General features: G+C 45.2%; 2 protein-coding genes across 2 annotated transcripts in view; one reads left to right on the top strand and one right to left on the bottom strand.

The window, feature by feature from the left end:
- Nucleotides 1-21323: 21323 nt before the first annotated feature.
- Nucleotides 21324-79507, bottom strand: LOC115135685 (fibroblast growth factor 11-like). The gene is made up of 5 exons (XM_029670604.2): nt 78583-79507; nt 40384-40494; nt 38303-38406; nt 21695-21893; nt 21324-21554 (listed from the first exon to the last, which is right to left on the bottom strand). The coding sequence occupies exons 1-5, from the start codon at nt 78773-78775 to the stop codon at nt 21370-21372; spliced, it is 792 nt and encodes a 263-aa protein (XP_029526464.1). The 5' UTR covers nt 78776-79507; the 3' UTR covers nt 21324-21369.
- A 29718-nt stretch (nt 79508-109225) lies between these two features.
- LOC115135683 (neuroligin-2-like) overlaps nt 109226-121896 on the top strand; it is a 73615-nt gene continuing 60944 nt past the window's right edge. Inside the window, exon 1 of the mRNA XM_065023614.1 lies at nt 109226-109405. The gene's annotated coding sequence lies outside the window, so the exon portion shown is untranslated. The remainder of the gene's footprint in view (nt 109406-121896) is intronic.

Genomic DNA, 121896 nt, shown 5'->3' with positions numbered 1-121896 from the left:
ACGACCTATAAAAATGCCTTTGTATTGTGGACTTCAGTTAACTGCCCTTTTAGAGTCTTTGACTGGCAGTGGGTTAACTGCCAGTTCAGGGGTAGAACGACAGATTTGTACCTTGTCAGCTCCAGGGTTTGAACTCGCAACCTTCCGGTTACTAGTCCAATGCTCTAACCACTAGGCTACCCTGATCGGGTTCCAGTCTGGACTCTGACTGGGCCACTCAAGGACATTCAGAGACTTGTCCCAAAGCCACTCCTGCGTTGTCTTTGCTGTATGTTTAGGGTTGTTGTCCTGTTGGAAGGTGGACCTTCACCCCAGTCTGAGCGCTCTGGAGCAGATTTTCATCAAGGATCTCTCTGCGCTTTGCTCTATTCATCCTACCCTCAATCCTGACTAGTCTCCGAGTCCCTCCGCTGAAAAACATCCCCACAGCATGATGCTGCCATCACAATGTTTCACCTTAGGGATGGTGCCAGGTTTCCTCCAGACGTGTTGTTTGGCATTCAGGCCAAAGTGTTCAATCTTGGTTTCATCAGACCAGAGAATCTTGTTTCTCATGGTCTGAGACTCCTTTAGGTGCCCTTTGGCAAACTCCAAGCGGGCTGTCATGTACCTTTCACTGAGGAGTGGATTCCATCTGGCCATTCTACCATAAAGGCCTGATTGGTGGAGTGCTGCAGAGATGGTTGTCCTTCTGGAAGGTTCTCTCATCTCCACAGAGGAATTCTGGAGCTCTGTCAGAGTGACCTTCCTGACCAAGGCCCTTCTCCCCTGATTGCTCAGTTTGACTGGGCACCCAGCTCTAGGAAGAGTCTTGGTGGTCCCAAACTTTTTCCATTTAAGAATAAGGGAGGCCACTGTGTTCTTGGGGACCTTCAATGCTGCAAAAATGTTTTGGTACCCTTCCCCAGATCTGTGCCACGATAGAATACTGTCTCAGCGCTCTACAGAAAATTTATTTGACCTCAAGGCTTGGTTTTTGCTCTGACCTGCACTGTCAACTGTGGGACCTTATATAGATAGGTGTGTGCCTTTCCAAATCATGTCCAATCAATTGAATTTACCACAGGTGGACTCCAATCAAGTTGTAGAAACATCTCAAGGTTGATCAACGGAAACAGGATTCACCTGAGCTCAATGTCGAGTCTCATTGAAAAGGGTCTGAATACTTATGTAAATAAGGTATGTTTTTTATGTTTAGTAAATGTGCAAACATTTTAAAAAAAAAAACTTTTCGCTTTGTCATTATGGGGTATTGCGTGTAGATTGATGAGAAAAATAAATATTTTAATACATTTTACAATAAGGCTGTACTGTAACAAAATGTGGGAAAAGGGAAGGGGTCTGAATACTTTCCGAATGCACTGTATTGTGATATCGGATCATTCTCCGATATCATGTTTAATTACACCAATAGATAATGAACTTAGCGTTTAGAGTTTGGACCCGAAATGTATTTAATACATTTATTTCCATGATGGAATTGAAATGTCATTTTGAACTGACCAATGTCGATAGTTTCAAATACATGCTTACATTTAAAAGTTACATATCATGAAATTTCAATGTGAAATCTTTTGGACATCAGAGCAACCTTGACAGAATCTTATTTGAGTCAGAAAATTATGTTCATCTGATAGGTAAGATATACAAAACCTTACAGCGAGCATATCCAACTGTATAAACTATTGGAACCAATATTTTAAAATAACTGATGTTGGCACAAGATGGAGGGAATGTTGGAGCATAACTAATGAAACTACAGCTAACAAAAATGTATAATCCAGTATAAAATAATGTATAGAATGTATTACACAAGACACAAAATTATCAGATTCTACAGCAGAACGGCAGAGTTAAATTTTAGGTATAAAACTAACAAGGATTCAATAATCCATGTTTCCTGGGAATGCAATCAAATCCAGAATGTATGGGCGGGGCTAGAATGTTGGCTGTCAGAAGTATTACAAAGTAAATGTACTTTTAATCCTCACTGCATGTTTCAAGACAAGGCATATGGAGGTGTAGTGAGAAACCCAATGAGCTGGATGATTCTCTTCACGGTTCAGAACAAATGCTCAAAAAAACACTGCTCAAAAACACTGCTCAAAAAAATAAAGGGAACACTAAAATAACACATCCTACATCTGAAATAATTAAATATTCTTATTAAATACTTTTTTCTTTACATAGTTGAATGTGCTGACAACAAAATCACACAAAAATGATCAATGGAAATCAGATATATCAACCCATGGAGGTCTGGATTTGGAGTCACACTCAAAATTAAAGTGGAAAACCACACTACAGGCTGATCCAACTTTGATGTAATGTCCTTAAAACAAGTCAAAATGAGGCTCAGTAGTGTGTGTGGCCTCCACGTGCCTGTATGACCTCCCTACAACGCCTGGGCATGCTCCTGATGAGGTGGCGGATGGTCTCCTGAGGGATCTCCTCCCAGACCTGGACTAAAGCATCTGCCAACTCCTGGACCTTCTGTGGTGCAACGTGGCGTTGGGGGATGGAGCGAGACATGATGTCCCAGATGTGCTCAATTGGATTCAGGTCTGGGGAACGGGCGGGCCAGTCCATAGCATCAATGCCTTCCTCTTGCAGGAACTGCTGACACACTCCAGCCACATGAGGTCTAGCATTGTCTTGCATTAGGAGGAACCCAGGGCCAACCGCACCAGCATATGGTCTCACAAGGGGTCTGAGGATCTCATCTCGGTACCTAATGGCAGTCAGGCTACCTCTGGCGAGCACATGGAGGGCTGTGCGGCCCCCCAAAGAAATGCCACCCCACACCATGACTGACCCACCGCCAAACCGGTCATGCTGGAGGATGTTGCAGGCAGCAGAACGTTCTCCACGGCGTCTCTAGACTCTGTCACGTCTGTCACGTGCTCAGTGTGAACCTGCTTTCATCTGTGAAGAGCACAGGGCGCCAGTGGCGAATTTGCCAATCTTGGTGTTCTCTGGCAAATGCCAAACGTCCTGCACGGTGTTGGGCTGTAAGCACGGTGTTGGGCTGTAAGCACAACCCCCACCTGTGGACGTCGGACCCTCATGGAGTCTGTTTCTGACCGTTTGAGCAGACACATGCACATTTGTGGCCTGCTGGAGGTCATTTTGCAGGGCGGCTCTGGCAGTGCTCCCCCTGCTCCTCCTTGCACAAAGGCGAAGGTAGCGGTCCTGCTGCTGGGTTGTTGCCCTCCTACGGCCTCCTCCACGTCTCTTGATGTACTGGCCTGTCTCCTGGTAGCGCCTCCATGCTCTGGACACTATGCTGACAGACACAGCAAACCTTCTTGCTACAGCTCGCCTTGATGTCCCATCCTGGATGAGCTGCACTACCTGAGCCACTTGTGTGGGTTGTAGACTCCATCTCATGCTACCACTAGAGTGAAAGCACCGCCAGCATTCAAAAGTGACCAAAACATCAGCCAGGAAGCATAGGAACTTAGAAGTGGCCTGGTCACCACCTGCAGAACCACTCCTTTATTGGGGGTGTCTTGCTATTTACCTATAATATCCACCTGTTGTCTATTCCATTTGCACAACAGCATGTGACATTTATTGTCAATCAGTGTTGCTTCCTAAGTGGACAGTTTGATTTCACAGAAGTGTGATTGACTTGAAGTTACATTGTGTGGTTTAAGTGTTCCCTTTATTTTTTGAGCAGTGTATACTGTGGGTCGGAAATGGTTTAGTTAGTCTCTATGCTGCGCTGCCGCAGATTTAGAAGCTACTAGTAGGCAGCCCACTCGCTGTGGCGTTATTTCGGGTGCGTTCGTAAATTCACTCTGGCTGTCTACTCCGATTCAGAGCACTCTCGCCTGAGGGTGCCAGAGCGCAGAATAACTGCTAGGGCTCTGCTAGGGCGAGTAAAAGGGTCAGAGTGAGGTGTTCTCTAATTTGTGTCTGGAAGTAGTTAGCCAGTTAGCTTGACTGCCGTTGTGAGGTCAGAACGATCAGATCAACCTTTCTCCTCGGCCAGAGCGTCCAGCGTGCGCTCTGAACAATCCGAGAGCGAAACAACATTTATGAACTACAATCTGACAATTTACTGAATTTACTAATTTACAATCTGACAACGCTCTGAATTTACTAGTTTACAATCTGACAACACTCTGAATTTACGAATTTACAATCTGACAAAATTCTGAATTTACGAATTACCACAGCGCACTCTGGCACTCCAGATTGAATTTAAGAACACACCCCAGATTGTATGATTGATGGATGAGTGCTAGGTGTTTGTTTACTCTGGTTGCTAGGCAACCCAACACCACAGTGTGGACTGCCTGCTAGTCGCTGCCATAGAGACTAACTAAAACATTTCCGACCCACAATATAATTGTTCTGCGACGCAAACCGACCCATGGGTTGAAGGAATGTTAATGTTTCATTCCACCCAACAGCTGATTTTTTTTGGAGGTCACCTACTGGAACCCTTGGGGTACCAGATTTGATGCAGGACTCTACTGGCAACCCATAGGAATCCTGGCTAGTCTGCGGACTAGTACCTTGCCAGTCCTGTCATTTGCCAAAGTGGAATGCAATAGCTGAACAGAGATGGCAAGCAGGCTATAAGAATTCCCACCCAGTTAACTAAAACGGTGGAAGCCCTCAATGGCAATGACCATGCAAAAACGAGTTATTTCCAAGTAATAATCTCTACACATCTCTATGATGAAGACCCACATTTGGTATCTTAATATTGTGCTGTGATTGGTAAATATTTTGAAAAGAACATTCATAGATAGAAAAAATGTCTGAAACCTCTGATTGGCTCATATAAACTCAGCAACAAAAACAAAACGTCCCTTTATCAGGACCCTGTCTTTCAAAGATAATTCATAAAAATCCAAATAACTTCACAGATCTTTGTTGTAAAGGGTTTAAACACTGTTTCCTGTACTTGTTCAATGAACCATAAACAATTAATGAACATGCACTTGTGGAACAGTCGTTAAGACACTAACAGCTTACAGACGGAAGGCAATTAAGGTCACAGTTCTAAAAACTTAGGACACTAAAAGAGGCCTTTCTACTGACTCTGAAAAACACCAAAAGAAAGATGTCCAGGGTCCGTGCTCATCTGCGTGAACGTGCCTTAGGCATGCTGCAAGGAGGCATGAGGACTGCAGATGTGGCCAGGGCAAGAAATTGCATTGTCCGTACTGTGAGACACCTAAGACAGAGCTACAGGGAGACATGATGGACAGCTGATCGTCCTCGCAGTGGCAGACCGCGTGTAACAACACTTGCACAGGATCGGTACATCCGAACATCACACCTGTGGGACAAGTACAGGATGGCAACAACAACTGCCCGAGTTACACCAGGAACGCACAATCCCTCCATCAGTGCTCAGACTGTCCGCAATAGACTGAGAGAGGCTGGACTGAGGGCTTGTAGGCCTGTTGTAAGGCAGGTCCTCACTAGACGTCACTGGCAACAACTTTGCCTATGGGCACAAACCCACCGTCGCTGGACCAGACAGGACTGGCAAAAAGTGCTCTTCACTGACGAGTCGCGGTTTTGTCTCACCAGGGGTGATGGTCAGATTCGCGTTTATTGCCGAGAGAATGAGCGTTACACCGAGGCCTGTACTCTGGAGCAGGATCAATTTTGAGGTCGAAGGATCGGCATGGTTTGGGGTGGTGTGCCACGGCATCATTGGAGTGAGCTTGTTGTCTTTGCAGGCAATCTCAACGTTGTGCGTTACAGGGAAGACATCCTCCTCCCTCATGTGGTACCCTTCCTGCAGGCTCATCCTGACATGATGCTCCAGCATGATAATGCCACCAGCCATACTGCTCGTTCTGTGAGTGATTTCCTACAAGACAGGAATGTCAGTGTTCTGCCATGGCCAGCGAAGAGCCTGGATCTCAATCCCATTGAGCACGTCTGGCACCTGTTGGATCGGAGGGTGAGGGCTAGGGACATTCCTCCCAGAAATGTCAGGGAACTTGTAGGTGCCTTGGTGGAAGAGTGGGGTAACATCTCACAGAAAGAACTGGCATATCTGGGTGCAATCCATGAGGAGGCGATGCACTGCAGAACTTAATGCAGCTGGTGGCCACACCAGATACTGACTGTTACTGACTGGATGGGGGTACAGCTCAGAAGTGATTAAGATCTTAGTGAGTCATACTGTAGTGAGTAAGGGTGTTATATTTAGGTGGGGTAAGCCTGCAGGAAGAGAGTTTTTCAGATGACAGTTAGCTGTGTACTGGGGAAGCGTAGGAGGCATGGGCTAAACTGTGATGATTGGGATGACATCAGGTTTCAGTCAGGTGGAGTCAGAGCTTTGACCAGATTTGAATGTACGGAAATACCTTGATCAAAAAAGGAGCAAGTAATGTGTCGGTCATTTAGTAAAATGAATGGGAAATTATTAATTCTGTGACATGTTTACATGCTGTACTGTGGTTTTAAGTACCTGACATTTCTCCTTTTGCAAGCCAAGTGTATTACCGAGGGAGTGGTGTCTGCTCGGCTGTTACCAGTCAAACAGGTTTACTGAACAACCTCTGTAATTCTACAACCACCTTTAGATCCAATAGGGCGGCGGCTCACAGTTGGCCCAGCGTCGTCTGGGTTTGGCCAGTGTAGGCCGTCATTGTAAACAAGAATTTGTTTCTTAATTCACTTGCATAGTTAAATAAAGGTAAAAAAAGAAGAAAGAAAATACATTTAAAGTAGTGACTGAAAAGTACAATGAAGATCCTACCACACACACATTTACATCTAGAATCCTGAATGCATGTACACAAACATAGTCAGAAACAACGACGCTCACATATAAACACATACACACATTATGGCTAGTCACACATACGCTCATGTGAGAGTGAGACGTTTCACACTCAAGCTTACACACACACACAATCATTTATTGACTCACTTTAGAGGTAAATTATTTTGTAGACGGTAAGGAGAGAGAGAGAGAGCAGAAAACACACATCTATGTAATTAACCTTTGACTTTTGAAGGCAGAGTTTTTGTGGTCAAATTACTCACTTCATGAGAAAAACATTACCTCACCTGATATGTGTGGGGAAGATGGAGCTGTGTTTAGTTTTTTTAGTTATAGAGTAGCTTTTTGTTGACCACAGTCTATGTAAGGACTTCCCAAAATGAGAATTAAAAGTACTACTGTCATGTTATGTAGCAGTGCCGCTAGGTCTCAGGATAAAAGGTCACCCCACGTTTGATGAAACGATAAAGCTCACTACTGTCATCTAGTGGACAGTATGAAGTGTGTGTGTGTGTGTGTGTGTGTGTGTGTGTGTGCAGGCACGTACACAGATAGAGTCTACCTGGCCCTGTCCCTTTGCACTCCCACTCCCCCAATGCCCTTTTGGGTGGTAGTATATAAATCTTTTTTTTAAATTGTACACAGTTTTTGTTGTTGTTGTTGTTTTGAATCTACTGCCCACAAGTCAACGTGACATCACGGAGATTGAAATAAATCAATAAATAGGTCTATGCTAAAAAAAAAAGAAGCTAAATGGTTCACTACAAAGGCAGTCAGTGAGATATGAATTATGAAAGTCGATTGATGAAAGTTGGTGGGTGCCCTTTTTTCATTTTGAGCACCTATCCCCTAATAAGTCGGTGCACGGACCTGTGTGTGTGGTGTGTGTTTTTGGGATATGTGGCAGAGAAAACACTGCCATGTTTTTACTGCTCTGTCATTTGTAAAACTGCTGCTGTTATCACCTCTCTGAATCATCATTAAGGTGTCCATGAGCTTCAACCCCCCCCCCCCCCCTCTCTCTCCCCCCTCCGTCAGTCAGTCAATAAAGCAAATTTACATCCTAATGAGAACATAAGCTGAAATGGGGTGAACGAGACAGGAGAGGAGGACTAGTGTGTTAGCGAAAGAAAGGTGAAATGAGCAGTGACACATTTGTCAGGGACAGAGAGGAGAGGATGATGAAGGACAATGAGGATGAGTGCTGCATGCTAACTGTGTGTGTGTTCACAACATAGAAATACACATTTTTGAAACGTCCAGGTTGTCCTGTATTTTTGGTAAGCTACTCTTGATGTGGCAGTGGGACACTTAGAACTCATAACTGAATATCTTCGGGAAATTAGTTCTCAATCCTGGAGACAGTCTATTAACTGTTAATGCATAAGTCTGTCCAATTAGGACATGCTTCGGATCTTTGGTAACTACTATGTCATTTCTAAACCTCCGGCTTTGGGCATTATGAGCAGAATTACTGTTTTACCTCAATTAGCCATGAAACCCCTAGTTTGAAAGGGACTGTTTTTCTGGAAGTAGTGTTTCCCTCCATTTTCCCCCACGGGGGGTCGGCCCACTAACAACTGGAGTTCTAGCCAATGAGCTTTGGCCCCTTGCTATTTGAGTGACAGCTAGCAAGTTGCACGTGCAGCAAAGCGAGAGAAAGAGCAATGATGTGGTGCACATATGTGACGTAGTAAGCAATTTTCAGGGACCTCTTTTGGCTCGTGACACTACTTTAAGTACTGCTGGCTAAAAAGTATACAAAAGTACTTTCATTTTCTTTCAGCCTTGACTGCAGTGATTGACCGAGAGTGCTGGTTTCCGGACAAACTGATGATGTTCTTGTAAATCCAGCAGAGGGCAGCAGAAGACACAAATATAGGAGTTAGTTGATCTCATTTTAAAAGGATGAACAACTGCAGTATGGATCTCGTGGGTGTGTGTGTGCGTGTGCGTTTGTGTTCGTTTCCATGTGTGTGTGTGTACCCTTATGCACCCTTCTGAGACAGATAATGTGTGTCCTCAGCCTCAGTGTATGTCAAGGTCAAGAGATGAGGACATATGTGAGGGGGAGAGGTAGAGATGAGGTGTGTAAACGGTTTGAAGTGGCCAGAGAGTGTGAGAACCAGGGTTGGAACTGTAATCAGTTACGTTACCATTTAAAAAACAGAATCAGATTACAGATACTTTGGAAAAACTAGATGATGACTTCTTGGATTACTTGTTTGCGAATTTGTAAAAAACATTTGACACCTTTCTGTTTTCTCAATAACATTCAATTCAGCATTTAAAAAAGGCACAACTTTACGTTTGTTCCACCAGAGCGAGTCTGACTACAAGTCAAATGTGTTTGATGAATCCTTTTTGTCTTCTTCTAATGATTCACGAAAAATTATAATATCGGTACCAGGATTTGAACGGGATTTGTGACACAAATGCTAAAACGTTAGCATATGGAACTAGTATCAGGGAACTAAACCAAAGCATGGATTGCTGTCATACCTTGTCCATAGACTGCTTACAGGCTAAGGAAACCAATGTGACATTTTGTAATTTGGGTGAACTATCCCTTTAAGGGGAACGTAATCCAAAAGTAACAGAAAGTAACCAGATTACGTTACTGCTTTTGGATAATCCAAAAGTTGCGTTACTGATAATTTTTTTTGTAACTGATTACATTTAGAATGTAACCTACCCAACCCTGGTGAGAATGTGTAGGAATGTTTGTGTGGAAGAATGTTTATGTGGAGGGGTGTGTGATGTGTAATGAATGGTTTGTGAGGGAAATCCCAGCTCTGGGTCCAGATGGTAAATGTAATGAGGAAATTCAGCAGCATGCAATGTGCATCTCCTGACACCAACGTCCCCCTCCCCCCTAACACTGCCTCTCCCGGGAGGAATTATGAATCATTTATGAATGAATCATTACTTTTAACAGATCGTTTTTCTCTACTGTGAAAACAGCCAGCGGTAGGAAAAACCACTATGTATTTATGTCTTAGTGTGTATTTATGTAGATAGATTTCTAAGATCGGCAAAAGTACGACTTAAAGCTTGCATAGCATATTTGTCATGGCTTTGCTCTGAAGCGCACATGTTCTCTTGCAGATGACTATTTCTGGTAATGGGTTACCTCAAATACAGTACGACCAATGGCCATTGCCTCATATGTGTGATGAAATGCCTGAATCCATTTTCACTGTATTAATATACCGTAGCACAGCTTGATTAAATCTGTTGAAACATAGCCACTGCATTGAGTACATCTTTTCCCCATTGTAGTTGAGGACATGCCTGTGCTCTACCCAGCAGTCACCTGGTTAGCTGTAACCAGAGGAAAGCTGACCTTGATGGAGGTCAAAAGGTCAGTGGCCAATTTTCTAGTACCAGAGGAAAGCTGACCTTGATGGAGGTCAAAAGGTCAGTGGCCAATTTTCTAGTATTTCTGAAAATCCTTGACAGCCGTGACTTGTAATAATCCATCTGAATATCCTGCCTAGATCGTCAACCTGGGCTGCCAGACACCTAGAAACATCATTAATGTTTCTCCCACTGCTTGTAATCCGTCATCCGGTTAGCATGATTATCACTGAGAGACTGGCCAGTCTCACCAACCTTGGAGTGGCCGAAGAGAAATAAATGCTGCTATTCATCTCTCTGATGCGTTTCTTAATAATCTGCAGGTTTTTGAAATGCAGGCTGATTATAACGTCGATCAGATGGAGATGAGCGAGTGTTTAATCTCAGCCCTGGAGATCCTCTCGCACTTTCACCATTTCTTTTTACGACAGTGGATTAGTGCTAATTTACTCATCTCTCACGCTCTAAACACTGCATGATTGTGTGTGTCACAAAACATTCTCACTCTAAATCGTTCATTTAAATAGTCAATCACATCCAAAACATACATGGTTTACCACACCATGACGCATTAAGCGTTTCTGTACTTAGTGGGTTATATGTGGGTAATTATTTTAAATGGCAATTAAGTGAATGTCTTGCCATCATGCTGCTGACTAGAGGCCTTGGGAGGGTTTTAGACGTTGGGCTGCTGTGTGTGAGAGGGCTGTGGTGACCCTTGGCCCTGTATTAATGAGAGGCCGTGTGTGTGTGTGTGTGTGTGTGTGTGTGTGTGTGTGTGTGTGTGTGTGTGTGTGTGTGTGTGTGTGTGTGTGTGTGTGTGTGTGTGTGTGTGTGTGTGTGTGTGTGTGTGTAGAGAGACAGTGAGAGACTCTGTAGGGTGATGATGGGTCACGTGGTTTCCCTGCGCCACCGTGCTCAGCTTGGAGGAGCCAGGTACTTCTGTCACCTGTCTCTCTCCACTCACCTGTGAGCACCTGCAGCTGTCAATACCATCTGGAACACACACACACACACACACACACACACACACACACACACACACACACACACACACACACACACACACACACACACACACAGCCCTCTCACACACAGCAGCCCAAAGTCTAAAACCCTCCCAAGGCCTCTAGTCAGCAGCACACATGTATGAGAGTATGTGTTTTCTTCACCTTGAGGCCTTGAAGTTCCACTGGTCAGTAGCCACACATAACTAGACCCTGTAATCACTTAGCTATAAGTCAATTTACACAACACATAATCAGAAACACGTCATCAGATGACCTCTTTTGACCAGAGCTGTCACACCCTGACCATAGTTTGCTTTGTATGTTTCTATGTTTTGTTTGGTCAGGGTGTGATCTGAGTGGGCATTCTATGTTGGATGTCTTGTTTGTCTATTTCTATGTCTGGCCTGATATGGTTCTCAATCAGAGGCAGGTGTTAGTCATTGTCTCTGATTGGGAACCATATTTAGGTAGCCTGTTTGGTGTTGGATTTTGTGGGTGATTGTTCCTGTCTCTGTGTTTTCACCAGATAGGGATGTTTTTGGTTTTCCATGTTTATTGTTTTGTAGTGTTCATCTTTTTTTATTAAACATGAATCAATATACCCACGCTGCGTTTTGGTCCGCCTCTCCTTCACCACAAGAAAACCCTTACAGAATCACCCACCACAACAGGACCAAGCAGCGTGGTGAAAGGCAGCAGGAGCAACAGCAGCAGCAGGAGAAGCAACAGAGGCAGCAGCAGCAGCAGCAGCAGCAGTGGGAGAGGCTGCACTATTTGGATAAATGGACTTGGGAGGAGATCCTTGACGGGAAAGGACCTTGGGTACAGCCTGGAGAATATCGCCGCCCCAAAGAAGAGCTGGAGGCGGCGAAGGCGGAGAGGCGCTGGTATGAGGAGGCAGCACGGCGGCGTGGATGGAAGCCCGAGAGTCAGCCCCCAATAAGTATGATTTATTGGGGGGGGACACAGGAAGTGTGGCGAAGCCAGGTAGGAGACCTGCGCCAACCTCCTGTGCTTACCGGGGGGCTGGAGAGACCGGGCAAGCACCGTGTTATGCTGTGAAGCGCACGGTGTCCCCAGTGCGGGTGCATAGCCCGGTGCGGTACATTCCAGCTCCGCGTATCGGCTGGGCTAGAGTGGGCATCGAGCCAAGTGCCATGAAGCCGGCTCTACGCATCTGGTCTCCAGTGCGTCTCCTTGGGCCGGCTTACATGGCACCAGCCTTGCGCACGTTTTCCCCGGTTCGCCTGCATAGCCCAGTGCAGGCTATTCCACCTCGCCGCACTGGCAGGGCGACCGGGAGCATTCAACCGGGTAAGGTTGGTCAGGCTCGGTGCTCAAGAGCTCCAGTGCGCCTGCACGGTCCGGTCTATCCGGTACCACCTCCACACCCCAGGCTTCCTGTGCGTGTCCTCGGCCCAGTACCACCAGTGCCAGCACCACGCATCAGGCCTACAGTACGCCCCGCCTGTCCAGCGCTGCCGGAGCCTTCCTCCTCTCCAGCGCTGCCGGAGTCTCCCGCCTGTCCAGCGCTGCTAGAGCCTTCCTCCTCTCCAGCGCAGCCGGAGTCTCCCGCCTGTTCGGCGCTGCCAGAGCTCCCGCCCCTCAGTCCAGAGGTGCTAGAGCCCCTCATTCCAGAGGCGCCAGAGCTACTCAGTCCAGCGCTGCCAGAGCCTTCCTCTTCAGCGCCGCCGGAGCTACCCGTCTGCCCAGCGCCATCTGAGCTACCCGTCTGCCCAGCGCCATCTGAGCTACCCGTCTGCCCAGCGCCATCTGAGCTACCCGTCTGCCCAGCGCCATCTGAGCTACCCGTCTGCCCAGCGCCGCCAGTGCCGCCAGTCTGCCCGGAGCCGCCAGTGCCGCCAGTCTGCCCGGAGCCGCCAGTGCCGCCAGTCTGCAAGGAGCCGCCAGTGGGGGGGGTACTGTCTCACCCTGACCATAGTTTGCTCTGTATGTTTCTATGTTTTGGTTGGTCAGGGTGTGATCTGAGTGGGCATTCTATGTTGGATGTCTTGATTGTCTATTTCTATGTCTGGCCTGATATGGTTCTCATTCAGAGGCAGGTGTTAGTCATTGTCTCTGATTGGGAACCATATTTAAGTAGCCTGTTTGGTGTTGGGTTTTGTGGGTGATTGTTCCTGTCTCTGTGTTTTCACCAGATAGGGCTGTTTTTGGTTTTCCACGTTTATTGTTTTGTAGTGTTCGTGTTTATCTTTTTTTATTAAACAAGAATCAATATAACCACGCTGCGTTTTGGTCCGCCTCTCCTTCACCACAAGAAAACCCTTACAAGAGCATGAGTCATGACAAGAATCACCAAGGGACAATACGTACAATCATACAAATATATCTGTTTGTTTTATTGAATAATATTCCACAATAAGACATCTCCCCTTGAGTCAGGTGTGATTTACTATAGAAATGTACACAGGTCTGTGTCAAACTCAGAGAGAGGGTGAGGGGAGGGGCCGGTGTGTCTCTAGTTACTGTGGAGGAGGAGTCGTCCCTTATCATGAAAGTTGGTAAATGGTGGTGCATGCATGCGTTGCAAAAAATTCTCAAGTCAACCTGGATTTGTTGTCCTTATTGCAGACTGCTGGACTGTTTTGTAGCCTGTTAGTCCTCCTTGCCAACTGTTAATCCTTGCTGATGACGGTTTGCCATCCTTGCGAGCTGGTTGTCCCAATTGCAAGTTGTTAATCCTATCTGCATTGTTCATACTCTCGTCTCAGTTTTTGTTGTGGCTGGAGTGTTAGTAGATCGAGCTCTGCTCAGTTGTCATGTAGAGTCCCACCTGGTAAGTAATACCACAGCCCTTCTTTCATAGGCTCCATCAGTGCTAAGCCCTGTGTTATTACTTATGGCTCTTGTTGGAAGACGTCGGTTACTCTTGGAAGACGAGAGGAAAGGACTGAGATAAACCAAGAGCCGAGAGGAAAAAGGAGGGGGCGTAGTTTGTTTTTGGAAGACTTGTGTGACCATAACACTGAGCCCAGTGGGTGCTGGGGAAGTCTGGTCATTGCTGGGAAAGGTCATAACTGACTGACAGACAGGTGTTGGCTTTAGGAGGACAAATCTGGCCTTTGCATGTTTCCACGTACTCTTTTGAACTTTGACAACATTTACAGTTTAGGGTTAAATCTCTTGGCATACTGTAAATCATTCACACTGTGAGCTTCCACCCAGAGGATTTAGTTTGGGTGGAAGCTCACACTGCCTCATTTAGCATTCTGTGGGAACGATGAACCAGTGCCCTTACCACTTCACCCCAGCACAACACTTTTGTTCACCTACAAAACCACATTGAAGGGAGGATTGGTATGAGGAAAGAAAAACATCCCTCCCAAGAGTCTGCATCAGAAAGTCATGACAACGCAAAGTAAAACACAACAAGAAAAATGTTCACCACCTATTCTTGGAGATATTGTCTGAAAAATATCAATACAACACCTCACACACATATATCACATATATTATTTATATATGGACATAACTATATAGTAATATTTCTATGAAACAATGAGCCAGGAAAGCACCAACAAATGCTAGGTTTGTTGTCCATCCAAACAATTTCCCTGGCCTTTAGCTGTGTACTGTAGACTGACAGCACTAATAAACATTGCTGTTAAATCATACTTAAACAGCCAAAAAAGGCTAAGCCAGACTTTGGAAGTACTTTCAAATCCCTAGTATTTATTATTATTATAATGACATTTTAACCACTATTTTCTCTTGTTATTATGAGATTGGTGTTCCCTGTTTTGACCCCAGTTGGGTCAGAACCTAAGACCAAAGTCCTTCAAACAGAGTGCACTCTAATGGAGTTCCACGGCATTGTCCCCCGAGTCTCAGAAAAGGACTGTTAAACGACAGAAACCCAAGTAGCTCAGTACATGGCCAGATCACACTGGCCAGTTGTATGGGGCTGTTGATCTCTGAAATGTACCGTAAGATGGGAGAAATATCTGCCCCCACATTTGTTGTGCAACAGGCCACGTTGTCCAGTTTGCACATTGGAATGGAACAAAACTGCTCTTGAGTTCATTGTCCACAAACATGGGTTGTTCCTCCCACTGCACCTAAGGGACATTATTGCTCTCAACGCTATACTATTGCTTTCCTCTTTGGCTTTTATTGAGTCTATCGATCGTCACTTCACTCTCTTGTTTTCTTTCCCCCTCTCCCCTTTCTCTCCCTTTTCTCTCTCACACACTCATGCACACATACAGGTAGGTCATTACACTCGCTCAGTCACTCTTTCACTCACCCACACAGACACACAAGTGCAAACGAATGCACACGCGTGTACAAGCACACAGTGTGTGGAGGGAAGGTTAATGGGCAGTAGACATATAGGACACCTTTTGACGAGATTGCGCATTAAGTGGAGTGTGACTTCGAAGCGGACATGTGCGAGCGTGTGTGTGTGGGAACCACAACTGTCCTTGTATTCTCAACATCACTACCCCTCCCCCTCCCCTTGTGGGACCTGCTCTGCCTTAAATTCTGCTCTAATCAAGAAAAGAGCTCTCTTTGCCTTACTTTATGATAGCTAATTTGTTATTTCTGCCTCAACCAGCTAAATATCCCTCTGGCTTGCTCTCAATATCGGAACCAAAGGGCAGTGGTGTAAAGTACTTAAGTAAAAATACTTAAGTAGTTTTTTGGGGTAGCTATACTTTACTTTACTATTTATATTTTTGACAACTTTTACTTTTACTTCAAATCATTCCTTAAGATGATATTGTATTTTTTACTCCATTCATTTCCCTCGACACTCAAAAGTACTCGTTACATTTTGAATGCTTAGCAGGTCAGGAAAATAGTCAAATTCACGCACTTATCAACCAAACATCCCTGGTCATCCCTACTGCCTCTGATCTGACGGACTCACTAAACAGAGAACATCCCTGGTCATCCCTACTGCCGCTGATCTAGTGGACTAACTAAACAGAGAACATCCCTGGTCATCCCTACTGCCGCTGATCTAGTGGACTAACTAAACAGAGAACATCCCTGGTCATCCTACTGCCTACTGTCTCTGATCTGGCAGACTCACTAAACACACATGCGTCATTTGTAAATAATGTCTGAATGTTGGAGTGTGCCTTTGGCTATCCGTAAAAAGAAAAGTAAAGAAAATGGTGGTGTCTGGTTTGCTCAATATAAGGAATTTTATATGATTCATACTTTTACTTTTGATACTTCAGTACATTTTAGGAATTACATTTACTTTTGATACTTAAGTATATTTTAAACCAAATACTTTTAGACTTTTACTTAAGTAGAATTTTACTGGGTGACTTTGACTTTTACTTAAGTCATTTTCTATTAAGGTATCTTTACTTTTACTCAAGTATGACAGTTGGGTACTTTTTCCACCACTGCCAAACAGGCCTGCTTCGCATTTAATATCATTTCACTGCCTCAAATTCAATATCAGAACTAGTGAACTTTCACTGTCTCACATTCAATATCAGAATGAGTGAACTTTGCCTCACATTCTATTTCAGAACTAGTAAACTGTCTATGCCTCACATTCAATATCAGAACTAGTGAACTGTCTATGCCTCACATTCAATATCAGAACTAGTAAACTGTCTATGCCTCACATTCAATATCAGAATGAGTGAACTTTGCCTCACATTCAATATCCGAACTAGTGAACCAGTTTGTCTCACATTCTACCTCAAAACTAGTGAACTTTCTCTGCCTCACATTCTATCTCAGAACTATTGAACTTCCTATGACTCTAAGTGACTTCCTCTTTCTCTGCTTCACATTCTATCACAAAATGTGTGAACTTTTTCTGCCTCACATTCTATTTCAAAACTATTGAATTTCCTTTGACTCTCATTGACTTACTCTTTCTCATAGTAAACTTTTTCTGCCTCACATTTTATCTCAGAACAATTGAACTTTCTTTGTCTTACTTTCTTTCTCAGAACTAGTGCACTTTCTCTGTCCCACATTCTATCTCAGAACGTTCTCTGCCTCACATTATTTCTTAAAACTTTCGCTGTCTTACATTCTTTCTCAAACTATTGAATTTCCTTTGACTCTCATTGACTTACTCTTTCTCATAGTAAACTTTTTCTCCCTCCCATTTTATCACAAAACGTGAACTCTTTCTGCCTCACATTCTATTTCAAAACCATTAAACTTTCTTTGACTCTCATTGACTTCCTCTTTCTCATAGTAAACTTTCTCTGCCTCACATTCTTTTTCAGAACTTGCTGACTTTTACTGCCTCACATTCAATATCAGAACTAGTGAACTTTTACTGCCTCACATTCAATATCAGAACTAGTGAACTTTTTATGCCTCACATTCAATAACAGAACTAGTGAACTTAGCCTCACATTGTTTCAGACGTAGAAAACCAGTTTGTCTCACATTCTACCTCAAAACTAGGGAACTTTCTCTGCATATCATTGTTTTTCAGAACTAGTGAAATTTCTCTGCCTCACATTCTATCTCAGAACTATTGAACTTTATTTGACTCTCATTGACTTCCTCTTTCTCATAGTAAACTTTCTCTGCCTCACATTCTATCTCAGAACTATTGAACTTAATTTGACTCTCATTGACTTCCTCTTTCTCATAGTAAACTTTCTCTGCCTCACATTCTTTCTCAGAACTTGCTGACTTTCTCTGCCTCACATTTTTTCTCAGAACTTGCTGACTTTCTCTGCCTCACATTTTTTCTCAGAACTAGTGAAACTTCCTCCTCATACGTTAGAACTCAGCAAGGAACCCTCATTCCCTAATATTAAGTCTAACCCAAAAACGTTCTCAGATAGTCTACATCACCAAAAAGCAGGCCTGATATTTCAGAACATGACTATATCTCAACGACTGCCTACACACTCTGACCCTCTTAGAACATTCTAGACCATCTCAGACATACTCGTATCCTCAATAACATGCCAAAAACATCCTTCTCACATTCTGTAGATTTTGGGGACATGTAACATTCTTAGAATGTCACTTTAATAATGTTTACATATCTTGCGTTACTCATTTCATATGTATATACTGCATTCCATACTATTCTACTGTATCTTAGTCTGTGCCGCTCTGACATTACTCATTTCATATGTATATACTGCATTCCATACTATTCTACTGTATCTTAGTCTGTGCCGCTCTGACATTACTCATTTCATATGTATATACTGCATTCCATACTATTTTACTGTATCTTAGTCTGTGCCGCTCTGACATTACTCATTTCATATGTATATACTGCATTCCATACTATTTTACTGTATCTCAGTCTGTGCCGCTCTGACATTACTCATTTCATATGTATATACTGCATTCCATACTATTTTACTGTATCTTAGTCTGTGCCGCTCTGACATTACTCATTTCATATGTATATACTGCATTCCATACTATTCTACTGTATCTTAGTCTGTGCCGCTCTGACATTACTCATCCATATATTTATATATTCTTAATTCCATTCCTTGACTTTAGATGTGTGTGTATTGGGTATATGTTGTGAAATTGTTAGATATTAATTGTTAGATATTGCTGCACTGTCGGAACTAGAAGCACAATCATTTCGCTACACCCGCAATAACATCTGCTAAACACGTGTAGTGTATGTGACCAATCAAATTTGATTGGATTTTCATTTGTTATGCATTTTCCCTCTCTGGGTTTTCCCTCGTCTTCTGTAATGTTGTGTAACATATTTACAGGCAGTCCACTGCTATTGCCTGCTTCTTATAGAGGGGCTCTGTAAGGGACGAAAATAATAAGCTCACTTGTGTTGCCATCCCTTCTCGGTGACCCACTAGACAGGACAGGAGCTGGTCACACAGAACACCCCTGCCATCTCACTCTGACAGCACAGCCGCCATGGCAGGAACAAGCTACGCAGCAATGCCTTTGGGCATTTTACTTCATATATCCCCATGCTTAGAAAATCAGCCTTCTGTACACCAGGATGTCCCTGTGTATGTTGTACTTTTATGTCCATGATCTGTTTCAGATGCTATTGCCCATTGCTTCCTTCAGCACTCTCAGGCCAATAACAATGTGGTGGCAGTGCTGGGTTTGAAAGGTGGCCATTTGTCACCCAAACATCATCTCCACAGAGAAGGACATCACTAAGACACCCCTCACCAGTGCCCCATGTTCAGTATGAAGGACGTTGTAGAAGTCCCCTCCCACTCAACACACAGATACACACACACACACACACAGAAACGGACACTTGCACAAACATGGATATGCACACTATGCACTCCCAAAATAAACTCACATATTCCCACAAACATCCATACACTGGGAGAAGAACACAATCACAAACAGCCACGCACACAAAGAAATCCATATTTGCGAGTGGATTCCTCTGTGGTGATTTGATAACTCTGGTGAGGGGATAAGCAGTGAGATGTCTTTAGAATAGCAAGTAGGTGCTCCAGCTGTGTCTTTATAAAAACTCATCCAGAAAGCCCCATATATCTATTGTGCTCCCAGCTAAGAGCCTCCTCAGACTTTGATGTCAGCTTTAAACTCTGCTTCCTGTCGACAACAGTTGCCAAGCAAAGGATACACTCAGCGGTCACTGGCACTACCTTTCAGGTGACAGAGAATTTAATCAGATTCAACAGGTCCAATCCTTACCATTTATCTGAAATAGTTTAGTGAATTATGAGCACCACAAGGTGAGTTTTGGAGGCTAGCAATTGGGAGTATTTTAAGCATGCACATTCATAACCACGGTCACTATCTCCCTCACTTGTATAAAATGCCATACTTTCTTTTTTAACACAGCCCAGCTCTGACAGAGACTCAAACCTGTACAAATATTGCAGAGACATGTTATTATTATTTTTTTTACATACATTTAAGCGAATAACTTAAGCAATTATGTCTGTATTCCATAAAATCCCCAGGAAATAACCTTCAAAGAGTTGCATCATAATAACATTGGGCCCAGAGGGCATGTAGCTCCATCACTCTCTCACATGCTCAGAATCAGCCTGCTGAGCCCAATCTGAAACCATCTCTGTCAGGCTACTGTTATGTGGGCCAGACATGGCAGTCATGTCCCAGTCAGGGTTCTAATAGTAATTTGGACATGGTGCTTTCATGGCTCCAGAAGGGCAAATGGCTATCAACTTCAGATAATGGGATACCCTGACATTTCTCTCTCGTTATTTTGCCTGTGAGATTATTGCAAGGTTACACGGCAGTTGAATCATCAATATCACCATAATCACTGTAACCATTGTAATTATCCTTATCCTCATCCTCATCATCCTCGTTATCATCCTTTACATCATCCTCGTGATTTAATATGATAAACCTCTTCAGTTCCCTCCATTTATTTCCTCATTGTGATTGATCAGAGGAGAAATGGACTTTGAAAGAGTGAGCTAGAAAAGGCTGGTCACTGAAAAAGGTTATCCTGTAGCCTGTAGATATCTCTGATCCCAAAAAAGAGCTGGCTTGACTTTTCTCTTTCAGCAGAAGATTTGGCATTTTTGAAAGTGATTGGCAGACTGCGGTTCAACAGACAGGCCTACTATGAAATATAAATAGATCCCCCTGATGCTGTCCAATAAAGCATCACTTTGATGGCCCACGTCCAGCTGCGGGGTGTGTGATTTGCAGGTGGGCAGATGGTGGAGGCCAGGCATAGCGACACTTTCACAATGGTGATTTCCATTACTTAGAAGAGTGGACCCACGCATGGCGGTTATGATGACATAAAGTGATTAGTGTTACACACTTTTTCTCCAACATACACACACACACACACAATCGCACGCACATACATCAAAATACACGGATTAGAAAGGACTGTGTGTGGGCGAGGGTAGGTGATTTCTGAAAATTGAGACTGTTGATGGAGGGCAGTAGATCAATTGAAGAGGTATGACGCAGGCTGTGCTTTTGGTAGTGAGTGTACCAGAGGAGGGGTAGAGGTGATTGACAGGGTGGAAGGGTGGTGATGCTGACTCGGTCCCTGGTCCATCTCTCTCTCTCTCTGGTGACAGGTGAGAGGAAACCCTCCCAGAACCAGACCTGGTGAGCTGCTGATGAGCTGTTGACCCCTGACCCGTCAGCATGGTGCAGCCCAGTGCACTTCTGGTAAAGGGAGCCCATGAGGGTCATTCCTCCAGCCAGCCCAACGCATGATGGGTGATTGAGTCCCCATTGAGTTCTCAGTGTCACTGCTCCCCCTCCCCCTCCCCGAGGTCCCCTGTGCTACGAGGCGTCAGCCTTGGGAGCTTTTTTCTCTTTCCTGCAGTTCTTGATGGAGAATGTTATTTCGTGACGTTCTTCTGACGCTTTCACTGTCTTCCGAGCAGGGCTGTCTTTATCTCTTTCCTTCTCTTTTTCCTTCTGTTCATTGACTAGTTCGTGTAGCGATGGCTCCTTGTACATGGCAACTGTGGAGCAGAAGAGAGAAACGGTTGAGTGTCCAGTGCACATCTATGGCATCTATGATAACTTCATACGTTTCTGATATATCCGTGTCTTATTTGTTCCTCTCAAACATTCGTCGTAGCTTGGAGGGCATGTGACCAACCTTCAATAACTTTAGGCAGGAAGTGTGCGGCTCCCTTGGTCTTCTTCACCCGGTTGCCCTTCATAACCTGTCCGTCGCGGTTGATACCGATATACCAGGAGCGGCCCGACTGGTTCTGGCGGTAGAGCATGGAGGAGTACGTCACGTAGTAGTTCTCAAACACACTCTCCTTGAACTTACACTCTGGAGTGAAGTGTTCCTGAAGGAGAACAAACACAACAAACATCATGAGAGGATCGACTGTTAACCCATTAAGCCAACCCAGAAACACAAACAGACATTCCAATGCATGCATAGTATGTGCTCACAAATACCGTAGGCGCACACACACGCTCAGTGAAAAACGTATTCATTAAGAGAGTTGTGTCTACGGGGAATGGAAGGGAATGCTAGGATTCTGTGTGTACTCGTGTTCCTTTGAAAAAGCGAGAACATCCTGGTCTTTGGGGAGAAGAGTGTGGAATTATTACACTCATAGAGAGGGATTACGTTACAGCATCAGTGGTATGAACTTAACGAAGCCCTCTAAAGGTACAGTGGAAGGGAGAAACCACTGGGAAACTCTCCCATAAACAAAAGATTGACACATACCTACAAATACGCGCACCTAGTATGCAAATGAATAAATACACAACACAACAATTACATTCACAGTTGTTTTGGAAACACGTGAAAGTACGGAGGCAGAACAAATGGTTCAGATGGAAGTCCCCTTTCAACCTTCAAATTCAACATTCAACACACTGTAATACTGGCTGAAAGTGAACACACATAGCAGAACCCCTTCAAAGTTAAAGCGTATCCAACATTTATGGTTTCACCTCCACCTAAGACTTACCCCAGACCTGTGTGTCACCGGTGTCTTGTGTTAATATGGGCTCTAGTGTTATTGTGTTTCCTTGGGGGCAACCAGAAATGTTGGGGCGAGCAGAATCAACAACTTCTTCGTCATTCAAGACTGTTGTTTTGTGAGAAGGTGTCCCCAAAGTTAGAGCAGTTCCACCAAGGCCATGGCCCAGTAAAAACATGGCTGCCGGCCCCCGTAGATGGAAACAGAAAAGTCTGAGCCTTTTGGGTAAAACACTGGGGTAAATCTCAGATGGAAACTCGATAGTTATTGGCTGCTAGAACACCTCCCCAGTCCCTACACCAGTGTTTAACCCGTCTATGTCCAGCACTCACATAAGGACCACTAAACCCTGCAGAATGTTGCCTGGTGATTGTAACCACTAGCGACAGGTATACATCTCTCTTAGTCACTGTCAGCCTCCTTCCCTTGTCAGAGAGCAAACCCAATCTGCACGATTTATATAGTGCGAGCAGAAGGGCAGAAACAGCTGACTGGAGACTTTCTCAGGGGCTCAGGGAGACTGGGGGAGATGGTGGAGGACGAGTCGGCAATAAGAAGGGGCATTAAGGAGTCAGTAGTGGACTCGTCAGCATTAAGGATCTCCATGGTCACACGCTCCCAGATCATCACCTCTCACCTTCAAGGTGCTGTGCGTGTCTGGGAAAGTCAATCATGCCATATCTCCACTTCGCTCCGCCACACCCTCATATCCTTCCTCAGTTCCCCTCGACCCCATTTTCTCTATCGTACCTCCGGACCACCTGAGCCACCCTCATCTGTAGGTACTTTCCACACCCAGCCCCCCCCCCCCCCCCCCCAGATCACAGAGTTATTTATACGTCTTCTGTCAGGTATGGTATCTTAAGGAGCTTGATAAATGATCTGGTTCATTCATTATTAATCAGGGTGGAGAGGGAGAGAGGAGGGGAGGAGAGGGAGAGAGGAGGGGAGGAGAGGGAGAGAGGAGGGGTGGAGAGGGAGAGAGGAGGGGAGGAGAGGGAGAGAGGAGGGGGAGAGGGAGAGAGGAGGGGGAGAGGGAGAGAGGAGGGGAGGAGAGGGAGAGAGGAGGGGAGGAGAGGGAGAGAGGAGGGGAGGAGAGGGAGAGAGGGGTGGGAGGAGAGGGAGAGAGGAGGGGAGGAGAGGGAGAGAGGAGGGGGGAGAGGGAGAGAGGAGGGGAGGAGAGGGAGAGAGGAGGGGAGGAGAGGGAGAGAGGAGGGGAGGAGAGGGAGAGAGGAGGGGAGGAGAGGGAGAGAGGAGGGGAGGAGAGGAGGAGAGGGAGAGAGGAGGGGAGGAGAGGGAGAGAGGAGGGGAGGAGAGGAGGAGAGGGAGAGAGGAGGGGAGGAGAGGGAGAGAGGAGGGGAGGAGAGGAGAGGAGGAGAGGGAGAGAGGAGGGGAGGAGAGGGAGAGAGGAGGGGAGGAGAGGGAGAGAGGAGGGGAGGAGAGGAGGAGAGGGAGAGAGGAGGGGAGGAGAGGAGGAGAGGGAGAGGGGAGGGGAGGAGAGGAGGAGAGGGAGAGAGGAGGGGAGGAGAGGGAGAGAGGAGGGGAGGAGAGGAGGAGAGGGAGAGAGGAGGGGAGGAGAGGGAGAGAGGAGGGGAGGAGAGGAGGAGAGGGAGAGAGGAGGGGAGGAGAGGGAGAGAGGAGGGGAGGAGAGGAGGAGAGGGAGAGGGGAGGAGAGGGAGAGAGGAGGGGAGGAGAGGGAGAGAGGAGGGGAGGAGAGAGAGGAGGGGAGTGGAGGGAGAGAGAGAAAGGGTATTTGGTATTTTATTAGGATCCCCATTAGCTGTTGCGAAAGCCACAAGCTACTCGTCCTGGGGTCCACACAAAACATGAAACATGACATAATACAGAACATTAATAGACAAGAATAGCTCAAGGACAGAACTACGTACATTTAAAAACGGCACACGTAGCCTACATGTCAGTACATACACACAAAATATCTGGGTCAAATAGGGGAGAGGCGTTGTGCTGTGAGGTGTTGCTTTATCTGTTTTTTGAAATCAGGTCTGCTGTTCATTTCAGCAATATGAGATGGAAGGGGAGGCTTTCTATAATACTGTACGCTTTCTTCCATTTGTTCTAGATTTGGGGGACTACGAAAAGACCTCTGGTGGCATGTCTGGTGGGGCAAGTGTGTGTGTCAGAGCTGTGCGTAAGTTGACTATGCAAACAATTTGGGATTTTCAAGATAAGCCAAAACTAGAGCCTGCAGGACTTGCTTTACGGAGTGTGGTGTCAAAAAAGCAGAGCATCTCTTTATTACGGGCAAACCTCTCCCCATCTTCACAACCATTTAATCTATTATGTTTTCACCATGACAGTTTCCAATCTAAAGTAACACCAAGCAATTTAGTCTCCTCAACTTGTTCGACAGCCACACCATTCATGACCAGATTCAGCTGAGGTCTAGAGCTTCGTTTTAGTTTTTAGAGATGTTTAGGTCCAATTTACTGGCCACCCATTCCAAAACTGACTGCAACTCTTTGTTAACTGTGTCAGTGACTTCATTAGCTGTGGTTGCTGACAAGTATATAGTTGAATCATCAGCATACATGGACACACAGGCTTTGTTTAATGCCAGTCACATGTCATTGGGAGAAAGAGGGTCTGAGTCTGAGGCCTGCTCCCCTGGTTCTCCCCTGGTTCTCCCCCAGGACCTGCAGTTGGAAGCAGGGCACCAAGGACAATTGGTCTCCAATCACCATAACCTTGGACCCTACCACTGACCTCTGTGTCACCATAACCCACAATCAACGTCTGAATCATCACCAGGCAGGATAACCCATTACTAAGACCTAGATAACCTTCAATTCTGAAATGACCCTCATGATAACACAATTTCCTCTCTGAAATTATACCCTCACGAAAACCCACCAGTCGACTTCTGAAATGACCCTGACGATAATCCACGTGTTGTACTTGTAAACGTTACCATGACGACAATCTTTGATAAATCCTGTGGAATGAGCCTAATTATAACCCACGTCTTCATTTTGAGGTCTATCTAACAGCAGGACGTCTCCTGAGCTTTCCTGGAAAGACGTCAGCACAGACTAAGGACCCTCTTCATAAACCGACCGCTAAACCCCTGGACTAACCATCCTCATAATCTCCAACTCAGCTACCATGGCTGCTATGACTAATCTCATACAACCTAGTTTCTGTAATTACCATACCTTTAATCCATGAGTCAGCCTCAAGGACCCAGGTAATCTGCTATCTATCTCTTTACATTACATTTACATTTAAGTCATTTAGCAGACGCTCTTATCCAGAGCGACTTACAAATTGGTGCATTCACCTTATGACCTCCAGTGGAACAGTAGTGCATCTAAATCTTTTCAGGGGGAGGGGGGGTGAGAGGGATTACTTTATCCTATCCTAGGTATTCCTTAAAGAGGTGGGGTTTCAGGTGTCTCCGGAAGGTGGTGATTGACTCCGCTGTCCTGGCGTCGTGAGGGAGTTTGTTCCACCATTGGGGGCCAGAGCAGCGAACAGTTTTGACTGGGCTGAGCGGGAACTGTACTTCCTCAGTGGTAGGGAGGCGAGCAGGCCAGAGGTGGATGAACGCAGTGCCCTTGTTTGGGTGTAGGGCCTGATCAGAGCCTGGAGGTACTGAGGTGCCGTTCCCCTCACAGCTCCGTAGGCAAGCACCATGGTCTTGTAGCGGATGCGAGCTTCAACTGGAAGCCAGTGGAGGGAGCGGAGGAGCGGGGTGACGTGAGAGAACTTGGGAAGGTTGAACACCAGACGGGCTGCGGCGTTCTGGATGAGTTGTAGGGGTTTAATGGCACAGGCAGGAGCCCAGCCAACAGCGAGTTGCAGTAATCCAGACGGGAGATGACAAGTGCCTGGATTAGGACCTGCGCCGCTTCCTGTGTGAGGCAGGGTCGTACTCTGCGGATGTTGTAGAGCATGAACCTACAGGAACGGGCCACCGCCTTGATGTTAGTTGAGAACGACAGGGTGTTGTCCAGGATCACGCCAAGGTTCTTAGCGCTCTGGGAGGAGGACACAATGGAGTTGTCAACCGTGATGGCGAGATCATGGAACGGGCAGTCCTTCCCCAGGAGGAAGAGCAGCTCCGTCTTGCCGAGGTTCAGCTTGAGGTGGTGATCCGTCATCCACACGGATATGTCTGCCAGACATGCAGAGATGCGATTCGCCACCTGGTCATCAGAAGGGGGAAAGGAGAAGATTAATTGTGTGTCGTCTGCATAGCAATGATAGGAGAGACCATGTGAGGTTATGACAGAGCCAAGTGACTTGGTGTATAGCGAGAATAGGAGAGGGCCTAGAACAGAGCCCTGGGGGACACCAGTGGTGAGAGCACGTGGTGTGGAGACGGATTCTCGCCACGCCACCTGGTAGGAGCGACCTGTCAGGTAGGACGCAATCAAGCGTGGGCCGCGCCGGAGATGCCCAACTCGGAGAGGGTGGAGAGGAGGATCTGATGGTTCACAGTATCGAAGGCAGCCGATAGGTCTAGAAGGATGAGAGCAGAGGAGAGAGAGTTAGCTTTAGCAGTGCGGAGCGCCTCCGTGATACAGAGAAGAGCAGTCTCAGTTGAATGACTAGTCTTGAAACCTGACTGATTTGGATCAAGAAGGTCATTCTGAGAGAGATAGCGGGAGAGCTGGCCAAGGACGGCACGTTCAAGAGTTTTGGAGAGAAAAGAAAGAAGGGATACTGGTCTGTAGTTGTTGACATCGGAGGGATCGAGTGTAGGTTTTTTCAGAAGGGGTGCAACTCTCGCTCTCTTGAAGACGGAAGGGACGTAGCCAGCGGTCAGGGATGAGTTGATGAGCGAGGTGAGGTAAGGGAGGAGGTCTCCGGAAATGGTCTGGAGAAGAGAGGAGGGGATAGGGTCAAGCGGGCAGGTTGTAGGGCGGCCGGCCGTCACAAGACGCGAGATTTCATCTGGAGAGAGAGGGAGAAAGAGGTCAGAGCACAGGGTAGGGCAGTGTGAGCAGAACCAGCGGTGTCGTTTGACTTAGCAAACGAGGATCGGATGTCGTCGACCTTCTTTTCAAAATGGTTGACGAAGTCATCTGCAGAGAGGGGAGGAGGGGGGAGGAGGATTCAGGAGGGAGGAGAAGGTTGCAAAGAGCTTCCTAGGGTTAGAGGCAGATGCTTGGAATTTAGAGTGGTAGAAAGTGGCTTTAGCAGCAGAGAGAGAAGAGGAAAATGTAGAGAGGAGGGAGTGAAAGGATGTCAGGTCCGCAGGGAGGCAGTTTTCCTCCATTTCCGCTCGGCTGCCCGGAGCCCTGTTCTGTGAGCTCGCAATGAGTCGTCGAGCCACGGAGCGGGAGGGGAGGACCGAGCCGGCCTGGAGGATAGGGGACATAGAGAGTCAAAGGATGCAGAAAGGGAGGAGAGGAGGGTTGAGGAGGCAGAATCAGGAGATAGGTTGGAGAAGGTTTGAGCAGAGGGAAGAGATGATAGGATGGAAGAGGAGAGAGTAGCGGGGGAGAGAGCGAAGGTTGGGACGGCGCGATACCATCCGAGTAGGGGCAGTGTGGGAAGTGTTGGATGAGAGCGAGAGGGAGAAGGATACAAGGTAGTGGTCGGAGACTTGGAGGGGAGTTACAACGAGGTTAGTGGAAGAACAGCATCTAGTAAAGATGAGGTTGAGCGTATTTCCTGCCTTGTGAGTAGGGGGAAGGTGAGAGGGTGAGGTCAAAAGAGGAGAGGAGTGGAAAGAAGGAGGCAGAGAGGAATGAGTCAAAGGTAGGCGTGGGGAGGTTAAAGTCGCCCAGAACTGTGAGAGGTGAGCCGTCCTCAGGAAAGGAGCTTATCAAGGCATCAAGCTCATTGATGAACTCTCCGAGGGAACCTGGAGGGCGATAAATGATAAGGATGTTAAGCTTGAAAGGGCTGGTAACTGTGACAGCATGGAATTCAAAGGAGGCGATAGACAGATGGGTAAGGGGAGAAAGAGAGAATGACCACTTGGGAGAGATGAGGATCCCGGTGCCACCACCCCGCTGACCAGAAGCTCTCGGGTGTGCGAGAACACGTGGGCAGACGAAGAGAGCAGTAGGAGTAGCAGTGTTGTCTGTGGTGATCCATGTTTCCGTCAGTGCCAAGAAGTCGAGGGACTGGAGGGAGACATATGCGGAGATGAACTCTGCCTTGTTGGCCGCAGATCGGCAGTTCCAGAGGCTACCGGAGACCTGGAACTCCACGTGGGTCGGGCGCTGGGACCACCAGATTAGGGTGGCCGCGGCCACGCGGTGTGGAGCGTTTGTATGGTCTGTGCAGAGAGGAGAGAACAGGGATAGACAGACACATAGTTGACAGGCTACACAAGAGGCTACGCTAATGCAAAGGAGATTGGAATGACAAGTGGACTACACGTCACGAGTGTTCAGAGAGTTAAGCTTACGTAGCAAGAATCTTATTGACTAAAATGATTAAAATGATACAGTACTGCTGAAGTAGGCTAGCTGGCAGAGGCTGCGTTGTTGACTAAGTAGGCTAGCTGGCATTGGCTGCGTTGTTGACACTACACTAATCAAGTCGTTCCGTTGAGTGTAATAGTTTCTACTGTGCTGCTATTCGGGGCTAGCTGGCTAGCTAGCAGTGTTGATTACGTTACGTTGCGTTAAAAGAACGACAATAGCTGGCTAGCTAACCTAGGAAATCGCTCTAGACTACACAATTATCTTTGATACAAAGACGGCTATGTAGCTATCTTTAGAATGGAAGACACCTCCCCCACAATGTGACCTTTGAACTTCCACTGAGTACCTATAGAACCACCAGTGGAGTAAATAATTGCTGAGCGTGTGTTGAACGTGACAGGGAGGGTCACCATTTTTAAGTGTAGAAGGGGGGACAAAATATTAAATTAAATAAAAATCTCACCCTTCACTTGTGACTTACTGACTGACTCGGGCAGCCTCCTTTCCCTGCATCTCCAGCCAGAATGAATTCTAATGAAAGCTGGCGAAATAGGTAATATCCAGCATCCGTGGAGAGAATCCTGAGGATGGGAAGAACCTCTTTATCATGCAGAGCAGTGTCCCGACCTTCTCCTCAACCCTCTCCTTTCTCCTCCTCCTCTTCCTCCTCCTCCTCCCTCAGTGCCTGATCACACCTATTCTACCTGCTCCAAGAAGCTGAACTCCTAACGCCACCATACGTTACGCTACGTTGCTCTCCTGAAACACTAGTTAGGCCAAGGACTCAGGCCAGGGGCTAGCACACAAGGTGTTTATTGTAACTGGTACTTCTTCCTCACCCATCAGTCATTCATACATTTAGGGCTACTCAAGCAGATTCATAGGGAGAATCTCAATGGCAAACTACTCTCCTAGCCTCCTACTCAAAACCATTGGTTGAGAAGGCCAGAGGTCCCACCTCTCTGACCTTCTCCTCCCATGGGTTTTGAGAAGGAGGTGGGAAGAGAGGGGAGAAAATGTGAGGAGTACGCAATTGAGTCTCCCATAGCGGGGGAGTTCTATGCCACTTTCTCTCTTTCAAACAACCTCCTTTCGCATAACAACTTTGTCTGTTCTTCTCTGATAAGTAAATCACCTCTTGCACCAGTGCAAATGCTTAGTAAATATGACGGGGGAGTAAAATACAATATGTGTTGGGCTCATAGTAAGACGGAGGTCCTGTTTCCTTGGTGTACTGCTCTGTATTGCCAGCAGGGGTGGTAGTGACACATTAGCCAGCCCTGCCTGGGTCTGTTGACCATCCCCAGCAGTCCCGGGTATTCTGGGAGATGCTGTGGAATCTGCCTAGCTACAGTAATCCCGCCATATTCCATGGTGCTGTATTAACGCTGTAGCAACAACCCCCCCTCAAAACTTTCACTGAATCTCCTATTGGGTCTTTCCTCTGTGTGTGTGTGTGTGTGTGTGTGTCGGAGTGTGTGTGTGTTTTGGAGTGTGCAGAGTTGGGGGACACTAGCACATGTTGTTGATGTTTTTAGAACCAGGTGCAGATGTTCTGTGACATGGCCTATTACCTAAGTTAACCCTTGTCTCGTCTTAACATTCTGTATACTCCCCTTGTCCTGAGGGTCAAAAATGACCCGCCTTCACTAAACCCTTCAAATAAAGCAGCTTAATTGGATAATTTTAAACCCCAAATCTATTTTGCATGAAGAAACAACCTGTCATTCATCACAAACTTTGTGAATATCTGTGTTTTCCCTCTTCACAATGCAGAAAGACTGCATTTAATCAGTGGACGCCACTCATTTTAATTACAACACACCTGTTTTAATTGTTTTCTTTACTAAAGTAGAGGTTTATTATTATTATTATTATTGCTGAAGGTATTGCATAAGTGTAAACATAGTTTTTTTAGCAAGAGATATCACTTGTATAGCCTAAGAAAGTAGCAGAAATGTGCAGAAAGTAGTTTTGAATGCATTTTATTGAACAATAACAGTCTTGAGTCTTTTTTGGCAACATAGTGATATATTCTTATACACTGAACAATGAGGAATTAACTACAAAATACTAGCCTTCTCCCATTTTTTTTAACCATTGCCCCCACCCACAAGGTGTATAAACAACAACAATAAATATGAATAAAATAAGATAGTAGATACAAAACAAAAATGTGAAAAACATAAATCAATCATCTCTAATTAGCACATGTAGGACAGTATGCAAGTGTGTGTGCATGGACTTTGCAGATGTATTTCTCACATGTGCAGCACATAGTATTATTTGACAGTCCTTCTTTGGGGGGCAGAATTGGAATCTCCTCCTCTTGCCTGCCCCAGCTGCAGCCTCAGGTGGATGGTGGATCAGGACAAGATTCAGTCCCCTGAACAGCTTTCACAAGCGCTGCAGAGGCTGCTGTGCCGGGGAGGCACTCCCTTCTTTGAATGCATTGGGTTACAAGTGCCTTTCCCAGCTGCTCCAGGAACACCCTCCTCTTGTTTCGTTTATCAAGCATCCAGGTAGGGTTGATCTTGTTCCATATCGCAAAGGCATTGTATGAGGACACATCAATGTTATGGAAGATGACCAGGGGCAAGCAGGCAGTCATGGTCCTGCAGCTGTAAGTTCCAATCACCTTGTCCAGGTTGTCCACACCTCCTTTGTTGTGGTTGAAGTCCAGGATGATGGCTGGCTTCCTGTCTTCATGATGACTGATCTCAGCCGTTTTGTGCAGTGTGCTCAGGAGGACCACATTTTTGTTCCTCTTTGGGAGGTAAGAAACTAGAGTGGTGGTGGGGGTGAAGGCAAACCTTTATGAGAAGGCTTCTCTCCCCCTTGTTCCGAGGAGTGCAGGGGGGAGCTCAGGCTTGTTCTTTCTAACTGTGCCGACCATGGTGATCTTCCTCTTCAGGAGTTCAATCAGTACCACACATAATCTCAATATCTCATTGTGTGTGTGTGTCTTTGTTTTTGTTTTTGTGGTGTGCAAATGATTTTATAACTGCCGGGTCAAAAATGACCCTAAGACAATTTTTGCGCCCTGGTGGTGTACAGCTTTCATGGAAATATGAACAAAGGCGACGTTTCACTTTTTCTAACGTAGGGGTCACTCTAGGAAAAGTCATCACATTTCAAGTTGAAGAAATATCATTTAGGGCTTTTTCTCTGCTGCTATACATAGTGGTGGGTCATTGTTTGACCCTTAAGGACAACACAAGGGTTAAGAAGGCGTACAGGGCTGTGAAAAGGCATTGGTCACCTTTCTCATTTTCTCTACTTTTGCGTATTTTTGAAACTGAATGTTATCAGATCTTCAACCAAAACAGATCTTCAACCAAAGTGAACAAATAACACAACAATTACATACTTATATAATTTATTCAATTTAAAAAAAGTGATGCAATACCCAATGTCATGCAAAAGTGATACTTTTGACTCATCTGTCCATAGAACATTCTTCCAAGAGTCTTGATGATCATCCAGGTGCTTTCAGTTGCCTTTTGGCAAACTTGAGTCAACTTTTTGGACAAGATGGGTCCCGTTATGTCGGGCAAAAACCAAACTCTGCTTTCCACATTAGGAACCTCATACCAACGGTCAAACATGGTGGTGGTAATGTGATGGTCTGGGAATGTTTTGCTGCCTCAGGACCTGGACAACTTGCCTTATAGAAGGAACCATGAATTCTACTCTGCATCAGAAAATTCTACAGGAGAATTTCTGGCCATTCATCTGTGAGCTGAAGCTGAAGCACAGCTGGGTCGTGCAGCAAGACAACATTCCAAAACACACAATCAAGTCTACATGAAAATGGATAAAAAGCAACACATTTAAAGTTTTGGAATGGGCTAATCCCAAATTGGCAGGACTTGAAACCAGCAGTTTGTGGTTGAAAACCCACAAATGTTGCTGAGTTACAGAAGTTCTGCATGCAAGAGTTACAGCAGTTCTGCATGCAAGAGTTACAGCAGTTCTGCATGCAAGAGTTACAACAGTTCTGCATTTGGTTGCAGTCAATTCAGCTAAAAGTGGCACAAGCAGTTATTAGTGTAAGGGGCAATTACTTTTTCACACAGGGGAATTGGGTGTTGCATAACTTTGTTAATTCAATATTTAAAATTAAGTATCCATTTTTTTTGTTATTTGTAAACTCAAGGTTCCCTTTATCTAATATTAGGGTTTGGTTGAAGATCTGATAACATTCAGTATAAGAAAATAGGCAAAATATAGAAAAAATCAGAAAGGGGGCAAATACTTCTTCACGGCTCTGTAGATGCACTTAAAGAGAAGGGTTACCAGAGGGCGAGGCTGACCTCAGTGGTCATGTTGTGTGCACGAGCATCGCAATACACAGGTTATTCAATCATTTCACCCACACTGCTCGAGCGCTGGTCTTTGATTGGGCTGGAGGTTGTGAACGAGCGTCTGCGTACCCAATCGCTAAAATAGAGCTTGTTTCTATTGGAGACGCACCACACGCTGCAAGTCCCCTCCTGACTGGGTATCAGGAAGTTACAGACCTGTGTGGAAGCTTGAAAGACAAAAGAGGAGAGATTCATTGAAGATGAACTAAAAACAAACCCGGCTTCCCTTTTTATCTGTGGATGAATCGTCGGAGTAGAGAAACACACAATTTGTATGACAAAGAACCAGCTAAAATAACAACCAAATGTTCATCTCCCAGGACAAGCTAGCTAAATATCCATGAATGTTTCATGTGTGTTTCGACCTGCCCCGAAATTAATGTAGTTGATTCACAGTTGGTTTTGCTATTTTAACCTGCCCAGATTGTGTTTGGTGTGAATGGACAAAATCAAAATGAGCGCGACGCCCTCTGTCACCATAACTACATGGCCCTTCTCTAATGGTTTATGATGCCACGGCTTGGTATGATGTTATATTGTGTGAGTGATAGCTAGGAGCAGAGTGAGTTGGGGCTAGGGGATGTGTAAGTGGAGTCTACTGCCTACTCTACACTCATCTCTGGGTTGATTAACAGTCTCTGTTGATGTGATTCACATGCAGGGGAGTGACAGAGGTGACCACGCATCCACCTCACATCCCTTCATACCTCCATTTGTCATCCCCCTTTCAATATCCCCTTCATAGGAGAGAGAGAACGGAGGGAGGTAGTGCACTTGTGATGTCTCTGTGTGTCATTAGATCAGCAGTGGCCTTTGTCATAGGCTCGGGGTAAATTACACAGCAGTGATACATCTGTCAAAACAATGCTCTTTGTTCACAACACATTCACACCCAATACACATACAGATATGTACACGCTATCTGATGCTGTGTGGCTGGAAAGACTACATCTCTTACTTATTAGTACCATCTTAGCACAGAACCTTGTTGCTGGACTAGTGATAAATGAATAGAAAGAAGGAACCCTGCCTGCACACAGCATTACTTATCCTAAGTGCACTTCATTGCCTGGCTTGCAGCATGTCTGCCTCTGTATCATTCCATTCCGTTTCTCTATACCTCATCCCTTCTTTCTCTTTCCCTGCCGTTTTGCCTGATTACTCTTCTCTTCTTCCCCTTTCCTGTTTTTTCCAATTCTCTCCTGTTCTCTCTCTCTCCCCCATTGTGATGGAGGTGATGCTATCTGGACGGCTGTGTTGTCCTGCATCTCAATGCAGCCCTCACAGGAGAAGAATGGACTACAAAGCCATTCATCAGGAAAGGTCTCTCTCTCTCTCTCTCTCTCTCTCTCTCTCTCTCTCTCTGTCTCTCTCTCTCTCTCTCTCTCTCTCTCACACACACACACACACACACACACACACACACACACACACACACACACACACACACACACACACACACACACACACACACACACACACACACACACACACACACACACACACACACACACACAGAGACAGACAGACAGACAGAGAGATACAGCACCACATAGATATTACAGTGATTTACATGTATAACCTCACAAGCAATTAAACGCAGACAATAGAAATGACTCATACAAGCACAGACACAAACACAATTATCCACTCAAATATACATAACCGAATGTGTAAAACCTGCCCACACACACACATCAACCACTACACAAATGCGCTGAACATATATTACATCATAGACATTATAATTGAAGGTATGCATACGTACATCAACACACCCATTAAATACGCAATCACCGATTGACATGCCTGATTGACATGCATTGGAACTGCATCTGTGAAATCTAGGCTCTCAATTGTGCCTCTTCCCATCCACCATCTCTCTATCTATCTTTCTCGCACGCACACACACTTGCACTCACACACACAATCGGCCCCCTTCTCTCACACATCTCCCCCCTCTCATGGCCCAGGAGGGTTTTCCAGAGAACACAGATGATAAAATGGGTCAGGACAGAGCTGAGCACTATTTTTACCAGGACAGAAGCCATTTTCCTGGAGTCTCCTACAGGTATAGGGAAGCTGAGGCTCATGGCTGAGACAACAGAGCTGTGAAATGGAGTTCCCCCTTGTCATTAGCTCCATACTGCCCTCCTGGGCTATGTGCTTCACTAGCCTGACAAAAGCTGTCTGATCACATTTTTACTGCAATGCACAGCCTAATTGAAAAGAGGAGGACAAAGAATCAGAGTGAGTGAGTGAGTGAGTGAGTGAGTGAGTGAGTGAGTGAGTGAGTGAGTGAGTGAGTGAGTGAGTGAGTGAGTGAGTGGCTGACTGACTGACTGACTGACTGACTGAGAGCCCTGCAGAGGTTTTCCCCAATGGCAGTGTCCTCTGTGTCTCTTGTTGTCACTCACCTCAGCCTCTCACCCACACAGTCACAAAACAGAGTACATCACTGTTTCAAACATGCATCCGCTCTCACAAACAACAGCTTACCGGTGTGTGACTGTAACACACACCAAACACACAAGGTTACACATCCTCAGCATGATTCTATTCTAAGGGAAGACACTCTGTCTGTCTGCTTGAAGCCACATAGAAGGCCTCTGTGAGTTACCGAGGGGTTTTGACTGTGTTTCCTTTCAACCCGGTGCTCCTATTGCCTCTGTACACACAGAGGCAATAGACAAAAGCCTTCTCATTGCAGAATGTTAATCTTCAGCTCAGGGATATTCTCTCTCTCTCACACTGACAGAGGTGTAGCTGTTACAACCTTACACCAACGCTCCAACGACTAACAAATGATTGTTCTCCGTGACACTCCCAACTTGAATGCGTCTGCCCTACGTGCACTGCACGCTGACAGACTTTATGTATGAAGTATCGCACGGTTACACCCTGTGTTTTAAAAAATTGATTCTGTGACACACACACACACACACACACACACACACACACACACACACACACACACACACACACACACACACACACACACACACACACACACAGTGAGATTGAGTGAATGTTCCACTACTCTGTAATGCTATTGCTCTATGTCCTTTACAGTAGCACCAGACACAGTGTAGGTAATTGGTCACACTGCAGTGGCTAATCCCTTGTTATTATTCTGCTGTTTTTATGTTGTGTGGCAATCTAGACGCTCGGGGCACAGTAACCTTTCATCCTTAATCACACACAGAGCTTACACCCTATTACCTATGCTCGGTAAAGAGACTTAACGCTGAGCAGTACATCCTCAGTACAGACGCTGTACTATAGCTGCATACTGTACTCAACCCCCATAAAATTGTACATTGCAGATTCAAAGTTCTTTGTTTCTGGCCATTTTGAACCTGTAATCGAACTGAGAAATGCTGATGTTCCAGATACTCAACTAGTCTAAAGAAGGCCAGTTCTATTGCTTCTTTAATCAGAACAACAGTTTTCAGCTGTGCTAACATAATTGCAAAGACCCCTCCTGTCTCAGCCTCCAGTATTTATGCTGCAGTAGTTTATGTGTCGGGGGACTAGGGGTCAGTTTGTTATATCTGGAGTACTTCTCCTGTCCTATTCGGTGTCCTGTGTGAATCTAAGTGTGCGTTCTCTAATTCTCTACTTCTCTCTTTCTTTCTCTCTCTCGGATGACCTGAGCCCTAGGACCATGCCCCAGGACTACCTGACATGATGACTCCTTGCTGTCCCCAGTCCACCTGGCCGTGCTGCTGCTCCAGTTTCAACTGTTCTGCCTTATTATTATTCGACCATGCTGGTCATTTATGAACATTTGAACATCTTGGTCATGTTCTGTTATAATCTCCACCCGGCACAGCCAGAAGAGGACTGGCCACCCCACATATGCTCTCTCTAATTCTCTCTTTCTTTCTCTCTCTCGGATGACCTGAGCCCTAGGACCGTGCCCCAGGACTACCTGACATGATGACTCCTTGCTGTCCCCAGTCCACCTGACCGTGCTGCTGCTCCAGTTTCAACTGTTCTGCCTTATTATTATTCGACCATGCTGGTTATTTATGAACATTTGAACATCTTGGCCATGTTCTGTTATAATCTCCACCCGGCACAGCCAGAAGAGGACTGGCCACTCCACATAGCCTGGTTCCTCTCTAGGTTTCTTCCTAGGTTTTGGCCTTTCTAGGGAGTTTTTCCTAGCCACCGTGCTTCTACACCTGCATTGCTTGCTGTTTGGGGTTTTAGGCTGGGTTTCTGTACAGCACTTTGAGATATCAGCTGATGTACGAAGGGCTATATAAATACATTTGATTTGATTTGATTTGATTTTCTAATGATCAATTAGCCTTTTAAAATGATCAACTTGGATTAGCTAACACAAAGTGCCATTGGAACACAGGTGTGATGGTTGCTGATAATGGGCCTCTGTACACCTATGTAGATATTCAATAAAAACCAGCCATTTCCAGCTACAATAGTCATTTACAACATTAACAATGTCTACACTGTATTTCTGATCAATTTGATGTTATTTTAATGCACAAAAACAAAGACATTTCTAAGTGACCCCAAATTTTTTTACGGGGGGTGTATATTTCTAAGTGGCTCAACTGCACCGCTGAATCTAAGCCCATGGAACAGGATGTGCAACTCCAGATTGAAGTCCATTTCAGCACCATGGACAGCAAACAGATTCTCCTGGCACAGAGTTCAGCATCATGGGCAGAAACCAGATTCTCTTGGCACAGAGTTCAGCACCATGGACAGCAACAACACAGACCGTAATTGAGGAGATTTCGCAACAGCAGTCCACTCCTGATATGGCTGTTCCAGCCGTTGCATGGTCATTATAACTGTCATTTAGAGAGCTAAAGCTTCACTGAGTATCTCTATTGCTGGCACTGGCCTATTGCCACACAGCCATTTCCCCCAGGTTTACTCAGAAACATTACTGTAAAAGACACATTGTCCAATGTTACTGGTTTATGTATTGTTGAGCATGTGGACTCACAGAGGTGTAGAGGTACCCATCGCTGTTCATGCCCAGGTAGAGCCCTGTCTTCGCCCCCTGGATCGCCACGATCCTCAGACCCACAGGAATCAAGTTGAACTGTGCTGCAGAGAGGCGGAAAGAGGGAGGAGAGAGAAACGTTAGAACATGAGACTGACATTAGACCAACCCAGAGAGCAGCAATCAAGAGCTTCCTAGATTGTCTTCTATAGGAATTAACATGGCTGTTGTTTCACCTCTGAATAACCCTACCAGGCACAAAGGTCACAACCTCACTGAGCCTAAGCCAGTGTCATGAGCAAGATATGGAGTGTTGTTGGAGTGAGGGGCTATCATCACGTCACCTCAGGTTTGCCATACTTTTGCTCTACTCTGGGTGCAGCACCTCCCTGAATACAGCTAAGAGGACTGGTGAAACACAAAGGAATAGAACGAGAGCATGTGAGAGAGACAGTGGGAGAAAACAAGGGAGAAAGAGAGCGTGAACAACAGAGAGGATGGAGTGACAAAAAGATGACAGAAATAGATGTCAGGAAGGAGCAGAGGCGGGAGGAAGGAAGGAAGAGAAAGGACAAGTCTATCCTCTATCTCTCTCGTCTCTTCTCACTCTCTCTGGGGCGTGCAGGGTTTCAGGGGTGTTACTGATCTCTTCTACATAGAGACCAATGGAACCATCAGAACAGGAAAACAGAGTGGAAAGAGTAGAAGACAGATCGGGTGGAAAAGACAAAGTAGAGATGAGAGAGATAAAGGAACAATTATTGCTTCCATGGATTTTAAATGTGCCAACTAAATATCCTTATCAAATCCACACCCATTCTGAAACCTAAACCCGATGCAATAAGAAGTACAGCGTCTTTGTCAACATGTGATTGTGTTGTCTATTTATTTGCAGACCTTGCTGTTTGTGAATGGGCATCTGGCATTCCTAATCTCTAACTATATTTGAATAAGATCTTTGTCAAATCCTCTTATTGATTTTGTGTGTTTTCACTGTTGGCAGTTTCTAAAGGCGCATTTGGGAATCAAATAAGATTAATGTTGAAAGTCAATACATGCATCCAATCCATATTATAAGTAAGTAAGTAAATCTAGGGGTCCTTGAAGATGTCTCAAGTGGTTATTTATTTATCTGCTGAATAATTATTGTAGAACGATGTCATGGTATATCAGGAAAGCAGGCATGTCTATAAGTCTCCGATGTGACCTCCCCATTCTCTGCCTCACCATGCTGCTGTCTTCTCTCTCCCCTTTTCATCACTCTGTGGTGTCATAGTCACCCTGCACCAAACCCTCTGACAACCTCCAGCTCAATCAAAGACCAGTCAATCTGTTCCACACGCTCCTCTCTGCTCTGCTCCTCACACACGCAGACAGCTGGGCCAGAAGAGGAGAGCTGAGGACAGACCCAGTCACCACACACTGCGCACACACACTCATCCCTGTCACTCCCCCTTCTCTCTTTCTGTTCCATTCTCTCCCTTCCATCTCTTTCTCTATTTCTTTGTTACTCTATTGCCACATCTCTCTCTCTCTCTCTCTCTCTCTCTATTTCTCTACTTCTCCTTCTATCTTCTCTTGGCATGACCTTACTATATGAAGGATTTTATGGATGAGGGAGAAGTATACAACAACACTGAATATTTCAGTGTTTCAAATTGTGTGCTTAGTGTGGTTTTGTGTACTGTTGCCATGACCTGATCTGAGTTGGTGTTAATGGTGATTGGGTTGTGTGCTGTAGTTATTCCAGTATACCAGGATACCAGTATCTAGTATCCACCTATTCTGGAAAAGCATAGGCTTCAGTACTTCAGCCACAGACAAATAGCCCTGATCAGCGGTTGGTGAATGAGCAATCAACTGGTGCCAGTGACCAGACACTGAGAGAAGTATACAATACCTGGCTACTAGCCAGACTGGCAGGCCATGTGCCAAAACACACACACACACAGATACCATACACACACACACACACACACACACACACACACACACACACACACACACACACACACACACACACACACACACACACACAGACACACACACACACACACACACACACACACACACGCTCTTACAGAAGGAGCTGCCTTCGTCCCTTGTGCCATCCATGGTGCCATCCGGCTGCATCTGCAGGTAGTATCCGTGCTGACTGTACAGCCTGGTAACGATGCCTTTCAACTGGGGCTCTGCAGAGGAAACAGTCAGCACAAAGCTTTATTAGACAGGGCCCATGGACAGGGACAGATAGAAGAGTCATGTAATAGTTATTTAGGGTTGAGAGGAACTTGGAGTTGAACATAATGGGTTAATAGGAGATTGTCAGTTAGGGAGGTAGGAAAATACTTGTAATAGTCTGAGTTAACAACACACAGCCAAATGTGTCTTTTAGAAGGGTATACAAATTGTTTAGTCGTCAGTGCAATGAATATTTGCAACGTCATCTAATAATGATGAATAATAGTTGAATAAAAGTTGACGACAAAAATAGACAAACTGATGTCATGAACAGTGGCTGCTGGCTCTTGGAACTCGCCAGCACCTTATCGCTCTCTGCCCATTATCATTGCCGTTGGTATTTTAAAGCAAACGAGTTTGGGGTCATTGGAGGATTAAGTCAAATGAAAGAGAGCCGGTCTCCTGCTCCATGAAAGATACATCAGCATCACACATGTATTTGTGATGAGGAGGAGATGAGGAGGCATAAGAGAACGTTTAATGTGCAGGGTCCCTGCCGTCTACTTTGTGTTCATTTAAGAAACCGACAGATAACGAATCCTTACAGCTAGGAGACATGCAGCCACTGAGTCTTTTCCGGTTCACTCCTACAACCTTCCTCACTTTCCCTTTCCCTGCTCTGTGGTGCTCCTAGTTGACAGTCTGCCAGCAGGAGGCTGCAGGTGCTGTGGTGCCATGGCTTAATGCTCAGTCACTCTCAGTTAGAGAGAACAGCCTGGTCGGGCTAAGCTAGCGGGCCGCCTCTCATCCACAATGTAGCTTTAATGAGGGAGATGAAACATGGATGAGAGAGCAGTTTGTGGGAAACCCTCTGGAGGAATGGGGGTCAGATGTTAGTTCCCATGCCTCTAACCTCCTCCTACTCTGCCCTCTCCTCTCTCAGCCTCCCTGAGAGCCATTTGCTCGCAGGATCCCGATCGATACACAGATCCTGATGAAGAACCCAAGATTGGTCTCTCTATCTGTGTGTGCGTGTGCGTGTGCGTGCGTGCGTGTGTGTGTGTGTGTGTACTCACAATGTGGGTATGTGATTGGGTATATGATTTTAAGGGTTATTTCCCCATAGGAACAGAGTCAGGGTCTGTAACAATGTGACAGAGACTCTCATATTTACAACCATGTAGATACAAAACTCACACTTTCCCCCTCTCTCCCTCTAATATCTCTCCCTCTTTCTCTACTTCCCTTCCTTGCTTTCTCTCTCTCTCTCTCTCTCTCTCTCTCTTTATTGCCCCCATACTCTCTCTCTTTATTGCCCCCATACTCTCTCTCTCTTTATTGCCCCCATATTCTCTCTCTCTTTATTGCCCCCATATTCTCTCTTTATTGCCCCCATACTCTCTCTCTCTTTATTGCCCCCATACTCTCTCTCTTTATTGCCCCCATACTCTCTCTCTCTTTATTGCCCCCATATTCTCTCTCTCTTTATTGCCCCCATATTCTCTCTCTTTATTGCCCCCATACTCTCTCTCTTTATTGCCCCCATACTCTCTCTCTTTATTGCCCCCATATTCTCTCTCTCTTTATTGCCCCCATACTCTCTCTCTCTTTATTGCCCCCATATTCTCTCTCTCTTTATTGCCCCCATATTCTCTCTCTCTTTTACCGTTCCCCATTGTCTCTCTTTCTCTTTGCCGCTCCCCATTGTCTCTCTCTCTCTTTGCCGCTCCCCATTGTCTCTCTCTCTCTTTGCCGCTCCCCATTGTCTCTCTCTCTCTTTGCCGTTCCCCATTGTCTCTCTCTCTCTTTGCCGCTCCCCATTGTCTCTCTCTCTCTTTGCCACTCCCCATTGTCTCTCTCTCTCTCTTTATCGCCCCCATTCTCTCTCTCTCTCTCTCTCTCTTTGCCACTCCCCATTGTCTCTCTCTCTCTGTTTGCCGCTCCCCATTGTCTCTCTCTCTCTTTGCCGTTCCCCATTGTCTCTCTCTCTCTTTGCCACTCCCCATTGTCTCTCTCTCTCTCTCTCTCTTTATCACCCCCATTCTCTCTCTCTCTCTCTCTCTCTTTGCCACTCCCCATTGTCTCTCTCTCTCTTTGCCGCTCCCATTGTCTCTCTCTCTCTTTGCCACTCCCCATTGTCTCTCTCTCTCTTTGCCGCTCCCCATTGTCTCTCTCTCTCTTTGCCACTCCCCATTGTCTCTCTCTCTCTCTCTCTCTCTCTCTCTCTCTCTCTCTCTCTCTCTCTCTCTCTCTCAATTCAATTCAATTCAATTCAAGGGCTTTATTGGCATGGGAAACATGTGTTAACATTGCCAAAGCAAGTGAGGTAGACAACATACAAAGTGAATATATATAAAGTGAAAAACAACAAAAATTAACAGTAAACATTACACATACAGAAGTTTCAAAACAGTAAAGACATTACAAATGTCATATTATATATATATATACAATGTACAAATAGTTAAAGGACACAAGATAAAATGAATAAATGAATCTCTCTCTCTCTCTCTCTCTCTCTCTTTACCTCTCCCCATTGTCTCTCTCTCTCTCTCGCCCCCATTCTCTCTCTCTCACATATCCTTTGAGTTATGTGGGATTCATCCTACCCAATAACACCATACATCACCCAATCAGAGCAGGGAAGCCGTTCATTACATGTCCCTGCGGATGTCTGTGGGAGAGCAGGGAGACAAGGGATCTTAGAGAGAGAGAGATGGCAGTGTCATTTCATTGGGAAAGATGGCTGTATGTGCAGTTCAACAGACAGCTCATGCAAGACAGGGCTAATAAACACCACTGCTTGCTGTCTGTCTGGGCCAATACATCTGATGCTTCACTCCCACACTGAACAGGTCCCACTGTCTCAACATACTGTACAATACACACTCAGGCTGCTTAGAACAAATGGAAGGCAAGAGCTATGGGTTTTTCAATTGTTTAAGCACAATTCTGAAAACAGGGCCCGGTTTGTCAAAACACGACACACAATTAGCACAACCCTACACCAAATTAGCACAACACTTCAGATCATTTGCAAAATGGAACACTTTTGTCAAAACTATACACGACTTCATGAAAATTATATTTTGATACCATACGAAACACACATTTCATATGACTTCAATCTTTTTGAACCAGTTACACACTGCTGTTGCTAACCTAAAACACTTTTAGCAAGTCTAATTGTCAGTGATTAGAGTGCTGTAAATGACGTACACAGAGAAAGTGCCACTATACAAACACTACACAAGACCAATGCTGTAGACGGAGGAAAATATCATTTATTTCTCTCCATATACCCAAATCAGTCAACATGTCAACATGGAGAATCACAACAAAACATGTCCCAGTGTTCATGCTACTACAGTAGTGTGCATAACACTTTTAGCTCAGCAAACAGACAAACGTAAAATACTGTATCCAGTACAGGTTACAATTACAGTAAATAACAACAAACAAAACATCATCTGAAAAGAACTGACAATATTGTACAGAAAATATACTATACATACTATACATTATCTCTTCTCCTAGCTGGATCTGGCCAGAGAATTTCATCAACATCACAAGCAATATCATCATTAGCAAGACAAAGCGGGAAGAACAGTCTTGAATGTCGAATCCATCCTTGCACAGCTGCGGCGTCGACTTGGTCACAGGCGTCCACCATGGCCTGAATGAGAGGTACCTGAGCCTGGGGCTGGAGATCGTAAACCTTCCACCGCCATGCAGAGAAAACTATTCGATAGGGTTTAGAAACGGAGAGTATGGTGGAAGGTATAGTACTGTCAACTGTGGATGGTGTTGAAACCAGTTCTGGACCAAAGCAGAGCGGTGGAATGACACATTGTCCCAGATGACTATGTATTGCATCTGGTGCATTTCATTACCTGCTGTGACGACGTGGTGCAATCGGTCCAAAAATGCGAGAATGTGAGGTGTGTTGTAAAGGGCCCAGACGGAGGACAACCCCATGCTGTGAAATGACAGCGCAAAGGGTGATGTTACCCCATGTTGCCCAGGGACATTGATTATAGCCCTGTGGCCAATGATATTTCTGCCTCTCCTTCTTGCTTTTGCGAGGTTGAACCCTGCCTCATCAATATATATGAATTCATGCAGGATTTCCTCAGCATCCATCTGCAAAACTCCCTGAAATACAGTGAAAGACAAGATTGTGTAGTTCAGGATAGGTCTAGTATACAGTCAATGTAAAAAAAAGCCATGTGTGCAGTATGCAACATCACAGTGCTAAAGTGAACAATACAAACCTCCACATACTCCTGCCGCAGCCGTTTGACCCTCTCTGAACTCCGCTCAAAGGCACTCGATAAAGTTGTGTCATTTGAACCGGATGTCTCTTCAGGATGCGTGCCAGTGTCGACGGAGAGACCTGATGGACATTATTGAAAATGGCATGGTCACCGATAATGTTGGCATGTAGTTCTCTGAGCCTGATGGCATTATTGGCCAAAACCATGTTTATTATCTCACTCTTGTTCTTGCGTGAATATGGGCCCCCTTCCTCCTTGTCGTTCCCGACCCTCAATCCTATGTAGAGAATAATACATGTAACTTACTGTACAATGTCACAGGACGGGGTATCACAAGTGCTGATATGGTGCTGACAATAAGCAGCTGATTTCTGTAACTGTAGACAGATCTACCCTTTTTCCTGTCAAAAAGTTCTTATGACAGATGCCACTGTATATCTGCTATGATTTGGCTGAACTCTCAGTCCAGCCTCCCTCAGCGTAAATCCGTGGTTCACAACATGGTCCACTAGTGTTGCACGAATGTCATTTGATAAGTTATGTCCTCTTCTTCTTTGTGCACATTCTCCTCCTGCTTCAGGTATTCCTCTGGCTTGGGCCTCTGCCTCTTCCTCCTCCTCTACCTCCTCCTCTTCCTCTACCTCCTTCTCCTCCTCTGTGTACTCCTCCTCTCACTCTCACCCTCACCCTCACCCTCACCCTCACTCTCACTCTCGCTCTCACTCTCACTCTTCTTCTGACTCCTTTTGGTTGAAGGCAGGTGAACCTACCTACTGCATTTTTATAGTGCTTAAACCTGATTGGTGTGTCTACAATTCAGCAATCATGTGTTTGTGCACCTGATGGCTGTGTTTAACAACTTCTTATGACTGGGGGGCAGTATTGAGTAGCTTGGATGAATAAGGTGCCCAGAGTAAACGGCCTGCTCCTCAGTCTCAGTTGCTAATATATGCATAGTATTATTAGTATTGGATAGAAAACACTCTAAGGTTTCTAAAACTGTTTGAATGATGTCTGTGAGTATAACAGAACTCAGGCAAAATCCTGAGTTGAAATCAAAACAGGAAGTGAGAAATCTGGGCTTTGTATGTATTCACCAGAGTCCCCAATGAAATCCCCTTGAGATATTAATGATGTTGCACTGCCTAGGGGTTCCACTAGATGTCAACCAATAATAGAAATTGTAATGAGATTTCTATGGTGTTGTGGGAGTGAATGATAGCAGAATGCATCAGGTGTCTATCAAGCAGCCATTTTCAACAAAAGAAGGTATTTGGACATAAATAACGGATATTATCGAAATAAAACAAACATTTATTGTGGACCTGGGATTCCTGGAGTGCGTTCTGATGTAGATCATCAAAGGTAAGGGAATATTTGTCATGTAATTTCTTGTTTATGTTGACGCCATCGTTGTGGCTGTGGTGATTTTTACTTCTAAGCGCCGTCTCAGATTATTGCATGGGTTTCTTTTTCCGTAAAGTTTTTAAAAAAATCTGACACGGAGGTTGCATTAAGGAGAGGTATATCTATAATATACATTTATGATGAGTATTTCTGTTGAATCAATGTGGCTATGCAAAATCACTGGATGTTTTTGGAACTAGTGAATGTAACGCGCCAATGTAAACTCAGATTTTTTTATATAAATATGAACTTTATCAAACAAAACATACATATATTATGTAACATGAAGTCCTATGAGTGTCATCTGATGAAGATTATCAAAGGTTAGTGATTAATTTTATCTCTATTTGTGCTTTTTTTCTCTCTCTCTCTTTGGCTGGTAAAATTGGCTGTGTATTTTAGTGAGTTGTTGGTGACCTAACATAATCGTTTGTGGTGCTTTCCCCGTAAATCCTATTTGAAATCAGACACTGTGGTGGGATTAACAACAAGACCACATTGAAAACGATATAAGATACATGTATGTTTGAGGAATTTTAATTATGAGATTTCTGTTCTTTTGAATATGGCGCCCTGCACTTTCACTGGTTGTTGTCATATCATCCCGTTAACGGGATTGCAGCCATAAGAAGTTTAACAGATTGGCTCATAGGTGTGGTAATTTGACAGTCAGTGCTTTGGAATTGCAAGGAAGTGACATCATGATATACTTCTGTGTCTTATGTATACAAGTGTGTTTAGGGTTTTGCAAATCACTGTGTGTAATGTTTTGCAAATAGTGTGAAGCTGACAATGTGCTTACAGTTGTGCAAATGTAGCCTTGTGTTTTGCTCCTTGAGTGTAAGGATTTGCTAATTGTGGGAAAAGTTCCATTTTAGTGTGTAAGCAATCGTAAAAAAAAACTGTAACCAGTCCTCATCACACCAGATATGTACCAGAGGGGAATAAAGAGCCACTGTGGCTTTTACCAACTCTAGCCATTAGGAAGTGCCACTGAGAATCTCCCAGGTGCCATTAGGGCTCTTGTGTTGCTCTGCTAACGCTCTGCATCGATCAATGGAAAAATCATTGCAGCTCTAGTGGCCTCTTTATACCATGAAACAAGTGAGACTGTGGCTTTGGGATGAGGAACAGCATAATATATTGCCACAAGGAAGTCAAGCCAGTTGGTGGAGAAGGCCAAAGGATGGTTTCAATTGTCACTGACTAGTGTTCTGTTCAATTCTTGGTAAGAAAGAAAGAAAGAAAGAAAGAAAGAAAGAAAGAAAGAGCAGCAATGATCAGGGTTCACAGGATGACAGAAAGAACACAAGATAAGTTCATTAACACTCCACATTCGCATTCCAAAATAATGCTTTAATACACGCTCACAGCTGTAATACACATACTGCGCAAGCAAGCGACAGGACTAAAATATAAATGTTTCACTATGTTCAGACCACATAATATGGCAACAATATGTGACTATGCAGATACACTAATCACCATATTTCTCATTGTTTGTCTGCTAAATTTAAATCTAACCTTCATTTGCATGAGACAAAGATCACTTAATCAATAGTTACTGCTCTAGCATTCTATGGTTCCACTGGTGCCAATGACATTCATAGTGCCACCAACTGACTTTATATTCACACAGCTTCTAAGGACAAATACACAAGGTTTACATACCAAATTTCATGGCCTCATGTCAATGGGTTCAGTTCTTATAGCCCTGGTGTGATATGGTACCATCTAGTGGTGTAGAGAGGCCGACTTTAAATGCAGAAACTAATCATTCTCAAATTCATTAGAGGATAATTCATTGAGTTTATATACCAAATCTGGAGCCAATCTGACTCATGGTTCATGAGAAGAAGATGTTTTAAGCATTTTTATCATTAGCATATGTAATAACATGCATCTATAGGTACATTGTGGCCATATTTGTCTCAAAACCAGTAAAGACTGGTGTAATAAGTCTAAATACCAAATCTGGAGTGAATGTGCCATATGGTTCATGAGGAGATGATGATTGCAGATGATTTTGAGCATTAGTGTTATATTTTGCAAAGAATACCTGTTAATATAGTTTCCTTGTTTTTCTAGATATCAATAGCACATTCAGTGAGGTTCATCTTAGGGACGTCCAGGATGGTGATGACCAGTTTCGAGGTGATAGGCTATTGCGGGGTGGATTTAAAGTGTAAAATGTGATTCTTGATTTGGTGATAACAAAAGGTTTAAGATGGAGGAGAATCTGTCCTGACGGATGTTATAGACACGTTTGTTCAGCACGAGGAAAGACACTGACATACAAAGATCAGAGTCTCTTGGTCAAACAGATTACAAAAAGTGACCGATCTTTGCTATTTGAGCATGTCAAGGAAAAGCCATATCTAAGAACAACACACCCCCCCAAATGTAAATAGAATAAAAAGACAGCCAGAACGAAAAATCACTGGAGAGAGAGGCAGATAGTTAGTGCTAGAAAAAGAGAGAGAGAGAGCTCTCCCAGCGGAGCTCTTAACTGGGAAGCAGAGAGAGAGAGACATGATTGTTGGGGAGGCTGTGTCGCGCTGATGGCCATTATGTCACAACTCACTCTTCCCCAGAGCAGAGCAACCCTGGAGAGTCACTAGAGGCGAGAGGGTGTGACTGGGAGGCAGCAGGACCAGAGGGGAGAGGGGATGGCTGGGAGGCAGCAGGACCAGAGGAGGGAGGGGATGGCTGGGAGGCAGCAGGACCAGAGGGGAGAGGGGATGGCTGGGAGGCAGTAGGACCAGAGGAGGGAGGGGATGGCTGGGAGGCAGCAGGACCAGAGGAGGGAGGGGATGGCTGGGAGGCAGCAGGACCAGAGGGGAGAGGGGATGGCTGGGAGGCAGCAGGACCAGAGGAGGGAGGGGATGGCTGGGAGGCAGCAGGACCAGAGGGGAGAGGGGATGGCTGGGAGGCAGTAGGACCAGAGGGGAGAGGGATGGCTGGGAGGCAGTAGGACCAGAGGGGAGAGGGATGGCTGGGAGGCAGTAGGACCAGAGGGGAGAGGGATGGCTGGGAGGCAGCAGGACCAGAGTGGAGAGGGGATGGCTGGGAGGCAGTAGGACCAGAGGGGAGAGGGATGGCTGGGGGGCAGCAGGACCAGAGGGGAGAGGGGATGGCTGGGAGGCAGCAGGACCAGAGGGGAGAGGGATGGCTGGGAGGCAGCAGGACCAGAGGGGAGAGGGATGGCTGGGAGGCAGCAGGACCAGAGGGGATGGCTGGGAGGCAGCAGGACCAGAGGGGAGAGGGGATGGCTGGGAGGCAGCAGGACCAGAGGGGAGAGGGGATGGCTGGGAGAAAGCATGACCAGGGGGGAAAGGGGATGGCTGGGAGGCAGCAGGACCAGAGGGGAGAGGGGATGGCTGGGAGAAAGCATGACCAGGGGGGAGAGGGGAGGCAGAAGGACATTTCCCAGACAGACTGAGGCTGGCATGTCAACGCATATGCCCACTGTTTAACTGTTCCGTTTATTCAGTTTATAGTTCTTAGTTGATCTCAGTGCAGGCACACATGCTATTTTCCAAATGACCGTCTACCTATATGTTTACCAAAATGGTTCCCTCAAGCTAGTTAGCCGTTTTACAAGCTCCCCTCAATACTCCAACCATGGCTGTCTCACGAAGACATATGCGTGCACACACACATTTGAATGGGCACAATGACATTGATGTGAATGTCAACCAGACAGCGGACTATATAGTGCAGAATCATAACACTGACTCCTTGTACTCCATGTCACAGGATACTGCAGCCATGCATTACATTACCATGAACACATGGACTTCTCTCCCTCTTTCATACACACATACACGGACGCCAGAGGAGGCTGCTGAGGGGAGAACGGCTCATAATAATGGCTAGAATGGAGTGAATGGAATGGTATCAAACCTGGAAACCAGGTGTTTGATGTGTTCGATACCATTATCATGTGTTCCATTCCTATGAGCCCATCCTCCCCAATTAAGGTGCCACCGGCCACCTGTGACACACATGCTTTTTCATCCTAGTTAATGATCTGGTAGCATAGGGGTGACAACCTCAGTACCACAGCAAACATGTTACACTCTCATCACTGTAACAGATCCATGCTCGTTTCATTCATCAGACAGGGTAACACGCACACACACCGTACCCTCTACCCACAATATTCTCCTTTTACCCCTGGCTCTGTCTAATTTAATCTCATGCATCAATACCCTTTAATTAATATGATTGGCTGAGGGATTTTCTTGCTGTTTCCTTTTGTTTCCTTCTCACTGCTGTCACCCACAATGTGAGCCAATTAACCCACCTCCCTTGTTGGCACCTAATATGCTGAGCCATCACTATTGCATCACTATTCCAGTCAAGGGTGAGGGCAGTCATACAGAGCATGTGCCATCATCAACCATGGATGCCAGTCAGTGGAACCCTTTTGTGTGTGTGTGTGTGTGTGCGCGTGTGTGCATGTGTGTGTTTGTGTCTTTGTGTTCGTGTCTTTGTTTCTGTGTATGTGTGTGTGTGTTGGTGTGCGTGTGTGTGCGCTTGTATGAGTGCATGTGTGTATGTGGTGTGTGTGTGCCTGTGTATATGTTAGTGAGTGTGTCTGCAATGCTCTGTTAGTCTATTGCTCCCTGGGAACTGTAGCTTGCTGGGGTTATCTGTGACTTACCTCATCTTGATAAGTGTGGAGAGTAATCACAAGCACTGCTTGACTTAGCAGCCAAGGGCATTTCTCATTCTGCTCTGTGACCGGGCTAAACTACAGGGGCTTCCCTCTCCTTTCATTAGAAGGACTCTCTGCCTCTCCCCTCCCCTCTTGTCATTTGTCCTCGCTCTCTGCCTTCCTCTTTCAACCAGATTGTGAGGGAATTGTATGTGTGCGTGAGAGAGAGAGCAGTTTGTCTCTGGTGGTGTTCAATCCCTCCAAACAGAGCCATGAATTCTGGAGTATCGCTAGTAATTGTCGATGCTACGTGGGACGTGGAGAGAGAGAGATAGAAAGAGAGCGAGAGATAACAATAGGGAGGCAGGGATGAGGATAGACAAGAAGCTGAAAGATAGAGGACAGAGAAGAGGAGGAGGAGAGAGAGGATGCGGATGTGATATGAGGAAGGTTGAAACGTTAGAAGGAAGAGAATGGGAAAGAGAGAGGAAAAGAGGCACATTGGGTAAATCATGCAGTAGTAGTGCGAGAAGGGTGTTTAATGACCTCTTCATCTCCCAATCAAACACTACTCTCTCACTTTCAATTATACCACGGTAAAACGGTTACCCATGTCAAACACACGGCAGCCAGCCAGCCAGGCGAGAGTTACTGCTACTTATTAATGACATTGACAAGGACATGTCAAACACCCAGCAGCCAGCCAGCCAGGCGAGAGTTACTGCTACTTATTAATGACATTGACAAGGACATGTCAAACACCCAGCAGCCAGCCAGCCAGGCGAGAGTTACTGCTACTTATTAATGACATTGACAAGGACATGTCAAACACACAGCGACGCAAATAGAGCTCCCACTGACTGATTCCCTAGTTGACACACATTAAACATTCACATATTTCATATCTGCCTCATTGGCATCATGACAGATCTGTGTCATTAGTAATTAGCAATATAGACTGTCTGAGGAGCTGTCAGCTCAGAAAGAAAGGGAGCACCATAGTGCGCCCCAAGGAATGCTCTTACTACAGTACCTCCATACACCGCAAGGACTGCTCTTACTACAGTACCTCCATACACCGCAAGGACTGCTCTTACTACAGTACCTCCATACACCGCAAGGACTGCTCTTACTACAGTACCTCCATACACCGCAAGGACTGCTCTTACTACAGTACCTCCATACACCGCAAGGACTGCTCTTACTACAGTACCTCCATACACCGCAAGGACTGCTCTTACTACCTCCATACACCACAAGGACTGCTCTTACTACAGTATCTCCATACACCGCAAGGACTGCTCTTACTACAGTACCTCCATACACCACAAGGACTTCTCTTACTACCTCCATACACCATGGTTTCTTCCCTCCTAGCTGCAGACTCCAAAGCCTCTGCCCTGCTTATTTGGAGGAATAAGGACCAGAGGCAGGTGAAGAAAACTAATGCAAAGCAGCAAGAGTGCTGTTCATCATCACACACACTACTCACTCTCCCTTCAGTCCTATCCAACAGCTTCCCATGACCCTCAAACCCTCATCCACCATGTCTTTCCCATGAACCCTTCAAGACACACACACACACACACACACACACACACACACACACGTCTGCACTCCCACACAAGTTCAGCCAGGCACCTCTGTTTGATTTACCAGAGAAGACAAACACTGTCCCATGAGGGTTCATCCTCACCGCAGAAAGAGGGGTTTCCTCCCCCTACAGCAGTGCACAGCGTGGCATGCAAGGGGAACAATCTGTCAACTGGAGAACTGGGTCATGATGTTTAAACCAGAAGATCATTCTTATTGGCCAGTGTATATAGTAGATTATAAACTGGGTAGTTTGGGTTCTGGATGCTGATAGGCTAAAAAAAGCATTCCAGCCGTGTGCATATCAGACAATATACCACGGGTATGACACAAACATGCTTGTTTTACCATTCTATTTATGTTGGTAACCAGTTTAATAGCAGCAAGGCACCTCAGGGTTGTGCCTCACGTTGTGTCAAAGAATATCCCTTAGCCATGGTATATGTAAGCAATAAGGCCCGAGGAGGTGTGGTATATGGCCAATATTGTAAGGGTTTTCTTTAGGTGAAGTAGAGGCGGACCAAAACGCAGCGTGGTGGTTATTCATGGTTTTTAATAAAGACACTAGACATGAATAAACTAACAAAAACAATAAACGTGGAAAACCAAAAACAGCCCTATCTGGTGCAAAACACAGAGACAGGAACAATCACCCACAAACACACAGTGAAACCCAGGCTACCTAAATATGGTTCCCAATCAGAGACAATGACTAACACCTGCCTCTGATTGAGAACCATATCAGGCCAGACATATAAATAGACAAACAAGACATCCAACATAGAATGCCCACTCAGATCACACCCTGACCAACCAAAACATAGAAACATACAAAGCAAACTATGGTCAGGGTGTGACAGTACCCCCAGGTTTTGCGGACTCCGGCCGCAAAACCTGAACCTATTGGGGAGGGTCTGGGTGTGCATCTGTCCGCCTCTACTTCACCTAAGGAAAACCCTTACAAATATACCACGACTAAGGGCTGTTCTTAAGCAAGACGCAATACGGAGTGCCTGGACACAGCCGTTAGCTGTGGTATATTTAAGCAATAAGGCCCGAGGAGGTGTGGTATATGGCCAATATACCATGGCTAAGGGCTGTTCTTAAGCACTACGCAACACGGAGTGTATGGACACAGACCTTAGCCGTGGTATATTGGCCGTACATCACAAACCCCCGAGGTGACTTATTGCTATTATAAACTGGTTACCAAGGTAATTAAAGTAAAAATAAATGTTTTGTCATACCCGTGGTATACTGTCTGATATACCACGCTGTCAGCCAATCAGCACTCAGGGCTCGAACCACCCAGTTTATAATTAAGCAATAAGGCATGAGAACTAATAAGGCATGAGAACCTGGTAATTATCGTGTGAATGATTCCTGACTAACAGCTGGTCATAGAAACAGCACATAGGTGTCAAACCCTGATATGTTTCACCTGTCTTCACCCCCCTGATTTGTTTCACCTGTCTTGTCTCCATACCCCTCCAGGTATCGCCCATCTTCCTCATTATCCCCTGTTCATTTATACCTGTGTTCTCTGTTTGTCTGTTGCCAGTTTGTTTTGTTCATTCATACCTACCAGCGTTTTCCCCCCTGCTCCTGTCCTGTCTAGAGTGCCTGTTTTCAAGTTTTCCAGGTTTTGAGGTTTCTGCCTGCCCTGACCCTGCCTACCGTCCCGTACATTAGCCTCACTACTCTGGATTATCGACCTCTGCCTGCCCTGACCCTGAGCCTGACCCTGAGCCTGTCTGCCGTCCTGTATCTTTGACTGCCAGTGTTAGATTTAATATTTTATTTCACCTTTATTTAACCAGGTAGGCAAGTTGAGAACAAGTTCTCATTTACAATTGCGACCTGGCCAAGATAAAGCAAAGCAGTTCGACAGAGACAACGACACAGAGTTACACATGGAGTAAAACAAACATACAGTCAATAATACAGTATAAACAAGTCTATATACAATGTGAGCAAATGAGGTGAGAAGGGACTTTACTTTGCCACCAAGGCAAAATAGGCCATGGTGGCAAAGTAAATACAATATAGCAAGTAAAACACTGGAATGGTAGTTTTGCAATGGAAGAATGTGCAAAGTAGAAATAAAAAATGATGGGGTGCAAAGGAGCAAAATAAATAAATAAATTAAATACAGTTTGGAAAGAGGTAGTTGTTTGGGCTAAATTATAGGTGGGCTATGTACAGGTGCAGTAATTTGTGAGCTGCTCTGACAGCTGGTGCTTAAAGCTAGTGAGGGAGATAAGGGTTTCCAGTTTCAGAGATTTTTGTAGTTTGTGCCAGTCATTGGCAGCAGATAACTGGAAGGAGAGGCGGCCAAAGAAAGAATTGGTTTTGGGTGACTGGAGAGATATACCTGCTGGAGCGTGTGCTACAGGTGAGAGATGCTATGGTGACCAGCAAGGTGAGATAAGGGGGACTTTACCTAGCAGGGTCTTGTAGATGACATGGTGCCAGTGGGTTTGGCGACGAGTATGAAGCGAGGGCCAGCCAACGAGAGCGTACAGGTCGCAATGGTGGGTAGTATATGGGGCTTCGGTGACAAAACGGATTGCACTGTGATAGACTGCATCCAATTTGTTGAGTAGGGTATTGGAGGCTATTTTGTAAATGACATCGCCAAAGTCGAGGATTGGTAGGATGGTCAGTTTTACAAGGGTATGTTTGGCAGCATGAGTGAAGGATGCTTTGTTGCGAAATAGGAAGCCAATTCTAGATTTAACTTTGGATTGGAGATGTTTGATATGGGTCTGGAAGGAGAGTTTACAGTCTAACCAGACACCTAAGTATTTGTAGTTGTCCACGTATTCTAAGTCAGAGCCGTCCAGAGTAGTGATGTTGGACAGGCGGGTAGGTGCAGGTAGCGATCGGTTGAAGAGCATGCATTTAGTTTTACTTGTATTTAAGGGCAATTGGAGGCCACGGAAGGAGAGTTGTATGGCATTGAAGCTTGCCTGGAGGGTTGTTAACACAGTGTCCAAAGAAGGGCCAGAAGTATACAGAATGGTGTCGTCTGCGTAGAGGTGGATCAGAGACTCACCAGGAGCAAGAGCGACCTCATTGATGTATACAGAGAAGAGAGTCGATGGCACCCCCATAGAGACTGCCAGAGGTCCGGACAGCAGACCCTCCGATTTGACACACTGAACTCTATCAGAGAAGTAGTTGGTGAAACAGGCAAGGCAATCATTTGAGAAACCAAGGCTGTCGAGTCTGCCGATGAGGATGTGGTGATTGACAGAGTCGAAAGCCTTGGCCAGATCAATGAATATGGCTGCACAGTAATGTTTCTTATCGATGGCGGTTAAGATATCGTTTAGGACCTTGAGCGTGGCTGAGGTGCACCCATGACCAGCTCTGAAACCAGATTGCATAGCAGAGAAGGTATGGTGAGATTCGAAATGGTCGGTAATCTGTTTGTTGACTTGGCTTTCGAAGACCTTAGAAAGGCATGGTAGGATAGATATAGGTCTGTAGCAGTTTGGGTCAAGAGTGTCCCCCCCTTTGAAGAGGGGGATGACCGCAGCTGCTTTCCAATCTTTGGGAATCTCAGACGACACGAAAGAGCGGTTGAACAGGCTATTAATAGGGGTGGCAACAATTTCGGCAGATAATTTTAGAAAGAAAGGGTCCAGATTGTCTAGCCCGGCTGATTTGTAGGAGTCCAGATTTTGCAGCTCTTTCAGAACCTCAGCTGAACGGATTTGGGAGAAGGAGAAATGGGGAAGGCTTGGGCGAGTTGCTGTTGGGGGTGCAGTGCTGTTGAACGGGGTAGGAGTAGCCAGGTGGAAAGCATGGCCAGCCGTAGAAAAATGCTTATTGAAATTCTCAATTATGGTGGATTTATCAGTGGTGACAGTGTTTCCTATCTTCAGTGCAGTGGGCAGCTGGGAGGAGGTGTTCTTATTCTCCATGGACTTTACAGTGTCCCAGAACTTTCTGTTACTTTGACATTGTCTGCACCTGGGTCTTACCTTCAAACCTGTTAGTACGAATTGGCCATGACCAGCAGACCAGGTCAGCTGCGCAACGCCATCTCCTCCCAAGGACCCACCATCGGGAGGCATGAGGAACTGCTTTGTGGCCTTATGGAGGGGGTCCAAACGTTGGCTGAATGCCATGATCGGGGATTGGACAAGTTGCTGGAGCAATTACGCGGGTTGTCTGGGAGGCAGCTTACAACGGTGGTACATCGATCTCTCCACCTTCTCGAGAGCCCCGCTTACCCCCCCACTCAGCCCCTGGACGGGCGCTCTATATGCTGGGTCACTCATAATACCACTCCCATCAACCTACGGGTGTCAGAGAATCACAGCGAGACTATTCAATTCATGCTCATCAAGTCTCCTCAGATTCCCATGGTTTTAGGATTCTCCTGGCTCCAATGACACAATCCCTTCATCAACTGGTCTACTGGTGCCATCATGGGCTGGAGTCCGTTCTGAAGCATGCATGAGAGCACCAGCTGTTCTGGATGCCTGTGTGATAACGCTCTTGGTAGCCGGTACTCCCCGTTCACCCACAACTGTATGGCCAAACATGACTCCAACACCATCATTAAGTTTGCAGATGACACAACGGTGGTAGGCCTGATCACCGACAACGATGAAACCGCCTATAGGGAGGAGGTTAGAGACCTGGTAGTGTGGTGCCAGGACAACAACCTCTCCCTTAATGAGAGCAAGACAAAGGAGCTGATCGTGAACCAGTGGAGGCTCCTCAGAGGAGGAAGGGGAGGACTATCTTCATAAAAATAAAAATGAAAGTGAAACATTACATTTATCCTTTTTAGATAAAACTATGTTAAATATATTCATGCGTCACCAAATAATTGATTAAATAACATTTTTTTGCAATGAAGGTCTACAGTAACTTCAACAGCATTGTCTGGGGTAGCACCATGGTGCAGCCGGAGGACAGCTAGCTTCTGTCCTCCTCTGGCTACATTGACTTCATAACAAAACCTAGGAGGCTCGTAGGCCTCACCACCTTCCATAGACATACATGGTAATTATGAACACTTCCGGAGGACATCCTACAACCAATCAAAGCTTTTGCAGTATGAATTGACATGGTGTCCATCCAATCCTAGAATTAGGATCAGAGAATGAACATGTTGAGCTGAATTGGGATTGTGCCACAGAGCATTATGGGTGTTATATGTGTTTTCTCTGCTACCGCACGGCAAGCGCCAAGTCTAGAACCGAAAGGCTTCTCAACAGCTTCTACCCCCAAGCCAGAAAACTGCTGAACAATTAATCAGATGGTCACCGGATTATTTACATTGACCCCCCCCCCCCCCATTTGATTTTTATACTGCTGCTACTAGCTGTTTATTATCTATGCAGTCACTTCACCCATACCTACATGTACAGATTACCTCAACTAACCTGTACTCCCGCACATTGACTCTGTACCGGTACCCCCTGTATATACTGTAGCCTCGCTATTGTTATTTTGTGTTACTTTTTATTATTTCATATAGTTTATTTGGTAAATATTTTCTTAACTTTTTCTTGAACTGCACTTTTGGTTAAGGGCTTGTAAGTAAGCATTTCACGGTAAGGTCTACACTTGTTGTATTCGGCACAGGTGTCAAATAAAGTTTGATTTGAAACCTGAATGCACTCCTGAGTCCTTTCTGAGCACTCCAAAACTACAATGTGTTTCTCTGAATTGCCCTGTCAAAGCCTAACACTGTACGATCACATTCTATAACTTAGGTAGTCATGTTGGCAATAGAACAAGCTTTCAAATGATGCCCACCTGACCCAGATTGTGATTTATAATGGGACGTTTTGTATTGCGTAAAACAAAAACAGTGATTATGTGATGGCGGAGATGCAGGGTTGTGTTCAAAACAACTACTTCTGTGCTTGCTCTAGCTCCTCAACGGCACAGCTAGGAGAGCTCAAACAAGTCCCTTACAGTTGAAGACTCTTTTTTGTGAGTCATAAAAAGAAATGAAATCACTTAGGAAGTGTGCACACGTTGGAGAGGTGTGTGTGTGTCCACTTGGAGACACCAGTTAGTCCTCTCACTCAAATTCTTGCAATTGTTTTGTCTTATGTTGCACCTACCCTACATTTTCCAGGAATATTCTTATCATGTCACTGAATGCATCCAGAGTATTTTCAGATTTTGCTATCAACAAATATGACAAAAAGTCCAGTGAACGTGAAATGCCCATAAAATCAACAGTGTAATGTTTAGATTCGGTCTTGAGTCAGGTGAACAGTTGTGTCCTCAACTTTGGTCTAATACGTTTCCCATAATCTCCAAACTGTTCCCTTCCAATTGCTACCATGCTTATGCATTTCATATTTCTTTTGTAAGAAACATTTCAATGTAGCCCTATCCATATAGGCCAATTCCCATGAGTGTACAGGGTTAAAGGTACGCCACAGTATTCCTTGGGTTGGGTTTATTTCAATAATGCCCACAGCCGGCAACACCTTAGTAATCATCAATTCAGAGCTCAGCTGCATGCAACCCAGTTGTGATGCCCATGGTAAATTTGGTTTAACTTTGGATATCACTATAGGGCTAGTTATCGACGATAGGTAAATTACACAATGGAAATGAGACAATATTATTTTAAATGTCAGCAGTTCATATACAAATATTGAAAGCATTAAATGAGAAGTAAAAGGTGTGCAATATGAAAATGTTTCCCCATGTAAATTATTGACGGTCCCTAGCTAGCCCCACAGAGAGGCAATACAAGGTCAAACCAATTTTCCCACGGTCTGGCTTCATCCAGTCCCACTGTCTGGCTTCAGCCAGTCCCACTTGTCTGGCTTCAGCCAGTCCCACTTGTCTGGCTTCAGCCAGTCCCACTGTCTGGCTTCAGCCAGTCCCACTGTCTGGCTGAAGCTAATTGGCAAAATGAGTTGGCTAGCTTGCTAGTTAGCCTAGGCTACTTCCAGCCTGGTTAGACTGTTTCAAGTTATCTAGAATGGTGAGTGACTGTAACTGTACACATGTACAGCTTAGGCAGAGCGAATGTACAAACACGTCCTACGTGCAAACACACACACAAGAGACAACCACATCAAAGCACGCCTCCAAGACCCTAATCTCCTTCTCAGTTGCATTTCTTAATAAAGTGGATTGAAACTGTGGATAAATCAGTCAGTTTAAGTGTAAATGAGCAATATGAAGAATGGTACTGTTGGTATAGATATTACTATGTGTGGATTGTTGTAGCATATAGAGAAACTAAATTGGTGTGAGAACATTGTGGGTCATGAATGGTTCTTTATAGTACTGGTGTTGTGTGAGAGGCGTTTTGTGTTGGTGCTGCCTGGGATCAGCCACTTTTCAGCCCAACATTGCCTGAGATAGATTACAGCTGACACAAAGTCAATACTAACCACACACATGTACATTTACTCGTGCACACACACACACGCACACACGCGAACGAACACACACATACACGCGAACGAACACACACACACACGCGAACACACACAGAGGCACGTTGCTTATGCACAATTTTTCTTCTATAGATTACTTTAATCCAGATGGACAGGAATGGACGCCTTCTACACCCACTTTCTATCCCACTCTCTCTCTCTCTCTATACCCCTCTCTCTCTTTCACACTCCCTCCATCTTTATCTCGCTGCCTGTCCTCCACCCCCCCCCCCCCCCCCCTCTCTCTCTGTCTGTCTTTCTCTTGTTAGCGGTTAAACTCAATCTGTCCTTGTCCGGTCTAATCAAAGTCTCCACAATTTCAATTTCAGCTGTTATATGTGGGGGGCACTGACTGCGTTCTTTGTCTTTTTGTGATATCTTTAGGGCGAGAGAAGGCAAAGAGGTGTTTCCTGTGCATAACTTATTCCCTTAGCTGAGCTGGATGAGGGTAAATAAGCCCCGGGGCCTGTGGCAACACCCTCAGCTCAGTTCAATGAACACTCAGGGTTACACAGCATAGTCATAGAGTGAACTCTTACCACTGCACAGTACTGCTGCCCAATACTAATACATGACCAGACTTGATTTTTGCATTCCTGTTTGCAAGTTAAGTAGCAACGGTAGTTTTTGGTACTTACTTTAATGAGTTCAACACTAGCTGATGACAAATGGTAATGGTGCTTGTTTTAATGGATGTCAGAAAAGAAGAGTTATTCATACAGTATGATGTAATTGCCATTTCCCTATGTAACTTCTGGTGAAAGGAGTAAGTATTTTACAGCTTGATGTTAGATGGTCCCTCACCCTGAATGTGGTCTATGGGCAAGGAGAAACTGTAATCCATGGTTACATTTTCTTTATTCAGCCACTACTAACTTCAGCTAACTTTACCATCCGCTAGCTAAAAACCAATGAAAGTGATGGGGGCATGTGAGCATGTTTTTAAAAAATCATGTCCAAATGACCTGAAATCAAATCCATATTTGGTTTCATGTTAATTGAAGGTGATTTTGCTTTTAACAAATACAACATAATCAAATGCTCCCGTCACTTCCACAGATTTTCTTGTTTTGCTAGCAGTGGCTAAAGTTTGCAATGGCTGTTTAACCTCTTCAGTCGACCCTCTACTTTTTTGAACATTCTGTTAAAAATCGCGCAACATTTCAGCGCCCTGCTACTCATGCCAGGAATATAGTATATGCATTTGCTTAGTCTGTGTGGATAGAAAACACTCAGACGTTTAAAAAACTGGTTAAATCACTGCTGTGGCTTTACCAGAACGGCATTTACATCGAAAAGCACAGGAAAAACTGATCACTGAAAATGGGGAAAATATATCCATGCGCTACTTGAACCCATTGATAAACGTGAACCACAATTAATTGACTGAGGTTGCAGTACCTACAGCTTCCACAGGGTGTCTAGAGTCTTGTCATTTCCCTTCGAGTTTTTTCTTGGTCAAACACATACAGGACACCGTATCTAATCCGGTCTAGGACCGGATATTTTCGTTGAGTTTCTAGCCGGACATTTTTCCAGACGGACAGCTAATGATCTTTACATCGCCTCCTGATGAATTTTATCGCTTATTAACGTTTACTAATACCTAAAGTTGCATTACAAACGTATTTGAAGTGTTTTGTGAAAGTTTATCGTCGACTTTTTGAATTTTAAAAAATGACGTTACGTTTTGAAACTATGTTTTTTTCGTTTATCACACAGTCTACATATAACGATATCTAGGCTTTATATGGACCGATTTAATCGAAATAAAGACCCAAATAGTGTTTATGGGACATCTAGGAGTGCCAACAAAGAAGATGGTGAAAGGTAATGAATGTTTTCTATTTTATTGTGCGGTTTGTGTGACGCCGAAATGCTAATTATTTTGTTTACGTCCCCTGTGGGTCTTTTGGGGTGTTGCATGCTATCAGATAATAGCTTCTCATGCTTTCGCCGAAAAGCATTTTAAAAATCTGACTTGTTGCCTGGATTCACAACGAGTGTAGCTTTAATTCGATACCCTGCATGTATATTTTAATGAACTTTTGAGTTTTAACTAATACTATTAGCATTTAGCGTAGCGCATTTGCATTTCCAGAGCTCTATAAAGCGTCCCGAGTAGAAGCAACAGGTTAAAGAACTGAACCATTAACCATACAGTTTCATATGGCTCATAGACTAATTTCAGGGTGTGGAGCCATCTTACATCAAATTGTAAAATAGTGAACTAATCTTTTAAATTCCAGGGACTAGCATACGTATAGCCATACCAGCATTTCCATAACAGACCCATTTCATCAAATTTATATCAGCATGTTAAATGTGAAACCAGAGGGAAAAGAACTCTGGACCACTTATACTACACACACAGAGACGCATACCAAGCTCTCCCCCGCAACTCCATTTGGCAAATCTGACCATAATTCCATCCTCCTGATTCCTGTTTACAAGCAAAAATTAAAGCAGGAAGCACCAGTGACTAGATCAATAAAAAAGTGGTCAGATGAAGCGGATGCTAAGCTACAGGACTGTTTTGCTAGCACAGACTGGAATATGTTCCAGGATTCCTCCGATGGCATTGAGGAGTACACCACATCTGTCATTGGTTTCATCAACAAGTGCTTCGATGATGTCATCCCCACAGTGACCGTACGTACATACCAGAAGCCATGGATTACAGCCAGCATCTGCACTGACCTAAAGGCTAGAGCGGCCGCTTTCAAGGAGCGGGACTCAAACCCGGAAGTGTATAAGAAATTCCTCTATGCCCTCCGACAAACCATCAAACAGGCAAAGCGTCAATACAGGACTAAGGACACTCGTCGGATGTGGCAGGGCTTGCAAACCATTACAGACTACAAAGGGAAGCACAGCTGAGAGCTGCCCAGTGACACGAGCCTACCAGACGAGCTAAACTACTTCTATGCTCGCTTCGAGGAAAATAACACTGAAACATACATGAGAGCATCAGCTGTACTGGAAGACTGTGTGATCACGCTCTCCGCAGCTGATGTGAGTAAAACCTTTAGCCAGGTCAACATTCACAAGGTCGCAGGGCCAGATGGATAACCAGGACGTGTACTGCGAGCATACGCTGACCAACTAGTGTTGCGGCGAATCAGAATTAGTTGGGTAACATAGATATGATGTTTTATTTTCATAATATGCTTACGTGAGATACTTGTCATTAGAATGTTTCCCTTTGGACTATAGGGTTGGCAGTTGCAGTTATCCCTCCTCAGCTAGGGATCAGTCACTTGGTGCCCATAGAGGGAAGAGGTCAGGCTTGTCTTCATATGTGATTGTATCTGTTAAACCATGTGGTGCTATGCAGAATATCAGAAGGGGAGGAGGACAGAATGGAACGTTGTCGTCTTATGGGAATGTGTCTGTAACTATTCCTAAACCATGTGAAGGGATGGTGTGATAATGGGGAACTGGTTAGTTATCTCCACAATGTCTGTACGCCAGTCACTCCCTCCTTTTCCCATTGGGGGGAGGAGTATGGCAGTGTCTGGAACCATTGTATGTCCCCTCTGATGTTGCCCTTATCGTGACCTAGTATATGACCTAGAGGCTCAATCACTGATCTTGTCCAGAAGTGGGGTGTTCTTGAGATGTGAGTATCTAGAATTGACAATTGATATATGCCATTGGATGAGTTGGTGTTTTGGTACTATGAACTACCAAGAAGAGATTAGAGCCTCGTCTTAGAGACCAAACTGAACGATAATTTATAGTGAATGCTGTCTGGCTATGGGATACTCCTCTCTCAAGTAAAAGTCTTTCTTTGTGAACAGTTCCTATTATCTGTGGTTTGTCATGTCGACTAGGGGGTGGATCTTTGCTATAAAATATCTCAGTTGCCATTATGTTGACCACTCTCAACTTTTCATTAGAGATGCTGAAATGTTGAAAGTCAAATGCTATTGCAAAAGCTTAATTATTATTAAAGGTGAAGTTTAAGTATAACTCTGACTGGTGTGTGGTTTGCTCTCTCATCATTTGGTAATACAGGAAATTGCCACGACACTAGTAAGTGTCTTCACTGACATTTTTAACCTCTCCCTGTCCAAGTCTGTAATACCAACATGTTTTAAGCAGACCACCATAGTGCCTATGCCCAAGAACACTAAGATGACCTGCCTAAATGACTACTGACCCGTAGCACTCACATCTGAAGCCATGAAGTGCTTTAAAAAGCTGGTCATGGCTCACATCAACACCATCAACCAAGAAACCCTAGACCCACTCCAACTTGCATACCGCCTCAACAGATCCACAGATGATGCAATCTCTATTGCACTCCACACTGCCCTTTCCCTCCTGGACAAAAGGAACACCTATGTGAGAATGCTATTCATTGACTACAGCTCAGCGTTCAACACCATAGTGCCCTCAAAGCTCATCAATAAGCTAAGGTCCCTGGGACTAAAAAAAACCTCCCTCTGCAACTGGATCCTGGACTTCCTGACGGGCCGCCCCCAGGTAGTAAGGGTAGGTAACAACACATCCGCCATGCTGATCCTCAACGCGGGCCCCTTAGGGGTGTGTGTTCAGCCCCCTCCTATACTCTCTGTTCACTGATGACTGCACGGCCAGGCACGACTCCAACACCATCATTCAATTTGCAGATGACACAACAGTGGTAGGCCTGATAACCGACAACGAGACAGCCTATAGGGACGAGGTCAGAGACATGGTTGTGTGGTGCCAGGACAACAACCTCTCCCTCAATATGATCAAGACAAAGGAGATGATTGTGGACTACAGGAATAAGAGGACATAGCACGGCCCCATTCTCATCGACGGGGCTGCATTGGAGCAGGTTTAGAGCCAACAAACTAACATGCTCCAAGCACACCAAGACAGTCGTGAAGCGGACATGACAAAACCTATTCCCCCTCAGGAGACTGGAAAACATTTGGCATGGGTCCTCAGATCCTCAAAAGTTTTTACAGCTGCACCAGTGAGAGCGTGGTTGCATCACTGCCTGGTATAGCAACTGCTTGGCCTCTGACCGCAAGGCACGACAGACGGTAGTGTGAACGGCCCAGTACATCACTGGGGCTAAGCTTCCTGCCATCCAGGACCTCTATACCAGGCGGTGTCAAAGAAAGGCCCTAAAAATTGTCAAAGACTCCAGCCACCCTAGTCATCGACTGTTGTCTCCGCTACTGCACGGCAACGGAGTGCCAAGTTTAGGTCCAAGAGGTTTCTAAACAGCTTCTTCACCCAAGCCATAAGACTCCTGAACATCTAGTCAAATGGCCACCCAGACTATTTGCATTGCCCCCCATCCCCTCTCCACACCACTACCACTCTCTGTCATCTATGTACCTCAACTAACCGGTGCCCCTGCACATTGACTCTATTCCGGCACCCCCCTGTATATATTGTTATTTTTTTACTGCTGCTCTTTAATTACTTGTTACTTTTGTCTCTTAACTGTTGGTTAGGGGCTCGTAAGTAAACATTTCACTCTAAGGTCTACTACACCTGTTGTATTTGGCGCATATGACTAATACCATTTGATTTGATTTTATTACTGCCACTAAAGCTATCAGAGCTACTGTACCCTAATATCACTGTGTGTTTGGCCAAAGGCCACATTTCCTCTGATCCATTCAAAGAGAATGATAATCTGATTTATGCATTCTGCATTTCTTTTAGATATCCGCATGATTCTGGATGCTTTCCATCTACTGTATCCTGCAGCTCAGTTAGGAGCTCCAGCTTGGAGACTTATTTTATGGACAGAAAATTAAGCCACCAAACCACAAACATCAATCCCTTCACTTCTAATTGTGTTTTTTCCTTTTGAGCAAAAAAATCCTCAAATATTATGGAACGGACCCAAATCTTTGCTGTTGCATAAGGCTGTAATCTGATGCATCTTGGGCATTCTCATTATCAAACAGTGGAATATAGGAATTTATTCTCCCTCTGTTCCTAAACTAATCGGATATGCTTACGCATGGATACTAGCGTCCTGGTCCGTGGATGCTATTTGCTAAGAGGTATTTTAGGCATTGTGACGCAAGAAGGGCTGTTCATGGACAAATTTGAAAATCCACGGAAATTGGTTGGACAAATCCAAGGTGATCTTTGCTCATTGTTTTGCCCAGAGACTGACAGACACAAGCTGGGTGTCGACTCTTTCCCTAGGTTTTATTCCATAATACAGTACACTCTGAAAATAGACACAAAGGTTATTTTTAAATCTTGTTTGTCATGGCTAAAGAATTTTTAAAATCTCAAATAAAACACCAAGCTTAAAAACAGGATTGCATATGGTTTACTCATGATAAAATCACTTATTAGTAATTATAGCCTCCCAAGTGGTTCAGCTGTCTAAGACACTGCATCACAGTGCTAGAGGCGTCACTACAGACCCGGGTTCGATCCCAGGCTGTGTCGCAGCCAGCTGCGACCGGGAGACCCATGAGGCGGCACACAATTGGCACAGCGTCGTCCGGGTTAGGGGTTTGGCCGGCCGGGATATCCTTGTCCCATTGCGCTCTAGCGACTCCTTGTGGTGGGCCGGGTGCATGCACGCTGACTTCAGACGCCAGTTGTATAGCGTTTCTTCCGACATATTGGTGCGGCTGGCATCCAGGTTAAGCGAGCAGTGTGTCAAGAATGAAAGGATGACGGATCACCACCTCAAGCTGAACCTCGGCAAGACGGAGCTGCTCTTCCTCCCGGGGAAGGACTGCCCGTTCCATGATCTCGCCATCACGGTTGACAACTCCATTGTGTCCTCCTCCCAGAGCGCTAAGAACCTTGGCGTGATCCTGGACAACACCCTGTCGTTCTCAACTAACATCAAGGCGGTGGCCCGTTCTTGTAGGTTCATGCTCTACAACATCCGCAGAGTACGACCCTGCCTCACACAGGAAGCAGCGCAGGTCCTAATCCAGGCACTTGTCATCTCCGGTCTGGATTACTGCAACTCGCTGTTGGCTGGGCTCCCTGCCTGTGCCATTAAACCCCTACAACTCATCCAGAACGCCACAGCCCATCTGGTGTTCAACCTTCCCAAGTTCTCTCACGTCACCCCGCTCCTCCGCTCTCTCCACTGGCTTCCAGTTGAAGCTCGCATCCGCTACAAGACCATGGTGCTTGCCTACGGAGCTGTGAGGGGAACGGCACCTCAGTACCTCCAGGCTCTGATCAGGCCCTACACCCAAACAAGGGCACTGCGTTCATCCACCTCTGGCCTGCTCGCCTCCCTACCACTGAGGAAGTACAGTTCCCGCGCAGCCCAGTCAAAACTGTTCGCTGCTCTGGCCCCCCAATGGTGGAACAAACTCCCTCACGACGCCAGGACAGCGGAGTCAATCACCACCTTCCGGAGACACCTGAAACCCCACCTCTTTCAGGAATACCTAGGATAGGATAAAGTAATCCTTCTCACCCCCCCTTAAAAGATTTAGATGCACTATTGTAAAGTGGCTGTTCCACTGGATGTCTTAAGGTGAACGCACCAATTTGTAAGTCGCTCTGGATAAGAGCGTCTGCTAAATGACTTAAATGTAATGTAAATGTAAGAAGCAGTGCAGCTTAGCAGGGTGGTGTCTTGGAGGACTCATGGCTCTCGACCTTCGCCTCTCCCGAGTCCGTACGGGAGTTGCAGCGATGGGACAAGACTGTAACTACCAATTGGGGAGATAAAGGGGTAAAAAAAATGTAAACGTTGTAATTATTGTGCAGATGTGATGGCTATCAACACGGCCTATTCAATGTACAGTAGTTTGCTATTAAAAAGTATTACTGTCAGATCTGACTGTGCTTATAGTGATGCTTTATTTTGTCATAAGGGAAAGAAGGACTTAACTTGTAGAAATAAATACTTTTTCTATTGACTGTGGTCTCTTACCTCTCAACCTCATGGTATCCCTTCTCCCTCTCTCTCGCTCCCTTCTTCTCTCTCTCTCTCTCTCTCGCTCCCTTCTTCTCTCTCTCCCTCTCTGACCCCTGTCGCAGTCAGTAAAGATCTGATGGGAGGCTACCTAACACCGCTCAGTCTGATCAGGTGTTGTCCAGTAAGCGACTTTAGGGCCCTCATCTCTTGCGGTCAGCTAAATGCTATCCTACGCTGGATCTCACCACGTTCCCTGGTCTCCTGCTCGCCGATAGGGTCCCAGATTTGTGACCCGCAGCACTTTTCCAGAGTACAGTCGATTGGCCCTACTGATGCCTACTCATGCTTTACTACGACCCACCTCTGCGCCAGAAGACATCTGGGACTATACTACACTTCCTGTCTGTCTGGCTGTCAACATGCACTAACTGCAGATCAAACACTCCTCTTTAGCTTTGGTTCATATTACTGTCTCATTCTCATCTTGCCCAGGTGTCATTGGCCAGGTTGTAGGTGTGTGTGAGTTTGCATATATGTGTGTGTGTGTGTGTGTGTGTGTGTGTGTGTGTGTGTGTGTGTGTGCGAGCGAGCTAGACAGTGTGTGTGAGGGGAGGAGAGGGTCACTGCTCTATATCCCACCCTTCCCAGGTCAGATTCCTCCTTGGACAAACTAAGGGGGTAATTATTGATTAATCAGTATACTGTACATTAATGCGTTGGATGGATCGGAGAGGGGAGAATCACCGCAGATCACTGGCAGAGAGCTTTCATATAGCGGGCCAGCCAGGCGGCCATCTTAAGAATGGCCAGGACAGGAAGAGGTGGAGGGAAGGTGGGAGCCGAGGCTGATTCTGCACTTTGCAACTATCACACTGTTGATGGTAATATGACATCTTTAACACTGTACACCTACCACCATTATAGGAAATGTGTAAACTGAAAATATTACAGTTTAATGAAAGTGGTAAATGCTTCAGAGTGGCTGCGGATCTGACTGAAACAAAACACAGGTATGCTACAGTTTAACACCATCTGCTCACTATACATCATTCAAAACAACATTGTACATAACTAAAAAGACCTAAATGCGTATTCCTATGAAGCTGAGATCAAATGGTTAGCATGAAGATTCTGCATGGATTATCATTCACGATTGGCAGTGAGAAATGTGAATGGAGGGTGACCACAAAAATATGTGTGTAAAATAAAGGTGAATAAATACATGGAGGGAGGGGGGGGATAACCAAAAAAGACAACTATTACCTTGCCAATGCTGATGGCTTGATGGTAGAACGCACTTAAAATGGAGGAATGGCGATGGATCACTTATATAACTCTCTGCACACACCCTAAATGAAAGACACAACCACTGGCATGAAGTGAGTACCCTACAGTGCAGTGAACTCAACTATGAGACATTTAGTGGCCTGAAGCCGTGTTATGCAAACACACAGTCAAATGTGAGAGCATCGAAGCTTTCCTGTTGTTTTTCACTGTTGTTTATGATATCGCTCACAGTTGCAAGACCAATGGGTATTACCATAACAAAGCTATGAGGCATGGCAGCAGTGCACTCTGTTGCCACTAGAAGAATGGGAATACAGCACGGTGCTATTTCAGGCCCGTGGAGAGGTTGTTATCATACATTACTCTGGGGCTTTCACACACAGAGACCTGAACATGCACAGCAACTCAAACACACAGATACAGGAAGCAAGCACTCACACACACTCATGGACACACACGCACACACACACACACACTCATGGACACACACGCACACATACAGGTAATTGACAAAATAAAGGAAACACCAACATAAAGTGTCTTAGGGCGTTGGAACACCAGGAGCCAGAACAGCTTCAATGCACCTTAGAATAGATTCTACAAGTGTCTGGAACTCTATTGTAGGGATGCGACGCCATTCTTCCACAAGAGATTCCATCATTTGATGTTTAGTTAGATGGTGGTGGAAAACACTGTCTCAGGCGCTGCTGCTGAATCTCCCATAAGTGTTCAATTGGGTTGAGATCTGGTGACTGAGACGGCCATGGCATATGGTTTTCACAACAAGCTCACACAGTCTCACATCAGAATTAGATGTTCATCCGTGTATCTCAAACGTCACATTTCTAAGTTGCTCCAAACGTCAAATCTCGAAGTGTATGGTTGCAAGGTTAAGTTTATGCATTAACGCTGAATTCCTAAGGTTAAGCATTAACTATGAATGTGTCAAGTAAGGGTTAAGGTTTGGGATATGGAACCAGGGGGAGATGCTTATGCCCGAGCAAAACTAAAGCCTACTTGAAGGTAAAAGTGATCACTGTTGCCCATAGGGATCTGTTTCCACGACATCTCCTGACGTCCCCCAGACATGGATGGACGTCGAACACTGACTTGTATCACGGGTGACCTGGTTTACATTGTTTTCATGCTCATCAAACCATTCCGTGACCACTCGTGCCCTGTGGATTGGGGAATTGTCTTCCTATGGGGAGCATAGCCATGGTAGCCCAAAAAATGTGCCAAAATAATGACCTGCCCAAAATGTTGATACATAAGCCATGATACATACATTTGATACATAACATAGTGCGATTAGCTCAGGAACCACACCTGTGTGGAAGCACCTGCCTTCAATATACTTTGTATCCTTATTTACTCGTTTCCATTATTTTACCTGTACATACATACACACACACACACACACACACACACACACACACACACACACACACACACACACACAGACACAAGCAGTCTTCCACACTCACATGTAAATAGAGATCTACAAACACTAACAAAGACACACAAATAATTAATGTCACACAAAGAGCAGATCGTTTTTTTATCACTTTGTAGCAATTTCCACAAGTACTGCACGTGCTACATTTTCACAACTCTTAGCACAAATATCAAAACTGATCCCCAGAATGTTTTTTTTAATTCATTTTTTATTTCACCTTTATTTAACCAGATAGGCCAGTTGAGAACAAGTTCTCATTTATAACTGCGACCTGGCCAAGATAATGCAAAGCAGTGCGACACAAACAACAACACAGTTGAGTTACACATGGGATAAACAAACGTACAGTCAATAACACAATAGAAAAAAATCTGTATACAGTGTGTGCAAATGAGGTAAGATTAGGGAGGTAAGGCAATAAATAGGCTGTAGTGGTAATTACAATTTAGCAATTAACCACTGGAGTGATAGATGTGGCAGAAGATGAATGTGCAAGTAGAGACTCTGGGGTGCAAAGGAGCAAAAAATAAATAACAATATGGGGATGTGGTAGTTGGATGGGCTATTTACAGATGGGCTATGTACAGGTGCAACGATCTGTGAGCTGCTCTGACAGCTGATGCTTAAAGTTAGTGAGGGAGATATGAGTCTCCAGCTTCAGTGATTTTTGCAATTAGTTCCAGTCATTGGCAGCAGAGAACTGGAAGGAAAGGCGGCCAAAGGAAGAATTGGCTTTGGGGGTGACCAGGGAAATACACCTGCTGGAGCACGTGCTACTGGTGGGTCCTGCTATGGTGACCAGTGAGCTGAGATAAGGCAGGGCTTTACCTAGCAAAGACTTATAGATGACCTGGAGCCAGTGGGTTTGGCGAGGGCCAGCCAACGAGAGCATACAAGTCGCAGTGGTGGGTAGTATATGGGGCTTTGGTGACAAAACGGATGGCACTGTGATAGACTGCACCCAATTTTCTGAGTAGAGTAAATGACATCGCCAAAGTCAAGGATCAGTAGGATAGTCCGTTTTACGAGGGTATGTTTGGAAGCATGAGTGAAGGATGCTTTGTTTCAAAATAGGAAGGATTTAATTTTGGATTGGAGATGCTTAATGTGAGAATTTACAGTCTATCCAGACACCTAGGTATTTGTAGTTGTCCACATATTCTAAGTCAGAACCGTCCAGAGTAGTGATGCTGGACGGGCGGGCAGGTGTGGGCAGCGATAGGTTGAAGAGCATGCAAAGCGGTGTGGTGACAGTGTTTCCTAGCCTCAGTTCAGTGGCCAGCTGGGAGGAGGTGCTCTTATTCTTAGTTTCACAACTCTAAGCACAAATATCGAAACAGATCATCAGAATGTTTCACAACTCTCATCACAAATATCGAAACAGATCATCAGAATGTTTCACAACTCTCATCACAAATATCAAAACAGATCATCAGAATGTTTCACAACTCTCATCACAAATATCAAAACAGATCATCAGAATGTTTCACAACTCTAAGCACAAATATCAAAACAGATCATCGAAGCACATTTTCAGTTGACTGATTACAACAAACTAATTCACAAAGTCACTTGTTCACTGTACCAAATGACTCCTCACAGGGCACATACGTCAGTTCAACGTCTTCTTTTGCTTTTACATTTGGTTGAGTCGTCAACTAATGTGAATTCAATGGGAAACCAATCCAAAAAAAAATCAGACGACGAAAACGAAATACCTTTACGTATCCATTTTTCACATTGATTCAATGTCATCACATACATTCTTGGGTGTGTGAGTGGGGGAGGGGGGGGGGGTTGAAGTGACGTGGAAACAACGTTGATTCAACCAGTTTTTGCCCAGTGGTTCTTTCCATTTGGGTACATAGTCAATCTGAGCATCTGCTTTTCAAATAGCAATATTCACTTTACTTTTCATATGATTTTGTTGTCATTTGTTAACAATAAAATGAACTATCACTTAATCTAACTGCTCAAAACGGATCATTTCTAAACCAAAATGATATAGTCCCCAGTTGACGGATATAGATAACTGCTGAACTCTGTACATTTATATCTTTTTGCCTCATAAATGGATCAATTTGAGTCAATTTATCTTGGAAGGTAAAACCAAATCATACAGTTGAAGTCAGAAGTTTACATACACTTAGGTAGAAGTCATTAAAACTTGTTTTTCAACCACTCCACACATTTTTTGTTAACAAACTATAGTTTTGGCAAGTCAGTTAGGACATCTCCTTTGTGCATGACACAAGTCATTCGTCCAACAAATGTTTACAGACCGATTATTTCACTCATAATTCAAATGTTTTTGGTTAAGGTGTATGTAAACTTCCAACTTCAACTGTATATTGATGTGGCTGTAATACTACAACATTGTCTATCAGCCAGAATGATTCAATAGGACAAAGTGGAAAGAGTCACTCTATGTGCTACCATTTGGAACTATAGTGTAGTGTAGAATGCACTGATGAAATATCTGGGTTGTATATAACAATATACACAAAACATTAGGAACACCTTCCTAATATTGAGTTGTACCACTTTTGCCCTCAGAACTGCCTCAATTCTTTGGGGAATGGCCTCTGCAAGGTGTTGAAAGCTTTCCACAGGGATGCTGGCCCATGTTGACTCCAATGCGTTCCACAGTTGTGTCAAGTTGGCTGGATGTCCTTTGGGTGGTGGACCATTCTTGATACACACGGAAAACTGATGAGCTTCAAAAACCCAGCAGCGCTGCAGTTGTTGATACACTCAAACCGGAGAGCCTTGCACCTACTAGCATACCCGTTCAAAGCCCTTAAATCTTTTGTCTTTCCCATGTTGTCTGAGATCCCCAAAGACTGGAAAGCTGCCGTGGTCATCCCCCTCTTCAAAGGGGGAGACACTCTAGACCCAAACTGCTACAGACCTATATCTACCCCTGCCTCTCTAAGGTCTTTGAAAGCCAAGTTAACAAACAGATCACCGACCATTTCGAATCCCACCTTACCTTCTCCACTATGCAATCTGGTTTCCGAGCTGGTCATGGGTGCACCTCAGCCACTCTCAAGGTCTTAAACGATATCATAACCGCCATCGATAAGAGACAATACTGTGCAGCTGTATTCATCAACCTGGCCAAGGCTTTCAACTCTGTCGATCACCACAGTCTTATAGGCAGACTCAACAGCCTTGGTTTCTAAAATGACTGCCTCGCCTGGTTCACCAACTACTTCTCAGACAGAGTGCAGTGTATCAAATCGGAGGGCCTGTTGTCCGGATCTCTGGTAGTCTCTATGGGGGTGCCACAGGGTTCAATTCTCGGGCCGACTCTTTTCTCTGTATACATCAATGATGGCGCTCTTGCTGATGGTGATTCTCTGATACACCTCTTTGCAGATGACACCATTCTGTATACAGTGGGGCAAAAAAGTATTTAGTCGGCCACCAATTGTGCAAGTTCTCCCACTTAAAAAGATGAGAGAGGCCAGAAATCCAGAAAATCACATTACAAAATAGCCTCCAAGACTCTACTCAGCAAACTGTATGCAGTCTATCACAGTGCCATCCGTTTTGTCACCAAAGCCCCATATACTTCCCACCACTGCGACCTGTATGTTCTCGTTGGCTGGCCCTCGCTTCATATTCGTCGGCAAACCCATTGGCTCCAGGTCATCTATAAGTATTTGCTAGGTAAAGCCCTGCCTTATCTCAGCTCACTGGTCACCATAGCAGCAGCAACCAGCAGCAGCAGCTCCAGCAAACATATTTCACTGGTCACCCCCGAAGCCAATTCCTCCTTCGGCCGCCTTTCCTTCCAGTTCTCTGCTGCCAATGACTGGAAAGAACTGCAAAAATCCCTGAAGCTGGAGACTCTTATCTCCATCACTAGCTTTAAGCATCAGCTGTCAAAGCAGCTCACAGATCACTCCGTCTGTACACAGCCCATCCAACTACCTCATCCTCAAACTGTTATTTTTAAAAAATGTATCTTGCTCCTTTGCACCCCAGTATCTCTACTTGCACATTCATCTTCTGCACATCTATCACGTCAGTGTTTAATTGCTATATTGTAATTATTTCGCCACTATGGCCTATTTATTTCCTTACCTCCCTTATCTTACCTCATTTGCACATACTGTATATATACTTTTTTCTGTTGTATTATTGACTGTATTTTTGTTTATTCCATGTGTAACTCTGTGTTGTTGTTTGTGTCGCACTGCTTTGCTTTATCTTGGCCAGGTTGTAGTTGTAGATGAGAACTTGTTCTCAACTAGCCTACCTGGTTAAATAAAGGTGAAATATAAATTGAAATCAAATCAAATTCACCCTCTGAATGGCACACATACACAATCCATCTACACTGATCGAAGTGGATTTAAAAGGTGACATCAATAAGGGATCACAGCTTTCACCTGGATTCACCTGGTCAGTCTGTGTCATGGAAAGAGCAGGTGTTCCTAATGATTTGTACACTCCGTGTATCCCACTTACTATCTGAATGTCATTGATGCATTGTAAGCTGATGAATTTCAAGCAGAGAGAGACAGGTGATACTGTATCAGTTGACAAGTCACGTAAGAAAAGGCCCAGTGTTGCACGGGGCAGACAAATTGCATATCAAGTTAAAGTCAAAAACTGCATGGAAAATTAAACGGACTATTTACTATTCTTTCTATTCAGCACTTAAAATGTCTAGTGTTTTTTTGCTATTGAATAAATGGTAGTTAAAATGACTAAAGGGCCTATCTTGTGTATTGGGGACTAAACGGTAAGGGTATTTCATGGAATACGTTGATTGTGCATGAATGACTCAGGGGTGAAAGATGTATGAAACCCCAATGAATGTTCCCAACAAATGTTCTGAACATTGGGTGGGGTGGGGGGGGGGGGGCATTACAAGTGTTGTCAGTTTAGAGTTTTGTACTTAATGTTTAGAAATTATATAATTTGCGTCTGAAATATTTGCCAAAGTCATCGAAAGAAAACTACAAGATGCCAGAGCAAATGACATGTCTGATACTACATACACCAATGGCCATAGGAAAGAACAAGGATAACATAGTGTTTTATAATGTGAACCCTCTCTGGCATGTCCTTAACTGTGTCCATAAAGCAGAATCTCTTCACTATTCAGCAACATCTTGAAAACACCATTATAACGTAGCAGACATTTCAGGCTTTGTAGACAAGTGGTGATTCTCCAAACAGGGATTATCTGGGGTTACAACAAAATATTTGTGTTGTATGAAATGCATTATGGGTTATATTCTCAACATGGCGGCTGCTATGATCCTTTACGTTCAACTCTTCACTATCCAGAAGCGCAGAAGAATTGACAGAAACCAGACGTTTTCATTAATCAGGCAGCTCGTGTGGTCTACATTTTCATGGCCACCCAATGGACATTGAAGAGAACAATACTGTGATCATTGTAAAAAAAAAATTGCCTATGGCAAGGTTACATAGATTAGAAAACTGGCAAGGTTACATAGATTAGAAAACTGGCAAGGTTACATAGATTAGAAAACTGGCAAGGTTACATAGATTAGAAAACTGGCAAGGTTACATAGATTAGAAAACTGGCAAGGTTACATAGATTAGAAAACTGGCAAGGTTACATAGATTAGAAAACTGGCAAGGTTACATAGATTAGAAAACTGGCAAGGTTACATAGATTAAAAAACTGGCAAGGTTACATAGATTAAAAAACTGGCAAGGTTACATAGATTAGAAAACTGGCAAGGTTACATAGATTAGAAAACTGGCAAGGTTACATAGATTAGAAAACTGGCAAGGTTACATAGATTAGAAAACTGGCAAGGTTACATAGATTAGAAAACTGGCAAGGTTACATAGATTAGAAAACTGGCAAGGTTACATAGATTAGAAAACTGGCAAGGTTACATAGATTAGAAAACTGGCAAGGTTACATAGATTAGAAAACTGGCAAGGTTACATAGATTAGAAAACTGGCAAGGTTACATAGATTAGAAAACTGGCAAGGTTACATAGATTAGAAAACTGGCAAGGTTACATAGATTAGAAAACTGGCAAGGTTACATAGATTAGAAAACTGGCAAGGTTACATAGATTAGAAAACTGGCAAGGTTACATAGATTAGAAAACTGGCAAGGTTACATAGATTAGAAAACTGGCAAGGTTACATAGATTAGAAAACTGGCAAGGTTACATAGATTAGAAAACTGGCAAGGTTACATAGATTAGAAAACTGGCAAGGTTACATAGATTAGAAAACTGGCAAGGTTACATAGATTAGAAAACTGGCAAGGTTACATAGATTAAAAACTGGCAAGGTTACATAGATTAGAAAACTTTAGATTAAAAACTGGCAAGGTTACATAGATTAGAAAACTGGCAAGGTTACATAGATTAGAAAACTGGCAAGGTTACATAGATTAGAAAACTGGCAAGGTTACATAGATTAGAAAACTGGCAAGGTTACATAGATTAGAAAACTGGCAAGGTTACATAGATTAGAAAACTGGCAAGGTTACATAGATTAGAAAACTGGCAAGGTTACATAGATTAGAAAACTGGCAAGGTTACATAGATTAGAAAACTGGCAAGGTTACATAGATTAAAAAACTGGCAAGGTTACATAGATTAGAAAACTGGCAAGGTTACACAGATTAGAAAACTGGCAAGGTTACACAGATTAGAAAACTGGCAAGGTTACATAGATTAGAAAACTGGCAAGGTTACATAGATTAGAAAACTGGCAAGGTTACATAGATTAGAAAACTGGCAAGGTTACATAGATTAGAAAACTGGCAAGGTTACCCCGCTCCTCCGCTCTCTCCACTGGCTTCCAGTTGAAGCTCGCATCCGCTACAAGACCATGGTGCTTGCCTACGGAGCTGTGAGGGGAACGGCACCTCAGTACCTCCAGGCTCTGATCAGGCCCTACACCCAAACAAGGGCACTGCGTTCATCCACCTCTGGCCTGCTCGCCTCCCTACCACTGAGGAAGTACAGTTCCCGCGCAGCCCAGTCAAAACTGTTCGCTGCTCTGGCCCCCCAATGGTGGAACAAACTCCCTCACGACGCCAGGACAGCGGAGTCAATCACCACCTTCCGGAGACACCTGAAACCCCACCTCTTTCAGGAATACCTAGGATAGGATAAAGTAATCCTTCTCACCCCCCTTAAAAGATTTAGATGCACTATTGTAAAGTGGCTGTTCCACTGGATGTCTTAAGGTGAACGCACCAATTTGTAAGTCGCTCTGGATAAGAGCGTCTGCTAAATGACTTAAATGTAAATGTAAATGTACATAGATTAGAAAACTGGCAAGGTTACATAGATCACAACACAGGTTAGATTGGTCTCAATCTGAAATGTATTAATCATCTCTGGAGTGGGGGTGGAAAGGTCGAAGGGTCTTTAACATAACTGAATTTTAACCGGAGGTGTCATTACAGTGCACATTACCAACACACACACACACACACACACTTAGACAGAAATAAGTGGCTCTAATTACCTCCCCAAAGGCAGTTCTAAAAGGTGAAGTAAGAATAGTGTATGTGAGCTGTGGGTTTTCTCTTTGTAGTCTACTGCATCATGTGGTCCCTCCAGTATGGACAGAGTAATAACCCACTCCACATGATATACCCACTATCCAACTAGCCACCACCCAGGATGGGAACAGCTGTGTGGATTTGGGGAAGGCTGACTGTACACTATATAATCCAGTAGTGTGAGTGGAGACTCCTGCTCACCACTGTTGATTTCGCTCTGTTGTCTCTCTGTGACTAGGGCATACCCACTACAACCAGTGATAATCTAATATGGCGTTCCTTTTCATTCTGACATGGTCCGACCCAAACAGACACATTGGATAGAATCTAATTCTCTAATCATTCATTCCAAAAAATGTACAAATAATTCCAACATGAACATCCCCACATTCCGTTAGTTATGAATAAAGCAAAAAATGTAACCCCCATAATGTTTACCCCAAAACACTACAGACAGGCTCAAAAGCATATCTTGTGTTTACCTGTGACCACCATTCCACCAACCAATCAGTGACTTGGCAGAGAGGAATGGGAGGAGATGGAGGAGGAGGAGGAAGAAGAGAGCGATGACTCACCCGGTCTCTTTTCGTTTCGACCTTTTCGACCCCCACATAGCCGTACTTTAGAGATAAGGACTAAGATCTGTTTCTGGCACAGAGACTTGTTGCTCTTAGGACAGGGCTTCCTTTTGTTGGCTACAGGTCGGTTTTGTCCGTCGTCCTTGACCGCCCGTTTCTGTCTGATGAGAGAGCTGGCGAGAGCTGCCATCTTCCCCCCCCTCTCACCTTTGGGAGGGGGGTGTCTTCCTACCTAACAACCCCTCTCCTGGTGGGGCTGTCTCTGTCCTCAAGCAGCAGAGAGAGATGGGAAGGTCCAGGGAGAACCCCAGAGGGGGGAGAGGGGTTCTACGTGGTGTTACAGATATGGGGGTTAGGTTCAGAGCCCACTGAAAAAGGAAGGAGCTGGAGAAGGTGAAAGTTCAAGTGCAGTCAAACATCCAATGTTGACCCTCCAGTGTGATGATAAATAAATACACCAACACTAAAAAAAACACCCAAAACAAAGACCAGTAAGGTCACATCATCAGTCAAAATAAAGAAGGGTGATTGAGGTTAGAATGTCTGTTCGATAAAAAAACATGTAAAGACATCTCCATTTCTTACATTTTTAACCCCACCCATCTTGTCCCTCGCGACCAAATTACCAGACAACGAAGTTCAAAATATTGCAAAATCACTAGCCTATCCTATAAGTAAACAATCCCCCAAAAAGAGACAGAGCTCTTTTATCTGTCATATAAAAATTACACTTCTTCCAGTGAAGAGTGAAATCATTTTGAAGCTCAAACGGCATAAAAATTTACAGGCAGTCACCATGTAGTTTCTGGATGCCCAACTTTGCCTGCCGTGGAAAAGCGTCAGGAATAATGAGCGGAGAAACGGCGCGGTAATCCAGCAGACTTAGATCCAGTGGCAGCATACAGGCGGGACGGTGATGGACTCACAAGAATGAAGCCGGGAACGGAACAGAGGGATGGACAGAGAGAGATTTCTCTTCCGCCTCTTCTGGCATACTCTCTCTCCACACAGCCCTCACCTAACCCCCCCCCCCTCCCTCCACCCAAAGCCAGCAAGTTAGTGTGAGAGTGTGTGTGTGCGTGTGCGTGTGCGTGCGTGCGTGTGCGTTTGTGTGTGTGTGTGTGTGTGAGTGTGTGTGTGTGTGTGTGTTTGTGTGTGTGAATTTCAGCAGCCACCATCAGTAGAGGTGACATTCATGAGAGAGAGAGAAGGAGAGAGAGGGGGAGAGAGAGATAGTGGAAAAGAGAGAGAGAGGGGGAGGGAGAAAGCAGCTGTGATGGGAGAGAATGAGATCGACTGGGAATGAGAAGAAGAGAGAAAGAGAGAAGCAGAGAGAGGCTGAGGAGAGAGAAACCATGCAGCCACCTCTCTCCTCAGAGTTAACGCTCTTAGAAGAGATACAATTTCTCTGTCGCGCTGCCTCCCCATCCATCTGACTGTCCGTCAGAGGTGGAGAACGAGAAAGAGAGAGAATGTGTGTGTGCGTGCGCGCGCGTGTGTGGAAGAGAACAAGTGCTTAAGGTGCATGCATAAACACACAACACTTTTGGGTACATCTCTGCATACGGTATGTGTTTCTGTTTGGTGTGTATGCTCTCTGTCATTCACCATCTTCGTTACACTAGTATGTCATGCTGACTCTCTCTGGAGACTCTGCTGCATGTCTCCCTCCCTTTTCCCTCCTCTATTTCCTTCTCTCTCCTCAAACTCCTCATATGAAATGGAGGGTAGAAAAAGCAGGTTTGCTTGCAGAGACGATCATTGAGTGTCTGTCAAGGAAGGCTGCTGGCTTACGCTAACCGTGACAGATACACGACCAGGGACAGATTGAGTTAGACAGCCTCCCCCCTTCCCTCCCGCCACAACACCCACCACAGAACACCACCGGCCCTGGCACTCCAAGCCCAGTCTATCGCATACACTCACCCAGTCGCATATGCACACACACACACACACACACACACACACGCAAACACACAGAAAAACATAGAGTGCATTTGGAAAGTATTCAGCCATTCTTGACATTTTCCACATTTTGTTAATGTTACAGCCTTACTCTAAAATGGATTGAATTGTTATTTTCCCAATCTACAGACAATACCCCTTAATAATAAAGCAAAAACAGTATAAAACAAAAACATGTATAAACTTAAATATCACATTTACATAAGTATTCAGACCCTTTACTCAGTACTTTGTTGAAGCACCTTTGGCAACGATTACAGAGTCTTATTGGGTATGATGCTACAAGCTTGGCACACCTGTATTTGGGCAGTTTCTCCCATTCTTCTCTGCAGATCCTGTCAAGCTCTCTCAGGTTGGATGGAGAGCGTTGCTGCACAGCTATTTTCAGGTCTCTCTAGAGATGTTCGATCAGGTTCAAGCCCGGGCTCTGGCTGGGCCACTCAAGGATATTCAGAAACTTGTCTAGGCTGTGTGCTTAGGGTCTTTGTCCTGTTGGAAGGTGAACCTTCTCCCCTGTCTGAGGTACTCAGCTCACTGGAGCAGGTTTTCATCAAGGATCTCTCTGTACTTTGCTCCGTTCATCTTTGCCCTGATCCAGACTAGTCTCCCAGTCCCTGCCACTGAAAAACATCCCCACCACCACCACCATGCTTCACTGTAGGGATGGTGCCAAGTTTCCTCCAGACATGATGCTTGGAATTCAGGCCAAAGAGTTCAATCTTGGTTTCATCAGACCAGAAAATCTTGTTTCTCATGGTCTGTGAGTCCAACTCCAAGTGGGCTATCATGTGTCTTTTACTGAGGAGTAGCATCCATCTGGCAACTCTACCATAAAGGCCTGATTGGTGGAGTGCTGCAGAGATGGTTGTCCTTCTGGAAGGTTCACCGATCTCCACAGATGTACTCTGCAGCTCTGTCACAGTAACCATCGGGTTCTTGGTCAAGGTCCTTCAACCCCAATTGCTCAGTTTGGCCGGGTGTCCCAGCTCTAGGAAGAGTCTTGGTGGTTCCAGATTTATGAAATCCATTGTGTTCTTGGGGACCTTCAATGCCGCAGACATTTTTTGGGACCCTTCGCCAGATCTGTGCCTCGCCACAATCCTGTCTCGGAACTCTACAGATAATTCCTTCGACCTCATGGCTTGGTTTTTGCTCTGACCTGCACTGTCAACTATGGGACCTTATATAGACAGGTGTGTGCCTTTCCAAATCATGTCCTATCAATTGAATTTAGCACAGGTGGACTCTAATCAATTTGTAGAAACATCTCAAGGATGGTCAATGGAAACCGGATGCACCTGAGCTCAATTTCGAGTCTCAAAGCAAAGGGTTTGAATACTTTATTAAAAAAAAAAAGGTTTTATACATTTGCAACAATTTCAAAAAAATGGTTTTCGCTTTGTCATTATAGGGTATCGTGTGTAGATTGATAAGACAAATTATTTAATACATTTTAGAATAAGGCTATACCGTAAGAAAATGTGGAAAAAGGGAAGGGGTCTGAATACTTTCCAAATGCACTGTATGCTCAGTTCCTGGGTAAACCCTTCCTGGAGAAATTGCTTGGTTGGTCATTAACATTGAACATATAAATGCAGTATTTACAGTTAAGAGGCTCATGACGGGCCGGCTCTCACCTGTCATGTTACCCTATTTGTCATCGTTGTTTACCTTGCATGGTTAGCAAAACTGTTATTGAGCATAAAATCAGCCACAGTAATTAAATCGTCCCGTCCCTCACACCCCAATAAAGCCTATCAATCACTTCCATTTTATTTGGCACGGCACCTCTTTTACAAGGCAATCACCATGGAAACCAGCAGTGGAAGCAAGTTGAAAATGCAAGGTCGATTCACATTACGCCTCCCCGATTGGGAGCAAGGTCAACACTGATTGACAGGTGACAGTAGACGTCCGGTCTCCACAGGGAGGAGGAGGGAGACGGAGGAGGAGGGCGTAGGGAGCGGGGGTGGCGTGGGTTAATACAGTTAACATTGACAAGGAAACAGGAAATATGTTTTCCTTCCATCTGATCCTCCCTCTGTCTGTCTGTTTGCATGCACCACAATATACAGAGCACACACAGACAGACACACGGACAGACGGACACACAGACAGACACACGGACAGACGGACACACAGGCAGACACACGGACAGACATGCGGACAGATGGACACACACACAGGCAGACACACGGATAGACACGCGGACAGATGGACACACAGGCAGAACTCATGCCATAAGATGAGCAGAGTGGAGAGAGACCAGAGTCAATCTCCTAATGGAGAAGACATCAACACACATTGCCAAGACTTTTACAACTCCTTCATCTCTCTATATCAGACGTCTAGTAATAGTGAGTGTTTAGGTGATGTAAGGTTGGGGTCAAGGTTAGCAAATGTTGAGAGCTTTCATTCATTTCTGGTTAACATTATCAATGTGATTTAAACAAATGTGCAATATTTGTTTGTTGTATTCAAAAACACTTGTCCCTTGTGATGTATTGAGATATAACAGGGGAAGAGACGGAGAGAAAGGTGGATGAATATTTGTGTTTTTAGATTACTTTGTGTTTTTAATGTAGTTGCAGGGACTTTGTGTTTCTCAGTCTGTCACTGTGGCTCTCATCATAGAGGACGGCTTAAGTGCGACCTTGATCTGCTTTTCCGAAGCTACTGCATTCCACAGAGGACCCCCAGACTTGCCTGACAAATGTGGGCATCCCTCCCCTGAGTTCCCCTTCATTGTGGGGGTGGGGGGGTGGGGCACAAACACAGGCGCACGCACACACACACACACACACAAGCACACGCACACACAAACACACAGGCACGTCCAAGCAGTTGGCCCAGTTCTGTCTCTCTGTCACCCCCTCTCTTTATCTCTCTCCCTCTACCTCTCTCTCTCTCTCTTTCTATCACTGCTCCACACAGATGACAGGAGGTATCCTTCAGTAATCCCCCCACCATTATGTAACCATGTGGAATACCAGCTTCTCTTTTTGGTTGCAGAGATGATATTTCTAATGTCCATGACCTCCCGGTCAGCTCCTCATTAGCAGTGAGCTGCAGATATCATTTCCATTCTCTGGTATTTACTCAGACCGCCTGGTAATTATGTTTGAGGCCTGAGTGCCGCTCTGCATTATGTGTGTTTGTGCGTGCGTGCGTACGTGTGTGTGTGTGTGTGTGTGTGTGTGTGTGTGTGTGTGTGTGTGTGTGTGTGTGTGTGTGTGTGTGTGTGTGTGTGTGTGTGTGTGTGTGTGTGTGTATTGGTGTGTGTGTATTGGTGTGTGTGTATTGGTGTGTGTGCAGGCATGCATGCGTTAAGGGAGAGGGGTCTGAGTTAGTGAGGCTTGCAGCAGAGCAAGCAGCTGAGGGGATGTGGGGACATAGTTTGTGTGTGTATCCATTCATCTGTATGTAACGTTAGTGCCCAGTAACCAGATGTTTAGAATATTAAGTCATGTCCATCAGAGTAATCATCAGGTTGTGGTTATTGAGCTTATAACATCAATGTCACATTTTCAAACAGACCAAATGGCAGTCACTCAGATCCATAAACATTTCCATTACTGTTGTATCAAACATTAGGTAAAGATCCATGTCATATAGCAGGGAATGTTGCATTGGAATTGTCATCTGGTTCAGCTACCCCATTCTGTGAACGTCAGGGGACTTGTATCGAAAGCCATTTAGACTTCAAGGAAATTTGAGACAACGATGTTTTGACTTCACACCTGCAATCTAAGCACAATCCTCGCTTTAGATGGTCTCCTCAATTTCCTTCCCTCATTTCCCCAGGAAAGAATGTAAAAACAAATATAACAGCTATATTAATATGACCCTTAATCTGATGGATTAGGAGAGGAGTTAGGATAGTATTGGGCACACAAAATTGTGTGATTTCAAAGTTAATCTACCGAGAACAGCTTCTCATCCTCCCAAAACATCTGAGTACATTTTTTACATTTAACTAGGCAAGTCAGTTAAGAACAAATTCTTATTTACAATGACGGCCTAGGAACAGTGGGTTAACTGCCTTGTTCAGGGGCAGAGAGATGTTGAACTTATCAGCTCGGGGATTCGATCTAGCAACCTTTCGGTTACTTGCCCAACGCTCTAACCATTAGGCAACCTGCCGCCCCACAAATACAGACAGAGACAGGAACGAAAAGGGGCGCTGAGGACAGAGGCGTGTGTGTGTGTGTGGGTGGGTGTGTTTATGCATGTGTCGGTTTGTGAGAGTGCGCGTGCGTGCGCCCGTGCATTTGTTTGTCTCTTTTAAAGAGAGGAGGAGAGGACAGAAATGAAGAGGTGGCGAGAAGTAGATGTAACTCAGATATCCCAGGAGTCTCGGGGCCATAAAGATCACAGTAATATATCTGAAAGACGTGCAGAGATAGGGACATACCACTGTACAGCAGAGCGCCTGACTACATTTACTGGCCTGAGTGGAATAGAGTGGAAAGAAAAAGAGGCTATAAAACAGAAAGGTGGAGAGAGGTGTGGGCTCTATATTGAATGACGTTATTTCATGTGAATTTAATAACTTTTTTGTGAATGTGGTTTCCTCTCTGTCAACGACAATTGAAAAAACTGATGGAAATCCTTTTGGATTACGTTAAGGGACATTTCCCTTCTCTACTTCAGTTTGATCCTCCTGGTGTAATGGAGGTGATGGAGGTCATTGGTAATTGGTAACTTAAAGATATTAGCAGCAGGCTATGATGAGATTGGTGCCTATTTGATTTCATTGTCTCAAAACCTTTAAGCACAGCTGCACGTTATATAGCAGGCCGGCTGGCCTTCTCTAGTCTATAGTAGGCTCAGTCACTGGTATACTTTTACAAAGCCATTTTGGGTTTACTACCATTTTATTTGGGCATTTCTATTGTTCAGAATTGTGGTGGGTACTCTCTTCGGACATTATCCTGCTACCTGTTTCAAATGTCCAAACTGGGGAAAAAGGGCTTTTATGTACTCTGCGCAATCGCCCTGGAAAGCCTTACAAAATACTTTTAAACTCGAAGAACTTGTCTCGATTGGTGTTTTTAAATCATTGATGAAGGATTTTGAGGCTGATTCCCTGACCTGTCAATGTTTTTAATGGACTGTTTTATGATTTTTTTTATACTATTGTGAATTCGATGTTTTTTTACTAGATTACCTGTAGATTTGAATGTGGTCGGTCTGTAATTGTTGTAATGACTTGGTGCTGCCTATCTTGGCCAGGACGTTATTGAAAAAGAGATTTTAAATCTCATTGAGCCCTTCCTGGTTACATAAAGGTTAAATATATGTTTTTATTAAAAACAATACTCTGGAATTCTTATCTTCACATTGCTGAAACAATCCTCATCCCTCAATAACTTCAAGTGAAGACTGGGGGTCGGACTGATTAACCAAACTACGCAGTAATCTCCTCCATGTAGCCCAACTCTCACACACTCACATGCACACTCACACATTTAAACAAAACAAAATACTTTTTTTGATTAGTGATCAATTCATTTATGCAGTTTAAGTCGGAAGTTTATATACACCTTAGCGAAATAAATTTCAACTCAGTTTTTCACAATTCCTGACATTTAATCCTAGTAACAATTCCCTGTTACAGCACACAGTGCCAGACAGGGAACAACTCACAGTGCCCAACAGGGAACAACACACAGTGCCAGACAGGAAACAACACACAGTGCCAGACAGGGAACAACTCACAGTGCCCGACAGGGAACAACACACAGTGCCCGACAGGGAACAACACACAGTGCCAGACAGGGAACAACACACAGTGCCCGACAGGGAACAACACACAGTGCCCGACAGGGAACAACACACAGTGCCCGACAGGGAACAACACACAGTGCCAGACAGGGAACAACACACAGTGCCCGACAGGGAACAACACACAGTGCCAGACAGGAAACAGTGTCAGACAGGAAACAACACACAGTGCCACAACACACAGTGCCAGACAGGAAACAGCACACAGTGCCAGACAGGAAACAACACACAGTGCCAGACAGGGAACAACACACAGTGCCAGACAGGGAACAACTCACAGTGCCCGACAGGGAACAACACACAGTGCCAGACAGGAAACAGTGTCAGACAGAAAACAACACACAGTGCCACAGCACACAGTGCCAGACAGGAAACAGCACACAGTGCCAGACAGGAAACAACACACAGTGCCAGACAGGGAACAACACACAGTGCCAGACAGGGAACAACACACAGTGTCAGACAGGAAACAACACACAGTGCCACAACACACAGTGCCAGACAGGAAACAGCACACAGTGCCAGACAGGGAACAACACACAGTGCCAGACAGGGAACAACACACAGTGCCAGACAAGGAACAACACACAGTGCCAGACAGGGAACAACACACAGTGCCAGACAGGGAACAACACACAGTGCCAGACAGTGAACAACACACAGTGCCAGACAAGGAACAACACACAGTGCCAGACAGGGAACAACACACAGTGCCAGACAGGGAACAACACACAGTGCCAGACAGGGAACAACACACAGTGCCAGACAAGGAACAACACACAGTGCCAGACAGGGAACAACACACAGTGCCAGACAGGGAACAACACACAGTGCCAGACAAGGAACAATACACAGTGCCAGATAAGGAACAACACACAGTGCCAGACAGGGAACAACACACAGTGCCAGACAGGGAACAACACACAGTGCCAGACAGGGAACAACACACAGTGCCAGACAAGGAACAACACACAGTGCCAGACAGGGAACAACACACAGTGCCAGACAGGGAACAACACACAGTGCCAGACAGGGAACAACAGCAGGGCAAAAACACAACAACTACAGATAAAGGGAACTCAGAGGTCTGGTCTCATGGACCACTGACGTATCTACATTGTAGCTGTACTTACAGTACACTCATCGTTACTTGTGCAACGTAATCATTAGGAGCAGTGTGTTGTTAGGAGACTTGTTTGGTGACGTGTGTAAAAGGGAGGAATGATTGCTCTTGGACGTGATGGAGTTAACAGCTTACGTTAGTCTCCTTTACTATGTTGTTTGACTGTGATTAAATATCACTGATAAACAACGGGGCTGTGAATACTCTATAAATAGCATCTCTGCGCTCCCGTTCTATCCAAAGCTATCTGCTTTTTGGGGAGGCACTAACCACCACTCCAAATGATGCTTTCATTTTTGTTTTTAATTAAAATATTTTAAGAGCCTTACATAAAAGCATTAGTGGTCGCAAGGCTTAGCGCAATACCCATTTATGTGAGATTATGGTAAGAGACATGATGTGGCCATGCAGAGAGAGACAGATAGACAGCACTGGTGAAAACAGAGAGTGATACTGACAAACTGAGAGCTAAATAACCTCACAGTGAGGACACTGTGTGAGGAGAAGTGGAGAGAAGAGGTTGGTGTGTGAGGAGAAGTGGAGAGAAGAGGTTGGTGTGTGAGGAGAAGAGGAGAGAAGAGGACAGTGTGTGAGGAGAAGTGGAGAGAAGAGGACAGTGTGTGAGGAGAAGTGGAGAGAAGAGGTTGGTGTGTGAGGAGAAGAGGAGAGAAGAGGACGGTGTGTGAGGAGAAGTGGATAGAAGAGGACGGTGTGTGAGGAGAAGTGGATAGAAGAGGACGGTGTGTGAGGAGAAGTGGAGAGAAGAGCACAGTGTGTGAGGAGAAGTGGAGAGAAGAGGACGGTGTGTGAGGAGAAGTGGATAGAAGAGGACGGTGTGTGAGGAGAAGTGGATAGAAGAGGTTGGTGTGTGGGGAGAAGTGGATAGAAGAGGACGGTGTGTGAGGAGAAGTGGAGAGAAGAGGTTGGTGTGTGAGGAGAAGTGGAGAGAAGAGGTTGGTGTGTGAGGAGAAGTGGATAGAAGAGGATGGTGTGTGAGGAGAAGTGGAGAGAAGAGGTTGGTGTCTGAGGAGAAGTGGAGAGAAGAGGTTGGTGTGTGAGGAGAAGTGGAGAGAAGAGGACGGTGTGTGAGGAGAAGTGGATAGAAGAGGACGGTGTGTGAGGAGAAGTGGATAGAAGAGGACGGTGTGTGAGGAGAAGTGGATAGAAGTGGATGTGTGAGGAGAAGTGGATAGAAGAGGACGGTGTGTGAGGAGAAGTGGATAGAAGAGGACGGTGTGTGAGGAGAAGTGGATAGAAGAGGACGGTGTGTGAGGAGAAGTGGAGAGAAGAGGACGGTGTGTGAGGAGAAGTGGAGAGAAGCGGACGGTGTGTGAGGAGAAGTGGAGAGAAGAGGACAGTGTTAGGGGAGAAGAGTAGAGAAGAGGACATTGTGTGGGGAGAAGAGTAGAGACGAGGACAGTGTGTGGGGAGAAGAGTAGAGAAGGGGACAGTGTGTGGGGAGAAGTGGAGAGAAGAGGACAGTGTGTGAGGAGAAGTGGAGAGAAGAGGACAGTGTGTAGGGAGAAGCGGAGAGAAAAGGACGTTGAGAGGACAGTGTGTGGGGAGAAGGGTAGAGAAGAGGACAGTGTGTGGGGAGAAGAGTAGAGAAGGGGACAGTGTGTGAGGAGAAGTGGAGAGAAGAGGACAGTGTGAGGAGAAGTGGAGAGAAGAGGACAGTGTGTAGGGAGAAGCGGAGAGAAAAGGACGTTGAGAGGACAGTGTGTGGGGAGGAGTAGAGAAGAGGACAGTGTGTGGGGAGAAGAGTAGAGAAGAGGACAGTGTGTGGGGAGAAGAGTAGAGAAGAGGACAGTGTGTGGGGAGAGGTGGAGAGAAGAGGGCGGTGTGTGGGGAGGAGTAGAGAAGAGGACAGTGTGTGGGGAGAAGAGTAGTGAAGAGGACAGTGTGTGGGGAGAGGTGGAGAGAAGAGGGTGGTGTGTGGGGAGAAGTGGAGAGAAGAGGACAGTGTGTGGGGAGAAGAGTAGAGAAGAGGACAGTGTGTGGGGAGAGGTGGAGAGAAGAGGGCGGTGTGTGGGGAGAAGTGGGGAGAAGGGGACAGTGTGTGGGGAGGAGTAGAGAAGAGGACAGTGTGTGGGGAGACGTGGAGAGAAGAGGACAGTGGTTGGGGAGAAGAGTAGAGAAGAGGACAGTGTGTGGGGAGAAGAGTAGAGAAGAGGTTGGTGTGTGAGGAGAAGTGGATAGAAGAGGACGGTGTGTGAGGAGAAGTGGATAGAAGAGGACGGTGTGTGAGGAGAAGTGGATAGAAGAGGACGGTGTGTGAGGAGAAGTGGAGAGAAGAGGACGGTGTGTGAGGAGAAGTGGAGAGAAGAGGACGGTGTGTGAGGAGAAGTGGAGAGAAGAGGACGGTGTGTGAGGAGAAGTGGAGAGAAGAGGACAGTGTATGGGGAGAAGAGGAAAGAAGAGGACGGTGTGTGAGGAGAAGTGGATAGAAGAGGACGGTGTGTGAGGAGAAGTGGAGAGAAGAGGACAGTGTATGGGGTGAAGAGTAGAGAAGAGGACATTGTGTGGGGAGAAGAGTAGAGAAGAGGACAGTGTGTGGGGAGAAGAGTAGAGAAGGGGACAGTGTGTGAGGAGAAGTGGAGAGAAGAGGACAGTGTGTGAGGAGAAGTGGAGAGAAGAGGACATTAAGAGGACAGTGTGTGGGGAGAAGAGTAGAGAAGAGGACAGTGTGTGGGGAGAAGAGTAGAGAAGGGGACAGTGTGTGAGGAGAAGTGGAGAGAAGAGGACAGTGTGTGAGGAGAAGTGGTGAGAAGAGGACAGTGTGTAGGGAGAAGCGGAGAGAAAAGGACATTGAGAGGACAGTGTGTGGGGAGGAGTAGAGAAGATGACAGTGTGTGGGGAGACGTGGAGAGAAGAGGACAGTGTGTGGGGAGAAGGGTAGAGAAGAGGACAGTGTGTGGGGAGAAGAGTAGAGAAGGGGACAGTGTGTGAGGAGAAGTGGAGAGAAGAGGACAGTGTGAGGAGAAGTGGAGAGAAGAGGACAGTGTGTAGGGAGAAGCGGAGAGAAAAGGACGTTGAGAGGACAGTGTGTGGGGAGGAGTAGAGAAGAGGACAGTGTGTGGGGAGAGGTGGAGAGAAGAGGACAGTGTGTGGGGAGAGGTGGAGAGAAGAGGACAGTGTGTGGGGAGAGGTGGAGAGAAGAGGGCGGTGTGTGGGGAGAAGTGGAGAGAAGAGGACAATGTGTGGGGAGAAGAGTAGAGAAGAGGACAGTGTATGGGGAGAGGTGGAGAGAAGAGGGCGGTCTGTGGGGAGAAGTGGAGAGAAGAGGACAGTGTGTGGGGAGAAGAGTAGAGAAGAGGACAGTGTGTGGGGAGAAGAGTAGAGAAGAGGACAGTGTGTGGGGAGAGGTGGAGAGAAGAGGGCGGTGTGTGGGGAGAAGTGGAGAGAAGAGGACAGTGTGTGGGGAGAGGTGGAGAGAAGAGGACAGTGTGTGGGGAGAAGAGTAGAGAAGAGGACAGTGTGTGGGGAGAAGAGTAGAGAAGAGGACAGTGTGTGGGGAGAAAAGTAGAGAAGAGGACAGTGTGTGGGGAGAAGAGTAGAGAAGAGGACAGTGTGTGGGGAGAAGAGTAGAGAAGAGGACAGTGTGTGGGGAGAGGTGGAGAGAAGAGGGCGGTGTGTGGGGAGAAGTGTAGAGAAGAGGACAGTGTGTGGGGAGAAGTAGAGAGAAGAGGACGGTGTGTGGGGAGAGGTGGAGAGAAGAGGACGGTGTGTGGGGAGAAGTGGAGAGAAGAGGACAGTGTGTGGGGAGAAGTGGAGAGAGAAGACAGTGTGTGAGACTTGAAGGTAAATACAAATAGAAGTGAGCAGGAAAACAAACATGACAAATAGAAAAATAAAGGTTTGGGAAAAAAACATGATAAAGAGATGAAAGTTGAGAAGAGGGATAAAAGAGAAGAAGATAAAGAAAGTAGAAAGAGAGAAAAAGATCCGTGTGATTTTACAGCGAGGTCCCAGTCCTGTGCTGAGTGAGAGAGAGAGAGAGAGAGCTGAGGAGTGGGCTCATTTTCACAGAAGGGCTTTGCAGCTAGCCCAGGTGTGAATCCCTGAGGAGCAGCTCGTGATCCAATGCTCATCTTTTCCCATTCCCTCTGCTTCTTTCATTCGGTCTCTCTTCGCTCTCTCACTCACCAAGCTGGCTTCAGCTCTGCATGGATAGAGAAAACAGCCCTTTAAACTCTGACTCACATATGCATAATGCATGGTGAACGTGCATAATCACCAGGTGTCTCAATTATCACCCCCATGCATTTAACTGTTTTCATTATTCTTCCTCCTCCCTTCCCCCAGCAGCTCCACACTCAACTCTCCTCCTGTATCCTCCTCCCTCTCTCCATCCCTCTGTCTCTCTCTCTTCTCTCTTCTGTCTTCATGCTAATGGCCTAGCCTCCAGTGATACCACCCACGTTGTCTGCCACTGCCCAACAAGGGCCAGTCAGCTCGCACACACAGCCAGTCTCCCAGCCATACTGGAGAGTTACATTTAGATGTATTGGCCCCCGGGGGCAGAAGTTTACCCTTATCAGCTGCTCCTAGCAGGCCTCTGCTCAGGCACTCTCTGTCCCTACCAGCTGTAGAGCCTCATTAAATCATCTGCATGATTAAAGCAAACTAATACATGAGAGGACACCAGTTCACTGAGCAATGGGACGCTCTTAACTGGGTACATTAGAAAGAGAGTGTCTTCAGACGTGAGTTCTACTGGATTGAACTCCTGGCCCTGTGGATCAGAGGGCTGAGGTTCAGACTAATATCTCTGTCAGGGCGACTTTCCGCATAGAGACGCATTACTGTAACGCATATGGATCAAATCTGTGATGTAACCTTAAAAAAGGGAAGCATATATAAAGTGTTGAAAACAGAACTGAGTAAAACTACAGTAAAAAGTTAACATTTTGCCAGATCCCCTCTCTGTCACGTCCTGATCTGTATCACCTGTCTTTGTGCTTGTCTCCACCCCCCTCCAGTGTTCGCCCATCTTCCCCATTATCCCCTGTGTATTTATACCTGTGGTTTCTGTTTGTCTGTTGCCAGTTAGTCTTGTTTGTCATGCTTACCGGCATTTGTCCTGTCAGCTCCTGTTTTTTCCCAGACTCTCTTTTTCTTGCCCTCCTGGTTTTTAACCTCTGCCTGACCTGACCATGATTCTGCCTGCTGTCCTGTACCTTTGCCTCTGTTGTTGTAATAGACATTGTTACTTCGACACGGTCGGCATCTGGGTCTTACCTTATCCTGATAGTATGAACTGGCCATGACTGACCCAGCAGACCCGGGGCCAGCTGCGCGACGCCATCTCCTCGCAAGGACCCACCATCGGGAGGCATGAGGAACTGCTTCGTGGCCTTATGGAGGGGGTCCAAACGTTGGCTGAACGCCATGACCAGGCATTGGACGGTTTGCTGGAGCAATTCCGCAGGTTGTCTGGGAGGCAGCCTACCACGGTGGTAACCCCAGAGCCCCTCAGTAACTCAGCTGTTAGCAGCGGCATCTCATTGCCCCCCCCCCCCCCACCCGGATTGCTTCAATGGAGAGTCGAGCACCTGTCTGACGTTTCTAGCTCAGTGTGCCCTCATTTTTGAGCTTCTGCCCTCCTCCTTCCCCTCGGATCTCATCACACTGATGTCCGGGAGGGCTCTCACCTGGTCTACTGCTGGTCTACAGCTGGCCATATGCGTTAGTCTGGACAGATTCGTGGCAGAGGTGAAGAATGTTTTTCACGCCCCGTTCTCCAGGGGAGAAGCTGCCCAGAGGCTAATCCAGCTTTGGCAGGGCTCCTGCAGTGTGGCACACTATGCAAAGGATTTCCGCACGTTGGCAGCGGAGAGTGCTAGGGACCAGGAAGCACTGTTCGATATGTTCCTGCATGGCGTCTCGGAGGAGGTCAAGGATGAGCTTGCTGCTCGGGAGTTAACTACGGATCTCGATCCCCTCATCGCTTTGATCATCCGAATCAATGTGCGACTATGGGAAAGACAGAGGGAGAGGAAATTCAATCTCGCTCGCACTCCCAGGGATCCCACCTTGTCTCCGAGTCAACCCGGAAGCTCCTGGTGGTCTCGTTGCTGAGAGGACCCAAGAATTCCCGACCTGCCCCAAAGGCTGCCGAAAACGGCCGAGTCACCGCTTCCTGAGCCTTTGCCACTAGGCAGAGCTGGGCTGTCGCCAGCGGAATGGAAATACAGGATCCACACGAAGAGTCTGTATTGCGGGAGTCTTGGTCATTTTGTGTCCCCTTGTCCTCTAAAGAAGCCAGGCTCACCGGTAACAGCAAGGACTCTGGTGGGCCATATGGAGAACGTTTCTGTTTCCCCTGCTCGCACCCCTTTTCATGCCATTCTGCTGTGGGGAGACCAGTCCAAATCTCTCCGGGTTCTCATTGACTCTGGGGCCGACGAAAGTTTTTTGGACGCTACCCTGGCGTCTGAGCTGAACATCCCCACTCAGCCCTTCTCCATTCCCATGGACGTTAGAGCGCTGGACAGGCGCTCTATAGGCCGAGTCACCCACAACACCACTCCCATCCACCTACAGGTGTCAGGGAACCACAGCGAGGCTATCCAGTTCCTGCTCATCAAGTCCCCTCTGATTCCCGTGGTATTGGGATTCTATTGGCTCCAACAACACAATCCCCTCATTAACTGGTCTACTGGTGCCATCATGGGCTGGAGCCCGTTTTGCCAAACCCATTACCTGAAGTCAGCACAATCTGACGTCTTCCTGGAGGCTCAGAAGTCGCCCTGGACCCTTCCGCCATTCTGCGGAGTACCAGGACCACCAGGAGGTGTTCAGCAAGGCCCAGGCCAAGTGGATTCCGCCGCACCGACCATATGACTGTCGGATTGACCTTCTCCCTACCACCACGCCGCCCCGGGAACGTCTGTGCTCTCTGTCGGGACCGGAGACCAAGGCTATGGAGACCTACATTGGGGACTCCCTAGCTGCTGGATGTATCCGTCCCTCTTCCTCTCCCGGGGGCGGGCGCTTCTTCATCGTGGAGATAAAAAACATGACCCTGCGCCCGTGCATTGACTACTGGGGACTCAACGACATTATGGTTAAGAACTGTTACCCGCTCCAGGGGGCCACTGTGTTTTCCAAGCTGGATCTACGGAACGCCTACCACCTGGTGCGGATGTGAGAGGGGGACGGGTGGAAGTCCGCCTTCAACACGACCAGTGGCCATGTACAAGCGTTTGTCCATGGAATTTGACCTCTGTCTGACCTGACCCTGCCTGTCATCCTGTACCTGTTGCTGTAATAAACATTGTTACTTCGACACGGTCTGCATCTGGGTCTTACCATATCCTGATACTCTCAGTGGTTACAGTCAGAGTAAGGTGGGTGGCCAAATTCATTATAACTGGTATGATTCATGTTTTGACCTTTTCAAGGGTAAAGTCTGCCAATTCCACATCCTGTTGAACATATCGTTTGTAACACATTATGCAGATAATAGAGAGAATAAGAGAATTGTATCTGAGAGCCTTAATCACTTAGTCACTAATATCTGGTGGCTAATGCTTGGGTCCCCTGTGATCACTGAAGCCTCGCTGTGGAATTGTTTGTCTCCTCTCGCCTCTCTTATACAGAGCAGCTAGGGTTACGTGCCTTGCTCAAGGGCACATTGGTAGATTTTTCACCAAGTCAACACGGGGATTCAAACCAACAACCTTTTGGTTACTGGTCCAATGCTTTTAACCACTAGGCTACCTGCCACCCATTTAGGACAGTGCCTAGCACCCAGCCAGTAATCCCCCGTCCCAACCCCAATTCTGTCCTCTCACCTGTGGTAGAGGACAACCCTCGGTTCACACCATTCAGCCTTCATCTATCAACTCGCTAAGCCCGTCTGTCAACAGACGCCCTGGCAGCGCCTGCAATGCAGATATTAATATGATACATTCTAATCTACCTAGTGGACACATAAATAAGCCTACAGATGCCCCTCACATGCCATGTGGACGTGGGTGTTGGGGGAGACCACTGCAGTATGAAGAGGGAGGGGAGAGGGAGGGGAGAGGGAGGAGAGAGGGAGGCAGGAGGGAGAGTGTGAGTATCTCCTCTCCTCTGTCTCTCACTGTCACCTGTCTGTTAGATCTGTGAAGATGATGTGACGCAATGTCCCATCCAGCTTCTCTCACACACACGTTTCATGGAAAGACACAGCCAATGAGAGAAGAGACACAGACACTTCAGGGTAATCCGCCTGTGTGTCCTCAACTGCTCTTTACGGTACTTGAGTGTTCCTATGTGTCTGAGAAATCTTGATCAGATACTCAGGCTCTGGAGTGTGTGGGTAGACAGAGAGAAATTAAATGAGTCACTCCCCACTGGGCACAGACGTCAATTCAACGTCTCTTCCACGTGGGTTCCACGTCATTTCATTGAAACAACGTTGATTCAACCAGCGTGTGAGCAGTGGGTCATCAAATGTCCAGATTAATTCATTCTGGACCTCTGACTCCAGACCATTTACTCAAACACACATTGATTTCAGATGGAGCTACTCAATCATGATGGTGCACAATGGCCGTGCTTTTAGGGGAAAGTTGCGTTGCCATAACCTAAGGATAATAAATGCACATTTCTATGAAAGTAAATGAAGTGGTTCTAAGACCTGTCCACTTGCAGTCCCTTCTCTGTGTATTGGAATGGGTCAGTGCTCATCCCTATTCAGCTATTTGGCAGTCAATACTCATGGTCCTGCCACATGCTGCTAGCTTAAGGGATGAGTTGTGAGTGACTGTAACCTTTACATTCCCAGACTAGGCCAGCTACTGTCATATGATTCTCCTCCTACTTCACTCCTACATCTTCTGTCTAGACTCGCTCGCCTATCTAGACTGGTAGACAGTGTCTCTTCTCCTTCCGGTCCTCTGTTGGACTGGAGCCCATCTCTAGAGGCATGGCTCACAGAGCACTTAGTCACACCGCCACTCACTGGGCTGTGGGTGTGCAGGATGCATGACACTGGTACTGCAAAGGACGGATTCAAAGTTTAACCGGCGATCTTGGTTTACAGATGGAGGTTTGCTTTTCGAGCTTTTGTCAGTTACTGTTCAACCAGAGGTTTGGGCTAGCGTTAATGTTTGGTTAAAGAGCTGGTGCTGGCTTCGGGTTTATGAGTAAAGTAGGTTGGAAATTAATTTGAGCTGCAGGCAGAGTTAGAGTTGGTGCTATGATCAAGTAGTATACCATACCTTCCAAATATGTAACTTGAAGCTTGTTGCCGATCTATTGAGGAATGGTGTTAAAATAATAACAGTAAAATAGCAGTGTATTGATCTGCGTTTTTCAATAAGTTTCAAAAAAAATGTAAACGCTGTCTTGAACTGTACTTTTATCTGATCATGACAGGTTAGCTGCAGAATGGGCCTCCCAACCTGACATTGACCTGGAAGTGCAGCAACGGAGTGAGATCTGAATGTGGAAGGGGACCATGTAAGAGATTGGGATGCTCGCCTGACAGAGCAGCTTAGACTGGAAGAATAGAGGAAAGAGGGCATTTGAGTGAGGGAGAGAGAGGAAGAGAAAGTGAGGGAGAGAGAGGAAGAGAAAGTGAGGGAGAGAGAGAGAGGAAGAGAAAGTGAGGGAGAGAGAGGAAGAGAAAGTGAGGGAGAGAGAGGAAGAGAAAGTGAGGGAGAGAGAGGAAGAGGAGAGAGGAATGACTGATTTCCCCCATCGACTCCTAATCCAGTTTTCAATAGTCAACTTCACCGAAGCAATTTCACTTCAAAGACTTTGAGACATGGCCAATTACGTCGCATCCAAGATTTCCCTTTGGAATTCAAAAATATATCATTAAAGGGAATTTTAATTAATATAGAGTCACGGGCAGAAAATACATCTTTTAGCTGTCTCTGTGTTCATATGAGGACACAGAATGGATCCCATTCACCGAGGCTCTTTCACAACCATTAAGTCGCTCCTCCAGAAACCATGAACAAATGAAAGTGACAGATCCATTGTAGCATAGAGTGACTTGCTGGGACCCACTCTAGTGAATGTGTGAATCTTATTCAGACTACCAATTCTAGTGAGCCAGTGAATCTGACACACCTAATCCAATGCACAAGAGAATTAACGTATCCAATCTGGTGAGGCCGAAAATCTTGCTAGCATGTTTTTCGTGGGGGGGGTCCATTGAACAAAGATGGAGAGAGGATATGGGGATGAGGGACTATTGGGGTTGGGAGGGGGAAAGACACATGTGCAGACTGATAAATGTGGAGACGACAGGGGAGAGGGAGGATAGAGACACAGAAAATACCCAGTTAATGGACACGATTTATTCCTCAGCAAATCCTACCCTCACACCCCCACCCCTCCAAACTCCAGCAGCCATATCCTTTCTGTTTCGCCCCAGAAACTATGAATTCTTTCACACTGTTAATGGAGATTAATGGACACAGGCAACAACATTCCACAGAAAGGGAACGAGAGAGAGAGAGAGAGAGAGAGAGAGAGAGAGAGAGAGAGAGAGAGAGAGAGAGAGAGAGAGAGAGAGAGAGAGAGAGAGAGAGAGAGAGAGAGAGAGAGAGAGAGAGAGAGAGAGAGAGAGAGAGAGAGAGAGAGAGAGAGAGAGAGAGAGAGAGAGAGATAGATAGATAGATAGATAGATAGATAGATAGATAGATAGGGATAGGTAGAAAGAAGAGCAGAGTGAAAGATAGATGCCATTAGGGAGAGAAGAAGGGAACACTGACTTCCGCTTTGAAAAACACCTTATCACAGCATCTCTACAAAGGCCCTCCGTTGGAGCAAGGTGTTCCCCGAAGGATTGCAGCTTATTGTCCCTGCTATACTCAATGAGAGAGCTAAAGGGGTTTATTCACACACACACAAATAGTCCAGCACGGTGCAGCTTGGCTCAGCATGGCGCAGAATGGCCCAGTTTGTCCCAGCATGGCTCAGCACAGCCCAACATGGCGTAGCATGACTCAGCATGACTCAGCTTGGCCCAGCATGACCCAGCAATACAATAACACTATCACCATGCCCATTGTCTCAGTAGAGCACAGTAGTAGTAGTAGCACAGTAGTAGCACAGTAGAGCATAGAGGAGTCAGGCAGAGCACAGTAAGGCAGGGCATGGCACAGGATAGGACAGTTGACAGTAGCACAGGTAAGGCCAGCTAATTGTATATGAATATGTAACTAGCCAGGAGTCACGCTGCTTCAGACAGCTGCCAAGAGTTCCCATTATCTGAGACCGTGTCAAACGGCCAGACTGTTTCAGACGGTGTCCGACCGCTGCAGACTATTGACAGTAAACAGTCACGAGTGCTGCAGGCTGTTTGGGACAGTGTGTGTGTGTGTGTGTGCTAAAGTAGAGAGTCTGAGTTAGTGAGGCTTGCAGGCGGGCAGGCAGCTGAGGGGCTGTGGGGCCGTAGTTTAGTTGGTTACATAACCAGAGCTGTGACAGACTGGGGCGTCCAACACTGAGAGAGAGGGGGCTACAGCAGAGTACATTCCAGGAAACTCAAAGGGCCTTAATCTTCTTATCCATGGCAGATTGGTGCATGTGTGTGTGTGTTGTGTGTGTGTTGTGCAGTTTGTTTGTCCTAGCATCCCTCCCACTCATAGTCTATTCTTCATCCCTCAATATCCTACGTGCTTTTCATCTGTTTAACCCCAATCTTCTCCACCTCTGTCTGTCATCCGTATCCATCCCTTTATCTCCCACATTCCCACAATCTCTTCATCTCTTTGTTTCATCCTCTCTATCCCTCCTTCTCTGTCTGTCCTATCCTCTGTGATCAGAAGATGAAAGATCCCCCGGAGGAGAGAAATATAGGGTGTTCTCTCTCTGCCCACTGAGACAGCTGGGGATTCTCTCTGCCTCTGGCCATGGGGCAATGGAGGGGGTGGAGGGGTGAGGTGGAGAGGCAGGGAAGGTGAGGGAGGCAGGGTGAGGGAGGGGGGCTATGGACTGTATTCTGCTGATTGTGGGAAATGATACCCACCAGCTCCTCCTGCAACTCTAACAGAGACAAGCCTTGGGGAGAGAATAGGAGGAGGAAGTGGAGGGGGGGCAGAGAATGGAAAGTTAGAAAAAGCGGTTGGACCAAATCCAACAAGGAGAAGACAGAGGAAAAGAAGACATGAACAGAGACAGACTCTTAGAGGGGGGAAAGAGGTACTTCTAAATCGAGCCATGTCCTCAAGGAGAGCTCTTCCATTCCCCCAATTACACACACACACACACACACACACACACACCCGCATACCAGAGGAGGCTGGTGGGAGGAGCTATAGGAGGACGGGCTCAGTGTAATGGCTGGAATGGAATATATGGAAAGGAGTCAAACATGTGGTTTCCATATGTGTTTGATTCCGTTCCATTAATTCTATTCCAGCCATTACAATGACCCCGTCCTCCTATAGTTCCTCCCACCAGCCTCCACTGAAACACACATATATATATATATATATATATATACAGTATATACATACACACACACACACACACACACACACACACACACACAGACACTTGTCCAGTGCTCTCATCTTTTTGCCTCCCCAGCACCACCTTCATCAATCCTCCTCTCCCTCTGTCCTCTACTTCCTTCATTTCCTCTCGTCCTGGTCTCCCTCTCCTCCTTGATGGTCTTTCTCACACACCGTGACTATCTCTCACAAGCAGAGCTTCCACCGGATTAAGAAAGAAGAAGAAGGTTAGTGTAGGCAGCCAGCCCCTCCTGCTGGCCACAGCCAGAACGGACCCAGCCACGGTGTCCTTCTTGAGAAACAGAGCAAGGGTCGTGTGCTATTGATTCAGTGATTCATTGTGGTGTAGGAATGAATCTATGATTACAGGACTAATCAAAGTCATCGGATTCATTTGTCTTGCTAAAGGTCGCTCCATCTTTGCGAATAAAAATACGGGTGACTCTGCCGATTCCTTTGTGTTAATAGGCGTGTTTACATGTAATACATTCTAAGCTCTATTGGACTCAAACATAGGCATCTTCAGCTGAGCAACATAGAAGGAGGTATGTCATGTTCTAATTGATCGAGAGTGCTTAACTGAACGAGGCATCATACCTCAGCATGTTGAATATTGATGCTGACGGTAATGCTCTGATTTCCAACATCATTTATAAATGACTAAATATCTTCTAACGCTTGAACTGTGTTTAATCTCAGAGGAGATTCGTATTGATGTGAAGGCAATGATGCCTGACTGAAGGGTGCCGTGTCTCACTGTCTGCCTCTTCAACTGAGAAGGGGGTCTGATCAGAACAAGGGGGAGAGGAGAGATAACACGGTGATGATGAATATCTGTTCGTTCCTGTTTCATCAGTACCAAACACCAACCAAGAATTTACGGTGCATTCAATTCAAACACAATTGGAGCCATTTGACATTGTGCTATTTAAATTAGAATTACCTTTCATCTTCAAAATACGACACTTCAAGTTGGATATGGAAATTAATCCGTGGGAACAACATTGTTTCTATGTTTTTAAATGAAATTACGTTGAACCAATGTGGAATAGAAGTTGAAGTCTGTGCCCAGTGAGAAAAGGCTGTGAAGCTACAACCTTCTCATTGTGGATCTGGTAGGACAAAAAAGTATGGCCAATTTAGTTTCCCCTCCATGTTGTCCATCAAGTTCTACTGGTGACAGGGAGACATGTTGTGTGGACTAAAACACATCAAACCGGGTGTATCACAAAGCATCATGAAATTAATTAGCCAGCTACAGTATGTTTGAGAAACATTGAGAAGTCGTTTTTTTGTCAAATTAACCAGTTATCTACCTTTGATAAGCAGCCAGCTTGCTAGCTAGCTGGCTCCAATTGCCATTTCAAGTCTTTCTAAATAAAATTATTTCAGAATGAAAGTTACTTGGTTAGCTTATCATGCTGTGGCATTATGTTAGCTAGCTATCCCCAGCTAGATCATGTGTTTTCTGAACATGCTTGTTAAGTTGGTTTCCACTAGTTACCACAGCCACAAAGTCATAATTGACTATGTCGTAAAAATTCATGAAAACCTTACGGTAGGTTAGGCTTAAGCATAAGGTTAGCAGTGTGGTAACTGATAATGTTAGGTTGAGGTTTAAAATCACAATTTAAGATAAATTGTAGAAATAGGCCGGCTTGATGACTTTATAGCTGTGGTAACTAGTGACGATTGTTCACCCTAGTGCACTTGTTCGATCGTGAGTTGGCTGCTCATTCTAAATAGTACAATCTAATCTATTCAAAACAGTTGCAGCAAGTGCACCAGTGGTCATCGGTTGTCGTCATGCAAAGCTGAAATAGGTGTATTTATGCTGTTGTTCAAATGCACAGATTGCTTTATATATCTTCTCAAAGAAACTACCGGTAGTTTGAAAACGTGGCAGTATTCTGTCATGCTGCTTTAGTTGATAACTCCCACCATCTCTTGCCCTGGGTATTCAGCCAATCAGCATCCTCAGTTGACAGAGACACAGCTTATTTCTCTCTCTCTGTATCGGTCCCTCTCTTTCTCTCTTCATCAGCCTGAGGCCTCTCATTAAACCTGGCTCATCCGAATTGGTGAGTAACAAGTGTGTTCACTCCTTGTCATCATGGAGTGAGGTATTGCAATGTTAAGGAGCCCCTTTATCTCTAAAAGGTCTGGGTTTATTATTTGTTTACCTTTATTTAACTAGGCAAGCCAGTTAAGAACAAATTCTTATTTACAATGACGGCCTACCCCTGCCAAACCCTAACCCAGACGACACTGGTGCAATTGTGCGCACCCTATGACTGATACAGCCTGGAATTGAACCAGGGTCTGTAGGGACACCTCTAACACTGAGATGCAGTGCATTAGATCGCTGCGCCACTCAGGAGCCCCGAGTGCATAGAACCTCACCTTAAGTAACTATCAATTACTACAGTCCTTATCTGTATCAGAGACAACCCTTCTCACAGCACAGCAGTGCCTCTGACTGGTGTTTGGGGAGAGGGGGAGGGAGAAACACAAACTTTTATTCCTTTTCTCTCCATTTCTGCCTTTGTCATTGTCCTTATGGGACCCCTGCGGTTAGTCAGAAGTCTGTGGGAGTGACAGTGTGTGACAGAATTAAGTGACTGGAAGAGAAAGGAGAGGGGGAGGAGAGAGAAGGGGAAACAGAATGAGAGCGAGAGCTTTGGACCCCTACACGGCTTCGCAGCAGAGGTTTAAATCCTTTAACACGATTTCCCTCATCCTATTACAGACATGGTTATGGGAAGTGAGACTGTTAAATACAGCGTGCGTGTGTGTGTGTGTGTGTGTGTGTGTATGTGTGTGTGTGTGTGTGTGTGTGTGTGCGTGCGTGTGATGCTAATGGTGGCATAAAAACATTTCATCAACATTCACATCAAAACCACATTCACCAACTCCTCATCTGTCTTTGAATTTCCTTCATCTTCCCTTTTCACCCTCTCCTCTCAGCATCAGTAAAAGGTCAAATGAAGGTGAAGCTTCAATCTTTCCTTCTAACAGAGAGACAGGGGACTTAGATGTATCGATGAGGTATAAGATGGAGACATGTCAGTGAGATCAAAGACACTCATTGCAACTCAGATCCCCCCTGCATGGTTCACACACCCACACCTCTCTTTCTTACACTCCTTCCCTCCTTCCTTCCTTGTCTGTCTCTCTCGCTCTCATTCTCTCGATCTCTCTTTCTCTCATACACACTATGTCTCTCTCACACTCTCTCTCTCTCTCTATCTCTTTCTTCCAGCCTACAGCTGACAATCATGTGACAGCCAATAGAAAGAAGAGTTGTATTAAAAGGGAAGGGAGGTAGAGAGTGTTAAAAGCCTTGGGAGCATTGTGGTCATTGAGGGGGACACTGTCAGTAGGATAGAGACATATTGCACTTTAATTATACATGCAACAACTTGTGTAGTCTACTGTAACTAAACAGAGATTTGACCAGTTTAATCCTAAAAGGATTGTCCCACTCTTGGTTTCTGTCACTGTTAACTGTGAGCCATGCTCCATCCCACGGACTTTCACTGCAGGACCTGCTGCTGAGGAGATGATGGGTGCAGTAGGTGAGGAAACAGCGACACCCTCTGGGCAACTGGTGTAAATACACTGTACCAGGCGTTACTGCAATGTCTTCTATAGACAAACCCATTGCACCCATTGCAAACCCGTTACATACACTCCTATTTTTTGCTATTTTTGTACTGCACGGTGAACAGAACAGAACTAAATAGAACTGCAGTGAATTTTCTCCAAGCCTGAAATACTTTAGCATGCAACTTCCCTTAACCATACCTATTTTGGAACCAATTAGAAGTTGAAATGCATACATAAGTTATTCCAAATGCCTCATATTAGATTAACTACCATTATAATTTAGTTCACTCAATGTGTCCAGTTCTCTATCCAACCTTTCCAAGACAGGAAATAAAATTGAGATTCTAACAATCTTGGGAGAAAACATCATTTATTGAGCTCCTGTGTCCGTCCCTTTAAAGAATCCCCTTCACCACTGCAGTGTCACCTTGAAATGTGTCCTCTTTGAAGCCTAAGCAGGGACTCTGACAAGGCGGATAATTGGAACGGTGGAGGTTGTGACAATGGGCAGGTCCAAAAACCCACAACACATGGACAGATTACAGGAAGCCCTAACAGTATTCCCAAAGGGCTTCAGAGGTGCAGGCATGTATAGGACAAGGCTTTGGAGAGAGAGAAGCTGTGATAGAGTGAGAGCTAAGGTGTGTGTGTGTGTGTGTGTGTGTGTGTGTGTGTGTGTGTGTGTGTGTGTGTGTGTGTGTGTGTGTGTGTGTGTGTGTGTGTGTGTGTGTGTGTGTGTGTGTGTGTGTGTGTGTGTGTGTGTGTGTGTGTGTGTGTGGACCACAATTAGCTCTCACAGCCTCACTGCAGAATTAGAAGTTTATCCACGTTTCAAATACATTTTTGATAGGGTTAGCGTTAAAACAGGAATTCATTCCGAATAGATAAGGTAAGGGTTAAGGTTTTTGATAGTGTTAAAACAGGACGTGTAGGCACTCATTCCGAATAGTTAAGGTAAGGGTTAAGGATAGGGTAATTTTTTTAATTTATTTTTTAAAGTATCCACTACTGGGATCGAACATGCAGCCTTCTGATCCAGAATCATTGGATTACGCTCATCCACAACATCCAAAACCTGTTGCCCCTAGTGGCCGGTTTTAAAGGCATTTCCCGACGACGTCAGGACACGGATAGACGTCCAATTTCAAAGTCACGATCTGCCTGGGTTTATGATACTCTATGTAGGCTATGTTGGCAGTCCATTGCTTTACAATGGGAGGACAATGTAAGAGTTTAGATTTTTAGGAGGTCCATCATTTTAGAAGCACTCGTGTGTGTAATGTGTTCAAACCCAAATTGATTGAACACGCACCTCTCATCAGAGAAAACCGATGGTGAAAAACTATAACACTCCAGGAGATGAGGTGCGGTGAGATAATCAAGCATTCAGTGGGAGTGTGAAATGACAGGGATCGAGGAACATGATTCACACAGCCTTACGAGACGACACAGACACCTGCTCCTGACACACAGACATAGACACCTACTCCTGACACACAGACACAGACACCTACTCCTGACACACAGACACAGACACCTACTCCTGACACACAGACACAGACACCTACTCCTGACACACAGACACCTACTCCTGACACACAGACACAGACACCTACTCCTGACACACAGACACAGACACCTGCTTCTGACACACAGACATAGCAGCCGTGTCTGGATCATCAAGTAAAAATACTTTGAGTATCTGTATTGTACTATTGATGTTTTTGACTACTTTTACGTTTCCTTCACTACATTCCTAAAGAAAATAATGTCCATGCATTTTCCCTGACACCCAGAAGCACTTGTTACATTCTGAATGCTTAGCAGGACAGGAAAATGGTCCGATTCACACACTTATGAAGAGAACATCCCGGGTCATCCCTGCTGTCTCTGATCTGACGCACTCACGAAACACAAATGCTTTGTTTGTAAATTATATCTGAGTGTTGGAGTGTGGCCCTGGCTATCCGTAAATCAATTTTGAAAAATAAAATTGTGCTGTCTGGTTTATATACTTTTACTTTTGATACTTAAGTATATTTTATCAGTGGCGCAGTGGTCTAAGGGACTGCATCATAGTGCTACCTGTGCCGCTAGATATTCTGGGTTTGAGTCGTCTCTATTAATTGACACGACATCTATAGAGTATAGACTAAATAGGATTAAAGCTCAAATCCATTTCTGTGTGTGGGTACACTAACAAGTTATGTCCAACAGAGAGCACTGTTCTACTGCGCCATGTTGAATGTCCCAAACTTCTCTCCCCTCCCACATAACCATGGAGGGATTCACTCACACTGGAGTCATTTACTGAGAGAGAAAAACACCACCTCGCAAATACACTGCACATAAAGCATTAGCTCTGTATAGAGCCCAATAATATACACTGAGTGGACAAAACATGAAGAACACCTTTTCTTTCCATGACATAGACTGACCAGGTGAAAACTATGATCCCTTATTGATGTCACTTGTTAAATCCACTTCAAGCAGTGTAGATGAAGGGGAGGGGACAGGTTAAAGAAGGATTTGTAAGCCTTGAGACAATTGAGACATGGATTGTGTATGTGTGCCATTTAGAGAGTGAAACAAGACAAAAGATTGAAGTGCCTTTGATCGGGTTATGGTAGTAGGTGCCAGGCTGGGTTTTTCACTATCAACAGTTTCCTGTGTGTATCAAGAATGGTCCACCACCCAAAGGACATCCAGCCAACTGGACACAACTGTGGGAAGCATTGGAGCCAACATGGGCCAGCATCCCTGTGGAATGCTTTCAACACCTTGTGCAATGAATTGATGCTGTTCTGAGCGAAAAGGGGGTGCAACTCATATTAGGAATATTAGGAAGGTGTTCCTAATGTTTAGTATACTCAGTGTATATTGTATCTGTCTGTGTGTGCGTGTGTGTTTGTGTAACAGCATTGTCCTGTCTTGTGGTCTTAGCTATAGAGAGAGTGGTCAGTATAATTAGGTGCTCATTAGAGTGCTTTGTGCTCCTGCCCTAAAGTCGATGGAAACAAACGGATGGGTTTTGCCACTGGCTCCAATTAGCACCTGGTCAGAAAAGACTGCAAGCAGAGCCCTGGCTACAAAACACAGCCAATACAACACTTTGTATGCATCACATGAATGCTCCGAGCACATGAAACGTCATCCTGCTACCAACACGCGTACATTCACAATCACCTGTACTTCCGCCTATTTAACCCAGTCCTCACACAAATGTATACCGTAAGCAAACAGTTGATTATGACACAGTGTATTACACAGACAGCGTTCTGAAACGCAGTGCCTCACCAAATCCCGCTCTTATTTTGTCAGTTTTGTTTCTCTCCCACTCACTCCCCTCATCCTTTCCCATCTCTCTTCTCCCTCCCTCCCCTTATTTGATGATGTGTACGGTGATGACTGTCTGCGAGACCATGGCCCAGACTGAGATGAATATAGATGAACAACATTATGTGTCTGAAATAAAAGGTTTGAGTCAAGCACGATTGAAATGTAAAAAGCCAATGCTTCCGCTTTCGCAGAGACTCTGCAGCCACGGTAAACACGGCCTAGGTCAGCTCAATCTGAAATGACTTTTATGTTTCAGTCGCGCTATAGCGCTGAACTTTCGCGATACCGATTTAATCAAGCCCAAAGTTGTTGACATACACAGGCGGGGTGGGCTAGGGGTTGATGTGTGTGTGTGTGTGTGTGTGTACAGTATGTGTGTGTGACCTTTCTTAGCATTTACAACCTCGGATGTAGAAACCTGCAAGCTATCATCTACATAACCAGGCAACAAACCCATACATTTACAACTTCATATGGACAACTGTGTATGAACAGTTTATTCATGATTGAAACTCATAGAACTCTAGTGCATTATTGCCCCATGTCCTAACCTAAAGAATATGATCTCCTGGTACACACACATGCATAGGACACACGGCATGCACACAAACACACACACACATGCAGAGTTGCTGAGTAAAACCCCTGGGGCTGGTTTGGGCAGCTCTTCTGCTTTGTTGTTGTGGTTAATCACACGGACTCACAGAGCAGATGATGTGCCTGCAGCCGCCAGCTCTCTTCTCTGTCAGTCCTCTGCTCTCCCCTTACCTGTGATGAGTGGTCACAGACCCCCCGGGGGCACCAGCACCCAACAACCCACCCCCTCTCTCATTTTAACATGACATCTGAGTTTCGCTTGCTACAGAATAACAGCACACTGAAACACCAGCCAATAATCATATCCCTTTCCTCAGCCCATTGAATACCAAGGCTATACAGTATATATTTTACCCAGACTGAGCAAGACAGGGCCCGCACAAGGGAAAGGGGGATACCTAGTCAGTTGTACAACTGAACGCCTTCAACTGAAATGTGTCTTCCGCGTTTAACCCAACCCCTCTGAATCAGAGAGGTGTGGGGGGCTGCCTTAATCGACATCCACTCCTTCGGCACCATAAACCTCAATTGCATACTCCTCGCGTCCTCTCTTCTCACCTCCTTCTCAAAACTTATTGGATGAGAAAGTCAGAGAAACTCCTCCTCCAATAGGTTTTGAGAAGGAGGCGAGGAGAGAGGATGTGAGGAGTATGCAATGGAGATTCTCCCAAGGTGCCACAGAAGTGAACCTCTGGCATCATAGGCTACTCTGGCATCGCCTATACCTATAACACATTTTGTATGACTGAATGCAACATCACAGTAGCATGGTTCATTGAAGTCATTGGATACTGAATACAGATGCTTTATTTCAAGATACCGAGACCCGGTGCAACATAGGCTATCTACTGTATCTCAGATGGGTTATCTGTCGACGAGGGAGAAGGAAAATGTTCCTATCGCTTTAACATTTTATGACGTCACCCAGATGCAGATCTCCATCTGAAAATATACTTTATTCAATATAGTTAAAACTGCTCCGAGTGTGGACAAAACAACATTTATGTCAATATTATTTCAGACACAGAGTGGCTTCGGCAGATAATAAGACAACCTTATTGTGGCAAAAATGGGAACCGCATTCTGCAGCAGCTTTGAGTGAATTCGAGTGAGCATGTGTCAGTTTTAAAAAGAGAGAAAGAGAGAAAAAGAGAGAGAGAGAGAGCGAGAGAAAAAGAAAGAGAGAGAGAAAGAAAGAAAAAGAAACAGAGAGATGAAACACACAAGCAGCTCTTCTAAGGCAGCAGCCGGGGAATATTCACGAGCGAGAGGCTGCAAAATAATGAACATCGTTAGGCAACAATCCTGTAAAAGTAATTATGATATGCCAAACGAAGCCACAACGAAACGGAAGATCCATTCATAGCTCCCCTTTGTAGCCAATATAAAACATCAACGAAGAATCGCAAGTAGGCTAAGCAAAGGAGAGGTCTGAAACCCTGTTTGGAGAGTCTTTATTTTATTCATTTAAATAATTCGTTAATGTTGGCCTTCTCGCAACAGAGGGAGGCGCGGTGGAAATGTATCACCATGGAGAGACGGAGAGAAGACGAGCATCCTTTGCGTTGAGTTAGCCGCTAATGCGTTATACGCATTTGTTTTTATTATTGTTTTATTTTCTCTGCTTTCTCTTACGGTATCAAACATGTGGTGAGCTATCTGTCGACTAGAGAGAGAGAAGGGTGTTGTCAGAAAGAGGAAAGACAGAAGGAGGGGGCATTAGGTGTTTTTTTGGGGGGGGGGGAACGGGGAGACAGACCGACACCGAGAAGGTGAATTGATGTGCGAAAGCCTGCGACACGTCACTTTCCTGAGAAATAATCATGCAAAAGAAAGAAATGGCGTAAACCATAACCCCATAAAACAAGAGAGCGAACAAGACACATCTTCAAGGGAGACCCTCGCGTTCTCACGCTTATTGGGAATATTTTGGGTAAGCCTATTCCTACCTTTTTGAAACATAATTGTCATGATTTCCTATAGCTTTTATGTGTGTGCAAGCATCTGGGTGATGCGGTTGCTCCATAGGTTCTTCCCATGTATCGATCATGGCGCACTGTCACTGTTGGGAAACGAGATGTCAATTGGCAAATCTTCCTGTGAATTTGTAACGTTTTCCTTCAACGGTGGGCTATATCAGTGGCCTTTGCCTGTTGATAAACTGTCGCCTCCTGACGTTTTGACGGTAACATTATGGCTGGCTATTATCCGCAGAACAACCCGCGATGCCGAGTTGTCTTTCCGTCTTACCCAATAATAAAATGGAACCAAGACGGTCGGTATCAGATTTGATTTGAATCAGGACATGCCTATCTATGAGTCCGACCGGCAGTGCTGCTCACCAACCGAGGAGCCATTTAGGGGCTTAATTGCGCCCATCGCTAGCCCCGTTGGCTACGTAGGGACTTATTTATTTTTTCACTTGATAAGATAATTGTTGTAGGCTTTGTGCTCTTAAGAGTGCCAGATCCCTCCACCATAGGTTAAATAGATTGTCGTGTGTTTGATGGCATTTGTGATTTCTTTTAACGTCCAGCAGCGACTTTTTTTGTTTTACTTTTCCTGTTGAAAAGCGATATCCCAAGTATAAATACAGTAAAGTACACACACAAAAAGGTAAAACATGTGTGTGTTTTTTTAATACACAACTGGTAACTTCAAGGAGTAGGGCATTCAAAGAGTCGGTCTGATGGGAACTCGTGATGTCATCGGCCTCCCTCTGACTTGAGGAGCACCCCCCACACACACTTGTGCCATGTCATGACTTACCTGGACCTCCTATTGAGATGTGCCTTTTGCTAAGTAAATCAGGTGTTAAATGAGGCGAAAAGGAGACTGGAGTGCCACTTTAAAGGCAATTTTTAATATTGATCACTGTCATCAACACACGCCCTAACAGTCACACATGTAAAACACACACACCCGCACAAACACTCCCACACAGGTATGATCAGATGCACATCACAGGAGAGTGCATTGTGACTACGCAAGTGAATGCACACACTCTCGTCTAAGGAGAGAGGCCCATTTATATTCATTGCTGGTTGGGCAGTACTCCGTCAATGGCAGAATTCAGCTCAGACAAGAGGACCTCTGTTCAGATGGAGGTCCTGGGTACGTTTATACTCTGGCCTTCTTAATGATAGCAGATCAGTCTCTGCGCTGCCCACTGATCTGAATGATGGGCTCCTAATCAGTTAGTGCTCCTAACTACACTAATGACTCCGGGTACGTCTGCGATGTGTACATGAAGGATTCTATCAGTCCAATGATTTGGACGGTTATGAGGAAAAAGTGTGAGCTTACAAGTGAGAGCCCTGAACTACGGAACTTGCGGAGCCCTCTTGAGTTGTGCTCGTTTTTAATGTACAGCATTCTGGATCTGTCGTCTGGGGGGAAGGGGGAAAGGGCATCAACATGATTGATTTACTTAAAGTTAGAACTCACAAGGGGTTTTCCACTGACTAAAACCAACAGGTTATGTCTAAGTCTATGGCCTGTACCCTGGCCCCATGCCTGGAGCAGCACTCGCTGTGTCATAACGCTGCCATCAAATCAAAGACTACATGCAAAGGAGGGTGTAGGGCTTAAGGGTCTGCACTCACCTATGAGGCACACTCATTATTCACACTTTGACATGCTCACAGCACAAACATAGCATTTTCATATATAACAGATGCATTGAATCCACCATATACTTTTTTGTTGGCAGAGTAGAGAGAGTATCTTTACCCTAGCCTGTCGGAGTAGAGAGATTCACCTAGTAGACCTATACTGCATCTTCTCTGTGTGGAGACTGGCGGAGTGTCGTGTGGCTGTGTTGAGCAGGCCAGGTCCAGGGAAGAGAAGGGGCTATAGGGATGTAGCCTAGCAGTGAGTTCATCATGGATGCATGCATATGGGGCCTTTCCTCAGAGCGGATGAATAATGAAGGGTACGCCGATGTTCAGTTTGCACCAACCCCTGAGTATGCACTTCTTCTCTGGTGCCTGGCACAACTAATGTGTGTTCTGTTTTACACGGGGCCAGCTTGTAGGCATCTACTGCAGCTGGATTACCATTTAAACCATCATCAGGGTGGGTGGAGCCTGCTTCCTTCACACTCCGATATTAACTTTAAGACCATTGACTCGGTTTTGTTCTTTTATTTTCATATCCTGTTCTTTTTTGAAGTTGTCGGCTTCTTGTCCTAAGTGAAACTTTAGAACCATGCCATATCATATGCAACTTCCATGGCAATATGTAGTGAAATGTCAGGCAAGTAGAAATGTGTGGATGTAGAAAAAAAATTCTTGGTAGAATGAATAGGGTTGTTTACAGAAAACGCTGCATTTTGCAGGTGTGTGTGGCCAGTGCAGCCATCTTTTTTCATGTCTTCACCGTATATAACAAGGTCATTTTAGTGCTGGTTCATTTCCCATCCAGGTGATCCCTAGTCCTCTCTCACACACTTATCAGGCTGATATCAGTACAACCCTGTCTTACGCTGACTTCCGTACAGTTCCCTCAGAGGACAGGAAATCTCAGAGTACACTTGCCTCTTGCGCATACAAATGATGTCGGTACGGTCCTTTCTCACATACAGCTGATCTCAGTGCACCACTTTGGTTGACCTATTCACCACCTCAATGTACTCTAGCCAGCTGTCATTTTTTTTGTTCTTCATCATTTGCTACATTCACAGGCTTCACACCAAACAGACCAGTGTAGCGTGTGAATCATCGGCTGGACTCACTTTTCTCAAGGCAAGATCTATATTTCAGCAGCTGCCTGTGATGGTGCCAGGCTCCAAAAAGCTCTCAACATGGCCCAATGAACCGTGGTTATTTGCCCAGATGGGTGCCTAACCCCAAATCCCCAAATGTGGCCCAGTGAACCAGGCTAATGATGCCTGCCGGGACACAGAGCAACACTGGCTGTACTGAGAGGAGTGGCTGGTCCCCCCCCCCCCCTGCCCTGTCCTGCCTCCGCTGCAGCTGCTGACTAAGGAGATTTCCTTCGTTGTGTTCCATCGTGAGCTACGACTGACAGGCTATGGAGGCCTGATGGAAAGTGCTCGTGTTATTTGGAATGTGAAGACTAAAGTTTGGGCTTTTACTGTATTACAAGGAAAAGAAAATGGGGAAACTGGTCAAACATGCCACATTTGTTGCAAGCTTTGTGACCTTCCGACCAGACATTGTCAATGATGGAGCGGAACTCTCGTCAAACCCAGTGTTGTCCAATTAGCTTCTAGATCAGCGGCCACCAACCTTTTCTGAGTCAAAATCCAAGCTGAGATCTTCCGCTCAAACTTTAAAAAAAATAAAAAAAATGTAAAAACGTAAACCTATGCAACATTAACCTATTAAAAACTGTTCTGTAGGAATAAGGTTTGTGCATTAGGCCTAATACATGATCACAGCATATTGGCTATGCTTGGCATGGCAATATTGTTCTTCTCAGACCATATTATATTTCAAAACGTGAGCTAAATAGATCTGTTGTATTACTTGGGGCACAGCTGAGCATAAATTGAACTCATTTGCTTTTTTGTTTTTACTGGATTTTTCTGATGGTCAGTCTCAGCGGAGGGAGGGAGAGCGCAACAGAGGGTCCGGCTCTTACGTTCTCTGCTCTCTCCCTCCCTCCGCTGACACTGACCAGAGAGAGGGGACACCGTCTTCCACCTATTGGTGGAACTCGAGTCGCACTGCATTATTTCTGCCTCATGCACAAATTCATATTGTTCCTATGACCATAGAAAGTCAAATATTCCTTGATATTAAAATGGAAACAACAAGCCGGTAATAATAACAGCGCAGGCCTATCAAAAGGCTACATTTGGCTACTTATTCATTGCAGTTGCAGTGCTGGTTGGTTGGTTGTAGTGAGAGTGGAAGTAGGGAGAGGCACGTTTTATGGTTTGTAAAAGTGTTTCATAAAAACCAATGTTAACAGTGCTGAATAAAAACTTAAACATGAACACACTCATAAAAACAGGAGTTCTTAGCTGCATTCTTTGACAGTCTCTTTCTGGTGTTGGTTTTAACATTTTGGGAATCTCACTTAGTATGAAACTTTGCTGTGGTGTCTTGGAAGTTCCAGGCACCGTGATTTGAGCTATCTGACTGGCCAGCAATGGGCACACTTGAGTTAGCACTCGGTGCCAACAGCGCGAGATGAATTTAAAACAAATAGGAGCGCAAAGGTTTATCTTTGGCTTTTCTACAGAAATGTTTGGCGATCGACTAGGAATGCCTTGAAGATAGACCGGTTGGTGGCCACTGCTCTAGATACAGTCCCCAGCCTGTCCCTTTGTCAAGACCCGGGAGCAATTATTTCCTGAGCATTCCTCTGCTACGTGTCACTATCGAGTCACAACCCAACAACATGACACAGGGCTGCTTATGTCCCATTTCTTAATTTCACATTCCAGACCTCTTATTGCATTCACCCTGTCACATTACAGGGATAATCAAGGATTATGAGAAGAGAGAATCTCTTTTTAACAGAGCTGGAATATAGCTTCTATGTGTGATAAAGTGTGTAAAATCTTGGTTCCCTCTGTGTTTCAGGGGCCAGGGATTAGTAAGTAAGCGGCTCCTGTGGGTGTTAGGCCCTGATGTCACAGGACATAGAGCTCCTTCGCTTGACGGGTGAACCTGAAGGGAAAACTCAAGTAAACACAGAGGCATAATTGGGAGGAGTTTCCGTTTGTGGAGTCAGTGGACTGCCAGTGGGTTTTTGCGGAATAAATGCGCTTTCAGGTGAAAGCCCCACTATCACATTGCTGGGGAATAGGGAATTATACCGCTGGGGGAAAAAACAGCAATGCAGTTTATTTCTGCTTTTCTGAAAACTGCCTTAAATTATTCAGTTGTTTGGAAACTCAGATCCCAGCTGGACTACATTGCTGCGTCAGTTCAGGGACTAGGTTTCAGCAGTGGTGGAGGAGACAAGCCAAGCAAACAAACACGCGCAAACCAGATGGTAAGCAGATAGCCAAATAGACAGAGGCAGGCCCGAGTCAGAGCAGAGCAGACAGAGGTGTTGTAGTATTGGCCCTAAAGTTAATTTGTACCTGTCCTTACAAAAAAACAGCGTGAAAAAAGATGTGCTTTTCGAACACGTGTGTGCAAATCCCATTTGAAATGTTCTCATGAGTAAGATGTGGTTTTCGAACATGTGTCAAGTTTCACATTTACATTTTTCACCTTTTTCCCTCGTGAAAAAAATGAATTCCCCGGGTGAACTATTTTCATCACTTCCAGCTACATCTGGTCTCCCATCCAGGGACCTACCAATACCAACCCTGCTTAGCTTTGTTGCTGGAATGAATGGGCCAGAACTTGCAAATGGAAAAAAAGAAAGCGAAAGCAAAGGCCAGTGTAATAACCAAAGACCGGGGAAATTGTAGGAAAGAGGGAGGTGTTTTATTTTCTAACAAAATATTTGAAAACAATTGTCTTGCATCCATATACAATTAATTTGCTCTCGCAATTGAACATTATTTTCTTGCAATATTTTGTTTTGCTATCAATACTTTCCTATTTATGTTTTGCTTTCAATATCATTATTTTTGTTTGCAATAATATATATTAATGGCACAAAAGTAACTCACTCCCTAGAGGATTCCACTATATAACAACACTACGAATCTATTAAAGTAACTCACTCCCTAGAGGATTCCACTATATAACAACACTACGACTCTATTAAAGTAACTCACTCCCTAGAGGATTCCACTATATAACAACACTACGACTCTATTAAAGTAACTCACTCCCTAGAGGATTCCACTATATAACAACACTACGAATCTATTAAAGTAACTCACTCCCTAGAGGATTCCACTATATAACAACACTACGACTCTATTAAAGTAACTCACTCCCTAGAGGATTCCACTATATAACAACACTACGACTCTATTAAAGTAACTCACTCCCTAGAGGATTCCACTATATAACAACACTACGACTCTATTAAAGTAACTCACTCCCTAGAGGATTCCACTATATAACAACACTACGACTCTATTAAAGTAACTCACTCCCTAGAGGATTCCACTATATAACAACACTACGACTCTATTAAAGAACTGCAATTCACATGAAATTGCCAGCAGCATACCACCCTGCTGGCTTGCTTCTGAAGCTAAGCAGGGTTGGTTCTGGTCAGTTCCTGGATGGGAGACCAGATGCTGCTGGAAGTGGTGTTGGAGGGCCAGTAGGAAGCACTCTTTCCTCTGGTCTAAAATCAATATCCCAATGCCCCAGGGCAGTGATTGGGGACACTGCCCTGTGTAGGGTGCCGTCTTTCGGATGGGATGTTAAACGGGTGTCCTGACTCTCTGAGGTCATTAAAGATCCCATGGCACTTATTGTAAGAGTAGGGGTGTTAACCCCGGTGTCCTGGCTAAATTTCCAATCTGGCCCTCAAACCATCACGGTCACCTAATAATCCCCAGTTTACAATTGGCTCATTCATCCCCCTCCTCTCCCCTGTAACTATTCCCCAGGTCGTTGCTGCAAATGAGAACTTGTTCTCAGTCAAATTACCTGGTAAAATAATGGATAAATAAATAAATGTGAGATTAAAAAACATGTTATTCTCCTCACATGTGAACATGAACTCTACATTTAATACATGTAAAAAATATGGTTTCACGTGACATTTTTAAGCTCAACATTTGAAGACAGCTATTTCGCATGTCAAATTTACATTTTCATATGTGAAACTGCAAAACGTGTTTTTTTTGCAAGGGTGTAGAAGTCCTCTGGACATTATTCATCACAAGGGTTGGGTTTGCCACCTGGCCACACATTTGTTTCACCCCAAGTTGAGTAACGTCCGTGTCCCCATTTATAAGTGATGTACTTAGTTTTTAACGCCAAGCGCTAGTGTACAGTGCTGTGTAATGAAACATTCTGGAATGTGCTCTGTTTTAAAGCATGCAAGGCTCCCTGAAGGTGAGCATCTGGCCTTCCAAATGATGATACATCACATAACAAGCATCTTAACTAATGCAGGATATTAACCATTTATCAAAAGGAAGCTTTGTATGTCTGCTGAGGCTGATCAAGACTTGGTTCATTCTACAGCTCTCACATGGCCCCGTCATCAAACGCTCTATTGATATTCTACAAGTTAATTTCTAACCAATTATGTATTGTGTGTCACGTGATGATTGTAAAATTGTATATTGATTGTTTATTTTAGAGCAACACGGGGTGCCCTTGAGACAAATGATTATGATTGGTTGACCCCTGACCCTCCTCATAACTCATCTCTAATCACTCCCTGTCACATCCTACTCTAAACAGTATCACATAACCATCTCCACATCATCCTATGTCACTGTCCATATTATCCTTCCTGAATACCCTGTATCACTCTACCTCCCCCATGTCATTCTACACCACTGTTGTCTGTCACCATCCATTTTACCTGGTTATTCTAGTCTTCAAACCTCATTACTCCCATATCACTCTCAATATTCCTGTATCACTCCACATCCCTATGGCTCTCCATCATCCTCCAAACCACTCCATCTGGGTCCAACATCATGGGTTCTCGTTTTGGTATAGTACCTGCCTATTACTTAGACCGTCTCTCCTGCATTTATCCCCTGATTGCACAGCTGTGTGTGTGTGCGTGCTGCGCCGCCTGCCGCCCAGGGTTTCTTTGCACTCTCAGGCTCTTATGTAAGACGGAGGCAGGTGGTGCAGACACGGTTCACTCTGGACATGGGGAGAGAGAGAGCTGTGAATCACAGTTGGCTCTAGTGAAGCTAGCTATAGCAGCAACTGAGCCACTGAAAGTTAAAAATGGCGACATCAAAACCAAACATTTGCTGAAACCGTGACCAGACACAATACACTGGGGTTTTTATATCAAAATCAGCATAAAACCAATCTATTAGACAGTAAACATTTTTTTTTTATCTTCTGGCAATTATTACCTTTTCACATAATATATATATATATATAGATTAGATCAATGTTCATACATTACGTCCCATGTTGTAGCGTATATGACATATGGCTTGCACTTCTGCTCTTCTCAGCATCGTGCGTCTCAGAGGACATAGATCACTGCTCTGCTCTCATACAGTGGGGCAAAAAAGTATTTAGTCAGCCACCAATTGTGCAAGTTCTCCCACTTAAAAAGATGAGAGGCCTGTAATTTTCATCATAGGTACACTTCAACTATGACAGACAAAATGAGAAAGAAAAATCCAGAAAATCACATTGTAGGATTTTTTATGAATTTATTTGCAAATCATGGTGGAAAACTTTTGTTATTGGCAATACTTATTTATCTCAATACTTTGTTATATACCCTTTGTTGGCAATGACAGAGGTCAAACGTTTTCTGTAAGTCTTCACAAGGTTTTCACACACTGTTGCCGATATTTTGGCCGATTCCTCCATGCAGATCTCCTCTAGAGCAGTGATGTTTTGGGGCTGTTGCTGGGCAACACAGACTTTCAAATCCCTCCAAAGATTTTCTATGTGGTTGAGATCTGGAGACTGGCTAGGCCACTCCAGGACCTTGAAATGCTTCTTAAGAAGCCACTCCTTCATTGCCCGGGCGGTGTGTTTGGGATCATTGTCATGCTGAAAGACCCAGCCACGTTTCATCTTCACTGCCCTTGCTGATGGAAGGAGGTTTTCACTCAAAATCTCACGATACATGGCCCCATTAATTATTTCCTTTGCACAGATCAGTCGTCCTGGTCCCTTTGCAGAAAAACAGCCCCAAAGCATGATGTTTCCACCCCCATGCTTCACAATAGGTATGGTGTTCTTTGGATGCAACTCGGCATTCTTTGTCCTCCAAACACGACGAGTTGAGTTTTTACCAAAAAGTTATATTTTGGTTTCATCTGACCATATGGCATTCTCCCAATCTTCTTCTGGATCATCCAAATGCTCTCTAGCAAACTTCAGACGGGCCTGGACATATACGTCTGGCACTGCAGGATTTGAGTCCCTGGCGGTGTAGTGTGTTACTGATGGTAGGCTTTGTTACTTTGGTCCCAGCTCTCTGCAGGTCATTCACTAGGTCCCCCCGTGTGGTTCTGGGATTTTTGCTCACCGTTCTTGTGATCATTTTGACCCCACGGGGTGAGATCTTGCGTGGAGCCCCAGATCGAGGGAGATTATCAGTGGTCTTGTATGTCTTCCATTTCCTAATAATTGCTCCCACATTTGATTTCTTCAAACCAAGCTGCTTACCTATTGCAGATTCAGTCTTCCCAGCCTGGTGCAGGTCTACAATTTTGTTTCTGGTGTCCTTTGACAGCTCTTTGGTCTTGGCCATAGTGGAGTTTGGAGTGTGACTGTTTGAGGTTGTGGACAGGTGTCTTTTATACTGATAACAAGTTCAAACAGGTGCCATCAATACAGGTAACAAGTGGAGGACAGAGGAGCCTCTTAAAGAAGAAGTTACAGGTCTGTGAGAGCCAGAAATCTTGCTTGTTTGTAGGTGACCAAATACTTATTTTCCACCATAATTTGCAAATAAATTCATAAAAAATCCTACAATGTGATTTTCTGGATTGTTTTTCTCATTTTGTCTGTCATAGTTGAAGTGTACCTATGATGAAAATTACAGGCCTCTCTCATCTTTTTAAGTGCAGAACTTGCACAATTGGTGGCTGACTAAATACTTTTTTGCCCCAATCACCATAAGCTATGGTGATTTGAGCCCTCGTAGGTTGGCATTTATGATTCTTGCCTTGGAGGCAGCGCTGCAGAGTGGTCACTAGCTGGTACAGCCACAGTCATAAAATCTGATTTTAAACCTAACCTTACCCTCAACCTTAAGCACACTGCTAAGCCTTATGCCTAACCCTAACTTTAAAGACGAAAAAGCACATTTTTGTTTTCGTAAATCTTTACGGTATGTACAATTTTGACTTTGCAGCTGGCCCATCTAGCAGAAATTGCTCAGTTCTGCCTCCAGGGCAAGATTCATGACAATAACAACCTGTTGAGTCCTCTGGAAGTTCTTCGTATTGTTAGCCAAACCTGTATGGTGGACAGATATATTGATGGACAGGTGAAATGAGGTGTATGGAGATTACAAGGCCAACTAGAAATGTCCTAGAACTCTTCCTCATTTTGTCCACCAGTAACGTCATTAAAAAAATCCACTGCATGCAGCAATATGACTCCTCGTAGCCGTTTGCATATTTCATTTCGTTCCCCCCCCTAGAAGCAGCTGATATAAATATTGAGAAACAACTACCGCATAAATAAATTATTTGAAGGAGCTGCTGCTAAAACAAAGGAAACCGAAAAGAGATCCTTTTTTTGACATTATTGAACAACCAAATTGAAAGCATAGCGGATAAGAGTGCTGGGCCAGTAACCCAAAGATCGCCGGTTCGAATCTCCGAGCCAACTTGGTGAAAAGTATGTTGACGTGCCCTTGTGTGAAAAATATGTTCATGTGCCCTTGAGCAAGGCACTTAATCTTAATTGCTCCTGGTTAAGAGCGTCTGCTAAGTGAGAAGTATTCTGCGGCCTGAGAGACTGCCTGTGCCTCGAGAGCGCCGCTGTAGGGACACGTGAGGGATGCCTTCCCACTGACGAGTTTGGCAGCATGCACCTGTAGTCTTTTAGTGACAGATTGAAGAGTTTCAGACGCGCCAAATCCGGATATCAATTTAAACTTTTAATTTCACATTGTTCTGATTCTCAGCCAAAACCGGCATAGACAATTATTCCAGTCTTTAAAAACAATCGTTCCCGACTATCAGCAATAAAATGAATATAAAATATTGCATGTCTTATCTATCAGTGTAGAAGTGATACAATGCCAACCTACCGCCAAATGGGTCAATGATTTCTTTATTTTTCAATGCGCATAGTTGCACATTTTGTTGATCCTATGGTTCACCTCAAGGTGTTCTGTATCTGACATTGCTAAAAAGAGAGCCAGACATCACCAACTCTGACCAACTAAAAATAAGAATTTGAACTCTGTGTGAACTAAGCTACAGACAACATAGACGGTATGGAGTAATTAAGATATCTCAAACGCCAAAAGGCATGGAACTATGGTATTGTGTTTGAGTCAAGGGATGGTCAATCTCGTATCTGCTGCAATTTATCCCCTAGGCCAGTTGCAGGCCTGAGTGACGTAGCTGGGTCCTCGGGGGAAACATATCAAGCCAGAACAACCTTCCGACCCACGATCTATATATATGCCAAGACAACTAGCCCTAACACTGCTTATCATTCTGTCCATGTTAGGGTCGGAGGAAAGGATAACTTGGCTGTGGACGTGCTAATGCTAGCTAAGTCCACTTTAAGACAGGCCGTGACTGTGGGGGATGTGATTGCTGTCCCTAAAGACAGAGTGAAGAGGATGGCAACCTCATTGAAGACACATTTAGTCATTCTTGTCCCGAGAGAGAGGGAGGCAGGGTGAAAGAGTGCCTCCGTGCTTACATGTGTTTTGTGCGTGATCTCTGTCAAATACATACATTGCTTCTATCTTTGCAAACTATTGTATATTAATGTTGCTAAAGCAGGTAATAACAATCCATAGCTAGTTAACTAAATTAAGTACAATAAAACATAATAAAAAAACTTGACCAAGACACAGACCTGCAAAGCTGTGAAGGTAATGAAGTTAGTAAAGCTATACCTGAACCATTACAATGTCTCTCTCATGCTATAGCTCCCACTCTCCTTGCACTTTCCCTAAATTCTAAATGGGTTTTTTAAGGTGTGACAGCAGTGTTTTACAGTCTTTTTTTTACAAAGTCTGAAATATAATAGGACTCTCTAAGCCTCCATCTCCCTCTAGTTTCTAGTGAGAGAATGTGATTTACAAAGCTATTGAGATCCCCCAGCTGCCCCCCTCCTCCCTCCAATGGAAACGCTCGTAGCGTAATTACTTTACAAGATGGATGGAGCCCATCCAGGGCGCCCTGGACCCCCAGCTAAATCAAAGCCCTCTTTCCGTCGGGTCGAGAACCGCTCGCAAGAACGCCACACGCGTCAGAAATGAGTGCACCTCCCATTCCCCCAGCATCTCTCACACATCCTCCTCTCGCCTCTTCTCATCTGTACATTGCCACTCCATGCCATAGATCAGGCCCCTGCAGCACCTATGAGCGAGAGAGGGATGGCGGTAGAGAGAGAGAGAAGGGGGAGACTGAGATGCAGGTGTGTGCCACAGTAGAGGACACTGCACTACTCTGCCCTCTCATTCAGAGACATATGAAAAGGTGTCCAGCTTTTAGAAATGAAATGCCACACTCTGAGCCTGTGTGTGTCACACTCACGTCAATGGGCCCGGCCGGCACCCGGTCCAGTCACACACATTGTTTGTCTCTGGCATGCACGGCGGCATACCCCCAAACTCGCACATTCACATGCACACCCACACACACCCTGACAGACATATGAGAGTACACAA

Source organism: Oncorhynchus nerka, linkage group LG10 (assembly GCF_034236695.1).
Source record: "Oncorhynchus nerka isolate Pitt River linkage group LG10, Oner_Uvic_2.0, whole genome shotgun sequence".
Lineage (NCBI taxonomy): Eukaryota > Metazoa > Chordata > Actinopteri > Salmoniformes > Salmonidae > Oncorhynchus > Oncorhynchus nerka.
The sequence above is the reverse complement of the archived record's forward strand: the minus strand, read 5'-3'. Positions and strand labels throughout refer to the sequence as shown.

Bases quoted from the DNA above. Each gene is read 5' to 3' on its own strand.
- LOC115135685 (XM_029670604.2), bottom strand. From the start codon at position 78,775: ATGGCAGCTCTCGCCAGCTCTCTCATCAGACAGAAACGGGCGGTCAAG. The intron at 38,407-40,383 runs GTAAGAGCGTGT...GCCTCTCTGCAG, and splicing joins GGACGAAGGCAGCTCCTTCT to CACAGTTCAACTTGATTCCT. The intron at 21,894-38,302 runs GTGAGTCCACAT...GTTCTCCTTCAG, and splicing joins ATGGGTACCTCTACACCTCT to GAACACTTCACTCCAGAGTG.